Consider the following 142880-nt stretch of genomic DNA (forward strand, 5'->3'; position numbering starts at 1 on the left):
GAACCATAAAGTTAATCTGTGAATCACCCAATTTCTTGTAATATGAATTAAAACATTGAGGCAAAACTATGAGCTTAAAAAAAAAAAGTTTGCGAGTATCAATGAAACGATAAAAGTTAAAAATGACGCAACTCAAACGTTAGCATTCTGGCTTATTTAAAGTTAGCTTGTCTCTCCCTTTGATAATAATGTGCCAATTTTTTAATCATTCGCCATTTTGTTTTCTGTCATATTTATGTTTTATTTTAATTATTCATACATTTTACGGAATTCTTTTATATAAGTACAAAAATATATACAATTTTAAAACTACAAAGCTAGCTTTTGTATCCGCTAAGCTAATTAGCTACTTAGCCATTTTATTTTTAGCTAAACTGTCTGCTAGCTAATAGGCAAATGCATCGGCTTCATTCAGCCATTCTTAAACAATTAAACCATTATCCTTTAGTTTAATTGTGCTTATATCATTCTGAACATTTTAACTTCTTACTGTTTTCCTGTGAGAGACATCAAATAATATTGGGCCGGAGTAATCAAACTGCAGGTGTCAGTCTAACTCACATATTAAACGTCTGTGTCTGTGGGTTAAATAACACGGCTGTCCACTGAACTAATGTATGTTTTCCTACTGCCGCTGGGTGGCTGGTGGAGCTGTCTCCCACTGATGTAAATGCAGCGGAGCCACACGTGGTTTGGGTCCAGTTAAAGCAGAGGAGAGAGCCCCGCACACCGAGAGGCTTCCAGGGTAGCACCATGTCTCTGTACCGCAACTCCGCCTGGTTCCTGAAGGGAGTGACCGAGTTCACCAGGTAAGAGATCGGGCCTGTTGTGCATTAGCTGAGGCGTCAGTGTATGGTGTTTGAGGAGCTGGAGGGAGACTGACCTGCTGCTGGGTCCTTCCTGCATGTGTGGAGGGAAATTTAGTTTACAAGTTATTGTTATTTCAGATCAGCAAACAGCATCAGCTTTGCAGGAGGAGACAGTGAACTCATCATAGGCACAGTGGAATTTAAGAAACTCACAATGCTAGAAATGTAAAGACTGAATAGCCCATCTTATGGGGTGACTGCTTATAATGTTGCCTAATATTAAACTGGATGTAACTATTTGTCTCTCTTCCTTATGATTATGTTGTAATTTCATTGTATTGATTATGATTAGGCTCAAACAGCTCTCACATAAGTTGTGTTGTCAAGTTTAACATTAATGTAAATCATGCAACACTCACTGCCTTATTTGAAAAGTTGGCAAAATAGAACAGATTTTTTTTCTTTTTCTTTCTTTTTTTTTTAAATAGAAAATGTCTATATACTGTATATGTGTATGTGCACCATAGATTTAATTCTTGGTTGTATACATTAGCAAAAAGACTGGGATGTCAACTAAACAGTTCTAATGCATTTTCAGCGTGAGCATTTCTTTTAAAGATTTTGGCTGATCTAAATGGTTAAAGCAAACACTGTGATACGCATAGCTGAAAAAGTTTATGATGCAAGTGGTCAGTCGACATTCGCTGTTTCCAAACTCCAAACTATGAGGATTTGTCTCCTTTTTTTTAATTTCTAAAATGATATTATAGGGTTTGGTTGTACAAAACAAGTTATTTGCGGATGCCGTTAGGGTTCTGTGAGTTTGATGAGCATTATTTAATATTACTTGACATTTAATAGACCAAACAATCTATGAATTAGGTGATAAAATCATTGGCAGATTGTAATTTTAATATACTGCTTTGTAGTATTACTACCAAACTGAATAGTGAGTTTACCAAGTATGTAATGTCTGGTATGAGTTTAAAGTCATAGCTCATTTAAGGACTGTGTCTCTGAAGGGGATAAGATGTATTTTGATGAATGAATGTGAAAAGGCTGTTGCAGTTTACTGTCTCACCATGTAGTTTATAGTCACAGATGGGCCTTTATAGCGTACCGACCCAAATGATTGCCGTCACTGAACAGAATGGCGCAGCAGCTGATCCTAGAATTGCACAGATTTATGAATCAAAGCACCAATTACAGTGACTCAGCAGGGGGCATGTAAGACCATAAGTCAGTTGTTCAACACAACGAGACTTCAAATGTTTTATCAGTCCTATCCGATCTATTGCAGCCCTGAGGCGCCTTTCCTCATCACTATACAGCAAGCCAAGTCGTCTGAAGAGGTGCTTTTGTGATTGTTTCCCATCTCCCCTTTGTTCTGTGTTATCTTTTCTCCCAGAGAGCTGCCCGGCAACCCGCTCTGACCCTGCACTAATAGCTCTCTGCATGACACCATCGAACAGAGCGGGCATTTAACCTCAGTGTTACCCCCCTGCCCGTCCCCTTAATCCTCCCCCCTCGGCCGCCGTCAACAATGGCATCTAGGACAAAGGAGGGAATTGAGGCTCTTGGTGCCACACGCTCTCTCTAACACACACACATAGAGATAAACCGATGCTGTTGTCACCACTGGTAGTCTCACCCCAAACCCCTCCTCATCAGATGCCAGGCACACTCTCTCCTTCATTGTATTTGTACAGTAAAGCTGTGAAGAGGATGACAGTAAAGAGGTGTACAGTGAAGAGGATGACCTCAAACATTTATCCTTCATGACCTGAACACACACACAGTGAACTGACCACCGAGGCAGAGCTATAGCTTATATGGAAGCAGTTAGATTTGCAGATAACATGACGCTGATATAATACGGTGCATGGTGATGTTTTGCAGGAATGCCTTTTTGTCAGCTTCCAAGCGCTTCGTGGAGAAGGACCTGGAGGTGTCCGTGGCTGGACGCTCCTTCATGATAACAGGAGCCAACAGTGGCATTGGGAAAGCCACCGCCATGGCCATTGCTAAGAGAGGTACCACTCCTACGACCCTGTATGTCACCATGTCAGCTCAGATATAAAGACAAAAAAAACATGTGTTGAGATCAAATATATTACAAACAATCTCTCTCTAAAGCTATAGTATATCAAACGAATAAAGGGAAAGAAATAAACAACTTATAAATTATATATTCGTATACATTGCTTGTTATATTACAACTGCCCCTGTATTAAAGACAATAATTAATATGAACAGGAGTTAATCTTGCAAGAAACCTGACTGTCTTGAATGTTTCTGTCCTGGTTAAGTTGGCATCACATGTAGTTATCGGCGATAATGTTGTTAATATCACAACTGACAGAATCCGGGAGGCACCAAAACAAACAATTGTTGTTTCACTAAAGTAACAAGGCAATAACTGGCCTTTGCCCATCTTTCAAAGAGCAAATTGATTTTATGCTGCACACAGCAAGAGCATCAGGACAGACTGAGAGTTGGTTACCTCCCTCAGAAGTTGGGGGTGTGCAGTGTGTCCCATGCAGCTCTTCATCTAACAGCTCACCGTGGTCACTAATATTTGTTTCATTACTGTCTGACATACAGTATTTCAAATTCATCACCTGTTTAAAAACACTAAAACATATTCTATTGTTTTGTGGACACATCTTTGATGAACAATAGCAGCAAGCACTAAGCTCACTGACAAAGCACACTGCACTTCCTGTGACTACTTCACAATAAAAGTAATCAGAAAGTGAAATGCTTTTAATTGCAATTTTATTGACATAGTAGGAAATATATTGGTGAGTATATACTATTATAGTATATCCAGTTTATATGGATTACACTAGCACTACTTAAAATACAGTATTCTTTTCAGGAAAGTTGTCACAGATGCCCAGTTTATGCAAAGTAATAATGCATGTACATATGCAATGCTGTCATTTGTAGGACATTAGTGAGGACACTCACCAATGCGTTATCCATTTTGGCCATTTGTTGTGTCATAATACAATTTCTTGTAGCCAGTATGATGACTTGATATGTGTCTTAGGTGGAACGGTCCACATGGTGTGCAGGAACAAGGACAAGGCTGAGGAGGCGAGGGCTGATATTGTCAAGGAGACGGGAAACAAAGTAGAGTGTGACTCACTTTTCACCAGAACAACACAGACAACCTTCAGATTGACGCTGGTGCTCCAGATGTGACATTATTCACTATTGTAAATGGCTGCTGTCATTGCAGGAGGTTTATGTTCACATCCTGGACTTGTCTGAGACTAAGAAAGTATGGGAGTTTGCAGAGGCCTTCAAGAGGAAGTACAAGGCCCTCAATGTGCTGGTAAGTAATATAACTCATGCTGATTTGATTGCTTTATGCTGACACCTCCCTGAATCCTGCTTTTTTGATATTTTTGATTGAATACAAGTAAATAAATAAATAAATTGAATCTGTGCAGATCAATAATGCAGGCGCCATTATGAGTCAGAGAGATGTGAACACTGAGGGGCTTGAGAAGAGCTTCGCTACCAATGTTCTGGGTGAGTCAGAGGTCAGGGTTGAGGTGTGAAAGATGCTGAGAAGAAGGACACATGAGAATAATTCTGATACGTTTCTTTGTGTGTTCTTAAGGGGTTTACATTCTCACCAAGAGTCTGATTCCTTTGCTGGAGAAGAGCGCAGATCCCAGAGTGGTGAGATACGACCCGCTTGTTGTGCACATTCAGGCTTTCTTACTGCTCTAGGCTGGTTTTTCCTTACAGGAGCTACATTATATACTAATTTATTGACCTCTAAATATAGACAGTATGTGCAAATAGCTTGTATTGTAATTACAGTTTTGTACACTTAATAGAGGAAGGTGGAAGAAGAGTTGAGTTCTTACATTCAAGGAAAACTGATAAAAGGTTCATCTTACTTAGCTTCCTATGATTATGAATTGAATATCTTTGGATTCTCTACAGCTGGTTGACAAAACACTGAAGATGATTTCTGGCATTTACCAGTCTCCCTCTCTTACCATCACCCCTCTCTTCTTTCCTCCATGTTCAGATCTCAGTGACATCAGGGGGAATGCTGGTGCAGAAGCTCAGGACAGGAAACCTGCAGTCTGAGAGGGGGCGCTTCGACGGCACCATGGTCTACGCCCAGCACAAAGTAAGACCTGAGCTTGAAACCTGCTGAACGGTGTGTTCAGACACAACTAATAATCAAAACTGAATGTAATTAACAGGATGAGCTCAATCAGAACGAATCAATCAACCAAATACTGAAATAATTAGTTGATTCACCTGATATAATTTATTGGAGACAATTTTTACATAAACTAATTAGGGAGGCACAGCACAGCATATCTGTGGCTAAAATGATTTTGGCTAGTAAATGAAAAAAAAAATAAAATAAAAAACATTATTGTTCAGAGATTAGAATTTCATAGAATAATTAAATCTGATAACGTGGAGTGTGACTGCAGAAAAGGGACGCCATTTAAAACCCAGTTCTGAATGGGGATTTCGACATGGCCTTATTGACCTCTACAGTACACGCCAGTCACGTAACATCCCCCGGCACCAAGACGCCATCCTGTTCTTAAGAGCTTAAATGATTAGTTAATAAATCAGTTAATTAAGTGACAGAGTCAGAAAAAATGTTCTTCCAGTATATTGATAATGACAATTTGTTCACTGAAAGCTGTAGGAGAGAGGATCAGTCATGTTTCCATCAAATTATGTAGTCTCAAATTAAAATGTATGAATATTGGCAATTTTAATATTATTGCCTGTTGTATCAGTACAGTATTGGCCACAAGAAACAGCCCTGAGTGTCTCTTAGTGTCGGCCTCTCTATCCTGCTAAAGTTTCTTGATTGAAATGGCCAAAAATAAAACAAACATATTAGCAGTTGGAAGCTTTGGGTTATAAAAATTAAACATCACCTTTAAAATTTGTCTAAATGTCATCAACTGTTTAATGTGAATTTAAAAGTGAATCAAAGAGAAGTGCAGTCCAGTCCAAACAAACAGCGTGCACCTCATCTCTTTAAGATACCTTCGTACATGTTTGTGTTCCAGAGGCAGCAGGTGGTGATGACAGAGCAGCTGGCAAAGGCTCACGCTAACATCCACTTCTCCGTCATGCATCCTGGCTGGGTGGACACTCCAGGTAGCGTCCTCTCTTTCTTACACACACATATATATTTTAGAATATTGTGGATTCAAAAGACCTGATGTAGATTAATCTCCATGTTGGTTTCTCCTCTGTCTGTTATCTGTCTGTCCCAGCTGTGGCCAATGCCATGCCAGATTTCCATCAATCTATGAAGGACAGCCTGCGGACCCCAGAGCAGGGAGCTGACACGGTGGTGTGGCTGGCTGTCTCTGAGGCCGCCACCACGAACCCAAGTGGACGCTTCTTTCAGGGTATGTTGCAGAAATAAAACGTGTTCCTTCACCCGGTTTTCAATTAGAGATTTGGTGTATTTGACCAGAAACTTAAAAGGGTAATTTCCCATGCCAGGAAAAGAGAGAGAGAGGCGGACAGTGGTGCTTGAACTGTGTGTGTGTGTGTGAGAGGGTTTGGCATGTGTCCACTGCAGCTGGAGTGGGCTGGTTTTGGTGCCAGATACTGCCAGAGAGTACAGTGCCTCTATGAGAACACACACATTGTCTCGGCTGCAGCCTGAAAGGACGAGCACACTTCAGCAAAGACACAAACATACTGCATTCATGTTTGCATGTGATGTAACAGTAGGCGGTTATTTCTGATGTCCTAATTTTTCAGGATTCACACTTAAATATATCTGAGGTGGCATAAAAAGAAAAATATATATATATAACAGTTGCGCTCCCTGAAGCTGGCTATGCAATGTGAACAGCAGCCAGGCTAAAACCGTAGCAGCTGTCAGCACCGCTAGTGTGACACCACTGACAAATTTTGATCCTAGCTTTTAGATGCTTGCCAAAAATCCCGGTGTTTCAGTCTTGATCTGCATATCCCAATTAAAACTGGAAAAATGATTTGTCTGTTGAGCATTACGATTAAACTGCACAAGCTGAGTGAAAACTACGATTATTATACTGATTTTTTTCTTGAAATGCTGGGTTGCAGTCTTTCATCTATCTATTATCTAATCTTTTACTAGTTCAATACATACATCTGTGAACATTAGGGAAAAACTTCATGGTTAAAGACGTTGATTGTAGTGGTTTCACACAACTAGATCTACTGTACAGTGTCTGCACAGTCTAGCTTGTGTCTACGTGTTATGTTGTAGGAGTGTGTTTAGTCCCTTCACCATCAGACCTGTAGCAAATACTGTTACTACTGTTGCCACAGTAACCAGGAAGCTCACCGTCACATCTCTGGAGCCTATCTCAGCTGTCATCGGGCGAGAGGTGGGGTACACCCTGGACAGGTCTCCAGTCTATGGCAGGGCTAACACAGAGAGACAGACAACCATTCATACTCACATGCACACCTACGGCCAATTTAGAATCATCAATTAACCTAATGAGCATGTCTTTGGATGGTGGGAAGAAGCCGGAGTACCCGGAGAGAACCCACGCACACACAGGGAGAACATGCAAACTCCACACAGAAAGGCCCAGTCGGCCAGAAAAAAAAAAAATAAATAAATGTAAATAAACGTATTAATTGGTTAACCTAAACATATTAACTTAATCATTTTTCATCACTTTGTTACTAGAATTCAATATTAGTCTTTGTGGTATTAGGAATGTATTTAAAAAGTCTTACTGTTGACATGTTTTTGGATTCAGTGTCCAATTGGGAATGAAGATTAAGAAAGAATCCAGACCAACAGGCTGCTGTTTGTGATATCAAAGCAAACCCATGATAGTGTACTACTTGTTCCTCGACACTGTGTAGAAATCAATATTCCTTCAACGTGAAAACCATCCCAGGGTTTAGAGGATGCACAGCAGTCAACTCACTGTTTTACAAGTCTGGACCTTAAGGTTAACATCAGTGTTTGTGTGTGTGCAGACCGAAAGATGGTGTCCACCCACCTACCGTTGGCCTGGACCCACAGCTCCCCTCTGGAGGAGCAGAAGCTAATGTCACTGCTGGAGGACTTGGCCAAGACGTTTCAGCCACACTGAGTCAGCAGGAGCCCGCCAACAACACTAACGCCGCCAGTTTATACTGACCGAGGCTGGGCTCAGTATGTCATCACACTGCTGAAAATCTGCCCCGGGAGAGGAAAGGGAGGAGAGATCTGGGTCTTATTTGATCAAAAGCAGTGGTAGTTGCACTGTCAGTGGCTTGAAGTGGAATAAATATGAAGACGTACTGAGAGCTAAGATGTGTTTTTGAAACCCAGCCTTATAATGCAAGATTTAACTACAAGTGAAGGATTTTCTTATGCTTTGTAACTATTTATATGATAAAATGTTGTGAGCTCAACGGGACTAAATGTTTTACTGTAGCATTGTGTTTGACGGTGACGCTATAAGCTGCTGAGAGAGAGAACGCTCATAGCAACCCAGTCAGTCGCTGTGACTTTACTGTAGTTGTCAATCAGATGGGAATCTGATGTGACCAAAGTCACTCACCACTCCAGCTGTGGGTTCAATGTCGCGCTTTGACAAACTAACCAACGTGCATTTAACAGCTACGTGAGTAACTTGTGTATCTGCTTTAATGTAGTGTAGCTACAGTACAGGTTGAACCCAGCTGGAGGCAGAGTGTCCTCTCTACGAGTCGTGTGCTTTAAATACACAGCACAGCAGCACCACTTGACATGTTCAATAAAATCTATATGTTTTTGACAGTGACATCTACGGAGCACCTTTAAAACGGCCTTTTACTGACACCGACTTGTGTTTGTCTTGTAAATGCTCGCTTGAATAAAGAACTTTAATGATTGTTTTATGCTGTTGCGTCACTAAGATTCTTCAGGAAACAAAAATCAGTCAAATAAAGATATCAAATATCTTTATTAAGCATCGTTTTCCCTTCTCTGTGCTCTGGTTTGAGGGCACAGGAAGACTAAAAGTCAGTACTGTAATGTCAACAAAAGTATTTAAAAATACAGTTATTTGGAGATATACATTAACAACATCCTGTAGGAACAGAGAGTGTTTTATACAAGCAGAGAAAAAGTCAAATCAGTTTGAGATTACGGGCCATGGTGTTGTGGAAAATGAGTTCGTTTTTAAATGCCGCTGTGGCCTGTGATCAACCATGTGACCGCCATCCATCCTAGTGTTTGTTGAACTAACGATGACAAAAACTAAATGACTCCTGCAACTGTCCCATCTGGTGAAAGACACAGAAACCATTTACAATGTGACGAATTCATCCCTTCCTTCCTGCCAGACAATCTGAAGATCTATTTCATTACCTCTTTCTGCGAACAGCCAATCCTGACATCTATCATACCCCAGGATGTCCATCTGCCGCGCCCGTCTTACAAGGACGAGATAAGGAGAAATGACTGGATGAAGCTTGGATGTCCAGTTTACTGAAATAGGAAAGGAGAGCTCTGACTCCCGATTGTACTGTAGCCATTAACCCTGTAGATCCCTGGTGGCGCTTTGTGGAGTGAGTTTGTGGAGTACTTACTTGGAGTAAGACTGTCGGACCAGATTGCCAGGATTGACTGACTGCTTGTCAGCCAGTTGACCATTAGATTAGACAGAAGTTCAGATAAAAAGAGAGAAAAAAACATGCAAATATATTTTAAAGCTGCATTAACCATTAATCCGTTGCATTAATAATAAATCTAATTAATTAATCATGTCTTAAGGCTTGCTGTTAGGGTGTTACAGGCACAACTTTACCATTTTGGTTCAGTCTTGCTATTCCGTGTTTGCAGCCGCTGCAGGCAGCCGTCTTTAATACATTTCTTTGATAAATATGCAGCACTTGCAAGTGTAAAGCATAACATAGCTGAAAAAGTTAGCATCCAGCTGGTAAACGTATCTAGCACTTAGCAGCTATTTGCTGTTTTTAACCATACATGCCACATACACTTGAAGTAACTGAATGTGTTGTCTTGATGGCACATTCTACAGTTTGGCTGGCCACAGAAGGCAAAACAAATATCAGTTAATGCAGCTTTAATTATACACTTGGTCTTTTATGCATAATATATTTAAAGCATGCTTTAAACCAGTGCTTCTCTTAGCCTAGAGGCCAGCCCAGTCTGGAGTCTCTCCGTTGGAAACTGATTATGCTCCAGCAAAGATTCGCGGGGGCCAATCAAATCGCTTGGGTGGGCTTTACGCGCTGACGGACAGAAGAGTGACAAAATGACTCTGAAGAGGTATTTAATTGTATCGGCTGAAACACGTCCCATAATGAAATACAAAAAAGTAAAATCTGGTTTTGGGGGCAGAACAGGAACGCTTAAATTTAAAAATAACATTAGTGTGAATCACTGGCTACTGACAAATGCACTTAGTGTCAGTCTAACCCCAAGTATGAGTACTGAGTGACATCTAAATACAACGGACGGAAACAATAGTGGACGGGACAACCTCTGCTCTCACTCAATTAACCAATCAATCAATCTCTGTTCACATTTACATGTGAAATACTACATGACGTTCCACACTTTCTGTACTATGAATGTACTTCTGAATGGAGCGTTAGAAGTGTTTTAGGGAAATGAAAAAAAAAATACTAGATGGGCTAAAAGAAAAGTAAACAACCATCTACAGTGATAAATACTTTACTACAAATATAAATATACACTACATGATCAAAAAACTGGAATGTGACTACATTGTGAAATCAGGAATTCCAACATTATGATGCTCATTTTTCCCCACTTACAATAAGGCAAGCATTAGTCTAACGTTAGGAGATATTAGCCGCTATTTACAAGGAAGCTACATCGAATCCAGCTTTTACCTCTCCCACATCGGAACATACAAAAATGTCTTGTTAAATTTCAAAAGACGGACACACCGAGAAGTTGTGCAATTCAGTGCAGTGCTGAGAGTCGTGAGACAGAGACGCACGGATGATGTGTATGTGTGGGGTCGGGGGGAGGAGAACCGGGGACAGAAAACAGAGTAAAAAGGGGAAAAAAACCAATAAAATACACGGGGTGAGAAGGAAACGCACACGAGACGTTGTTACAAGATCAATGCTTGAGAGTGGACGAGAATGAGTGAACAGTCGTAAGCACTGGCAAACCACTAGAAAGGCTTTGTGAGCGTGTCCTTCTCTCTTTAAGGCTTTTGAAGGAGCACAAACAGCCCTGATCAGATACCTCATTTAGCTGGAGACGATTCAACATGCCAGCATTTAGTGCTACATTTAGTACCTGTCCATTACCCAATGGCCTTTCCGCCTGCAGGAAATTCTTGCTGTTTATTTTGCACCATAACAGACACGTTTCTGAAAGGTGGTGATGCCGTGCTAATTTGTTTTACTCGTTTCTACCAGCATAGAGCTGGAAATTTGGAGCCACGAAGCCGGAACGATCACAACAAATCGCCCCTTGAGTGGCAACTCCGCCACCTCAGAATAGCTGCGACAGGATGCTGCCACTGTCGGCGCTCGTCACCATGGCAATGTATTCTAATTCCCCCAGCGCCTCACCTGGGTGTCACGAGGCGGAAGCAGGGTCACCGCTATCATGCAAACATCTGAATCCAATCTCCAAGGCAGCGGCTTTGAGCCCATCAAGAGATCTCCTTCATCCATCAAGGAGGGGGCCGCTGGATCGATTTCTCCCAGCGCGCTCCAGTGATTACACATTAATATTGGTTACGACTGACATCATCGGAGCCCCACCTACAGACAACCTACTGATGTAAAACCTCCTGAGAGTGATTTAAGGCCAACTAGTGAAAGAGAAAAGGAAACGAGAAAGAGAGAGGGGAACAGATGACTTTGATCGGTGGGAGTCGATTCTAGCGTCTACTACACACATGATGCAGGGTTATGTACACATGGTAAGGGTTTTACGTTACAGTGGGTTAATATGCAGCTAGTGGGCCACACTAATGAGCAAAACAGGAGGATGCTTTTACAGGAGGAATGGGAAGTCAGCGATTTAGTGAAACTTAACTTTACAGTGCAAGGGCAATTTAAAAAAAACAACCTTTGTCAAAAGAAGCATCGGCTATATTGAATGTAAACAGTAATATCAATACCAGTCCTCCCACAGGAGACACCATTACAATACATGCACACGTGTACACACACACACGCACCGTTGTGCTTAGGGTTCTGTTCAAAAATCAAAAATCAGTCCAACGCACTTTGATGCCAGACTGACAATTAGTCAAATTAAAGAGAAGTTTGTTTTGAGAAGCAAAAGGAATGTGGGAGGATGCAGACACACACAGACACACACACTCACTCACTCACGCACGCACGCACGCGTTCACAGAGAGCAGGCCGAGCTGAAAATCCCAGGCGTGATGGGGAAATGTACTGTACAGAGGGGTTTCCATGACATTGGAAGAGCAGGCGGAGCATGAGGCGAGAGGGGGCACTGTGCGGTGGGCTGGGCCAATCAGCGCGGGGAGAAGCCTGTTGCTAAGCTACAGCCAACCACCTGTGTCATATCCCAGATCTGCGGAGGAAGAGAGACACAGCCAATAAGCACCACAGAAGAGCTTCCGCATTACTTTCATTGTGAAATAGATTTAAAAGTATCCGTTACTTTTAGCAAGTTTGTAATCCGCTGGATTTATGACACCTGAGACTAACAATAAACATGAAACTAAAATGAGGAATCCAAGGAAAAAACAAGCGCAACTGCACAATATTTAAAGCTTCTACTGCAGAACTGTTCCCTCTACCCCCCCCACTGATGTCTATAAGAGGACTTGTTGCTGCATCGTCCACTTTCATTCATGTGACAAAAACAGCACCAGAAATGATTTGATATTTTAATTAAAACAACAGTTAAAAGTAAAAAAGTAAATGTTAAAAATCATTAATTCATTCACTAATTATCTGTGGCCGCTTTTCCTAGAGGGACGTGGGAGGCTGGAGCCCATCCCAGTGCTGTGATCATTGGACGAGAGTCCGGGTACACCCTGGACAGGAGACGCAAGTCTGTCACAGAGCCTCTAATTTAAAAAGTTTAAATTAAGGAAGACTGAAAAAGAGTCCACATCCGAATATCTTTCTTAAAAGATTACATTTTCATAATGCTAAAGGATATATACTGACAATACTTAGGTTATTGTGTGTTCAAACTAGATTCGAGATATGATATAGATTTGTCCTGTTGTTTTTAGGACCGGAGGCTGTTATTTTCTTTAAGGCTTTGAGTTCCTATGAAGCATAATTGTAAGGATTTGTAGGACTTTCTTTAAGATTGATTGATTTCCTACAAGAAATTAGTCTGGAAGCTACCGCAACTCCCCCAGCCACAAAACGTTTGTGGCCAAAAGTCGGCCTTAGGTAGCTCCGCTGGGAATCGATTATGCTCCAGCAAAGATCTGGCAGGCAATCAGATCGTTTCGGTGTGCTTTATGCAGGGGCAGACAGAATAGTAACGGAGATTCTGTTTACAACCAAATTAATCTGTTTGGTTGTAGGACTATCAAATTGCGTGCAGAGGTATTTTAATCTGTGTATCGGTTGAAACACACACAATAACGAAATCAAAATGGTGTGCTACCGGACTCGTATTTTGAGACACGCAAACAAGACATATGAATCTGAGGAAACGGCGGCTTGAATGTGTGGCAGGGATTTGATTAGCTTTGGTTTGAGTGCTCCATTAAAGGGCCTGTGTTTGTCCGAGTCTGATCACATGTGTGTGAATTATCTGGCACCAGAGAACTGTTGTTGACCTTAACAATGCGGTCGCTTCCACAGGTGACCATCAGGCCTCTGGATGGGTCCATGTCCATGTGGGCGATGTTGTGCTTCCCCTCGTGGAACGTGGCCAACGGTGTTCGACTGCATTGACACACACAAACACAAACAAAATAAAAACACTCTAAAGGTACTACAAAAACAAGAGTCTAACGTGACGAATTATGAAAATACTCACTCTTCTTCTTTGATGGTGTCAAAGCAGGCGTCACACACCCGCACGGGGAACTCGAAGCCCATGATTGGGAATGAGGAGCGTTTGGAGCTACATTTTCCACACACAGCCTTGCCGCACTTTCTGCAGTGGTGCTGCACACAGGAAAAGACCCACACATTAGCTGAGCTGACGATGAGAGAACCACGGCTACTGAGGACACGGGTAAGACCCTCCTACCTGTCTGAGCCCAAGGGTCTTGGTGTCCCACATCTGTTTGATATTCCAGAAGAAAGGCTGCTCACACTTCTGACAAGAGTCGCTGTCTAACCACTGAGGAGCCTGCACAGACACAAACAGTGGAAGGCTGACATTAAACACGCGGCGACACTGTCCTGTCGCCCACCCACTGTCCGATCATCTGTACACGAGCAAGGAGCATAAAATACAGAGGAGGAAACTAAACTATTTACAGTGACATTCAGTGCCTAACACCAAAAAACGTGACTTAATCAATATGTGCAGCTGTACCTCCTCTCTTTGTGTGTCCATGTTCCATACTGCAATGCCCCCGTCGGCTGAGCACGTCACCAACTGCCTCGTCAATTGGAGATAACGCACAGCCTGAACGCGCTCGCTGCAGGGGTGAAGGAATCAAAGAATGTTTCCATTTTACACAGGCTCGTTTCTCAGCAGCTCTCACAAATGTCCATGGAGAGCAATTTCCAGCAAAAGATAAACAGACTGTCAACTGCTTGTCTAGAGCCAAACAGCAGACAAGAGTTGGCAACCCCCCCGCTGGTGAACGTGGTGGAGCACATCAGAGCTAAGGATTTACTCACGTCTCCTCTAGCACTGGGAAAGATCAAAACAAGTTGCTATAATTAACATCCCTATATTAGCAATAGCTGTAACGACCAAGCATAATTAACAAGCTAGTAACAATCCAGCGGAGAAGCCTTGCTTTACTCTGTAGTTTAAGAGAGCATTTATGCATCTTTGAGCTAACTAGTTTTGGTTTCAGTGAACCACCAGCAAAACAGAACTGGCAACTAGCAGGCGAACATAGAGAAGTAGTTGGTAGTTTCATTGCATACAACAGATACACCAATCAGGCATATCATTACAACCACTGACAGGAGAAGTGAATGACATTGACCATCTTGTGACAATTCAATGTTCTGCTGGGAAACGTTTGGACCTGGCATTCATGTGGATGTTACTTAGACATGTACCACCCACCTAGACCAGACCAGCCCCCCCCCCAACCTATAGCAATGACACTCCTTGATGGCAGCAGCCATCCCCAGCAGGATGGAGGATGACACGGGTACACACACAGAAATACTTTAGGAACAACTCAAAAAACATGAAAAAGTCCCAAACTGATCAAGTACCAAAGGCCCCCTCTAACAACATCCTGCTGCCAGACACCACAGGACGCCCTCAGAAGGCCCATGTCCATTCTCTGATGAGCCACAGCTGTTTTGGAGGCACAAGGGAGACCTACACAACATTAGGATCATCATAATGTTATGCCTGATTGGTGTAAAGCACCACTAGTACTAAAGCACCAGACAAGAACAATGACACAAAACAAACTGTCTGAATGGTAAAATAAAAGATCATTACACGTGTCTATACACAGGTAAAATATGGGAGAAGAAAAGGGGAAAAACAATGACAATTGAGGAGAGATCAAGGCTTGGTCAAAACAGGATTAAGGACCCGTCAGAACTACAGGAGCAGTAGTACTCTCATTTCTGTGGGCGTCTAAGAGACAAATGTCTGTAAATCCTCCTAGGGTGCAACCGGATATATAGAGGCTTGCTCCGACACGCATCAGTGTACATGGGGTTTGTTGGTAAATCCTGTAACTGGGAGGTGGTGAAATATGTATGAAGGAGGAGGGGTGGAGATAAAAACAGAGTCAGTCGCTGCCTGGGGACAGCTGTTACTGACACCACTGAGACCTGCCTCTGACAAGAGAGTGTGGACGTGAGTGTTTCAGAGGATACTGTAGATGGACGCTGCTGTTAAAAGAAATGGGTAAGGACGTGGAACCTGTGGCACAATTACCAACAGTTTTAACAATTAACTCGTCTCTGTCAACACAGTGGAACTTACTGATGTCCCTGCAACAGCAGCGTCCGTCCTTTGCGGCCCCCAATGTCCCACATGATGACACTGTGGTCAGAGGCCCCAGAGAAGAGCAGCCTCTGGATAGGGTCCCACCACAGGGCTCCTATACTTCCTGGATATGATACAAACACACACAGGAAAAGAAATATGTTATTTTTATGAAGTTATTTCAGATATTACCATGTGCTGCTTGTTGAGAGTTAATGTTATGGTCTGAACTGTTGGCGCCACCCAGTGGTTGCTGAAAGAAATGCAGGCAGCTTCAACCGAATACTTTAACCAGATCGGGCAGTATTTTTTTATTTTTTTATGTTTCTTGTAAGTACTTTGCAATGCTGATTTGAAACAAAACCAAAGGGCATTTGGCAAGTGTGTGTTTTGGTTGTGCAAATCGACCAAATGGCACTATAACTACAATACCCAAAGGCAAGTATCAAGTCTTTGGACAGTGGGAGGAAGCCGTAGTGCCTGGAGAGAACCCACGCAGACACAGGGAGAACATGGAAACTCCACACAGACAGCTAGCTAGCCAACTTTACGGATTCTTAGGTGTAAAGTAAATGTCAGATGAATGTATATAAAGTAAAACCACTGATGAGACACTGAAAAGTGTGACCTATTTGTTCTGTTCCCCAATTTGAATTGATCATACTTTCAGCACAGCTTGAGCGCAGCGCCCCAGCTATTAATATGTATAACAGTCTGCCCAATTAATATGTATTATCATGAGCACCAAAACACATCTGCATATCAAAGGGAGAGACGGGGATTTTAAAACTGTCGTGGTGCATGGCTTTGCGTCCTTTACGTTTCCTCAAGGGAAAGGACTTCCTAACATGTTCGTATCATCTGGCCAACCTGCAGGCAATATGTGATGTAGTAAAATGGTGTTTTTGACTGGTGGAGATCGTCAACTGGTCAGATGAGTCAACCCTCGCCTTGTTCTCAAGCGGCTCATGAGCGATGAATGCCCAAAGAAGAACACAGAGAAGTGTTTGTTTCACATGACGAAGTGTCCCAGTGGCTCATTTTTGGTGTCCTGTCCATTTACTCGGCGCTGCTACGAGTGAACTGATCCCCTGAATACAAATGGACTCATGGAGTCGTGTTTTCATCCTCTGATCGTGCGTTTCAGTCTTGATGACAATGGAAATACTCCCATCTAAAAGGCTCAAATTGCCACAGAATCGCTCGATGAGTATGAAACCTAAACAGTTATGGGAATTTCTAGAGCAGCTAGCGACATGGTCATTCCCATCATCTTTATCATCATCCAAAATGGGATAGAACGAAATCTGACTCTCACTTAGAAAGCAGATGACAGCCCCCAAAAAGCGTTTGCCACACTTTGCCATACACGGCAAAACGTGTGCACCATTCCTTTATGTTGGCTTCAGAAGGAAAATACCAGCAGTTTTGCATGTTGAGGCCGAATACCTGTTGACATCCTTATCTGTGTGGTTACCTGTATGACTGATTAACAGGGTAGGAGTAGTTCTAGATAGAGTAGGGAAACCTGCTTGTCTGTTTGTTCCAGAGTCGAGATCAGCAGCCTGATCGGATGATCTACCGTCCCGTTTACTTCCCCATGAACCGTCTCTTCTTACTTTCACCCCCCTTCCTCCTCAGTAAACTCTGGCTGATACTGATACAAAATATTTTCCATAAAAAGCGCAATTGTCTTCTCTTCTGGGCTCCTAATCACGATAATCGTTGTCTGACATTTTATTGTGAATGCGTCACTGCTCTACAGAGTTGCTATTGAGTCTGTACTCGCCCACTGGAGTTCAAAGTCGCTGCCTGGTCGATGATAATAATGTGTTTAGCCAAAACTGGCATCCACTCTAAAGTCCACAGAACGACCGTCACGTTTATGGTAGGTGATCAGGAAATTCATGTTTGCTAACTATTGATACCACCTATTGAGTCATTCCTATAAAAGGTCTGCAACGTGGCATCGCGTGGTTCTCGTCAGACTTTCCCTTGAGCATGTGAATGCAGCACCAGATCACTCAAGAAAATAAATAAATAAATAAATTGAAATCAATGGAAAATTTGGAAATTTCATTCAAATACTAAAGTGCCAGTTGCACTTTAACTCACTGTAAAACTTCTTCTTAAAACCATAAGTATATTTTCTCTAAACCTTTTAGAGAAATAACAGAGCACTTGTAGTCATACTGGGTTCAATTGGCCTCTCATGTTCCTGCATTACAAAGTCATAGTGGAATGTGGGTCATCTATTATTTATTGTGGTCACTTCTGCAAATCTTGCTTCGCCATCGGAGCCCTGCTTTTGCGTGGGAGTGAGCAAGCATTTGCGCCATCAGCGACACTTTGACAAAACTCCGCGAGTGAGTGGCATTCCTCACACGTCGACATTTATGTACCTTCGTGGCCCTTCAGTGTGGTGATGGTGGAGTACGTCTGCTTCTCCAGCTTCAGCAGAGTGATCTGTCCTGAGTAATCGCCGACGAAGGCGTGCTGCGTCTCGTGGTCATATCTGGGTGAGAGTCAGGGCTTGAACTGGCTCTGCTAGGCCTCTACTTACTATGTACTGCACACATGGCTACTGAATGAAGGATACTGTAGGCAGGAGGCCCAGGCAGTGAAGTAGTGTCTCCCCAGCATGCTGCCACTCTGGGTGCACATCCAGCTCACACTCTTGTCATGGCCAGTACTCACCACCCACTCACTCTCCAGGGAGAACACCATATCTGACACACGGTTCTGGTGGGCTGCAAAAAAACAACAACACACAATCAGAAATACTAGATAAACATCAAAATCCCTTCTGTTATGGATGAGCACCATCTAAGACTCATTTGGCCTTTCCACAAACTGATCCTATCAGTGGCTCTGCTTAGTGTCGCTCTAATCCAGACTAAGACAGACGGGATCCCTTCAAAGGATTTGTACTCACATAAATCTTACAGGTCCATCTTCAGATCACCTCTATTTGTATGCTTGTGTTCTCATAGTGCATGGGATTTATGGGGCTCAGTTAACAGAAATAAATATATTGTTATTAGTGCAACTACCTGTAACTGTTCATTACCTTTGAACGAGCCCTTAATATGTACATGGGGAGTGGAAACTCTTCCACAGAACCCATTAAGTTGCCACGGCATGTTTCTACACTTACCCCAAATGGACAAACCCGACACTGGCTCCAGAGAGGGACTTTAATGTATTTAAGTTTCAGTGGCGGCCAGCGTCAGCCTGGAAGCTGATTATGTTCCAGCAAAGATCTGCTGGTTCGATCAAATCGTTAGGGAGGGCCTTACGTGGTGATGGACAGAGGAGTAAAAGTAACGTAGTCATACATGTCATCTGAGAGCCATGGAGTCGAATTAGTTTGCATCTAAATGGCCGCTGTTGGAAAAAAAGAGCTGTCCAGATTCCACTATTGCATCTGTTGTAAAAGATATTGACAGGAAAATAACTTCCAAGGTTGAACAGTTAACAGCAATTAAAACATTTGTCGAGAATGCTTTAATCGATGTTGCTCTAATTGGTTGTAGGACTATCCAACACACCCCATAATGAAATCCCGATGGAGAGTTACTTTTCTGACAAGAACTGAGTGTAGCTACGCCGGGCGAGGCCAGCATAGCTTCTCCTACAAACTCATAAATGGTGTGGCGCTCAGTTGATCGCAATCTGCAACATCACGGCTTGACACAACATAATCCTACACACTGGTCGTTTAACTGTCCCGCTGTGTTCATGAGTTAGTTGTTTACAGGATGTGGGCAACTAATTTCTACACCTTCTGGCATGTAAACAGCTTCCAGGTGAGAGAAACATGGTTGATAAAACCGATGGGAGAGAACCAGTGACACCAATAATGCCAACCAAAACCAAAACACTGACACTAAGGATAATTCTCTGCAGGTCCGTTGCTATGAACAACCCATCTACCGTCCAAATTAATGCCCAAAAAAGCTGAGGCCGTTACTGCATTGTTCAGAACAACCGTTTTAAAGAAAAGCCTAAAATTATTGCTGTAGTCTTGCATATAACATTTCATGCAAACTGGTCTGGCCTTATGGTGTGCTGCACTTCGAGTTGTTAGACGTGATATTAATGTAAAACATCACAGATGAGTCACCTCAGTCTCAAGAGCATAAGATCAATGTGAAAACTCATTCCATTAGTGCCTTCTTGTACATTGCAGCCACATGGCCAAATAAGGAGTCATAGCTCTGGTCCTTGAGGCCAACACTCTCAGATTCCCTGTCTTTTCCCTTCTTAATGCTAATCCTTTTTTTGTTAAGGTTTTGCGTGTTTTTGGATTGTTGTGCACTACAAAAAACACTTTTCTTCCCCAAATCCCTGTACTGCTTAATTATTTAATTGTATAAACGGCTGCCGTCCCTGTAATGACTGATGTGACTTATATACTTTTCAGTATATTCAAAAGACAGTTTGTCTGCATCACTGTGAACAAATGTTAATGTAAAACATATTTTGCTTAGCAGTGAATGTGAGTCACAGAGATGAAAGCTAGTCTCCATCATTCTGTCACAACAATCTATAACCAGACTGAAACTACTCGAGCTGTTTGTGTTTCTGATCACTAGTAAATGGGTTGCAGGACAAGTCAATATTCCCTCGGAGATTAACACTAAGTGCCGAAAGGCAAATAACAATGTTAAACTTGTGTCTTAGAAGTGCAGACACACACTAAATGCCTGTTTGATCAGACCGTGAGTCATGTTTTTGCTGTTCGGGCTCAGCTGCTCTGTAGAAAGCAGATGGAGCACTGCCGTGGTGATACGTGGTGTTTTGTTCTTTCAGGCCACAGGTTTGCCCCTAAAGCTTTATTTTCCACTGAGGAGGCTAAATAGTTGCTGATACAGTCACAGGAAAAAGTTCTGTTTATTACAAAGCAATGGTATCAGTATGGCGGGTGAAGAAACGAAGCAGCAATGATAAACAAGCCAGGTCGCAAAGCCATTACTGCGGGTATCTTTTAAGTTCTCTCAGACCCACAACAAAATATTTCCCAATGATTCAACGTTTATCTTTCACCTCAGGCAACCTTAAACCGCAAGGTGTGTACTGCCATATGATAAGACTTGTGCAGTTTAACAACAAAACTTTATTTGCCGACTACCATCTTGACACACAACAATTGCACTACCACTTCACAATAAGGGCTTTGCTTTGTCCCTCATGACACATGGTCAACTGCATATGACGCATTCAGCATTGATGGTAAATGGTAAATGGCCTTGCTTTTATATAGCGCTTTTCTACCTATTGGTACTCAAAGCGCTTTACAGTCATAGACACATTCGCTCACACAAGCACACACACATTCACACACCAGTGTGGGGGGAGCAACTGGGGGTTCAGTGTCTTGCTCAAGGACACTTCAGCATGTGGCACATTCCGGGGATCGAACCGCTAACCCTCTGGTTCGTGGACAACCCGCTCTACCTACTGAGCCACAGCCGCCCAGTAGGTAGATCAGTCACATGTGTGTATGAATAAGTTTTTCATTTTTGAAACTTAACATGGACCCTTTCTCAGTGCAAGTATGTCTACCAGAGCAAATGCCAGACACGCCTCAATGACACAGGAGGCTTGATTAAACTGAACCCACATAAATTATTTAGCTTTATTCACTATGTATATACACTATATTACCAAAAGTATTCGCTCACCTGCCTTTACTCATTCTATGAACTGAAGTGCCATCCCATTCCTAACTCATAGAATTCAATATGATGTCGGTCCACCTTTTGCAGCTATTACAGCTTCAACTCTTCTGGGAAGACTGTCCACAAGGTTGAGGAGAGTGTTTATAGGAATTTTTGACCATTCTTCCAAAAGCGCATTGGTGAGGTCACACACTGATGTTGGTCGAGAAGGCCTGGCTCTCAGTCTCCGCTCTAATTCATCCCAAAGGTGTTCTATCGGGTTCAGGTCAGGACTCTGTGCAGGCCAGTCAAGTTCATCCACACCAGACTCTGTCATCCACGTCTTTATGGACCTTGCTTTGTGCACTGGTGCACAGTCATGTTGGAAGAGGAAGGGGCCCGCTCCAAACTGTTCCCACAAGGTTGGGAGCATGGAATTGTCCAAAATGTTTTGGTATCCTGAAGCATTCAATGTTCCTTTCACTGGAACTAAAGGGCCAAGCCCAGCTCCTGAAAAACAACCCCATACCATAATTCCTCCTCCACCAAATTTCACAGTTGGCACAATGCAATCTGAAATGTACCGTTCTCCTGGCAACCTCCAAACCCAGACTCGTCCATCAGATTGCCAGATGGTAAAGTGTGATTCATCACTCCAGAGAACGCGTCTCCACTGCTCTAGAGGCCAGTGGCGGCGTGCTTTACACCATTGCATCCGACGCCTTGCATTGCACTTGGTGATGTGTGGCTTGGCTGCAGCTGCTCGGCCATGGAAACCCATTCCATGAAGCTCTCTGCGTACTGTACTTGGGCTAATCTGAAGGTCACATGAAGTTTGTAGCTCTGTAGCAATTGACTGTGCAGAAAGTCGGCGACCTCTTTGCACTATGCGCTTCAGCATCCGCTGACCCCTCTCCGTCACTTTACGTGGCCTACCACTTCGTGGCTGAGTTGCTGTTTTTCCCAAACGCTTCCATTTTGTTATAATAGAGCTGACAGTTGACTGTGGAATATTTAGGAGCGAGGAAATTTCACGACTGGATTTGTTGCACAAGTGGCATCCTATGACAGTTCCACGCTGGAATTCACTGAGCTCCTGAGAGCGGCCCATTCTTTCACAAATGTCTTGTTTCACAGTCTGCATGCCTGAGTGCTTGAATTTATACACCTGGGGCCAGGCCAAGTGATTAGAACACCTGATTCTGATCATTTGAATGGGTGAGCGAATACTTTTGGTAATATAGTGTATATGTAGATACATTCTCTGTATTTAACCCACCCAAGTGAGCCATGCAGGGAACAGACGTTTTTAGGTGCTTGCACAGGGCACCTCAGCCAGGGGATCAAACCAGCGACCTCGTGGTCCCAAAGCTGCCTCCATAACGACTATAAATCTGCCAGAAGTGCAGAATCCCAGACTGAATATGTAATGTGTGTAAGACAATGACAAAGGGAGACTCTGTCCTTGCAGCGTCTTACACCGCTCAGCCTCCCTGATATTTAATTATTTCATTGAACTCTACAATTTTATAATTCTGGAACAAAATCAAAACTTAAACATATTTACTACCAGTGCCAAAGCTGAAAATGAAATCAACTTTTTTCATCAGCCAGTTTGCTCAGTTTAAGATTTATGCACTGTAATAAGCCAAGCTAGATGTATTGTAAAACCAAAAATAAAAACACTAAGGAAACAGTGTTAGACCTAATATGATCATATGCAGCTCTGATTATTCTAGGACAAGCTTAACAGGATTCACAGTTTTACACAGCTCACCAGTTAACCCGCTGTCAGTAAAAAGAAATTTTTTAAACCCTCAATCTGTAAAAGTTCTGGCATAGATACTGTATACACAACAACCCACAACCCATCAGCTACCGCTGCTGCTGCTGCTGCTATACTGGTACAGGAAGCTACATTCATTAAAGGGGTCTACAGGACACTGTGTGAGATGGATGTAATGAGCCTGGGCATGACATCAAAGCCAGACTATTCCAACAATAAACACTTGAACAGCCTTGTGTTTATTGGCAGAATAAAAGTGTCAGGCAGCAGACATAAATGTGAGCAATGGACAGTTTTAAATATCTATGTTCTGCTTCGTAAACGTTGCATGGGGAAGGAGCTACTCTTGCTTAGTTCAGTGAGAAGACCTGTATGCTAACATGACTTAGGTTTTTAAAGTCCACAGAGCACCTTTAAGACAAAATAGAGGGTAAAGAGCTAGGTAGACATAAGAGCGCACAAAATGTGCAGAGCTGTTGACAAAACACAACGTGCTTCAAATCAAATTTACTTTTTTTAGTTTTTAGGTAAAACTTTTCAGTTATCTGCTTCTACTAAGAAGTGAAACAAAATATCACCCACAAATGAGGGCACTGACAGACGAATGTGCTTCCTTTACTCATTATTTAGCCTCATAGAAAGCTTAACATTCATCCAATCATACTGTATGGGAACCCTTATTTGATTTGTCATGATCTCACCTGGATATGTTTTGACGTGGTTCATCTTGTTGAAATCTTCAGAGATGAGAAACTCCTATGAGGCAAAAAACAAACAGACAAGCGCACACACAAAAAAAAAAGTAGTTTCAGAACAAATAACCTAAGGTGCTTTTTGAGCAACCGAAAGAGTGAGTCTGGAGTGACAATACAAAGTTTTGTTAGAGTTAACTTCACTCACCACAACAGCTCCATTGTCCTGGCCTATGAAAATGCGCCTGCTGTCGTGGTGGTACGACATGCAGGAGCATGGAGCTAAAGGAGACAGGAGTAGACATGAGTAGGGACATGGTGGTAGTGGTATTCCTTTATCACCATAAATAAACATGTACATATATTTAGAATTACTCTTCCCACTAAGAAGCAATAGAAGTCTTACTTACAAGAGACTGTGTGGTAGATGCTTGGCCAGTACTGACCGCTGTCTCTCTTCAGCCACACCCGGATGGTTCTGAGGGTCAGAAATACACCGATCAGCCACAACATTAAAATCACTGACAGTCGAGATAAATAACATTGACCATCTGGCGACAATACAATGTCCTGCTGGGAAACTTTTGGTCCTGGTATTCATCTGGATGTTACTTAGACATGCACCACCCACCTAGACCAGACCAGACACCCCCACCCCATAGCAATGACAATCCTTGATGGCAGCAGCCATCCCCAGCAGGATGCAGCCTGACACAGGTACACACACACACATAAACGGCCCATGTCCATTCTCTGAAGAGTCACAACTATTTTGGAGGCACAAGGTACACCTACAAAATATTAGGAAGGTGGTCATAATGTTATGCCTGATCAGTGTATGTCTTTTAAAGCCATCTCCAGTGTCTGCAAGAGCCACTCAGATGTCATGCTTGGCATAAAAATGGCCCTTTGTTTCCCAACAATGGAAATATCCATTAAAAGGAGCTTTCATCTTGGACTACGACACATTCTTCACGTGGAAAATTAGACCTAATGCTGTTGTTCTGCTTGACTTGACTTCTTGTTCATAAACTCTCCACAAAATGACATCTAAGTTGTGCCGATTCATTACTGACCCCATTCTGAAACCGACACTTATTTGACCTTTAATCGTTTTGCAGCAACATATCGCTCACACTGTCATGTCAACAGCAGCCTTCAGTTCAAGTGCATGCAAAATAAGCTTTGCTCTGTCTTTTTGAAAGTTTATACTCCTATTTCAGCATGAAGCATGGAGAAAGTTTACACTCCTATTTCAGCAAACGATGCAGAATAAATGATACTGAAAGCAGCAGCTGCTGCTGCGCAACTCTGTTTCATCAAGGAACCTGCCGGAACCATCACACCACAACTTCTCCTTTTTCTGTGTCAAGTGGGTTAGATGTGTGATGGCAACTGCATCACAGTTCTTTACAGCAGCCAAGTTCATTTCACTTTGAAGGGGAAGCTGCTTCTTTACACTTCTTTAACCAAGTGTGAGAGCCTGCACAGCGCTGAAGGTGATGGACTGGTCCAACAATGCTTACACTTTCACAGCTGAGATTATTTGACTACTGTGAAACTGTAGTTGCAGTGCTTTCTTGAGGTTTTGGTTTTCTATCAAGAAAACAAAGGGATTTCCTTTTATGCCCAACATGTTTTGATGTGGTGTTCAGGGGGCACAGACCACAGCCACTTCAAAACATACCATGTGCCGCTTACTTCACATCTTAAACAATATCAAAGAAAGAATTGAATAGTCCAACCTATGGTACACTATTTAGAAAATTATCTTTATTACAATAAACACTGGGCAATAAATGAAGACTTCGACTTCAAGGTTTTGCAAAAAAGCGTCTTGAACCTTTGGAGATTACGAGGAGCACTTGAAGGCAGCAGGTCGTTAGTTTGAAAGTAATGTTTACTGTGAGAGCCGGAGAGCTCAGTCAACATGGGACACGTTTTAATAACGCTTTCTATACCATATCATGAGTCATAAAAATCGCCAATCCAGAATAAAAGCCAGTGTTGTTTCGTGTTTATTTTTATTACAGTCGGCTGTTTGTTTGCGGATAATATGTGGAATGGATTCACTCTTGGTAAATCTGAATCCCAACACCCTCCTACTCCCTCTCTTTGCTTCCATATGGAATAGCCAGCCACAAAAAAAAAAATGTCCGCCCGAGACGGAAACGTATCGCTTTTTTATCCCTTCATTTCGCACACCTTAAACCAGTGTACCAAGTATTAAGTATGTACTGACCAGCAAATAGACGGCGCCCGCTAGCTACTGCTACCGTTAGCCCGCTTGGCAAACTCACCTGTCCTCGCTGACCGTGATCACCCCATCTTCTTTTGGTATTAAAACGGCTGCATTGACAGAGTCTGAGTGTCCCTCGATCTTGTTCAAAAGGACCGGTCTGGCGGTCTGGGGCCTCGAATGAATTTCTGCAGCCATGGTTTTAAACTAGCCAGCAGTGTTTTCCTTCAGCTGATTTTCCTCCTCACTCGCCAGTAAAGGAGGATCAGCTGACACCCGGAGCGCTGTCAGGATTACCGTAATGACCCCGTGAATGCGCCCCAACAAATTCAGACGGGGAAAAACGAGCATGAGCGAGAATTCGGTTTCGGTAGAGGTAGTACAGAGCAAAGCCCAAATGCCCTGGGGTTGCAAAAAACAGGATGTGGGCCCTTTAGAAAGTGTGTTTGAAACTCGAAGTACTAATGATTAAGCATTTTTTAAGCATGTAGAACTGAAAATTCTCTGGTAGAGGAGAACCTCCGCCCATCCGCTTTCTTTTAATTTTTTATCTTGAATGCAAAATAAAAACTATTCTGACATAGGAATTTAAAATCCTATATGATACAGTCTTGGACAGAAATGATCACTTACACAACACTAAGTTATATATTTGGCATTACAAATTTCAAGTATCAAGCTGAAAAATGTAGCACATAAAACTAAAATAAATCTGCATTAGAAATTAGGTTCATTTGAATTCTATTTCTAGAACTGTGATTTAATGTTCTAGAACTTTTTGTGCATCAAATAATAAAATTTCTGTATAATAGCCATTACAGCTCTAGAGATTATGTCCACTTGAAAGATTTGGTACTGCCCGTTTCAGAACTATGAATTTCACTTCTAGATTTTGATATTCATATTGTTCAACTGTAAAATTACTCCACTCCAATGCTGTCAGGCAATTATTTTTAAATTGTATTCCAGATCTACTTTTGGAACATAACAGTTTATTGTTTTGTTTATTCTAAATAATGTTAAATCACTTTTTAAATTTGAACGGACATTGTCATATCTCCCTTTTTCTTCTTTTGTCAAAAGTTTGCATCAGTCCGCCTATATTTGTTCCATCCTCATGAGGAGCATGTGACCCATAACTCTAAACAAGCCGTTTATAAAAAATACACGGGAGTGTGAATCACCGGAAATCTGTGATACTGCATCAGTACCTGAAAATGTTCTGACCGGGTAAAAAAAAAAAAAAGAAAAAAAAACAAAAAAAAAAAACAGCACTATAAAATATCAAAGACACTCTTACAGGAAATCAGTAAGACAAAATCAATGATGTTATAAATATGTGTATTTATTTTTTCAAATGTGAAGCAAGTATGAAAACAGAAGACTTCCTCATCCAGAGAAATAATCATTTTAAAGTAGATGAGTGCAAAGTCTTTAAGATGAGGAGTGAAACTAAATACAGACTGGAGTTATACGTCTTGAGAAGGAGAACATTTAAACTGAAACTGTGACATGATAAATAAACTGATTATCCTACTCCAGAGTTGAGAAAAATACACAAACGACATTCAAAGTCTTTTAAAAATGTAATAAATCCAAAAAAGTATACAAAAAAAAAATTAAAACAGCTTCAAAATGCAGTCTGCAAAACATCATGTTATGCATTACAGAAAATGGGTAACATAAAAAGCAATATTTAAAACAAATAACATCATATGTCCACATTGTACACAAGTCTACAGCCAAGTGTGTTTATGTGTACTCGTTTGTTCATGCGCGACAGTGGATAAGCATTTTCTGTGCTAGCAAGTGATGCTAACAGGGGCTAGCCTGTGCTGGCTGGCTGGCTTGCTTCAAGGCTTGTTGATCTGGCCCATAAAGAGAATGGTACCTGAAGACAGAGACAGGAAGAAGAAGTGAAGGGTGAAATGCAGGCAAAGATTTGAACTCAAACTGTAAATTGCTGGTTATATATTATAATTAAGAGGAACTTTCTAGCATTTATCTATCCATCCATTGCATCTTTCTATTATTTATCCATCTACTGCATCTCAATCTACCTTGTCTCTCAATAGTATTCCTCTATCATATCTATCTAGTGGAAATCTGTCCACCTTGCATGCTCCTGCATGTATATTGCATCTGGAAGACATTATGTACCTGTTGGGTTATGTCTGATGAGGAAGAGAAAGGGTCTGTCCACTGAAACCCACGGTGGAGAGGACCGTGCCAACAAAATGGCAGCTAAACACAAAAGCAACACATTATAGAAATGTCAGTGGCTTGAAATACTGTTAATGTTGTAAAGTTCAATTGTCATACACTACATTCTCATCAATCTAGAACATGGAAAGAAAAGAGAAATACTCACTAGTCGCAGCTGCTGCTTTTGTTCCATCTTCATTCACAATAATTTTGGCTTTCTGAAGCGCCTTGGATACATACACATGCTCAGTACCTATTAAAAAAAACAAAAAAAACAATGGTTTCAAAGCCTTAATATAACATTAGTTTAATTGTGTGCCTTTCTGATCTCAATCAGCTGCAACTGTCCAGCTCCAGCATGATGGAGTTCCCTTGCGTTGCATTTTAGAGCAATAATAATTGATTATAAATAAGGGGCTATGACAGTCCTTTACACATTCACCACATGATGGCACTAGAGCAACTGTCACACTGTGATGGATTTTTCACGGAATAACGCTATCAAGTGTTACTCTAATATACCACATGATGGCACCAAAGCTCCATATTCACAGGTCTTGTCATGCTATCCATCCCTCAGGAAGAAAATGAAAGGCAAGAATGAACAGCAGTGATTCAGATTTTCACACTGGACAGCCAGACACGATTCATACCTCTTACTGGCGTTCAACAGTAAACAACCAACAATCCTTTCATATTTTCAAGCTTCGCTCATATCCACATTCAGTACGGTAAATACATTCATGGTGCTTGAGGCATTGCATCACGGCCGGGTTTTCGGTGACTGTTCGTTTACTCACTCAGGTGTCTGAAGTCAGCCTTGTCCTGACTGAACATGTCTGTTATTCCCATTGCGGACAGTGGGGCTTCCAAATCTACCTCTGCTTCTGCAGTGAACCTACAAACATGCACACAATTTTACTGTTATCACATTCAATGCGACTGGTGAATGTGTGCGTGTTTGAGTTGTCTTACTTGGGAATGAAGAGGCGGACTTTCCTTGAGTGCATTAGTTTAGCCCAGCTCTTCACTGTGGCCGTGCTAATGTGTGGGATAACAGTAGACAGAGGTGTGGCCTCTTCAAGGGGCAGGACGATCAGCATGCTGATGGAATTACCGTGGTAGGGTAGCTCAATTACCTTGTATTTGAGACCCTGAGGAGTGGTGGCAATGCCTAACAGAATAAGAGAGGTTATGGGTTAGTGTAGCTTCTACCTTCTCCTGATTTCTTAGATTTAGTTTGAAGATCTGACAGATCTAACTTCAAACTAGGGCTAAAGTCCAAATTCTCTCATCGCTTGTGTTACTGCCATAAGGAGGAAAGCTAATAGCGTCCCTAAATTAATCCATTATTTTCTGTTGGGGGTGAGGACCAGTGCAAACTAGGCATTTTGAACATTCACCTCTTCAGACATACAGACATTTTGAAGTTTAATTTGTGAATTCATTTTGGCAAATAATGTTACCAGGTATATGTACTCAATGCACTGTGGTCGATTTAGAAACTGAATGAAATTACTAGTCTCTCCCCGTTATTCATTTGCAAATGTTGGTATTTGTATCCCTGCTGTTGCCTACATAAAGTAGTGAGAATGTTTAAGGATTTTATTCAACAAGATTTTAAGTTAACATCAGTTCTGTGAGTGAAACTATTGTCTGTGTGTGTCTGACCCTGATCGCTATCACTGCTCAGTGTTTTTATCATGTCAAACTAGCTGTGGAAAATGTAGAATTTCTTCAAGGCATACATTCTTCCTCAAATACACATACCAAACAAAAATGCAACACAGCGAGTGCAAAATACAAGGTTATATCAGTCCCTACATGGGAAATCAAAAACAGTAAAAATAAATAAATGAAACAGGTTATGACTTTACTTAATCAGGATGCCATTTTAGGGCTTTATAGAGGCTCTGAGGAGCTTTTGAATTCATTCAAATGTTGCTTGAAGCTCGTGATGGCAGTGTACTGGACACTATGTGCCTTTTGGCCTGATTTAACACCTATCCTTTCTAGGAAAGCTGTTAAAGAGTCAAGAATGATAAATGTAGTAATGTTAAAGTTATCCATGGCTTAGGAATATACAAGTTACAGCAGTACCTGCCTCACACCACAAGCATCCACTGAATAGCTTTTCGTGCTTTGGGAAGCCATCAAGCTAACTTACAGCTCATTAACTTATGAAGCCATAAAATCAACAATGTGTAAATCCCATTATACTCATAAAGCCTTACTGTATAATGTGAGTTTAGAAAGTTATTTTGCACAAATTATGTTCTATTGATGAACAAAGAGGGGTAATTAGAAGATGATAATCCCTTCAATAAATCTAAAAATCCACACTTAAGTCAACACACTGCAGGGAGAAACAAACATTAGTTCGTCACTGCTGAACAGTTTATCAGCAGCACTGTATGAGAAACTATCCACAGCGCTCACAGCTTGTCTAAATATAGACCACTGACTGGTATATAATTTCATTTCACATAAGACTAAATGATATCCTACGGATGTAGCACGTCTAAGCCTGCATTTCTTTACAGCTCAACACAAGCCCGTCTCTGAATCATGAACTAGAAGTGGCTGAGGTAACATTGTAAAACAAAAACAAATTTAAAGCACATCAATTTGGCAAATGAGAGTTAGATGTCAGATGCTGACGGGTTCATTTGTTCTATCTGAAGGTTCACCATGTCATGTCATGGTTATTCAAACACATTTTTACTACCTTAGTGTTAGACGGACTGCTGTGGTAGTTCTAAAGCAGTGAAAGGCAGAGCCAAAACGGCTGCACGTGTCACATGAGACACAAACGCTGTTGTCCTACTCATGACGCCTCTAAACTCTGAACACAGCCATGCTTTCTGAAAGCACACACTATGGGGCAGAATTATGTGGCTTTGTCGGGTTCAGTGTGAAAATGCAATGATAAGCAAAGGCAGCATAATGAGAGGGCCTTCTTAGTGGTACACTCTCTGTGAAGCGGGCCGTGGGACGTGTACCAAACAAGCGGCGGATGAATAGATGGATAGGTGGGTGAGATTTTATATAACTTTCTTGTTTAAATTGTATCAAGACTTGGAGTTATGCATACATTAGGACATAGTCGCTTTAAATGACAGGCGCATGCTATAGCTGTGAGTAGGTGTCACTTCAACTCCAGTCATATTTTCACCCTTTAGACCATTTTGGGATTAGAGTCGATTTATAGGTGGGGCACTGCCACACTGAGCTTCAAAACTGTTCTTCAGGAAATGTAAAATCAATGGTTTTCAAGGAAATTACCTTCTGTATTGAATTCCTGCTGAACTGACAAATGTGTATTTATCAAATTAACTGGATATTTTCTAAGATAAACCTTATCTAGCCACTTTGTTTTAAACAGTCTGTATCCAATTAGCATATCTACAGCAGAATCTTCTGAAGAGGCCAAAATAACTTGATGGTGAAATGTGATAAAAGGCATATTCAGCTACATGATGCATTTAAATCACTCGAGCCCTCTCACACATCAGCTCACCCATGTTGAAGACTGATAGCTGGGACATCATTGGGACCTTGTACACATTGCCGTCACCCCCGGTGAAAGGTTTCACCTTGGTGTTCTCAGGCTGGAAGCGGGACTTCCACAAGCCTTTGAAGTAGATCGAGTTGACAACGACCAGGCGGGTCAGAGCAGAATCCAGCATGTCTGCTTTGATCAAGCTGGGGATGTGACCTGAATAAATATGAAAACAGGAGAACACTGTTAAGTTTGAGGTTTGAAAAAAAGGCTTATCTTTAAGATTCACTTCAGGCTGAATGAAAAAGAATGCAGCGCCACACTAGGACACATAACAGCAAGTTTCACCCCCGTTTACAGACATCGGGTGGAGTCTCTGGACAACAAAGATTCATCAGAGTAAGATTAGAGAAAGAAAACTGGTTCGAACCGTTTCCTCCAACTATAGGCATGTATCTGGCCGTGAAAAAAAGACTCGTCATGCAAGTTTGTAACGCAAAACACCCACAGATGTTCCTGTTTCACAAGTCTCCACCAGTCTTTTCAGACCTGAAGAAGCTACTTGGACAAGTCACAGAAAGTCCAGTTGCTCTAGTTTGAGCTTGTTTTTTGGAATTCCAGCAAATCATTTTGTGCCCAACTCACAAGTGAGTTCCTGTCAGGTCCAGCTTCTTAAAATTCAAGAAATGTATGTAAATGTACTTTAATACATAATCGACTTAAAAATACAATTTGAGGATGAGCAGAATTCTGAACTATTCAAACTACAGTCTCACATTTGCCTTTCACAGTGTGTTATAATGTGCCTGCAGTTGCCATGCACCACCGCGATCACTACCTTTGGTCTTATTGTTGACCCATTCGTTGATTTCATCTGCCGCAACATCGGGGTCACTGAAGTCCAGGCTCCTTGCCTCACACTGAAAGTTGTCGCTGTTGGTTTTCACAAAGTCCTCCTCCATGGGGAAACCCTTCTGGCTGAACATGGCGTTGGCAATTAGCACAACATCCTGGTTGGACTTCGTTGTCAAGCTCTTGTGTAGCTTCCTCAACATCTTGTAAGGGCCTGTGCATACAAATTAGAAATTTAAACTTAAAAACTTTCTGTTGAGTTTAAACATTAAGTAAAACTTTTTAAAACTCCGTGAAGGGAATAATCTTCTGCTGCAGTAAACATCTCCTACCATTTTTCTTGTAACGGAGCACATTAATGACTTGCTTCCGTGTTTCCCCATAGGCTCCCGGTAGCAGCATGCCTAGGATGGAAGCCACTCCATGAGGCGAAAGCACCACATTTTCCAAGGGCTTGTTGAGCACTACTTGCTGGAACACCTGTATGCCAAGATCAGAGCCCCGTTCACCGTAGGAGGGAGCCTGGGAAAGGACACCCTTATGACCGTACAGGGTCACCAGTGCATAAAGACAAAACAAGAAGAGGTGCTTCATTTTGATCCCAACAGCACCTACAGAAACAAAGAACAGAATATCAGAGGCAGTTTGTGACCATTGGTCATCTCATCTGCAGACTACACCTGATAATACAGTTCACTGTGCATTGTACTATGTATAACTGTGCATGTGACAAATAAAACCTAATGATAAAAAATCTTATCTCATAAAATCTTATCTTAGCATCACACCACCATCTACACATTTCTAAGAACTATTATAACGTCATTTCCAAGATATTGGTCAACCGGGATGAGTCATGTGAAAAGTATATCCAACTATTACCCCATGCACTCCTGCCTGGGAGAAAACCTTTAATAAAGTGCTGCAAGATCTGACTAACTCTTACTCACACTGTGTAAATATCACGGTCTAGGTTCATACCTGGGGCACGGAAACTGTTCTCTTCCTTTGCTTTAATTTTAAACCAAATGATATCTTTGAGACCATTTTAGGAAATGATTCAGCGTGTCCCACACCCTGAAGCACGAGGGACATGGCCACAAGAGCCCAAATGGGAGTCTGCAAGTGATTTATTGTGCAGAGGACTAGTGGTAAACATGCTAAATTGTCCAACAGTTACAGTGTGAACCATCCCTTAGTTCCTGCAGGGCAAAGGACATCAAAATGCCACGTTTTGTAAACGGTCTTTGGTTGTCCATGTACAGCCCGTGAATTGCTGGACAAATTGAAATAATAATAATAAAATAAATGAATAAAAATTACAAAAATGTGCTTTGCATGATAATATGGGAAGACCCGAGAAGTATATGCAGATGTGAGTCATTTGTGACTGCTGGGTAGGTTGCGTTTGCCAAAAAGCAACAATTTTAAGATTTTGTATTTTGTTTTTCCTACAGTCCCAGGGTTCAACAAAGAAAGCAGACTTTTAATACAAACGTCCAAAAGCCACCACGCTTCTCTAGAAGCCCGACTGCAGGGGGAAGCGAGTCAGAAGGTGAAACGCACTTTTTGTTTGAACAAATTGTCTTACAAGTCACGTTGACTAATGGATAAACGAATAACGGATTTCCTGCGGTAGGAAAACTTTGATTATTTAAAGATAACAAACCCACGCAACGGGTATGTTGCGTATTTGTTAGTGTTAACTATATAGCAGTATTGTTTAAACTGAAAAGGAGGAACTAATTGCGCTAAAATTAAGACTGCAAGGTGTTGTCAAGCTATGTGATGACGTTAGTACTTGGTTAAAATATGTTGTGTTGAGTTAAAAACGGTCAGTTCTTACCTATCACGAGTTGTTAGCTCGACTGGCTCCGCAGGTAAAATATGAACCTTATCAGTCCGCTTTCCACAGGCGTCTCAAACTAGACACTAGAGTAGTGGACCGCAATGTCACAGGAAAATAAAAGTCTTTATTCCAGTGAAAGTGAGCGCTACTACTGACTCCACCGTTGTTTCATGGAGCAATTTATTGGTCTCAACTCCGCCTTCCTGGCAGACAGCGCAGTACGAAGTGTGTGCGTGTGTGTGTGTGTGTGTGTCTCGGCTGGTGTCAACCGCAACACAACAGGACCTCCACTTCCGCTACACTTTCAGAGTAAAAGCAATACATTTGCGATTATTCCTCATGGCAAGAACGCACTGATGCGATTTTATTTTTGTATTTTACGGAGTTATTGTTCATGTTTTCTGAAGAGATAAACAAAAGACACACACACAAAAAAGACAGAGCATATAGAGTCATGTTTACGTTAATGCAGCCACTTCCGGTAATTTGTGACAACTTTGACGTAGCCAATAAATATGTTTAAAACAGGAAGTAATGAAATAGTTAGGGTTTTTATTGAGTCATTTTACATTTCATATGACGAAACATGACTAAGAAGCGAGCTTTTAGTCACGTTTCGTCATACGAGAAATGGAAAATAACTGTATTCACATTAAGTATAAACACCAGCATCATTTTCAGATTATACTTGTAATGTGTAGGCTACCATAAATAAAACTGGTTAATTAGCCTCAAAGCTTATCCAGCATTGTTCTGATTTAGTTTTTTATTGTTATTATTACTTAGCCAACCAAAAAATAAAAAAAAGGCACATGTGAACTTTGGAACAACTTCCCCCAAACTGAAAAAGAGCCACCTGATGCTTTTCTATCTAATGAGGTGATGCAGTCAGGTGGCAACACACGCAAACACACACCTGAAAAGAGAGTTTCAGTTACATCCCTGCTGCTGCCAAATAGAGGATTGCGAGTTGGTTCTTGGAGGTTTTGAATTACAGGGGATTAAAAGAGAGTGTATGGGCAATTACAAATGAAGCCACCGCAAATGTTGATGTTTACAAAGATTATGAGGGATTATAGTCTGTCATAAGAATATATAGTTCACGTGTTTATTTTGTGGGCTGAACCTCCACTTTAACATATTAGTTTTACAGCCACAGCGTGTGACTGAATAGCTATGGGGAGACTTTTAGTCACTGCTGCAACATGGGGTCGCAGACAGTGTTACTGCATTCAGGCCAGAGTTTGGTCCACGGCCTTTGTGGGTGTGTGGATTGTCATTGGGGTTGTGGGTGTTGTGGGGGTCACGCATGTCCAGCTGGGATGCGAGAGATGAGACTGTTGTGACAATAAACACTTTTAATCTTTTGTGACTGTTTGCAGAGTTTTTGTGGAACACACAGCTGTGGACTGTAATCACGCCTTAGATTTGACATTCTTCTTTTAAAGTAAAACTACGTACTTCAAGGCAAAAGACGTGGACTTCGCAATATGGCATCCAGCCTAGTCACGCAAGTGTCTGATATACCATCTCTGCTCCAGGGTGGGGATATCATCATGCTCCTGCTGAGCAGCTAAGAAAACATTTACACTCTTTTCATCAAACAAGACCAAACCTGCCCCAAAAAACACCAGATGGTGCATGTTTGTGCCACACATGCCAATTCAAGAAGAGGACTGGTTTCTGGTAGAATACTGTTTAAAAGTTTTGTTTTTTGTTTCCTCGCTGCTTGTTGGACACGATTGTCCATCAAATAACACATTACCAGGGTGTTTTTTCCATCATGCCTTAAGATAAACTTACTTTATTATGAAATTTACAAAAGCTGCTGTGAAAGAGAAGTTTCTCAATATGAAACGTATTGGTCAAGAGTTGGATGTTGTGTACACAGAAAGGAAGAACTTCATTGTCATTGCACACAAGTTTAATGAAATTTTGTCTGGCAGCAATCTCTAGTAGCAGCTTCAGGTCAGGTGTTTATAAAGGTAATAAATATATTTTTTAAAAAAATGCCTTGCGACATTGAGCGGGGATTGTTTCCTCTGAAGTTGACCTCTATCTGCTCTTTGTATTTCAAAGGGGCCTCTGTTCAGGTCCGCTCTAGACTTCCTATAGGCCTTCCTGTCTCTTGCCCTCAGCGCTGAATCCCTGGCCCATAGCAGAGCTCTGAGCGTGGAGTCAAACCAGGGTTCGTGGTTGGAGAATGTTTTGACCTGTCTACTGGTGGTTACATTGTCTATGCAAAAAGTGATGTATGCCAGCACAGAGGAGGTGTAGGCCTCAGTGTCTGGTTGTTCAAAGAGCCGGTGTTAAGAAAGGGTTTGATCAATAAGATGCCACAAAAGACAGTGACGTGGAATGACGTTTAAAAAAAAAACACAATGTTATGCTGCAAAATCTCAGTTTCTAACATTTGCACTGACCTTATATTATATAATAATATAATATATCTAGATTTAAGGCTGAGAAAGCAAATATGTGTTAAATATATAAGGTGTACCTTTACTCTGATGCCCCGTAGGCTTTCAGTGACAAAAGTTCTCTGTACTCCTCCTCCTTAGTGTGTATGATAAAGCCAACAATGGGGGAGTCGTCCGAGAATGTGCAAAACGACGTGTCCCCGAGTTTAAGAAGTCAGGGGTTTAAAGTGTGAACAAAAAGGATGACGGTATCATTCCTTGGAGTGCTCCAGTGTTACCTTGCAGTCTGAAATACTGCAAACTTTCAGTAAAGTAGGCTGTAATCTAGGCCACACGTCCCCGGTTCACCGGGGACGTGTGGAACCGGTACTACAGAGATTCTTAGCCTAAGGTCTAAGGTCTTCACAGGTCTTCTCGTGCACACTGGTTGGAAGAACAGGAACATCTATTCTTGGGCATGGTGGAAATGCAAGGTGTCTTCCAAACCTTAGGCAACTTTTCAGTCTCAGGGAGAGGTCAAAATATGCTGGAACATTCCCAGCTTCTCTCCAACACACCTTAAACACCCTTGGCTGTGCGTCTCTATAACACTGGCTTACAACAAATCCAAGGTTTTATCCCCACTAGTGTGACAAACTGTGTAAACTTGGTCAAGGTCTTTTTTTTTTTTCTCTGTTCAACAAGTCCCTGTCACCAGGCACGTAGGTGGTTCAAAGTACGCCAAATATCGACCATTGCAATTTAAACTAAGAGAAACTGAAAATGCAGGAATCATAAAAAAACATCTTTATTCATCAGCTCAAATGTGTCTTGCTCATTTTATATACCCGCATTTTGTGTCGCCTGACACTTGTGCAAAGTGGCATGTCAAACTGTCGGTAAATTTGGCAGTAAAATAAGCAGTCCCGTTCCAGTGTCAGTGATCTGGAGAGACAGGTTTGTCTTGGAAAGCCACCGACCAGTTTATGTAAGTGTCAGTCATTCCTTTAACCACTGCTGAAGAAGTAAGAAGATGTGGTCACGGGCCAGAGACAGCTTCGGAAGATCCTCGCTCCTGGCCGGGTACATATTGGCACAGTGAGCTGTTCCTGGATTAGAGGAAAATATAAACATAATGAATACAGCAGCAAAACAAAGGGAGGGAATAAGAGTGTTCCAGGTGCAATTATCCTCCTAATAAAAGGAGAGTTAAACAAGGAGACATTGTTCTCCGCTAAAATAACAACATTGCTCGGCTACTGCAATGGGACACAGCCACAAACACAAATTAGTCTCAGGGAACAACTTATAGACAAGAAAACTCACTGTGATCAGATGAATGGTTTGTTCAGGGTTTACTTAAAAACATACAGACAACTTCAAACCGCATGCAAGTTAAGTTTGTTTCAGCTGAGGTACACAAACCTTAGAAAACCTTATATAAACCAGAAATCTAAAAATCTCAAGACTGCCATATTCAAATACAGTCCAAGTCTTAACCTGTATGTCTGGAAGTATTTTGATGACAAAATCAGCAAATAAATGTTTATTAGAAGTGAATAATTAAAGGTAAAGTTAGTGTCACAGAACGTAATCTAAAACCCTACAACTAGCTTGATGTTGCTAGCTAGTTTGCTATTTAAGCTAGTTCTCAGTCAGAAGTTCAGTGTGGCAGTACTACTATTAATCGTGCGCACCTCAGATATAGTGGGGACTTTTAACACTAAAGCCTGCAACAATTTAATGCTCAACGTTGATTCGTGTGGGGGCTCCATTGCCAGGCATGATGAAAATTGGACTTCATTAGAAAAAGCCGGAACACGACGGCCAAACGTGTGGGGAATCTTGTAACAGAGCCCCAATAAGATGGACCCTTGGTAAAAAATTAAATGGTCTACAACAGCAGCACAACGGCTATGTATGAGCATCGCAACAGAGAAAACCCAGGAGCTTACAGACCTCAGGACAACGGTTCTGTCTGATTGTTGGTTGGTGTTCAGTACCTGGGAGTCGTCATTGTGTCCTGAAAACTCCTAGAGCTGATGCTAACGACTAGTATGGCAACGCTGCTTTCCAGTGTATTTTCAAGTTGTAAGCAGTTTGTGTACGAGCATATAGACCAATAAAACAAAAAAAATCAATGTTACGATCTCAGTGGGTGTAAGCAGATAAATTTTAGTAGTAAATTTTCCAAAGGATTAATCAATCAATAGATTAATTTACTAATTGAATAATATGATAAAAGTTATAATTATTAGTTGTAACCCTAGCCAACACTAAGTCACAGTGGCTCTCACTGTGCAAATTTTATCTCACCTTCGATGAAAACAGCAGGGAGGTCAGGTGTGATGTCCTGGGTGATGCCCAGGGCATGCCAGGGGTCAATGGATCCGTTGGGGAAGACTATTCTGCTAGAGCGAATGTCATAGCCGCCGTAATACTCATTGGTCTCGGCGGCGGCCTCCGCCACCTGATCATCGCTGACGTTGTAGAAGCTGGCACACTGTTTCACCTGATACCTGAAAAAATGAAAAACAGATTATGCAACACACCTTCTGAAACAGTAAGTAAAGAAAGAAAATGGACCATGTGTGACTTGGAAATAACAGTATGTGAGGGGAGAGGCAGCGTAGGGGTAAAGAAAACATAAGTTACGAGTTCTTTAGGCAAAGAGGTGATGTTTAGAGTACTCACTGCAGAGGGAAGCCAGTGAATGGCTGGTTGGGGGAATCGGTGCTCTGGTAGAATCCAAATTCAGTGCAGGTCTGGTAGACCCACTGTCTCCCTGACAACACATACGCACATGGCCAGCATGTTCATTTGGTTCTTAGAAACCAAGGCACTAATATCAGAGTTGATAATGTTAGAAATTTGCTTCAAATGCCCATCAATAAAGTATTCACTTTGGCAACTCTGCCCTAATTAGAAGAGCAAAGGGTGCATAAGAAAAAATGTTCATCTGGGGAGTTTCTGCAGGCGCATCCCAGTGGCTTTTGAAGAAACCACATGCTTTTCCAGCGATCCACCTCCCGCCCTCCCACTCATGAGCTGGAAACGAGTAACTTTAGTACAGAGCAACGACTTGTGGCTGAGTTTTGGGTTAAATATGCATGTTTTTAATCACTGGGTGCACTCCCTTGGATTTTTTTTTTTAAAGTCAGACAAAAACACAAACAATCAATCAGACGAACCAAAAAAATACATGCTCCTTATAAAGAGCTCTGTTGCAACAGGCACGCAGCTCCTACAGCTGACATTTTGAAATAGAATCAACTAAAATAGCCTTATTTGCACAAACAAAATACCACTTCCCAATACACATCCACACCCACCTCCCCCTGCAGCTGGGCCGTCCCACGACGTGTTTGTCATGTCTCTGACATAGTTACTGAAGCTGGAATCCAGGCATTTAATGGAGTAGGTTTCCATCATGAGGCGGGCCACGGCAGCGTATCGGGCGTAAGGATCTCCCAGTGAGGTGTCAGCCATCATGCTGCAGAGCACCTTGATGGTGATGTTGGTGCCCACCGCTCCCTATACTCACGGCATCACCACACCAAAAAGAAAAGAAGAGAAAGCAAATCAGTTGTAACGGGACTGTGTGCATGTAAAGGGCTGGGAGGGATGTCTTAAAAGGGTTTCTGTCTACATTCACTAGGCATGTGAATGCATCACAGGCTGCATATTGCTCATTTTAACATTGGTCTAAAACCTTTCATCAAATCAGCATCATTAACAATTAGAGAAGACAACCCACGCAATCGTCTGGGTAACTGTGGTGATCTGCTCAACTTATGCCCACAGAGCTGCTCAAAAGGGATTCAATAGCTGCTGTCCAACACTGTGCTTGTGCTCTTCCAGTTATAAACTCGCCCACAACAAAAAGCGTTATTTATTGCAACGAGAGCCGCAGAGGTAAACATTTGGTAGTGATTACAGCGGCAAGCATTTACAAAATGAAAGCCCTGTTTACTGGAAATGACCCACAGTGACCACTGCCTCTGGCTCTATCTGCGTCCTCTGCGTGAAAAGAAGAACTATTAGTACTTGCCCTACAAGCTGCTGCTTTACATAAGGTCTTTCCACATTTCATAAAGCCCCTCATTGATAACCCCTCGACTGTGAAGCCACCGTTCTGACTCTTCTGATTGAGTTACACCTCACTCGTAGTTCTTACCCAAATTCCTCAGCGGTACCTAAAACCTGCTAGTTTGCTCTGTGGCCGGCCCTTTGTGTCAGAGAGGCAGCTGCTGGCTGCGCTCGTCCGCTCAGTGCTGTGGGCTCTGTAGCCCACCACTCCTCTCAGTTCTTTTATAAGCGTCTCTTTAGCTTGGGGCGACAGGAAACCAGAGAGACCAAAGAGGCTTTTGTTTCATTTTCACATCAGCTTATTGGTAACCGGACTCACGTCTTCTCAAGGCACCAGGGGACAGAGAGGGGCTGGGATGAAAAAAAAAAAAGAGGAGGGAAAAAAGAAATATGTGGTAAAAGAAAAGGATTCCAAAAGGGGACAAAGGGTGACAGATCTACGTCTCACCACAACAGGAACGTATTTTGTACAAGTTTGGATGTATGGCAGTGCAATACATCAATATCATTAACTTAATTTCTACATATATGATTGTGTGACAGGAGTTTCATACAGAAGGTCTTTGTGTTTCTAAAATAGGAAAAATGTGTCTTTGAAAACACCACCCTTACGGCTCAGCCCAGTAGAATTAGGCACCATTTGGTTACCTAGCTTCAAGATAAGCAGCAACTTAAGCATTTAAAAGCCATGTCCAGTGTCGAGCTTTAAAACCTAGTTCCTCCCTTCACGTGGTATCCACTGAGCTGCCGTTCTCTTTGTTGAGTCACATAAAAAGTAGCTTATAAAAGACACTCGGATTCAGACAGAGTTAGTGGCCCCAAACAACACCACTGCCGACCCAGCGACTCTTACGAGGCAATATCTCCGGGGCTCTTTCTGTCGGACAATGCAGGGTTTATTATGTTCGTGCGTAAGCTTCCTACACCTCATAACTCCCTTCCATTCAACCACGCCTGGATACTAGGTCAACGCCTGGTCTACAAAACCTTTACACAAACCGTTTCTCGGTCCTCAGCCAACGTGCATCAGTCATGGCTACTTTACCACACTGTTTCTATATCAGACGTCCATCAGGCCAAAGATTGTTCATGTGGGATTCGTAACATCATTATGAAACATAATAAATACATAAGTGAACGTCTGTGGTTTACACTACATTATGACAATGGCAGTGTACATTGTATAGAGTCGACAAGCATTATGGACGAAAACAAGGGTACCCTAAAAATGTCAAAACTGCCCTTTAAGCTACTCGTTTTCATTGTGTGACAGCAGGTGTTCTGTAAGCAACAAAAACTGGGGAACCTATCCATTCTGTCAGTCCAAAATGACACAATGTGCCTCCCGAGTCTGACATTTCTTTTACTCATGTTGTTCGTCTTGCCCCTACTCTTCCTCTCGTTCTCACCTCAAATGCCCTGTTGTCTTGATTGTACTGGACCACATCCATGAAGTTGCCAGCCAGCATTTCCAGGAAGTAGGCAGAGTCCATCTCTGTCTGGATCGTCAGTGTGGAACACAAACTGGAGAAAGAAAGAAAGAGAGAGAGAGAGAGAGAAAAGGAGAAGGGGGAATCAGAAGACAAAGGAGAGGAATCAGTGGAATCCGGAAGGTCAGGAAGGTAGAGAGGGGGACAAAAATGGTGCAAGGAAAATTAGGCAAGAGTGGAGGTTGAAGAAGGAGGAAAATGTGGAGGAGTGACAGAAGGAAAAAGGAGGTAAGTTAGACAATTGTACTGTGCATCGTGCCATGTTGTCTCCGTTCCTGCGCTCTCATGGAAGATAGCTGTTGCTGTGAAAATACGGAACTATCCACCAACACTGGCACAAGCTAGAATGGGGCCTGAATAGTGACTATGCAAATACACTACTGCAGTACACACACATACACCGATCAGGCATAACATTATGATCACCTTCCCAATACTGGGATTTGGGCCTTCTGAGGGTATCCAGGGGTGTCTGGCAACAGAATGTTGTTAGTGGGGCCTTTGGGTCCTGTGGGTTGATGGGAGGGGCCTCTGTGGACCAGGCTTGTTCCAGTGCATCCCACAGATACTTGATCAGTTTGGGAGCTACTGAATTTTGGAGGCTAGGTCAACACCTTGTGCTGGTTTTTGAGTTGTTCCTAAACAGTTTTTGTGTGTGTGTCCATGTCAGGCTGCATCCTGCTGGGGATGGCTGCTGCCATCAAGGAGTGTCATTGCTATGGGGTGGGGGTTCCTGGTCTGATCTAGGTGGGTGGTACATGTCAAAGTTTCATCCGCACGAATGCCAGTGCCAAAAGTTTCCCAGCAGAACATTGTATTGTCACAAGATGATCAATGCTATTACTTTGCCTGTGGTTTTAATGTTGTGGCAGATCGCTGTAGATGCAAACTTGTCTGGGAAAGCATCTGAAGTAGTACAGTGATTCTCTGTTAGGAAAATTCAGTCAACGCTCTGACGACATGACACGGTTAGTTTAAAGCTTGTCTGCATGTGTGTGTCTGCGCTGAAAGACGCTTCCATCCTTCATGATGAAACCATGACGCAAGTGCTGTATTCTCTGGTGCACTGGGGTTTGTAAGCTCGACAAGCCCCAAAACCACCTTTTGACCTTTTGTGTGTTTGTTCCTGCGTGAGGACATGTCTGCATCCACGGTCTGCGAGACGCTGAAATAAAAGACATCCAGTGTGGTCAGGGCAGTTTTCGCGTTTCTCCATGACAACATCGGTTCTGTGAGACTAACCACACCATGACAGAAGCCGTTTAGGTCTGCTTATTCATCATGCTGACTGACCTTACTGTCACTAAAACAACCTAAAATACATGTAAAATAACAGCACAGACGGCCACAGTGACTGCAGACATGTTGCAAGGGTGCAACAAATGACTTCATGCTTGTAACTGAAAACAATGGAAAAGAAATGAAAAGAAAAGAACGATGGGCTTAAAAAATAACCACATCAAAAATAGCCTAAATTCCCAAAAGCTAGATTTACATAAATTCTGTTCTGTGCACAAGAATGATTTCACCACTGAAATTCGAACGACTGCATTGCACCCTCTCTGGAGCAGGTCTGAAATTCCAGAGGTGCACCCTCAGTCCAAAAACGCCGGAGGCGAGGCTCGTGAAGTTGTAACAGGACCTGACTCAAGCCAGGACCCAAAGCAACCCCCACTGCTCTTTGATTCTCTTACATCGCTCCAGATTTCACTTTTTCCCCTTGTCCTTTTTCTCCTTTATTCACTTTCTATCCGTGAGTTGAATAAGAGATTCAAGTCGGCTTTTATGTCAGTTTGGTAAATGCGAAGCAAAACAAGCCTGTGGGTATTTAGCTTAGCTTAACATGGGAGCTATGCACCAGAAACCAAAACATTAAAATATAACAGTTCATATTTTCACATCCGATGTCTGTGAGGTTGCCGGGCAACCAGCATATGCTACAGGAAGTCAGTCCAAATGATCCATAACATTAGGACCACTGACAGGTGAAGTGAATAACTGTCGGTTGGTGGGATATATTAGGCGTCAAGTGAACATTTTGTCCTCAAAGACAGAAAATAGGCAAGTGGAAGGAGAAACTTTGAAAAGGCCAAATAGTGATGGCTAGACAACTGGGTCAGAGAATCTCCAAAATTGCAGTTCTTGTGGCGTGTTCCTTGTGGCAGAGTCATCGGCCAAGCCTCACTGCAGCACATGCAGGAGTAGAGATTGGCCAGTATGGTCTGATCCAACAAGACTAGCTACTGTAGCTCAAATTACTGAAGAGGTGAATGCTGGTTTTGTATGGGTGTGTCTAATGTAACTGCTTAAAGTGTCATGTGATCCCAAGAACTGGACCACAGTGTGATGGAAAAAGGTGGCCTGGTCTGATGAATCACATTTTCTTTCACGCCACATGGATTGCTGGGCGTGTGTGCGTCACTTAGCTGTGAAACGTATGGCACTTAGATGCACTATATAGGAACATGGAAATATGGCAAACTGGCGAGACGGTGCGTGTCACTTTCTGTAATGTTCTGCTGTGAGAACATTCGTGTGGCTGTTAATATGACACATGCCACCCACCTAAGCACGGTTTCGGACCCCGTCCACCCTTTTATGGAAAGGATATTCCCCGATGACAGCAGCCTATTATAGCAGCTCAACGCGCCCTGGCACAGAGCAACAATTGTTCGGCAATGGTTTGAGGAATACAACACCGTGTTCGAGGTTTTGACTTGACCTTCAAATTCCCCAGGTCTCAGTCCAACTGAGCAGCTGCGGGATGTGCAGGACAAAGAAGTCTGATCCACGGAGGCCCAACCTTACAACTTGCAGGGCTTAAAGGATCTGCTGCTAACATCTTGGTGCCAGATACCACCGCGTAGTGGAGTCTACGCCTCAACGGGTCAGGGCTGTACTGGTAAAAGGCCCCACCAAAATTACACAATATTAGACAGGTGGCCGTTATGTTATGGCTTTTTTTTTTACGGTTTTTAGTGTTAGTTAAAAGTAACAAACAACAATGGGTGATAATGCGTTTTTAGCCTAAACTAAGCTAAGCTAACTGGCTGCTAGCGATAGCCTGTTTTTTAATGGACAGGTACGAGAGTTCTGTCTTCTCATTTGCCCAACTGTCAAACAGTTGTCCAAATACATTATAGTCCCACTAAATAAGGGACAAATCTGAACAAATTCATTTCACATTTTAAAAGATGCCTCTTATGAATCAAGTGGCTGTTTTCTTACACTCATGTCTATAATGAGACGACATATCAATCGAAAAGAAGAACACTTTGTAACAGCATGACTTGACAAGCAAGAAGAAATAAGGTTTAATTAGTCTACTGATCAAGGCTTTATTCTATTTAAATCCACCAGTCCTAGGGTGGCTCATTTGAGGATTTTGGTTTAAGGCGAATGGAACACCACGTTTATTAATCTTACCGACTATATCTGAGCTTCTCTGCTTTGAAAAGTCAAACGATCTAATATAAAATACCGAAAGTCCTGCACATAGGCACACTTTTTTTTCTCCAGTATTATTCTCTCTGATTGGACTTCAGCTCAACTTGAAAGTTTGTGGAGCCGTGCTAGGAGTCTGCCGAGGTCACCAAATTTAATAAACCAATAAGATTAATAAAGGTCTAAATTGTGATGCCTGTGAGGTATTTTCATTTTTATTAGAATAAATATGAACTGCTTAAGAGTCATATAATTATGATGTTAAATTGCTGAGCTTAATTGCTGTGAAAGAATCCTAGGTAATAAGGATGTGAAGAGCTCTAATCCTAGCATGTGAGGAGTTACACAAAAGGTTAGAGAATACAATATGAATCTGCCAAGGGTTGCTGACAGAAAGTACCGCCCGCAGGTTCCGCTTTTGAGTGTTCATTTATGTTTTCTTGTGGATTTTGCTTTTAAGTAGCCAAATATGGAGTTCTTTTTCAATTAGAAAAGGGAAATGATGAGGCAGAATTATATTGTCTTACAGGGCGTTGGAGCACTCTCATTAGAAGACGTCAGTGGCAGAAGAATGGGACCAGCCTGTCCACTAACGAAGGGACAGCTTTGTCTAAACCACGGTTACTCCCCAACTTAGTAACCAGTCAGAATGAATGTATATGCATAAATATGACTGCGAACACGATCTGATGATTTGACATGGGACAGTGGTATTTTTAACTGCCAAACAGAAAGGGTCCTTGTACAAGCTATTCTCTATATTTAAATAAAAGCCTCTTAAGGATATAAGAATCGAGTACAACTTTCCTTCAGAAAAAAAAAGAAAAAGCGTGGCAACAAAGCTCTGAGGGACATGACACGTGCAAAGGGAGTGAATGTACTGTACTTGAAGTCTTTGGTGATGTTGTCGTAGGTTTTGGGGTCTTTCAGGCGTTCGACGAGGGTATCTGAAGCCTTTTTCACCAAATCCGGGCACTCTGCGTTCTCTGAGGCCAGCGACCGTCGCACAACCTCCAAGTACTCTGGTGAAATACAGAGACAGGGGGAAGGGTGGACACTTAAACCTGGGCCGCTATAAAAAGACCACAATAATACACAAAAAAAGAACCACAGGGCTATTTCCAAAGCAGTAAAAGCACCAATTTATCTTCAAAACAGTACGTGAATCAAGTTCCATTTAAATGCGAAAGGGAATATTTATTTTAGGAGGTTTTTCAGTGAGGTTGAAAGTGATAGGATGAGTCAATTTCACAGTTTATGATACTCTAAAAGCCCTGGGGAAAGACTCAACATTACAAAATCTTGGAATATTTCTCCCTCAAGTGAAAGCCAAGTCCTTACTGTTAACAATTCTGACTAACTGCAGTGTTGTTTGAGGAAAGCTGGGGGGGAAAAGGACACTTGACGTCACCAGTACAACTTGTACACCACTCTCTGAGTGTTATGTCTTTCATGCTCTCCTCAAGTCAAAGGGAATGCAGCTCCTATGCGTGTGATCGTGTCTTCAAGATAGCACCGGTGTGAGTGGGCGGAAAAGCATAGGTCCGCGTTCAAAGCTTACTCTGACCTTGATTCCAGCCTGCAGCCTTTCCGGAGGAAAACAACAGGCTCAGCCAAACACAACACAGACACAGATAAGGAATGAGCCCCCATCTTTGATCCATCTGGGACCCTTACTTCCGAGACACTGAGCAAAACCGGAAAATCTGTGAGCAGTTCAATTTAATGCTTGACGAGATCGACCGAGGATGTTGATACTGGAGCGCACATAAAGAATGCAAGGCAAAATAAATCCCGCAGAGGATGTTTTTTTTTGCTAAATCAGTCCGTTACGTAAAGCTAAAACGAATGCTAGAACAAACTTCAATATTTCAAGTAATTTTCTGCTTCCTGATTGCAAATCTAATTTAAATTGCCTGTTTTCTTAAACGGAGTTTGGCATAAAATCAAATCTGATTATTCAAAAATTATTGGGGGTTGGCTATTCTAAATGTTTGTGTGATTATATCATGCAGTGTCAATTCACACCTGGAAAGTTGACTGTAGCATGAACAGGTGCACTGGTGGCCACAGAGGCGTGGACCAGTTGAGGGTACTTCAGCCTGAACCAAGCAGCCAGAGAGCCCGGGTACGACCCGCCGAACGCCACCCACTTGCTTTTGCTCAGGCCTTGCTTCTCGCCCATCACGGTGCGGAAGTGTGCCAAGTCAGCCAGCGCCTGGCGACTGCTGAGGAAACGCAGGCTGTCTGAGCTGAGGTCCCTAAATGAAAAAAAAAAAAGAGAGAGAGAATTGGGGGCGAGTGTTTACAGTGCACAGCCCCGTTATTCAGTCGAAGCGACTACATGAGGACATTTGTGGTTATCTCAATGCAGGGCTGCCACCTAGTGGTACAGCTGCTACACTCACAGTGGTTGATGACAGACAACAACCGCAGACAAGGGCGTGTGAATACAACCTTTATATTAGTGGATGCCATTTGACACAGGTCATGCTATAAATTTATATATTATCCTCACTGGGAAGTCGTTTGTCTATTTTACTGTCAGTGACCACACCACAGTGTAAGCCTTGGAATCCTGCACCAATCTGCTGTCTGAAAGAAATATAAATATATAATTTATGGAAACACTGGATGAGCAGCATTCATTCACATCCACTTTGACTGTAACAGATTGAACTCATCTGCTTTGTTGCAATAACTTGAAAGGTTCTGGAAGTCATTTTCATAAAAACGTTCTTCTGCCAAGAGTTCTGCACTTGCCTCATAGCAGTTCATCCTGGCAGATGCCTTTTGTCTGAGGACACATGTTGGCTTGTGGAAAGACATCACTTTTAAATACTCCAGCTCACTGAAGCGCTTAACAGGAAACCTGCTATTCTTAAATGCAATTTCCAGCATTCACACGCACATAGCTTGTTTTCTTCGGTACAAACATATAAAGAGGGAAAAAGTGTTCAACACTTCCATTTCCCATTTCAAATTCTAACCAGACTTTGTAATTAACTCTAAAGAAATTTACAGATAATTAATCATGATAGGACAATCTATGAAAAAGAAAATTGTATTTAACAAATTAAGAAAAAAAAGGTTACACCGAGACCATGCACCAGAAGATTTCACTGAGTAGCTCTATGTTATACCTGTGCATCAGCAGAGTTAATGCATGTTGATAGGTTAAAAAAAAAAGACTCTATAGACCTGTAGACTGGTATGCAAATCATTGTCTGTGCAGGTTCTCAGTCATCCAGGTTATTGTATATCCCAAAAAAGATTAAACAAAAGCAACAGGATGTTTCACTACTCAGTTAAGTGGCTTCTTCTTTTCTAAATGACTGAGATTGAGGGTCATTTAGAACTGAAGAAGTCTCTCAGATATTTGGAACCAAGGTGTTCACAAGAACAGCAATGGTTACAAAGACATTTTGCATCTCCTATATGTCCTCTGAGGACTGTTGTGAGTTTTGCCTGCGGTAAAGGGGACATCAGCTGGCCATTTAAAGAGATTACAAGAAAAACAAATCCCACAGAGGATGTTTTTTTTTTTGTTACTGAAATGCATTTAACTATTTCCTGTTGACAGGAGCAACATTTCTGACTAAATTAAGAAGATCAAGATTCGTAAGAGGGCGTAAAGAATCCTCAAGATTTAGTGAGTGATTCTTTATACAGGAAGTGTCTTGAAGCTGGTATTGCAAATTGCAAACAAATGCTACTTTTTTATGGATTGTAATATTATGAGTTTATTATGTTTATGAGGGGTTAAAAGCAGTGTCTGATCAAAGTTCCATGTGAAACGTTTTGAGGAAATATTTATTTCCCTCTGTGTCTGTGGAAAACTTGATGGTGCCGAACTTCTGCATTTGGCTTTTTTTTTTTTTTTAGCTCAGTCTGGGTCCATGGGATCCGTTACAGTCACAATTAAATCCACTCAATAATGCAGCAGCGACAAACTTACACTGTCGGGTGACTCTTTCCGTAGAAACGATGTTCCAGCATCAGGCAGAGAGCTCCCACCTTCTCAGCGTAGGTGAGCCAGGTGCCGTACTGCATCCATGCTGGGTTAGCTGGACCCTCTCCGCCGATCATCAGGAACACTGGACCACCAGATTTGTAGAAGGCGTCATTTACAAAGTATCTCTATGGGGGAAAAGGAGAGAAATGTGCAGAGAGTAAAAACCACAGGGAGACATTATGGATCAAGTTTGCAATCTTTAAAATGAGTGTATTTTTCTTCATCTTAAGCTAAATCCACATTAAATCAATGATTAGCTTTATCATCTTTGAAATTATACCTTAACCCTTGCACTGAATGACCCAACACATAGACTTACTTGCTTCCACACTCTGCTGTCTGCACCGTTGAAGTGATCCAGTTTCTGTATGAACCATTGCTCCTCAGACGCAGCCCAATGCTGGGTGTCCTGCACTTGACTGAACTTCCTGAACCCCTTATACTGTCCCTCTCCAACATCAAGCAGAGAAAACAGCAAAAATAAGGTCACTTTACACAGGAGCACCCTCCAAGTTAGGGACGCCATGGTGGTCTAAACAAGGAAACAGCCTGGAGCATGTGATTTACCTCAGTGTGGTCATATGACAAGTTGTTCTGCTACTTTAAAGAACGTGCAAAATATACGAAATATGAGCTTCCTGTTCAAAATACACCATTCAAAGGTTTTTTTTACGCTACTTGTGCACTTTATATATCTTAAATAAAGCGGACATAGTCGATGTTCTTATTTTAAGTACGAGTTTCGTGCTCTGAAACTTAAGAAGATTTTATTATTTAAAAAGACAATGTTATGTTCAAAGTGACGCAGTAAAATACGGACTCAAATGTGACCAAAACAGTTAGGTGCATGTTAACTGATATGAGTATGGGTTTAAGAAATAATTACCCCAACTGAGGTTAATTGCAGTTTACATCGGGTCTTTAAACATAATGCTCCATTTTCTTAGCGGAACCTGAAGTACACAGAAGCTGCAACACATTTTCACCGCCTGCAGGGGCGCTAAAGAAGTACCACAACAGATTTCCCGTGGCGAACAAGTAGCGGTGCAGTACCAGTTCCGTTTGCAAACCGATAGTTCACAGATCCGCAACTATGGAGGAGGCAAAAAACAAAGAAAATAAGAACACCGAAAAGACAAATGAAAAGGAAAAAGAAAAAGAAAAGGGCCAGCAGCCTGCGGGGAAGGATAAGGACAAAAAAGAGGAGCAAGAACTGGTAAAATTGAGCATTTTCTTCCCATTCAAAGGTGTGCTAACTAACGCTACAGCAGCCAGACGTGTTATTTTGCCTTAGTCACTGCCGCTTTGACAACATGGTTGAGCAGGCCGAAGTCTGTGGCATTCACGATAAAGGACAAATGAACATTTATTTACTTAACAGAGATCATTTTCTTTATGAAATGTCACTCTTGTGGCTGATTACATTGCTATTGTCCGTTATAGTCCCGCAGATAAACTCCCCCTTTTAGCTAACATTAGCTTAGCCTGCCAACCTCAGCCGGTAAGCTAACGTTAGCTTGCTAGTTGTTGTGTCCGCTGACTTTACTGTCACCAGTGTTAGCTTCGTTAGCATGTTCTGCTTGTTTGGTCCAACTATATGACACAGCAGTTGACATGAAGTCAGACAACACAATAATATTTGTCCTGAATTGAACTAAAAATTACAGGACACTTATTTGCCAGTGTATCAGTCTTCATTTATACACTTTAAACTGTCTGTGGTCACATTACTGTGTTTCGGTTAGATGGTGGGTAACTGTGTGAAATGGAATATAAACATGAGCATTTATTTCTGTCTTGTTTATGCTATTTGCTACGATTTACCTTTTTGAATTAGTTAAAGTATCTTAAAAACACTACATTATTCACTTTGTTCCAAATGTTGAAATTCTATTTAAATTAATCGCTTTTGTGCTATAATATTATGGTCATGTCATTTGTTATTGTAAATGCACCAACCATACATTCAGTGTTGGACAGCTTCCTCAGAAATATGATGGGTGCGACTTTAACATAGTTATGATAGTCTGCAACAGTGGTCAGTTAATTATCAGTTTCCGTTGATCTATAATTTCAAGAAGGAAGCATGAGAGGATTAGGAAACTCAGTCACTAGTGACCTGCTTGAACAACCCTGGTTTTGTTAGAGCCATCATAAATGGTATCCTCACTGTTTTTCAGTCAGAGGAAGACAAGCAGTTACAAGAGGATCTGGAGATGATGGTGGAGAGACTGAGTGTGAGTATTTGCTTCTTCTTCTTTTCTTTTTTTAAACTTCTCTTCGTGTCAAGGTGTAAGCGTGATAAATGCATAAATATTATTTTCCGCATATTAATAGGAGACGAACACAGCACTGCATCACCCTGCATTAGAAGAGTTGCGCAGACTAATCCGCTCCTCAACCACCTCCATGACCTCAGTACCTAAGCCCCTGAAGTTCCTACGCCCACACTATGGAAAGCTCAAAGAAGTCTATGACGGCATGACCCCTGGAGAGAACAAGGTAGGCCTTTGCTGTGCTGCAAGAAAATTGAAAAGTTATGCGCTCATCCTTGAACAGTTCTCACTGGAGCCACACTGTAAAATCGGTGCAGATATGATGTGACAGCAAGGAAAGGAACAGCTTAATATATTTCATTGGACAATATAAGAAGAGTTCTGTTAGTGGCACTAACTGCTGTCTAAAAAATACGTGTTTTAAAGCCAGAATCCAAGTGTTCGTGTCACTGTTTATTCAAATCTGTCACTATTATTAGTTTAAATCTGTGTGTCAGTGCTATCTGTTTAATTGCACAAATGGCATCGTTATTTTATAAGTTTAATAACATCTAACAAATCCATCTACGCCTGTCACACTTCAGAACATTTTAACAGCGATGCGCAAATTACGTTAAGTTCAAACTTTCCTCCATGTTTGTTTTTCCAGCGTTTCTGTGCTGATGTGGTGTCAGTGCTGGCCATGACGATGAGCGGTGAGAGGGAGTGCTTGAAGTACCGTCTGCTGGGCTCCCAGGAAGAGCTGGCCTCCTGGGGTCATGAATATGTCAGGTACATTATATTAACTCAGGCATGAGTAATGCTTTGACGTCATCAACCATGGTATGCAAAGCTGTGATGTAAACGGAAGGAATGTAGAAATTCTTTGGTGATTGTTCTTAAATTGGTTATTTCTCTACTTTAAGAATGCAGAGCCTTTTGGCTAAAAGACAGATTGTGTTGGCTCACAGTCATTCTGTAAATACAGAAATACCTGACTGCTGCTGAGGAATATTTCAAATAAAACGTCTGATACAACGCTGGATATTTTTTTGTTCTGGAACACTACTGTATATTCTGTTGCCTTCCTTCCTCGGTGTCAAATATGTTTTTTGCTCATGTCTTCCAGGCATCTTGCCGGTGAGGTGGCTAAAGAGTGGCAGGAGGTGGAGGAGAATGACAAAACCCAGCAGGAGACGCTGCTGAAACTAGTGAAGGAGATTGTGCCCTACAACATGGCCCACAATGCCGAGCACGAGGCGTGTGACCTGCTGATGGAGATTGAGAGGCTGGACATGCTGGAGGACTATATTGATGAAAATGCTTATGGCAAAGTCTGCCTCTACCTCACCAGGTCTGTTGACTTTTTTTTTTTTTACAAATTAGTTTGAAAACATGTATTATTTTTTTGTCATTTAATATTTTGTATACGATCAAAAAATGATTTGCTGGCTTCATATATTTATATTTTAATGAAAAATGTCACTTGTCCAGCTGTGTGAGTTACGTTCCTGAGCCAGAAAACTCGGCGCTGCTGAGATGTGCCTTGAACATCTTCAGAAAGTTCAACCGTTATCCAGAGGCTCTACGCCTGGCCCTGATGCTCAACGATGTGGAGCTAGTAGAAAACATCTTCACATCCTGCAAAGACATGTAAGAACTTGCCATGCTAATTAGAACAAATATAAGTTATAGAGAGCGTAGAACTTAAAAGTTAAGGTGTTGGCTATTAACCACATATCCTATATTTGTTTTTTGCAGAGTCATCCAGAAGCAGATGGCCTTCATGCTGGGTCGACATGGTATGTTCTTGGAGCTAAACGAGGACGTAGAGGACTATGAAGACTTGACAGAGATTATGTCCAACGTGCAGCTGAACAGCAACTTCTTGGCTCTGGCTAGAGAGGTAGGAGAGAGGAGGCTGTACAATCATCGTTATGGTTAACTGTGGGGAATTAGTTTGATGAAAACAACACACGTCCAAGTGTTTTATTTGTATTTAATCATGCACACTTGAAAAGCAAGAGGACTGCATACCAACTCTACACACCATATACAGACAGACTGATTGAAAATGTTGGCTTATGCATTGCACAGCCCTGCGTTAATCATTAAAGGGTAGTATAGTCAGAGGGGATTTTATTTGCCACTAATTCGACGAATTCACTAATTCTGGATTTGATAGAAATACTGATATTTGTGATAACATGGTCAACAGGGATATAGCGTTTTGTTCCCATATTTAAACAGAAGCTAGGAGAATCACAAGAAGCTTGAATATGTGCAGAAAGGATGAAGCTGAAGAGTCGGTGAAAATGTGTGTCCACAGGACCCCCTAAATCATTTAAATGGCATGCAGAAGTGGTAGAATTAATTACTTGTGGGGGAGACGACAAGTGGATGGTGGCAGCAGTAAAACAATCACGGACGGCCCAAATTGACTTTCACCACAGACGCGTAAATAATAATGCTCTGTGATTCACAGGGGGAGGTGCAGGATTATAACTGAACCTCAGCGTCATTGCCAGGATGACTCAGTACATTTCAGTTTTAGTAAAAACACATTTGTCTTCCCCAGCTGGACATTATGGAGCCTAAGGTCCCAGATGACATCTACAAAACACACCTGGAGAACAACAGTGAGTATATGTATAAAGATTATGTCTTCATTCATGATTAATATACCCATTTTAAGTAACCTAGATAAGATAAACACTTGAAAGTAAAACATTTTTTAAAGTTTTTTGATTTTTCCCAACAACAAGTGACCTCTTTGCTTTATGTGACAGGGTTTGGAGGCAGCGGATCACAAGTGGACTCAGCCCGTATGAACTTGGCCTCTTCCTTTGTGAACGGCTTTGTCAACGCAGCTTTTGGACAGGATAAACTGCTCACAGACGACGGCAACAAGTGGCTGTACAAGAACAAGGACCATGGTACCAGAATACATACATACATACATGCATGCAATATCAAAGTGGAGAGATCATACAACCCACTGGAGCAGTTCTTTCATTACTGCTGAATAGTCAAATCTAATACATTGACACCCATAGATGTCTGAGCTTTTTGTTTGCTGTTGCTTGCAGTTTATTTCAAACAATGATTGTCTCCTCAGGCATGTTGAGTGCGGCAGCTTCTCTGGGTATGATCCTGTTATGGGATGTGGATGGTGGCCTGACCCAGATTGACAAATACCTCTACTCTTCTGAGGACTACATTAAGGTATGGTTACTATGGAAGAAATTATAACCCTCAGTGTTTTGTTTTTTCATCTCCAGCACTCCATTTTAATTCATTACTTTAAAACGTTCCTTCAATGATTACAATTATGACATATTCCAAATAACATGAAAGAATCTCAGGCTTAGTGCAACAGGAGAGAGGGCATGAAATAAAGCCCCAAATGTGCTTTTTTTTTTTTTTTTTTTTTTTTCTCACACCTGCTCCATCTCTTTCCGTGCAGTCTGGTGCCCTCCTGGCCTGTGGCATCGTAAACTCAGGTGTGCGAAATGAGTGTGACCCAGCTCTCGCCCTGCTGTCTGACTACGTCCTGCACAACAGCAACGTCATGAGGATAGGAGCCATCTTTGGGTGAGGAGATGTTTTGTGTGTAAAAAGCTGAGGTTCACGAGCAAGCATTTGTTTTGCTGTCACATACTATAGTGCCTGTGCGTCTTTCTTGTTATTTCCTGTTCCAATGTAGCATCAAAATGATCTTATATGAATTCATAGAGTAGTGTTTTTGTATCTTAATATGTAAGAGAATACCTCTGTGTCCTGATCCTTATCTTCTTGCTTTCAGACTGGGTCTTGCCTATGCCGGCTCCAACAGGGAAGATGTCCTTTCTCTGCTTCTACCTGTCATGGGAGACTCCAAATCCAGCATGGAGGTATAGTCGGTCATTTTCTTTCATTAACTTCATGCCAAAGGTCAGTTTTGCGATATTAAAGTGTGTGTTAAATCTCCAGGTGGTTGGGGTGACAGCTCTGGCATGCGGTATGATCGCAGTGGGGTCTTGCAACGGCGACGTGACCTCCACCATCGTCCAGACCATCATGGAGAAGAACGAACAGGAGCTGAAGGACACGTACGCTCGCTGGCTGCCTCTAGGCTTGGGACTCAACCACCTGGGTAGGCATTGATGGAGAATAAAATAACTTCACTGCCTTTTTCTGGATCAGTTTGTGTAGGTCTGTTACAGTATTTTACCTGCAGCTGCTCTAACTATTGTGTATGTCATGCCACTGTCTGTAGGTAAAGGAGAAGCAATCGAGACAACCCTGGCAGCTCTACAGGTTGTCCCTGAACCTTTCCGCAGCTTTGCCAACACACTAGTGGATATCTGTGCATATGCAGGTCAGTCTTGCAGTGTTGTCTTTCAGCTATTCCAGGGGGATTTTGCTGTGTTCTCACATGCAAATATCCATCAGTCAACCTCAGCTTTATTCACATCTTCATGCCCTCCATAAGTCAGCCACACGCAGGCCTACATAAAATGTTTTAGCTACTGATTTAGAAACTTAAATAAAGCACAGCCCACTGCAGTAATTTGTCTCTCCCTCCTCCAGGTTCTGGCAATGTGCTGAAAGTGCAGCAGCTTCTTCATATCTGCAGTGAGCACTATGAAGCCAAGGAGAAGGACAAAGAGGAGGACAAGGACAAGAAGGATAAGAAGGACAAAGACAAAAAGGAGTCTGCTGCTGACATGGGCTCCCACCAGGCAAGGACTAACTTATTACCATCATTATCGTCATACATCAGTTTTTTGCCACTTATATTTTGGAAGCTTTTGTGCATGAGGAAAGAAGAGAAGACATTGATTTTTATGTTTTCCTCTCAGGGTGTCGCTGTTCTCGGTATTGCCCTGATTGCCATGGGGGAGGAGATTGGTTCTGAAATGGCACTGAGGACATTTGGACACCTGGTAAGTTTAATCGACTAGATTAAAATGATCCTGATTCCAACTTAATGGTTTACATGGATTCTGAGTGAAATGAACCAGTAACATGTGCATATATTTACATGCCCCAAAATATTTATCAGGCAATATCTTTTGGACATGTGCAAAATGGTTCTGCCCACTTTGGAGCCTCAGATCTAGTCATTTTCCCCCCACTTTTGTTGACAACAATAATAGGAGATCAATAGAAGACCGTGACAGACACAATTTTCTAACAGCGCTACCCACATCGATTCCATCTTCAATTATCTTTTCAAACACCTGTTTGAAGGACACACTGTTCTGTATGCTGTGTGGTTACATGAGGCTTTTAATTGAGCTATTGTTCTGATTATTAGTGGCACACTTCTGTCCATGGTAACACAGCAACAGTCAGTTAATTTCTTCTTTTTTTGTACTTGTAGACATCACTCTGGACCATTTTCTCACTGTTTGATCCTCCCTTGAGCCAGAGTTTTCTTTTATTCTGTTGTGATCTGTCTCTTACACAAAGATAGTATAAAGCTGTTTTTTATGTCATGTCTCAGATATAAATAATGGGGGAGGGGGGGCAACTAATTATAATAATAATACACATTTTTGTCATCTGATCACTGTTTTACGCGCTCAGAACATCTCATTCTCACTGTTTTCATTTTATCAGCTGCGTTATGGTGAGCCCACTCTGAGGCGAGCGGTGCCCCTGGCTCTGGCCCTCATTTCTGTGTCCAACCCTCGTCTTAACATCTTGGACACCCTCAGCAAGTTTTCCCACGATGCTGACCCCGAGGTCTCCCACAACTCGATCTTTGCCATGGGCATGGTGGGCAGTGGTAAGTTTGCTTCTGAGCACTGTATGAAATTATTAAATCTCATTACGGCTGCCATGACACCATCGACCTTTAGGTGTCACTTCAAGGGCTTTGATGCCCTGCAGCTTCTTTTCAAATATAAATAAAAAGCTAATTACGTATAATCTTGGTAGCATTAGGAGTATCACGATTTGCATTTACACTCACCCGCCATGTCATTAGGTCAACAGGGAGAAGTAAATGCACCCTAATATAACAGTCCTGCACTAAATGCCCCTTCATGACTGTTCTAATGTTCAGGTTATATTGAAACTGTATGATCATTTTGGAGGAAAAGATGCTAAAAACCATAACATTCATGAAGCTACACAGATTGGTTTTCACCAGTATACCTAATGAACTGCCAAGTGAGTGTGTATGATGCATTTTTTTGTTGTTTTAAATCAAAAAATAAAGTCATAAAAAGGAAAATAAAATCACGTAAAATCCAACGTTTGTAATGTAGTATATTTTAATAACTGTATTTAAGTAAATGGTATAAAAACTGAGTTTGAATATACTGAGAATTAATTAGGTGCTGTCACATAACAATCTTATTACACAAGGTGGACAAGTTTTATTTTACTTAGAGGTGTGCTATTATGAAGGAATTCAAAAATGTTTCTCACTAGAAATAACACTGATTGCTTAAAGGTTCATGTTGTTTTTTTTGTCATCTTTACTGAAGCACAATGCTGCCTGTGTGACTGTGCTTCTAGTGTCAACTCCAAAACACATTCAACAGGTTCCTTATTTTGTCCTTAGGCACAAATAACGCCCGTCTGGCGGCCATGCTGCGGCAGCTGGCACAGTATCATGCCAAAGATCCCAACAATCTCTTCATGGTCCGACTTGCTCAGGTGGGTGGTACAACAAAAGACACCCTGTACCAGACGCAAGTGAACTTTTGTAAAGATGTTTGCGTGTGTGATTATTTACCCCGTGCTCTCTGTTCTCCGCAGGGTCTGACTCACCTGGGCAAAGGCACTCTCACTCTCTGTCCCTACCATAGCGACAGGCAGCTGATGAGTCAGGTCGCCGTGGCTGGACTGCTCACTGTGCTCGTTTCCTTCCTCGACGTCAAGAACAGTGAGTTCTTTTTCCCTCCTGCTGCCTCCCGTGCATCCACGTCAATTTAATAATGAATTTTAAAATTGTGTTGTAATTTGAGCGTTTCCTTGTTCATAACAAGCTGTGTTGTCTATTGTGTGTGTGTTACAGTAATCCTGGGTAAATCTCACTACATTCTCTACGGCCTGGTAGCAGCAATGCAGCCACGTATGTTGGTCACATTCGACGAGGAGCTACGGCCACTGCCTGTGTCTGTTAGAGTTGGACAGGTAAAGCCTGGAATAATTAGTTTTAGGCATCTAATGACTGCGATGTTTATCAGCTTTGTTTATTGTTCCACTTGTACTGCTACATTAAATTTTGGGAAAATAGTGTAGTACATGTTAAATAATTTGTAAAATTTTAAAAGCAAAAAAAAATCAAGAATTCAGGTCTAAGGAGGAAAGGAAATTGTTGTTTAACGCATGTTTGTTTGTTTAATCTGTCCACAGGCTGTGGATGTTGTGGGCCAGGCCGGTAAGCCCAAGGCCATCACAGGTTTCCAGACTCACACCACCCCAGTGTTGCTGGCTCACGGAGAAAGAGCAGAGCTGGCCACAGAGGAGTACCTCCCCGTCACTCCCATCCTGGAGGGCTTTGTTATCCTCCGCAAGAACCCCAACTATGAAACCTAGACTGCATCCATTCTCACTGGCCTTTCCCTGTGTTTTTTTTTAAAGATAGCCCTCCATGGCTCTGGGCAGTTGTTATATTTAGTTGTTCATTGCATGGCTGAAAAGAGTGAGGCAGGCCTGTCTTTCTTCCTCTGTTGTCTTGGCCCAGCTCCAGCAGTCATTAAAAATGAATGGCTAGGGTCTGGTTAATTGGACTGGTATGACACAGGCAGGGTAAACTGGGACCTCATCATCTCTACATAGATGGTTTCCTCATTGCTCTAATTTTGATCTGCCTCTCCCACATGTACTGAACCAGCTGTTTGACTGACCCGAGGCCAGTTCAGAAGTGGGACCTGTTCATCGTCCTTCTTTACATGTTTCAGTCATCGGTAAATTAATTACTGCTCAGTCCACATCAGTGCTTCAAATGTGTTGACCCCTCCTCCTCACATCCTCCTTACATCATCTTTTGTAATTAGAGCATTGAAAAATATGTGTTCTGCGTCACATTCTTCTTTTTTGGTTTTTGTTACAGTACTGTAAAAGATTGAATCAAAAATAAAAACTCGATCCACGTGGTGGAAATGTGAATGCTGTTTTTTGTTGTTGTGTTTAATTTAAATGTAAAGTATGACATACCATTAGTTTTTTTTTTTAAACCTCTATGAAGCAGGTGCAACACAGGTCAGGCACTTGACCCTTATGTAAGTGAGCCTGTTGTCTCTTAAGTGAAGCATAAATCACTAGTTCAAGACCAACTAGTCTTCCAGTAAACATTTGTAAAAGGTTATCATTTCAGTATTCAGTAGCACACACTCAATCTAAAGTGCAAATTTACTTTCTTGATATTTTTTTTTGGGCGGCTTCCTCTCACCGCCCAAAGACATGCTCACTAGGTTTATTGGTGATTCTAAATTGGCCGTAGGCGTGAGTGAGAATGGTTGTCTGTTTCTCTGTGTCAGATCTATGATAGACGACCTGTCCAGGGTGTACCCGCCTCTCACCAAATGACAGCTGGGATAGGCTCCAACCCCTCCCGTGACCCTCCAGAGGACAAGCGGTTACAGAAGACGAATGAATGAATGAGTTCTTGGGCCTGTGCACAGCATGGTTTCAGGTGTAGGATGTGCTCCTTCGTTTCTTTTATGTAAAGGTTTAATAATTTCCTTTTTAAATGTAGTTGTTTAAACGCCTGGCATGCTCCAATAGCTGTACTGATCATTTCACTTTTAAGTCCAGGGATCATTTTTGTTTCACACACAGTTGCTGTTGATTGGGGTATCTTTTCCCTGTTTTATCCCATGATAAGACATGAAATAGGCTTTCTCAGTGCTCTGCAAAGTAATACTCAACCAATTTATAATGAAATCATATCGAAACAATAATAATTTTAGTTGGGGATTTAAATATATTAATTCAATGACTCCTGAAAAAAACAACGGTGTAAGATGAATGTATAAATATGAGCATCAGTAAAAAGCCCAATCGCCTCCACGTGTGTTGCTCAGGTTCAGAAACGGTAAAGATCACTATGGCGACAAATGCTGTGAAAATACAGTGTTAGCAGCCTATGTCATGATAACCGGGAAAGTTTCACGTGATGGGATTTTGCCGGAATTACTAGCTACCGGCTTCCGGGAAGATATTCCGTCCGTCCGGCTCTGCGGACTCAAGGAGAGAAAGGTAACGCTGCGCTCCTCAACTAAATTCTTTATTAAAATGTTAATTTCTGACTGAAGTGTCACTTCGCTGGCACGTGGACACTCGGGGAGGACACCCGAATGCGGTTTTCACATTTTAGCGTGGAGATATTCCTCTGTGTGTTGACTTTCTTCAGTGGTTTCTGCTGGCTGCTGGTCCTACTGTGTTTTCAGGGATTAGCTAGCTTGCTGCTAGCATCCCATGCTATAGCGACGTGGGTGTTCTTTCTTCACTTTAGCTAGTCAGGCTAGCAAGCTAACATTACGATAGGCACGTAATATGTCCACTCACTCATGTGACACGGGGACACGCATCCCACCATGTGTGTATTGAAGACGAGGAGCGACAAGCGGACTGTCGCGCCACGGTGTTGTTGTTTTCGCCGGTTAGCGTGAATACTGCTGCTAGCTATCCAACCATTTGCGGGCTAGCTGCACAGTGGGCTACGCATGTAAGCTAGCAGGAAGCCCACCGCGGTTGTAGCCGAAGGCGTGTTTTCTGCCGTTGTGCCGGGTGTCTGGCAGAAAGCGGCGTTGCTTGGTTGCTCTTGTTGACAGCTTGGCTTTATGTGAAGAGGTGTCTGTTGGCAGTTGGGGTGAGTAATGGGCACACTGATAGCTTGATACCTGAAACCATGTGATGGCGATGGTACGTTGATGCCAGCAATTTGAAACCCCCACCGCGTTTGGCGGTAAAGTATGTAAATGTGCACAGTCCGAGTAGTTCATGCAACTAGAGATATGTGACAGCATGCTTTTTGTTGTGGATATTTAGTGGGAGTACGTACGTAGGAGCTATGAGACTGTGCAGGATGAAGGGAGTCGATCTGACAGGACAGTTGACAGGTCACAGTGCTTTAAGGCTAACAGATGCGTTGGTAGTGATGCTACACGGGGACTTGGTAAATATAGGGTTCCCTACCAGCATCCCCCAACAAACAACATCCCGGTGATGCATCGCTGCGAACGTAACGCTGTCGCAAAGGTGATGTTGCTGTCAAACTGGGCGAGATGTTTGGCTGCGAAATAAAAACGGAGGTGTCTGACTCATTCCGCTTAGTTACAGTACTCGCCACTGTCACGACACCACTGGCAGCACCGCCACTGTTTTTATGCGTAGATGGCAAAAAACTTCCAAGCATCTGCTGAATGTGAGTAGCATTTTGAACCACTGCATACGAATGTACGAGGTGATGATCAGGAGAGACCTCCGCGACTTGTTATTTGGGTTACTGCTCTCCTTCACTGACCCCAGCGTCTTCACATAGTCTCTGTCTTCGCTGACTTTTTTATTTTATTTTTTAAATTTCGCTTCGCATGGTATAGTTTGTGCTTTACGTGAAATGCGTGGATGTTTGTGTCTGGTAGTGGCTGAGGTGTGGCTGGCATGAAGCCGGCAGCTGGGATGTGCATCGCGCCAATAGCAGCAGAAACCACGTGGTAAATCCAGGTTGGGCCTAGGAAAAGTTAGCAACATGGCTAACACAGAGCAGCACCTTTTTCCGCCACCCGCGTTTGCAGGTGCTTTCGCGAGTGTTTGATAAGTCTGTGTTTATTATTGTCGCACACAAATAGCCGTATATGTCGCTGTTTGCTGTGTGCATGAGTAGACAGGCAGACACGCCCCTGTGTCGTAGCTGAAGTGACACAGTTTGGCCAGACAAAACATCGGTGTTTTACCTCTGTGTAGTTAGCTTGCTAAAAAACGTCTCAGTTGTCTTTTGGCAAAGTGTCAGTTTGTGCAGAGGCCGCGTCTGCTGGTATGTTCATGATTTTTGCCGTTTGCTGATCAGCCTGTTTGCTGCAGCAGGCATGAGGCTGATGTTGAGGACTGCAGACATGTGACCTTTGCTGAGAACGTGGGTCCAAAATGGATGCTGTCTTCCTATGCATGGCATATAGATAATATTATAGCTCAGACAGATGTTTATCCCACATCCACACATCCCACATCATCGTCAGACATGCTTCAGCCAGATAAAATAAATGAAACTTAATGCAAAGTGTCATCAAAGGGCGAGAGCATGATGTTTCAGAGCCAGGCTGGCTCAGTTTTCTTGACATAAGGAAACTGCATAGCTTCGATTCGTGACATTTGAAAACCTAGAGTCTGGACATGTGTAGGTTTTGGCAGAATGTTACCAGAGGAGCGTGGGGGATGGAGGGAGGGAGGGAGGAGGACAGGCTGTGCTGGGGTGATGCTGTGTCACTGGAGCAGAACTTTTGATTGTATGTACTGTACATCTTTCTCCATGTGAAATGTCAGGCTGACGTCATATTTCCTTGTAAGTGCTTGTCACTGTTTATGCTTTCTTTAAAGTATTTGTGAATGTCAGCAGAAGAGTACGGATTTGATTGTGTTACAGTCTGGCTGTGTTGTGTTTAACAGATGTTACCGTAAGACAGGGATAGTCACTGCTTTTTCACTTTTGACCATTGTTTCAGATGTTTTTCTTATGACTGTGCCGAGTTTATGTAAGTGCACTTTTTAACTCGGAGGCTTTCTACTTTTAAGAAGCAACGTAGTGCTGTCAACCATTAACTGCTTGAATCCTTTCTGCGTTGGTCAGTGAACCTGAAAACAGGCCCAATTTGTTCAAAATGTGTTGATTCTGCCTATAAATGTTAGACCAAAAGCACCACTTTGTTTTATGTAACGGCCATGTTGCTGCCCCTTTCTGGCTTGCAGGCTACAGTTTTCCACCCTCAAAGTGATCCAGCTAAGTTAAGTGAAGCTTGCCACCACTGGAGCCTTTTCTGCACACAATGTTACCACTGCAGCCAACACAGTGGTACAGAATGCCATCACAATGTGCAGGTTGTGCCAGTGAAGAGGAGACATTGAGGTGCAGTGAAGGCACTGTGTGTGCAAGTGCATTCTAAGTAAAACGTCAACTTTATTGTCAGTTCTGTTATATGTATAGACAGACATTGTGCTTCTCTCAGACAAAGGAGCCAGTAGCAGCTAAGACACGAGGACAAAAATGCATTTGAGAATAGAAAAGCTACAGAAACAATCACATGTACAAGTAATACACATAGGGGATGCTATATATAACATATAGTTTACAATGCACAATGTATAGTTTGTCATTTGCTAAATATCTTGATATCTGCAGCAGGCCATGAACTCACAAAGACTTTTTTGACTGCAATGACTCCTCAGTTTCACTGATGATGTTGTTTTGCATAGAATACGCCTGGCAGCACCTGGTAGAAGTGTGTGTACAGTACGAATGAGTGAGAGACTATTGAGCTACTACTATGTTCGCTGTTCATTGTGTGTGCATTGGCAATATTAGCTAAACTAATGAGTCACATGATCTGGCTACCTTAGCGGCTAACTTGACTACCGGCCCAAGATTGAAAATTTTAATTTAATGCTCAAACCTGTTGATTCATTCATACCATAAATCGCCCAATTTTTAATATTTTAATGTTTGTATTCATTGGATATAATATATAGAAATACTGATATTTGCGTTTATCCTTAAATTATGTTACATTTATACAGAACCACTGATTCACCAGACAACTGCGCTGACGGTTTAACTGTGGTGGAGGATAATAAATGTTCTGGATTTAAGACTTTATGATGAAATATGTTATGATTATGCTTGAATAAAGGTTTGGGGCAAGTTCTTTGAATTATTTAGTGATAAACATAAGGATTAATCGACTATTCCGAAAATAGATAATAGATTAATTTACAAAAATAATCAATAGATTAAATGATAAAATAAGTAATAGTATGTTGCCTCCCTAAATTGTTTTGGTCTCTTAAGTACTCAGCAGCACAGTTACCACTTTCAGATTTTCTGTCCAGGAGAAAACAGTTATTTTACAACAAAGGTCCAGGACATCAGGTCTGCGTTATATATGTACAGTGGTAAACTGACACTGTCCATACCCTCAATAGGAGACATGATAGCCAACTTCTTTAACAGCAAACCACCACTCTCTCTTTCAGTTAGCAATGGCTGTTCATGCAGAGGCTTATGAAACTGTTGAAGGAGAGCGTTTAACCAGTGGCGGAGCTGGTGGCTGGATCTCCACAGTGCTGCATGTCAGATCAGCTCAAATAACGGGACTGTGTATGATTAGGGGGTTGGGGTGGGAGTGCCCTAGCTCATGTATTTCCCATAAAACACACATCCATTGTAAAAAATGAGGACTTCTTGGGAACCGCTCTTTGCTAGTTCTTCAAACTATTCCCAGGATGTTATTCATGTATTCTGCAGACTAATCTTTGTGGTGTCGAGGTGTGTCTGTGTCTCAGTGGTTGTTTAAGAAGCCAACCACGTCTCACTTCTTCTGGATACAGCGTTCCCCTAAACACCGCAGTTTTTTATTAGTGTGTTCCCCAGTGACTGGAGTAAAGCCTGCGAGGCAGTGTAGACCCCTCTTTTAGCTCGGAGATCGTTTACTCAGCATTTCTTCTCGCAGCCAGTCTCACTTAGCCTGACAATCTTTCTGCCGGTGGGTGAGGCCGTGAACTGCTGTCTGTCACCCCTCTTACACTCTTGCCCGACCCTGACTTACATTGCTGCGGTTCTTTGAGCTCTGAGGCTCCAGTATACTGGGGATGGGCCTACCGTCAGTGTTTCCCTAAGCCAGGGTTTTCAACTGGCTGTAATGAAAGCCTCGCACTCAGTTGAAATCTATAGTTTTTTGTCTTCATTTGCGTGTGTCTGTTTAGTCACCGTAACAGTGGCGTTTACAACCATCTCTACAGCGTGATTTCCTCTTTAAAACAAAAAAAAAGAAAGAAGAAACACTCTGAATCATCATGACTAAGGCTTTTTACACTGCTGCCTGTGTGTGTGTGTGTGTGTGTGTGTGTGTGTGTGTGTGTGTGTGTTAGAGTGAGTGACGAAAAGTGTGTATAAAAGAAAGAGGGTACGCTTGTGTGTAAATGACAAAGATGATGCAGGCGTTTGCTATAAATACAAAATGTGTCACTTTCGCGAGGGCCATGTAATCCGAGGAGGATGATTACAGTGGAATCAGGAACTGACCCTTGAGTCAGCGAGGTGATATTATTTGATTTAAAAAAAAAAAAAACCCAGTTTCAGTCCTGACATGACTAAATGCAGAGGAAAAATAGAGCAGTTGCAGTAATGGATGGTCAATGGAAGTATGCCAGTGGATACAAAGGAAATTTCTACGCGAGCTGAACACATGTTGGCATGTTCAGCAAATATGAAGTCAGTTCCGCTTTGGTTAAGTACATTGATCTAATGCATTAGATTGACGTCATCGCCAATAGTGGCCTAATTAAATGGCCCATGTATTAGTACATGCCCCACATAAGACTGTGTGTCAGTGGTAATGTATAATTGTAATAGTGGAAGTCTGTAATCTGGTAGAAATGTACAATATAAGTAGTATTGGAATAGGCATTAGTTTCCCAGTCTTTGACAGTTTTTTTAGATTTCTTTTCTTTTTTCTGGCGACCTATCTAGGGTGTACCTCGCCACTCTCCGAACAACAGCTGAGCTAGGCTCCAACCTCCCTGCGACCCTCCCAAGGACAAGCGGTTACCTACGTTGAATGAATGAATATGAATTCAATTTTTTAAAAAATGGCCATTTCCTGCATCCCATTCGAAATCTCACTTCTGTCTTGCAAGACTGATTTTGCATGACAAATCCGCACCGAGATTCGTCCGTGCGTGAGAGGGATCCAAAACATGGCAGGAGCCGTAACCTGTCAGGCATGAAAGTGAATTGGATTGAAGAAGTATAAAGAATGTGCTCTAGTCAGAATGAAGTGATAGGTACTACATGAAAAAACATGTTTGCGTAGCCATAATTTCTTCTTAATTTAAAGTGTATTGCAGTTTAAGAAATGCTTTGGATTGTTAATAATGATCAAATACATTTTAATAGTTGATTAAGTCAGCTTCTAAAATTTGATCATTTCCTTTTTTCCCCCCATACTTTATATGTGGTTTTGGATTGGTCGCACGCACAAAAAGCCATATTGTATTTCACCACTAATGTACTGTTTGGTATGAGGATTATTTTACTGGAATTTCCAGGCTTGTCGTATGTTCTTCTCAGTGTTGTACCAGCGTTTATGTCAGTTTGGTATGTCACATAGCTAATAAGTTCAAAAACAGGTTCTATTGGATGCGATGAACTATTTGAACTGTGCTGCAGGTCAATACACGCTCATTGATAATAAGTTTCTTTTTCTGTCTGCCTTGTAGGAAAACAACCTTCCTCGGTGTAACAAAACTTAGGACCTAAAAAGATTCATAAATGTAAGTATAACTTTGAGCTTTAACTATTACTGGAAATAGGTTTTGAGTTAAATCTAAATGTAACTTTGTAGTTTGTTTTTTTTTTTGTTTATTTCGTTGTTTTTTTTTTCTTTTCATTTCCCAAAACACAACGTGCCACTGCTGCTGATCATTGTCAGTAAATGTGACTCTGCAATGCTGGTAATCATTACAAATAAGGAGCACTGTTAACACTTCTCTTTTTATTTCGTCAGATATGTACACAGGCCCACATCTGCCTCCCCATGCAGAACTCCATGAAATGAATAAAGCACCACAGCCTATAACGGGACCCCCCTCCACTCCCCACCCTGCCCCCTCCCCTGGCCTTTCACAGGTAATGTATCTTGCTGCTTCACTCTCTGCATTGGCTCTTTAAGGGCGTGGTTCTCGGTCCCACTTTTGTTTCTCCAAGAACGAGGGGCTGTTGTAACAGTGTATTTAGTGCACTTAATGAAAAACAGATCATGTACTTTCTCTGGTGGAGCACAGTTGCAGCTGCTGCAAGCTGTCTTTTTGTACAACTCTCAGCCATGTTGCAGAAAGCAACACAAGCAACACAAGTTCCCCATACTGTTAGTCAGAAATGACAAATGCTACTTTTATGGCTGTTATTATGTCCAGTTCCAGTCATACCATCACAGTGTCTGCTGTCACTACAGCTTGCACACTCTTCATTATAATTATTCAGCTCTGAATGTGGGGTTATTATCATTATTAAAAAAGATTAGTCATATTCAGAAGGTTTTTGTGAAAGAAAACACAAATGTACCATTTGTTTGCACCTCATTAAAATACATATGAAAATATGAACGTCATTGTTGTTTTGTTGCTGTATAGCTACTTGTCTACAACACATCCTCACCTTTTCCTTCCACTCTTCTGCTTTTGATATCACTTCCTGCCCCTTGCAGCCCTCCTTCCCACCGGGGCAGCCCCCTTCTGTCGTGTTTGCCACCCAACCGCCTGCACAAATGAACCCAACACCACAGTCCCGACAGGTAGGCCTGCCCACTGCTCACCCATACCACTGCATACCTGCAGTGAGGACTGATTATTTCTCCCATTGCATATCAGACGGTGATTTCACACATGCACTGCACCCCTGAACCTTTCTACACAGCAGCTCTGTGGGAGGTGTCCATGAGAACGTAAATGTTCGAGTCAGTCAGACTGGACACAAAGTCAGTGTAATCTCCAAATTAGCCTGTCTCTGAATAGAAAAGGTCAGTGAGAATTCACAGCAAGCGAGTGTGCCTGTTGATTGGCGTTATGTCTTTCCTCCTACATCCTCTGCCGAGGTGCCAAAACGAAAGCGTTTTGATCTGACACCACTGACAATCTTTTGCTGTCTGTTACGCGTGCTAAAGTGCAACTCTGGGCACTGTCTGGACATCATTCTTGAGACTTTGTCCTGAGTTCATGTGTGAAAACATCAAATTAAAAATTGAAAAACTGAATTTGCTGCTGCAGGATTTTTACTGTCACTAGTTAGCTTAATAATTTCTTAAAATGTCTGCATGTCCTTTTGCCTACTTCTCACCAGTTCTGCACCATTTCAACTGTCGGTATCCTACTCTACTGTAAAGCTTAATGTGCTACATTCTCACATTGGCCTTCTCTGCATGATTTCAACTCTTGTACTGCTTAATGCTCCTTACTAACTGAGGGACATGCAACCAAATCCAATTGTATCTGTTGTGTTTTATTAGAAAGTGATCAATGAATTCAGTTTCAGTTTTTTTATTTTTTGTGTCATTTATAATTGCTGTATTTATCAGGTTAAATATGTAATAAGTACTTTGTTGTAGAATCAACTCTCCTCCTCATAACAGCTGTACATTTGCCATTAATTGCAGTTGCAAAGGTGCAGAACTGAAGAAATCTGTTAGTGGAGAGTGAAGTGATCCTTAAGCTTTTGTCTTTAACCTCTGTCCTGTCTGCCTCTCCTCCTTTAGTTTGCCCCAGGGCCCCGACCTATACATCAACAGGTACTAACAGCACAGCTGACTAACATGAGTTGGGGAGGGTGGGTTTACTGTCTTTGAATGTATGTTAGGAGCAGTGGAGAGAGGTGAGAGATTTCGGGCAGTACACATCAGTATCGTTAAATCTTTTTCAGATGAACCTTGACAAACCTGATACATTCTTGATTTCACATGATGATTTAATGGGACCTGTTAAAAAATGGTCAACACCAGTCTGTGTTGATTGACTCTCCTCCGCTGATAGTTTTTTAGTTTAACTGCATCTTAGTCAACAGTGTCTAATCCAGTTTACAGGGATACACAGTGGTGTCTGTTCACTGCATGCTGCTTGTTAATTCACTGCTTGGCTCAGAACGGACGGTTCCTGGGCTCTTTGCTATAACTGATTGTGGTGCTTTCCTGTTCTCAATTCTTCTCTTCCCACCCGCCCCCTGCTTTCTTATGATGTGTCTCTCTGTGTGGTCTGTGTTTGTGCTGCTGAAGGGAAGCTTCAGGTCGCTGCAGGTAACTCAGATTTCTCTTTCTTCCAGTTTTCCCCTTCAGTTTTTTCTTAACATCTCTAGGAGTGCGTATGTGTGTCTAATATTTGGCAGTGTTGTGCTTTGTTGGCTTGGTGTCATTTCGCTGGCTATGGTGTTTAGCTCCCAGGCCAGCAGCAGAATGTCAATGAGGAGGCTCTGAATGAACCGGCATTAGCTGCTTTATCTCTGCTGGCAGGCAGGGCCAATATGTTTCCAATTGGAGTGTAGCCACAGATTCATGGGCAAACTATGAGCCTTGCTGTCATGCTGAACAAGCTAGCTTCACTTGGTCCAAGACATAACATGATGTAAGGGCAGTTTATTTATGTCTCTGCTTTCAGAAAGGTAACTAATAATTCTCTCATTTGTTTTTCTCCTCTATTTCTCTTCCCATATTTTTTCTGCCACCTCTTTTGTCTACGTTTGTCCTCAATCCCTCCTTTTCCACTACTTTCTTTGGTCTGTTACACCATCTTTTCTTCACATTCCTCCTCTATCTTCATCCTTGGTTTGTCTCCCTGCCTCCTCGTAGCCCTACTACGCCAACAGGCCCAGCCTGCCTCCAAGCAGCGGGCCACGGGGCATCCCTCCCAGCAGTGCCCCCCGGTCTGTAACCCCCACCCACGTCTACCAGGCCGGCCCTGGCTCCCAAATGATGATGATCCCCCAGCAGCAGTTGTCCTTCCCTAGCTCACCACAGGGACCCGCCTACTTCATATCAGGACAGGTAAGGTTGGGCAAAATGTGATGATTTCAGTTTGACATGGTACTGAAACTGGACAGTAGTAATTGCAATTGCAAGTAGTTGCATTTTGTTTTAATTCTGTACACACTGCATGAACGAAATATGAGGTAATGATTCAACCCCTCCCAGCTGTGTATGTGGAAGAGAAGGATGAATATCTTTTTGTGCATGTCTGTGAGGAAACTCATTATGTCTATAGCTTAAATGACTGCATCTAATCATTCTCTTTTCTCTCCTCTTCTCTCTCTCTCACCATTGCTCCTCTCTTCTCCCTCTTGTTTGCTACCTTAGTACCGGTCACCAACCTACGTGGCCACGCCCCAGCAGTACCCAGTCCCAGCAGGCACCCCAGGCTTCTACCCAGGCACCAGCCCCGCTGAATATGGTACTTATGGTAAGAGGCTCTAGCAGGGGCCTCATCTGCGCCACTCACACACGAGAGCCAAACACAGCAGGGATTTTACACTGACACTGCAGCAGGCGCTAGTCTGACACGGCACACCACTGTTCAGACGGTTGACAGGAAATGTAATTTACACAGGAAAGGAAATTGTAAATATCAAACACCGTCCCAAGTAGCTGTTACTGATGACTTGCACAACAGTCTGCTCATAAGAATTTTACTTCTCAACTCAATTTCTATGCAGTCGCTGTAGTCCTGGTGAGTTTTGTGACATGAAAATTGTTTGGGATTATTTATGTTTGTTTAATGTGGCTGTTTATATTGTTTTATTTTATTTTGTTTTGTTTTTTGACCAGAAAGCACTTCCTTTAATAAGAAGCAGGTGTAGAAGCACGAGTAAAACTCATACCTCATACACCCACCTGTTGAGAATTCAGTCATACACACAAAGAGCAGTTCAGCTTTAAAGAAGATAAAGTGGCAGGATGTGTTGTTTTGTTTAAAAGAAAAAAAATCATAAGGTTTCGTTGTAAGTTCCTCAAAATCTAAGAGCAATGCCATCTCTGTTGGACGTCAGTTGTGCAATGACATTCAGCAATCATCTTGGGAGAAATAGATGACTTTTTCTCAACCAGCATAGACCATATGTCCGTAATGAAATGCAGCTCCAAGGCATGCGGTGTTGTCAGTGTAGGGTGCGACTGCATTCTATAAAGTGTTGGAAGTGGCTGTCTGTCATTATCAAAGCAGGTTATGTAAAATGGGCCCACCTCAGCACAATTAACATCTGTATTAATTTACACATTAATATTCTCTGTGGAACAGCGTGTTTTTATGATATGCTTAAAGAATGCAGTTGGCATAGTTCATACACATTAGCTCATTTTTGTGTTCATGCATGTAAAATACTTTGTTGTCATGTTTTTTCACATCTGCCAACCACAGCAGCCCTGCAGACTTGCAAGTTTTGCTGCTGATCTAATGTGCTGGCACGCCCTCTAGAGGTGATAATGTGTCAGTACAGCAAAAGAACTGGCATTACACTGAAACAAACTTGCTGACCCCCCACTGCCAGGCATTTCAGCTATGTGTTGTCTTTGTTAAACTGTAGCTCATCAGCAATAGAACGCAGTGGCCTGAATACAGACCTGTAAAAACACAATTCTTCCTGTGATGCTGTGCATTTTTCTGCTCTTTGCACTCACTGTGAGCACCCTGTGATGCACAGTACAGTATTTAAAAACATTTCTGCATAGTCTGCAAGAATATGCTATTAGATGGATTTAATAATTATCTAAAATAGTTAAACTTCTTTTCTAATGGTTTCAGGTGATTTTCAGTCCTAAGCTGATTCATCTATATAAAGGGCAGCAGGCAACTATACACAAATTATTTTAATGTGTAACTGGCTTACCTTCATGTTGCTAACATGTCAATTTCACGAGTGTGTATTCAGTTCTATTTTATTAATATAGCGTCAAATACAATCCAAATTGTCTCAAGACACTTCAACCAAATCCAGACCTTGAAGCTCAGAGAGCAAGCTCTGAGGCAAAGGTGGCACAGAAGAAGTTTTCTAAACAATATACAATCCAGAGTACATGATGCATGGGTGAATTGTAGTGGATAGAGTGAATGGATAAGTAATTATTCAGATAATTCTGACTCTCAGTCCAAGCAGATCCTTTTATGCTGAGTTAACATCACATGTTTTCATGACGTAGTTTTATGAATTGCAGCCATTCAGTGAATTTGACTTGATATCTCCTGTTACATTATGAAGTGTGTGTCTCTCATAGACATTTCACAAAGCAATTGACCTTTGGCTAAGCCCCGCCCCCCTTAGTTACTGTTGCTACGTCCGACATTCTCTTCTGGGCTGTGGTTTTCTGGTTATCTATAAGGCTCTGGTATCAATATCAAGGAGCAACACTGTTCATGCAAAGCTGGGTACGTCTCTATTCACGTCTATAATCGTTATTACGAAGCAAACGGACTAACGTTACGCACGTATAACGTTGTATTTCTTCAGCGTGTGCTAGCGTATCAACAACTATGCAACTTAAGCTGTAACGGTGATGTTTTGGTTAGCTCCACAGGGTTTTGCGCGCACATCATTGGGCTTATCCATACCCTGGATATATACCGAGAGTATAGCCTGCCGAGACCGAAAATACGAGACGTCTGCGTTAAAGTCAATGTAGCGCTGTGGAAAAAGTGTCGGACCCCTGTGGGAGCTCTCTTGGCTGTGATTGGTCAATCGACATTCTAGGGCGGGGCTTAGCCAAAGGTCAATTGGTAGGAGTGTATGAGGTACTTATCCATAGTCTGTGCAATACCCTCAGTATCTGGTGCTTGGCCTACACACAGTTTGAAGAAGTAGACAAGAGAAAGGTCAGCAGGAAATTAGTTTTACTAGAATACCTTTACCTGGTCTTCAGGCTGCCTTTCAGTACTCCTGCATGTTATCACACCTGTCCTGCTAACTATATTCCAAATCCGATCACTTCAAAGAAACCAAACTACCCCTTTAGCAATAGAAATATCAAGATACCAACTGTATCACGGCGATGGTGTGTTACAGCAAAAACCCTGAATATTGTGTCTCATCTTTAGAAAAGTGTGAGGATACACCGTGTTTGGTGAAATTCAGTTAGAAAATGAGAGAGTTCATTCTAGTTCAATGTTAAGCGTTCAGGATTTTGAATCCTCAACATCAGCAGGATTTGTGCTTCATGGATTTATTTATTGTCTCGCTGTATTCTGTTCTCACCATTTTCACACCTCAGAGGTCCATGTTGTTCTTCTAGTAGCACACCACAGACAAAAAGGATGTCACATTTTGCTGCTGTTGTGTGTGTGTGGCAGACAGATTCAGTGCTACTTTAGTGAGATTGTATTTGTTGTCCAGTTTGGTACTTGTCTTTCCATCATCTTGGTAATATGAGTGAGCTGCGTTCAAGTTTATGCTGCTTATTTTGTACTGAAAAGAATCTGGCGTGTGTTTGTGTTGGATGGCATGTGGCACATTGGTCATTCTGAGAGTCACATGGTATGACATGACCTCAGATGGCACATGACCGTATTGTAACATACACATTACTGACAGTAAGGCTCTGCTCTTAGAGGGGCGTTGTGAAGGAGTACTAACACAATGTCAGTATGTCCTAAAAACAGGAATGCTGTGCACCTATAATATACATCTCAAATGAATGAAGCCTTGTTTTTGCATTTTTAACCTATTATGCTCGTCATAAACATTTGGTACCTGCATAGTAACAGCTCCAGAATATAATAACACCACCCCCCTCCAGTCCTCCAAGTGGTACAGTCTCTCTGACTACAGTCCTTTTCTAGCAGTCAGGTAAAACACACATACACAGTGCTGACGTAGTACAGTCACTATTTTTAAGACTCCCACTCGTCACGGGTGATTTACTTAACTCCTACCACATCCATACACGCAGCCCACCCCGTTTGTTGTAGGCTCCGGTGTCTTTGCCAACACAGATCAGATAACATGTCCATGGTGGTGAGTCTTCAGACAAATCAGAGCCACTCTGAATGGTACGACCTAACAGTTCAGCTCCCCTGCCAGTATACTGAAGGGGAGGGAGAGGGAACGAGGGAGGAATCAGGAAGGTCAGAGGGAGGAGCAACACGGAGACACGCTGGAAGAGGGAGGGCTGAGCATTAGAAGAAGTCATTCTGAGAGGGCACCTGTAGAGAGGACAGGAACAAGTTTAGAGAGGGGGTTTGAAGAGAAACCCCCTCTCCATTTTCTGTTCATACGCAGTTTTGCACTCAGCAGGCTTTCAGCATGGGGAATCGTGGGTCTCAAGAGCAGCAGGACTCTGAGGGTAGGTGTTGTCTAGACAGTGTGTCTCTTTGAAGCCCCCCTCCCTCTGCAAACTTCTGCACTTTGTGAGTCATATCTCAAGTCTCTTAATTACAGTAATGGGACTCGGTCCAAAAAACGTCTCATTCCGCCTTCTAGCTTTCTGGTTTCGAGAATGCTCCCCTTCTCCCTCTCTCTGCCCTTCTCTTTCAGTCTTCCCTCCCTTTCCCTCTCGCGCGCACTCTTCCCCCAGCCGGTGTGGGTTTTTGACTATATTTAGGCTGTGCTGCTCCTGGTCAACAATGCAGACTCAGTAATGTGAGTTAGACTGAAATGCATGCAGAGGGGGAGAGAGGCAGAGCAGGAGCTACTTGCCACCGTGCTGAAAGAGAAGCCTCTTCAATTTGAGGATTTTTTTTTCCTTCCCCGTCCCTTGAAAGTGGGCAGCAACTGGGTCTGAACTGTAGCTGAGGCCACTTACAAGGCCAGGTAATGTCAGTGAACAGTTTAGCTGTATTGTTGACATTATTGACTAAGCAGGCTAAAATGGGTTGTTTGAGCTTGTGGAAACTTTTTGTCTCCATTGGCAGCAGCCTTCTTGACAAATTTGTTAATGTGATAAATATCTATGGCCTTAAGAGATAAGGGCCACTAATGCAGCACTGAGCAAAGAGAGAGAGACACTGACTGCTGTGTCATGGTCTGAAGGCCTACAGTACCTGCAGGGTCCTTCCAGGTGCATGTCTGCTTCGGTAAACTGTTGAATTCAGATCCAAGTCGGTGGATTGGTGTTAAAAGTGATCGGGTGCAGATTTAAGCCAATGATATCTGTTCACGTGTACTTCTGAGTTTATAGTTGAACGTACTTATATTAATGGGGAAGGGATATCTGGAAATGTAGCAGTTGTTACTATTCATGGGCTGACAGTCACCTAAAAATGCCAAACATTTGCTATTTCTATGTCGAGAAATGTGAGAATTTAAATATTTTTTTTCCGTCATTTGTAATAGTAGATTGAATAGCCGTACTTTATAACACAAAACTGCACAAGTCAAACAGAGATGCATTTTTTTTACTATTTTATTTAATACATAATAGTTTAAATTTAAATGATAGTAGTAGCAGCAGCAACACAACACAGATTTGCATAACATTGTGCATGTATTTGATTTCACGCCTCAAAAGCAGGTTCTGTCAAAAAAGCAGCTGTGCTGTTGTGTACACCTGATGCATGGCCTTGTGTTGCTGGAACAGCCTAGCAACATGGCCATCATAAATAAAAAAGCGTGTTTCATAGGTTTAAAACACTAAAAACAAGGAAATAATGCAGAGGCATGATTTGTGCAGAACCTTGTAACCTGAACTTCTTTTACATTATATAGAAATGATTGGTCTGAAGGCAGGCAGTTTTTAGAGTTTAAACATCGGTGTTTATTCTTTTATGTCTTCCACATGTATTAATTTATGCGCTTGTTTATTTACTCATTAATCATAACTTCATGCATTGAGCAACAGAATGTGCGCGAAAAAAAATCTCAATTTCCAAGTTCTTGTCTTTGATGTTTAGAGAAGCTGTTAAGACTCGGAGAGAAGAGAACCCAGAAATAGTGATTTGTGTTTCTGTTATTGTCAGTTGTATTTGAACAGATTATGATTTCACACGTCTTTATACAGTGAAAGTACTTTAGTCCTAAAAAGAGTGCAGTTACCATAGTGTAATGGTGGATAGACAACTGCAGCTGCTGTACTGCAAATCATCAAGAGTTCAAGCCTTCACGTTCTGCATGCATCTTTTCTCACTGCCTTAAGGTGTCTTAACAAGACCTTCAGTGATGTAGACAGTAATGTTATTGTGTAATCACAGGCTGGGACTTCCTGGTGGATATGTGTGTCCATCCTGTGCATTAGGCTGATGTGTTTATGTAAAGTAACATCTGTTTGCATTAAGTCAGTATGCATTGGTTTACATTCTTCTTTCGGTCTGATCCACAGCAGGGGCCTACTACCCCGCACAGCCTCAGTTCCCCTCGTCGGTGCAGGCGGCACCGGTTATTATGAACCCTGCCCCTCAACAGCAGCAACCACCACCTCAGCCGCAACAACACATCCCCACCAAGCGCGAACGCAAACAGGTACAGTCAGCATTCCTCCACACAAAACCTGTTACACTTTATACTGCCTCATTGTAGAGTGCACATCTGTCACAGTGCTTAACTACATAACTAACCAACAATGTGCTGCAGAGATTTAAAGGAACCGTATGTAAGAAATGTATTTCAATTAATCATAAAATGGCCCTGATATGTCACTAGACATGAAGAAATCATGTTCATTTCAAATACTTATATCACTGACAACAGTGGTCCGGCCAGGATATTGTCATTTAAAAGTGAAAGTTGCAGCCCTCAACTGATGTTGATGTTGTCATGTTGTGTTTTGGCCTGAGGCGCCACCCTCAAGCTATCTACTAATCACGAAGTCAGTAGAGTTTCGTCTTCCGGGTTGCCAGCTCGGCTCTAGTTACCACAGCTGCAGCTACGAACGTGTCGGATAAAACATGTATAACGTTACTAAACCTAAAAGACCTCGTTGTGAATCCGAAATACGTCGTGACAAAGTCCGGAATGGCGTGGAATTGACCCTCGACTTTTGGATGCTATATTCTACCATGTTTGTTGGTATAGGCTAAAAGTCCCATGCTTCCGTACATATAGACAGTGACAAGTTGAACTCACAGAATTTCTCCTAGAGAGAATATGCTTTGTCACTGAAGTGGTACACTGCAAATATTAGGCAGAGAAAGTCTGTTCATTGATCTTAAACTACACATGTCAAAGAAAGCATTATTTTTGGAAAGGGTCTGAAGACAAGAAGTTAGAAAATGAGAAAAATCTGGGAGTGTCAGGTTAGAAATAAGTGACTTTGCTCCATTAAGGATCCTTATACATCTATATGTTGTTACGGTTCAGAGAGGTGTTGATAGGATATTGTTGCAATGTTGCATTTAACCTTAGTTTGGTTCATGTTTGCACAGCAATTAAGACAAAGTTCTGACACGCCCTCAACACTACATTCTTGCACACTGTTTTGTGATTGGTCATAATTTTGTGGGAAACAGGAAATAACTGAATCAAAAATGGAGCATCAGCGGCGAGTGTGGGTATTGGCATTTGTTGCTGTTCTGTGGTTCATGTGCTAGTGTTTGTCTGTGAACAACATGTTTGATCAAGCATCTACACTACATGTAGAAAACAACGTTTAAGTATATATGATGAGAGGGTGCATTGTTGTTGCTACTTCAGAGATGTATAGTCAGAGTAGCCGTGACTGTAACATGTGTTCACTCGATTGAAGACCACTCTCTCTGACCGGGCTCAGCTTGGTTCATTTATGTTGAAGGTGAAATTGCTATGTTCACGCCGGCCCAAATGAACAAACCAGAGGGATAAAAGGAGCAGGCCATTCATCTCTCATCAAAATGTTGGTGTTTGGGTTCCACTGTGGGCAATGAAGTGGACAGGGTTGACAAGATAGGTGTTTTTACTATGTTCTGTGAGTGTAGTTTAGCTTTTCAAATGCCATTACAGGGAAAAAAATATATTGTTTTTCTGAATGCTTAATTACCTTTAGAGTCAATGTTGGCAGAAAATTAGATGTTTAGTGTGAAATGAAAGTTTTTTTTTTTTTTTTTTTAAGATAAACCTACCTTGGTATGTTGTAATCTCTCTAAAGATTATTCTTGACTACTCTTGATTGTCTGGATGTTGAGTGCAATTAAGAGATAGCGGTGAACTTGATCTTAACTCATTTTGCTGCTCAACTAAGGAGCTGTTACGACATATTCCTTGGTTCTACAGTACGTCTAGTGTTTCCTCTGCTCTCTAAGATGGCCCTCGCCTGGTATGCAGTAGCTCTCTGAGCTAAAGCCCCACTTTGTGCCTCTCATCTCATCTTTGTTTTTACATTTGAGACTCCTGCAGCGATTAAATATAAGTCAAAAATATAAGTAACTGCTTCTATAAATTCATCCCATGTACCCAGACCAATACTATGCTTAATATAATGTATCCGTTACACACCCACACATTGAAGCCATAAAGCCATTATCGCAAGATAACACACAGGAATCTCTGGTGAAGCTTCACAAATGTGCTTTTAAGTTTAAAGTTGGTGGTTGTGCTCTGGCTAAAAGATTTATGCAAAGTACACACCACAGGCTTCGCATTCTTGGCTTTTGGGAGGGATACACTAGAGAAAGCACGTAGAGATTTGGTGTCTTGTGGAGAACACATCGACATAAAAAAAACTCTGGTGAGGGCTCTCTGTAACATTTCATTTATAGACACTGTATGTAAGCTGCAAAGCAGCAGTACACAAGCTTTATGTAGACAAGTCAGATGGAGAAGGAGTGTGTTTGAATATTGTGGGTTTTAAAATGCTTAATCAAGTATTTTCTATACTCTGGCTGTCTTATATTTAACTGCCACCATCCTCCCAATTTGTGCTCTTTTTATACCAGATGACAAGCAAAAGCTGTAGCTTTGCAAATATATATTTTTTTCAACTTCCCAGTTCCCACTCTCTGTGAGTCAAAGAGAAAATCCAGAGGGGAGGGGGGTGAAGGACGTGTCAGCACATAGCTCAACTCCACGTGGCCACTGGTTACTCCCCCTTCTGAGCCGGAAGGGCTAAGCAGGCAGCCTTCCTCTGCTGCTGTGGCATCCCCCTCCTCCTCCAGTGCTGGTTTCCTCTGCTCTCAGAAGGCGCACGCCTGAAAAAAAAAAAGCCCTGAGGAGTGACTTTAGTGGGCTGGATGACAGCAAAGAGAGAGAGAATTAGGAAAGGGGGAGTTTCTTGTGCTAGCTGAAGCTCATTTGATAACGCTAACTTTTTTTTTCCTGGAACCCCCCATGCCCCTCCTTAACTCTCCGGCCCCTTTAACTGTCTGTTAGCCTCTGTGGGCGGGGGTGCGCATTCCAATACCATAGCTTTACAAGGCCAGTCGCTTTATCCTTTTTTTCCCCCCTCCCTGTTCTGTTCAGTGTATGAGAGAGTGCGAGAGAGTGAGTCAAGTCGCTAGCTAGCTTACTGACAGACCCAGCCCTGCTCTGTCCTGCTCTGCCGGTGTGGAGCTCTCCTCTCTCAGCCTGGATGTGTATTGTGCAAGTTACGCTGAGGTGAAACTACTCCTTTTCCACCCGCCATCCTGCTTTGTTGAGTTTAAAGTCCAGCTCAAATCCAGCTGGAGCTGCTACTCCAGCCCGAGGATGAGAGAGGCCCAGCAGGGTTTGTAGAGCTCCAGGAGAGGAGTTGCAGGCAAACTGAATCAGGTAAAGGTCAGTAGTGTTGAGTAAATATTAAATGCATTTTCAGTCAAAAGTAGGTCACAGAGCAAACGTGTTGTTGCAGCTCCCTGGTAACTTTTACAGTTTAATCCTTGTATAATGACTGTGTGCGTCACTTTAGTTAGTAGCATTCTGGTTTATACCACTTCCATGGCAGCTCTGAGCTCACACAGTAAAACGGAGTGTGTCCGAGAGAAAAAGACCAGTGAATAGAAAACACGTGTTTGCTATCTATGGACACTCAGTGAGTGAGTGATCAGATTTTCACTCACTTTTTTCCCCCTTCTGCCTGAGTGTGTGTGTGTACACAGGAAAACCTTCAGTTGTCGGACCTGATTGTGGTTTGCCTTTTGCGAGAGTCAAGAATTTTCACACGGCTTAAACCAGCAGAGGAATTCGTTTGACAATTTGTCTACTAGCTGGTGAATTCGATTCACGTTAAGTCGGACAGCTTTTCTGGTGACTCAGAGGCACATTCAGTGAGCAGCAGAGGAATTTGCATGGCGGGTGGTGTTTGGATTTTGTGTGCCTCGGCGTTCAGACGGAGAGAAATGCAGCTTTCATTGAATGAGAGGCAGCTAGCGAGTCGTACTGAGAGGGAGGATCCGAAAGGGCGGACCACTCCAGTTGTAGCACCGGTGGGAAGCAGCTCACACCTGTCGCTCTTCTCACCCTCAAAAATGTTTCTTTTCTCTCTTTGTTTGGAGTAGGTTTTATTTCTCGAGTGCTACAGATCTCTTTTTTCCCCCTGCTCTCCTGTCTAGCTGTTTACTCACCGACAGCTCACCTGGTTCTGTTTTTCCACAGATCAGAATAAGAGACCCTAACCAAGGAGGTCGAGACATCACAGAGGAGATTATGTCAGGGGGCCGTAGTGGCTCTACCCCAACCCCACCACAGGTGAGCAGCCATGTTCATGTTAGCACAGCTGACACACTGTCTTTTCGTATTGTTGATTTTTGAAACTCATTTTATTATGTCATACAAAGACATAACACTTGCTTTGCAATGAGTGATCAGATCAGATACTTATACTTAAAAAATCAAGAAGAGGTTGTGTATTAATTCTGCTGGCTGTCTGGCAACGGCTATTCTTTTCTGGGGTCCATTTACAAATGTAGAACATTTAGAGTCTGTTATTTATTTTGTTAATTATTATTATTAATTATTTAAATTATCTACAAAATTGGATTAGAGTAGTTAAACCCAAATCGTTTAAAGACTTTAACATTACCTCTACATTTTTGTGGTGAACTAACACAAATAAGAGTACATATGTCTCCTTTTTTATTTTTTTTTTAGATCTAAAACAAGGATTTACTTGCCCACATTCTCAATATGTAACTACTCATAGTGCAAACTGTCCACCCTCAAGTGTTGCCTCACGAGCTGTCAGAATGAAACTGATTTATAACTAGCTCTTACAGTACTGACATGTGGCTCACATAGCTAACTCGGGATTGACATGAAAGCAGTTTTCCCCCCAGTCAAATAGAAAAGGTGAAAAACTTGTGTTGTTCTAACTAACTTTTTGTGCGTTTGTCTCCCAACAGTCAGCCATATCAGGAACAGAAAGTACAGCAGTAGCGCAGGCCAACGGTGAGAGCGTCACAGCTGCTGTTACACCAGCACTGGTTAGACCAGGTGAGTTCCACGTGCATAGAGCCTTTTCACACTGGGCATATTATACCCGAGCTGTTAATACTTGCCTTACTTAATTTGGGAAACTCTGCAGTAGGAAGGTTTTGCTGTATGCATCCTATTTAGCCATTTACATTTTCTAAACCATCAGATTTGCACTTAATAGATATTAAATTCAACTTGATCTACCGTAGTCTTTACATTTCTGCTTGAAAATTAAATGTTTCCAGCTAATATTTCCTCTTAACATCCAATAACTATTTTCAAGCTGACAAAATACAGGCTGTACCCAGTTTCATGAATTATCTTACTTAGTACAGTAATTTGGGATCAAACCTAACTAACGTAAATGGCCTGCTATGTTGATATAGGTATATTATAAATCACAGCTCGGAGGGACAAATACTATCATCTGTAGTCAAGTTTTTTCGGAAGGCAGGGGATTCAACGGCATCAAGAATATTTCTACTTCCATCACTCAAATACGTGTTGATGGAATTAAAACAGATTCTAATGGGAATATGCCTCTTCTTCTGCTTTTCATCTCCAAGTCATGGGTTAGCCACAAAGGCGCCTTGCTTTTATTGTGTCTTGAGTAAATCAATTATCAGACCATGTGACATGTATTGTTCTGTGTCGAATTTTAATTCCACCCACAAGCAACAACTTCAGACGTTGACTGTGTTGTTCAGTATCATAGATCATGACCAGATTCGAGTAGTCTCCTGGCAGCGACCACTTCAGCTGCTGATGGCTGAACCGACATGTTCACAGCTGATTTGGAAAGGATGGTTTGACCTTGTTTTTTTACTGTGAACTGGGTCAGCCCCTTTTCTGTTGGAGGTAGTGAGGTACTGGTTTGTAGAACATGTTGTCTGACCACATCAGAACCCAACAGTGTGTTTGAAGGACAACACTTGTGGTGTGAAAAGATGGCTGTCAACAAATGAGGAAAGGTGACAATTGCTCAAATGTGGTGATAATGGTACACATGTTCAGTGTCTTGTATTAGTCATAACAGTTATGTGAATGGAGTTACACATGTGTACATTTTCAGAAAGCTGCAGAAAGCGTCCGATGCATTGTTGACATAAATGACAAACTTAGGAACTTGACAGTGTAACATATTGTCACCAGTCCAAGTAACTTTATCTGTGATTTTGACTCCTCAGATGAAAGGGAGAAACCTTCGCCTCCTCAGTCAAAAACCCCAGAACTTGCTAAGGGTGACCCCATCCCCGCAGAGGCTACCTCCTCTGACACGAACACTAGGGCCTCTGCACCCCCTCTACTATCAGAAGCAGAGAACACTTCTCTCAACACTATTTCAACACTTGCATCCAGCGCTCTTGTTGCAGATGTGATGGATGCTCCTCCACCTCCTAGAGAACCCACACCACCCCTCCAATCGGCACCCGAGGTACCTGCCTACCCAGCACCTCTCCCTGACCCTGTCCCCAAATCTGACAAGAAAGCCACAGAGGCAAAAGAGGATGTGGTGGAAGAGGTGGAGACTACAGCGGAGGAGGCAGCTGCCTCTTTGGACACAACTGTTACACTTCCCTCCTCCACTAATGGTGTGGCAGAGGTGGAGCCACAAATGCTGTCAGTCACCTTACCACCCACTCACCTGGATGCCCCCCTAGAGTCTCCCATTGCACAGCCTGAGGAGCTCCGCCTACCCAATGGCCTGCCTCTGCCGGCTCCTCAAGATCCCGAGGTTCCTTCCATGAGCACCGCTGAGCATGACGACAGCCCCATAGCTGAGCCGGACGTCAGCCAGCTGCCTGTCATACAGACCTGCACAGCCATCACTCAGACAGCACCTTCACCAGTTGTCCAGGCCACACCTGCACCTGATGAGGAGTCAATACCTGCACCTGATGAGGAGTCAATGCCTGCAGCTGATGAGGAGTCAATACCTGCAGCTGATGAGGAGTCAATACCTGCACCTGATGAGGAGTCAATGCCTGCACCTGATGAGGAGTCAATGCCTGCACCCATTGTCCAGGAAGGCCCTGCTGAACCAGTCGTTCAGGCAACGCCTGCCCAGCCCGAGACACAAGAGATGGCCCCTACAGCCATTTTGGACATTGAGGAAGATGCTCCAGTGCCCCAATCCAACGCCAAGGAAGAGACGCCATCTCCTGCAGAGACAGTTTCCAAAGCAGACAGTGCCCCAGAAACAGTGCCCACTCCTCCCACTCCTCCCCCTCCTGCAGCAGAGGAGAGAGAGGACACCCCTCCTCCTCCGGCAGTCACCCCTGCCCTTGTAGAAACTACTATGCAAGGTCAGTCACATTCCTGTGTTGTTGTATTTTATTAATGTGAATCACACATCTTATCTTAAGTATGACAGCCTCTATCATTCACATAAAACCTGCACCAACAGCACTGATCTGATCCGATGGTACTTGTCTGCCTTTCTGCAGCTGCTGTGTCTGTGCCAAAGAAAAAGAGAAAGATGAAGGATCTGAACAAAAAGGAGGCAGTGGGAGACCTCCTTGATGCCTTTAAGGAGGTGAGCGCGCAGCATTGCATTTAATTTGTTCACACTTTCTGATGTTGGCAAAGGTAATAATTTAAGCCTCATATCAGCCCCTAAATAGGACATTCCATGGAGACCACTGTTGCTGGTTTGGCTCTGAAGTGTTAATCTCAGTTTGATGCAAAGTTTCGCTATTCTAAGATTCCACATTGACTTTTCCCAACCAAGGAGCAGGTAGTGGTCCCACCGGAACCTGAACCAACACCTGCCTCAGCACCTGAGCCCCAGCCCCCTGCCGCTTCTCCTCCGGCTCCAGAGGAAGCGGACTTGACATGGGAGGATAAGGAGGACAAGCTGGATGCTGAAAACATTAAGCCAGATTCTCCAAATCCGACGGACAAGAAGTACCAGTACAAAGAGGGTGGGTCTCTGAACCTTGATACATGTCGGTGCGCTGCGCTGACGATTCAGCTTAAACAATGACCTTATCTCACTTTCAGCAGCGTGTCAGCTAACTGCGTTTATGTTTCCTTCATAGAAGCTGAGGGAGTGGCATTTTTCCTGATTGTGCCTCTGTTGATATGAGTGTTCAGTGGAAAATTATAGTATTATGATGGCATAATATTAAGCTGCCTAGGTGACTTGTAGGTTGTGTCTTTTTTCTTTCTGGTGACTTTTTCCTTGTGCATAACTGCAACAAACGGTAGTAAATGGCTCCTGCCTACAAAATAAAAGTCGAGGAGAATTTGCCCTGCGTTGCATTTCCAACAAGTTCCCTTTTTCTTCTCATCAAAAAATTAACATGCATATATTGTGACATATCTTGAACACTGGACATTTTGTGTTTCAGATCAATGGAAGCCAATCAATCCAGAGGAGAAGAAGAAATATGACCGCGAGTTTCTTCTGGGGTTCCAGTTTATCTCAGCCAGCATGAACAAGCCTGAGGGCCTACCAGCCATCAGTGATGTTGTCCTAGACAAGGTACAAACACATGACCAAACACAAACGTGTAATTTTTGCCTTTGGTATGAACACCACAGAAGCTTTAATAGAATCTAATAATAGTACAACAAACGTAGACAAAAAGATACATCATCGCAAATATTGTAATTAAGTTCCAATCCTGGTTCCTCTCTGTTCAGGCTAATAAGACCCCGTTGCGTCAACTTGACCCCAGTCGCCTACCAGGGATGAATTGCGGTCCTGACTTCACACCTTCCTTCGCTAACCTCGGCAGGCCTGGCATGGGAGGAGTAAGCAGAGGACCGGTAAGTTATGTCCTTGATGTCACTCTGACCCCTCCACTTGACGATAACGGTCTATTAATGAAATTCTGTCTTTGTGTCCTCCTCTTTGGTCTCCCAGCCTCCAGGAATGGGCATGGGAGTCGGCGGCCCCCGTCGCTCTCAGCAGATGCAGCAGAGGAAAGAGCCGAGGAAGATCATCACCAGCATGTCGCTCAGTGACGACGTGCAACTGAACAAGGCAGAGAAGGCCTGGAAGCCAGCAATGAAGAAGGCAGTTCGCACCCGGGCGGCCGAGGAAAACGACGAGAGTGATCCGGACCAGAGTAAGACCCAGGACTTGTTCAAACGGGTCCGCAGCATCCTAAACAAACTGACCCCCCAAAAGTTTCAACAGCTTATGAAACAAGTGACAGAACTGACTATAGATACTGAAGAGAGGTTGAAAGGAGTCATAGACCTCACCTTCGAAAAGGCCATCTCCGAGCCAGACTTCTCTGTGGCCTATGCCAACATGTGCCGCTGCCTTATGGGGGTAAGTTGTTCCACTCTGTGTAAATATATTGTTTTGAGTACTTACTCTAGGACTGCTTTGATTCAATTCTATATTGCTTTGATACAGTGTGTTAACTTTGTGCTTGTCTTTACTTGAGACTACTTTCAGGTAAAAATATGATTTTGAGTTTATGGAGGCAAAACCGTATGTTCAAAAGTAATATTCCACAAAAAATCCTACCTTTATCTGTAGTCTTATCAACAGAGGAGGAGGAAATGCTGCTGCTGCAAATCCCTTCACCCAGTCTGCAGCAAACATTTCTATTCATCAGTATTTGCCTATTTGTTCATTTGTGCATCAAGGATAAAAGGATTCGTTAATCTCAAACTAATGATTGGATTGATCAGTCTATCTTTCATAACACTGGGAGGCTGATTGATAATCAGCACTGAAGCGTTAAATCTTATCACCCCTGAGGCCCATTTACCACAGGATAATAAAAGCTGTTTATTGGATAAGGAAATCGATTGAATACCCTTCCGCATCAAGATCTATGGCAGAGATGTTGCCAACATCGTGGGCCGAAGGAAGTAAAAGCAACAGGCTGATAAAAAGTGATCAAACTAATGGGACAGAGCGACGAGGAGCCACTTTAACACCACACTAACCTACCTGCTCTTTTTACTGATATTAATTCTCTCTGCTCCTTTCAGCTTAAAGTCACACCCGTAGATAAGCCGGGAGTCACTGTGAATTTCCGCAAGCTGCTATTAAATCGATGTCAGAAGGAGTTCGAGAAGGATAAGGATGATGATGAGATCTTTGAGAAGAAGCAGAAAGAGCTGGAAGCTGCTTCAGTGGTAAGTGCTGCATGATGATTTATAGGCTTTGTTCTTCATTCATGCACGAGAGAAATCATGTTTATAGTTTAACCTGGGTCTGAACCATGTATTTAAAAGGATACTTTTTGTGCTAAGATTGTAAAACATCATTGTTATACTCCAGGTTTTGATTTCACATGTCCCTGTTCCTCTGTTTGTTTTCCCCGGTAGGAGGAGAAGCAGCGGCTCATTGATGAGCTGGAAGAGGCTAAAGACAAGGCCAGGAGGCGCTCACTGGGCAATATCAAGTTCATCGGTGAGCTGTTCAAGCTTAAAATGCTCACAGAGGTCATCATGCACGACTGCATCGTGAAGCTGCTCAAAAACCATGACGAGGAGTCCCTGGAGTGCCTGTGCAGACTGTTGTCCACTATCGGCAAGGACCTAGACTTTGAGAAGGCCAAGGTACAAAACACACATATACTCAAAAAAGACGTGATGAGGAAGAATAGCACTGATACCCACGTGTAATATACGTGTTTGCTGATGTATTTAGATCTGGGTTTAGTTGGATATTGTGACTGTGATAGATAATCAGCACACTCACCAAACAGTGTTGTCCATCTTCAGCCTCGTATGGACCAGTACTTCAATCAGATGGAGAAAATTATAAAGGAGAGGAAGACCTCCTCCCGAATTCGCTTCATGCTGCAGGATGTGCTGGACCTTCGACGGGTAAATCACACTACAAACGCACATATTGTATATGCGATAAGCTGTTCTGCATACATGGCTGTATTCAGGCTTTTTTCCTACATAAATCAACAAAAGCAGTTGTGAGCGGAACTAAACCTTGTCATCAAAAGGTACAGCTACTATCACAATAACTATCAACTACTATCAACATACTCCATATCAGCAGCAGACATTTATGAGCAAGATACCTGTACTAGTTCATCCGAACCCAACAAGGCATGGCACCATAGTTCTTGTTGAGTCAAAGAAAAATTAGTTTAATCATGCACTATATTTACAATATTATCACTCTGCTTTAAAGTCAACCCTATTTATACAGCCACAGTTCTATAACGGTCCCCTTAATACTACATCTAGACTATCAACTACATTTTAAAATACTGTATGTCTTTTCTTCTCACTTCTAGCCTTTTGTTTCTGTTTTGGCATTATAGTTTTGGTTGACGTTGTCTGTGACTGTCTGTGCTGGTGTATACAGCCCCAGAGATGCCCACACTGGTCCTTGAGCCGTGGCCTGTGTGTGTCTTACAGATGGGCTAAGAAAGAATGGTGTTCCTCAGCTCTTTAATGCAGGGCAGTCTCCTAATACAGAGCTGCTCTGTGCCATAGGCTGAGACAACACAAACAACTCCAGCTCTTCTACCAGCAAAGTAGCTCCACTTCTGCTTGTTGACTTAACCTTTTAAAAATTCTTCAAATATACTTTGTTGTGCCATCTTATGCGTCACGCGGTAATAACCAGCACTCTGTCTTCTTTCTTTGTTTTCTTTTCTTTACTTCCTTCAGTCTTATTTGAGTGTAACTTGGTAAAGCCCGTTGAGTGTGGTGGTGTTGAAGCTTATTCCTTCGAAGGAATGCTGCAGTCCTGTAGTTAGGCTTTCAGTCCCACCCACACAATGTTACAAAACCTGCTGTCCTCAGTGTTTTTACAAGCCAAAATCAGCTGCTTCAAGTCAGCACAGTGTACCAGTTTAACTCTGAATCACACATTGTATCCTTTACTTTCTTGTGAGTCAGAGACGGAACTGAAGAGCTTCTAGGATAGTTTTTCTCATGAACACTGTAGTTCTGATTGATCTCCTGTGTCACTGTAGAGACTAATACTTATCGATACATTTGTCATTCTTTTGTCATCACTCACTCCTGTCCCATACTTACCATCCCAGAACAACTGGGTACCCCGGAGAGGAGACCAGGGCCCCAAGACCATCGATCAGATCCACAAAGAGGCAGAGCTGGAGGAGCACAGGGAGCAAATGAAGGTGCAGCAAGCCCTTATCTCCAAGAAGGAGTCCAGCGGAGGCCCAGGAAACAGGATGGGTGGAGGTGGTCCCGGAGGTCGTGGAGGCCATCACACCCCAGGCCGTGGTGCTCCCCCACAGGACGAGGGCTGGAATACGGTGCCCATCTCCAAGAACCGACCTATTGACACCTCTCGCCTTAGCAAGATCACTAAAGTAAGAGGGAGCAGGTTCTTTTCACTGTGTGTTAAGATACAATATATTTATCACTGCACATTTTTAAATGTCAGATCAAATAATCACAAACCAGATTGTGGTATTAGCGGGTAGTTTGTTTAAAACACTGTCTTCTTTTTCAGACTCCTGTTCTTGACTTCAACAATCAGCTGCTTGCCCCCGGAGGTAAAGGCACATGGGGCAGCTGGGGTAAAGGCAGCAGTGGTGGCACCACTACTAAACCTGCAGATTCTGGTAGGGTTTCCCACTCACTCGGTTATACATGCAATAAATATCTAGCACGAGTACACGAAAACCGACACTGAACTCGTTACGTGTGTATTTCGTCCTCAGGCTCAGAGTTAGGCAACCGTCCAGCCACCAGCACTCTGAACAGGTTCTCAGCCTTGCAGCAGCCTTCATCTTCAGGCTCTTCACTGGACTCGGACAGAAGAGTTCCTCAGAGGTGAGCAGCAGGACACGTCTCGTTTCTTACTCTGTTCAGGTTTTGCCAGCCATTGTACCGAGGGACTGTACCTTGTTTTTATTGCAAACCATCTTTACCATGCTCTCCTGTCGTTCCTCTACAGAAACAGCTCGAGTCGAGAGCGCAGTGACCGCTTCGACCGCTCTGACCGCTTCGATCGACGGGAGGAGCGACGGGACGACCGGGATCGCAACCGGCTGCAGGTCACAAAGCGCAGTTTCAGTCGCGAGAACGAGGAGCGGAGCCGGGAGAGAGAGCAGCGCGGTTCAGCTGATCCCGTCCGCCGAGTGGCGAGCATGACGGACGACCGGGACCGAAGCAGCAGAGAACGAGCCAGGAGCAAAGAGAACGGTAGGCAGCATGACGTAGCTGTAGTATGCACTTAAGTAGATATCATTCTTCCTCAATGCTAAGTGAATTGCAAACTCTGTCCTCTTCAATATGCAGTAAGCACAGATTTTTTTATTTTTTTTGGATTTATGATATTTATAGGTTTGGATCTATGTCTCTAGACTCATATTTTTCATTTCAGATACTACTTCTTTATCTAATTTGAGAATAATAAATTAAGAAAAAAAAGAACAGGGTATTCAAGATACAGTGTTCAGAGACACGGTGAACCTACTGGCTGCTCAGCTGAGGACTAAGAGAATTCAGAACCAAGTTGCATGGTTCATTAGCCAGGTATTTTCATAAAAATGCTCAGAGGAAAAAGTACAAGTTGTTATAAGTTTTAAAAACTTTAATTTCTTCTGTAGGAGTTTTCTCTCCTCAGCCCAATTTTCAATGCATCACTAAGAATAAAATCCTCAGGGAACTCCAAGTAATCTAATTTTGTAGGGGAACTCCACCCAAAAAAAAACCCTGGCAAAATTACAGCTTAGTCACAGCAAAGAAACCTTTTTTCCTGCCACCTTTTGAATTATGAAAGCTCTACAACAGGAAAACACGTGAGAACAGTATTTGCACTGAGCTTCTATGTCTTTTTGTTTTGTTTGTGAACAGTGAAGCGGGAGACAGCTGCCACCCCTCCGCCTCCCCAGACCTCCACAAAGCCTGCCTTGACAGTGGAGGAGTTGGAAAAGAAGTCCACAGCCATCATTGAGGAGTACCTCCATATCAACGACATGAAGGTACACACGGATGCTCCATATCTTTAATGGATAATGTCGAATGATCGGGCCTGTAGCTTACTACTGTCTGTGTGCCCTCTATCCAACAGGAGGCTCTGCAGTGTGTGCAGGAGATGAACAGCACTCAGCTGCTTTTTGTGTTTGTACGAAACGGCTTGGAGTCGACGCTGGAGCGCAGCACCATTGCAAGGGAGCACATGGGGCTTCTGCTGCACCAGCTCATTAAGACTGGCATCCTCCCAACACAACTCTACTACAAAGGGTCAGTTTAGAGATTATATCTAAAAGAAAGAAATAATAAATAATCATATTAAAGGAAAGAAAATGTTGGTTTTAGCCAGTTTGAAGTGTTACTCTAATAATAATAATTGCTACTTTAACCTTTGAATAAACCTTCATGTTCTGTGTACATGTTTTTCCAGGCTTCAGGAAATTCTGGAGGTGGCCGAAGACATGGCAATAGACATCCCCCACATCTGGCTCTACCTGGCAGAGCTGATTACTCCCATGCTGCATGAGGGTGGCATCCCCATGGGAGAGCTTTTCCAGTGAGTACTGAAAAAAAGAAGCGAGTAAAGCTATGTTTTGTGTTATTTTTTTTTTGTTTAACTTATGCTTACCGGTTTGGTCTCCAGGGAGATTTCAAAGCCCTTGATCCCTCTGGGCAAAGCCGGAGTCTTGCTGGTCCAAATCCTCACTTTACTCTGCAAAGGAATGGTAGGTGCTGATCCCAAAACCCATTATCTATTGGATCGTGTGTAGATGTTTATAAAGCTCTCAAATTTATCCACCAGTCTTCAATTATCTGTATCTTCCCCAAACAGAGCCATAAAAAGGCCGGCACAATGTGGATAGAGGCAGGCCTCCGATGGAAGGACTTCCTCGCCGAGGACGTAGACGTCAACAAGTTTGTGACAGAACAGGTGAGAGGTCCCTCACCAGCTTCATCAGCTTCATCAGCATCAACAGAGAGAACTACTCCAATAATGCTTTTCTATGTAGTTGTAATATATGACAAAGAAAAATGGCTGGCTGGTTTACTTTGCAATGGGAGTGACACGCTGGAGTGAAAGATCATCATGATTCCTCCTTGTGATTAGAATGTGGAGTTCACACTGGGCGACGAGTCGGAGAAGAGCCGAAAGAAGGAGCTGAGCTCTGCGGAGCTGAGCAAGCAGCTGGAAAGACTGATCCATGAGAAGGCCGACAACCAGAGAATCTTTGACTGGATCGAGGTTTGTATCCTACTTCATACTCAACAAGTAAACTAAAAAAATGAATTTCTACCAGCAAAGTGCACATATTTGCATAAGCTGTATTATCTGAGTGCAGTTTGACATTTTTTATATGAAACCACTGCAGCTGCTGATTGTAACTGAACAAATAGAGCAGAACTAAAGAGACCTTTTTACTGATTCCAACAGCATATTGTCTCTTTCTTTGTGGATCCCAGTTTGCTAATGAATAAATGTTTCTCTGCATAGGCCAACCTAGATGAGCAGCAGACCTCCTCCAACGTGTTTGTCAGAGCACTGATGACCTGCGTCTGCCAGTCAGCAGTCATATGTAAGTCCATCTGCACCCTTAACACCTATCATTAAGGTCTATAAGATAGAGTATGAAGATGTGCCAGTTAAAACCTGAATCTTGCCCTTTCAGGTGAAAACCCCTACAAGGTGGATGGTGAGCTGATTCGACAGCGGGCCAAGCTGCTGCAGAAATATCTGAAGGATGAACAGAAGGAGCTGCAGGCTCTCTACGCCCTGCAGGCCCTGATGGTGGAGATGGAGCAGCCTGCCAGTAAGCAACACATTCAGTCTCATGTTATCCCTTGTCACAGATATTTCAAGCCTGTTATCATGCTCGTTGCTGTTTCTTTCTTCAGTAACAATAATAAAGACTAAAAACTTCCCCATCTCTCCTTCCCCATCAGATCTGCTGCGGATGTTCTTTGATACTCTTTATGACGAAGACGTGATCAAAGAGGAGGCCTTTTACAAGTGGGAGTCTAGCAAAGACCCCGCCGAGCAGCAGGGCAAGGGCGTGGCCCTCAAGTCCGTCACCGCCTTCTTCGTGTGGCTCCGCGAAGCCGAGGAGGAATCCGACAACAGCTAGGGGCCGACCTGGAGAAGCGGCAACAGTTCAGAGAGGATCCTTGGGGAGAGCAAATGTTCTGTGGATGATTCAGAAGAGGCTGAATCAGCAAAATCCTTCTGCATAAACAGAAAAAAAAAAAAAAAATCAAGAAAAAAAATTCTTCAACTGGGAGAGATTGTATTATGGATCGAACGTTCGATCTTTTTTTCTTTTTTTTTTGCTCGTTTGTTTGTTTTGGGTTTCTTGTCTTTTCTTGCGCAACCGAATGTCTTTTTTTGAAATGAATGAACCTACAGGATTAAATAAAGAGAATAGATATAAGACAGAGAGAAGTGTTACAAGCCGTGGGAGACACTGTAATGCTGTTTTCATCAGTATTTTTTATTTTTTTTTTTTTTTTTGAGGTTGTTTTCAAATGGCTCTTCCTCGCCACGGCAACACTATTCAAGACTATTTGCTTAATGACAGACAAAAAGAAAACTTAAAAGGCTGTTCACATTTATATTTTTGATGAATTCACCCTTGTGGATGGGGCACAGCAACACTGTCATGCCACATGTATGGTGTTTGATCCACATGATGCGCTTATGTGGATGACTGGCTTCGATGTTCCCTTATTTTTATTTTTCCTCGGCGTTGGCTGATTGGAGCGTGTCTTTTATAATAAAACGGAAAACTACAAAGACGAGTGGCGAGAGCTGTCCAACAGACATTTCAGACAGGAGTTAAACTAACGGTTGTGGACTCCCGAGGATTTCGCGCGGACTTCACGAGGACGGTGTCGCTGAAAAGAGAGAGGGGCAATGAACACTGACCATTTTGCTGCTGGGACGGTGACGACGTTTCCCCCGGCGCCCCTCAAAACCCCAGACCGGCCCCCTACCCTCCGACGTCTCTGTTTTACTTGTTTCCCGTGCTTCAAAAAAAAAAAAAAAAAGACTGAGAAAGGGAGAGCAACAGCGAGGGCTCACGGCTGCACCCTCCTCCAAAGCCTTTTGTTGGATTTTAAAAAGATACATTATAAAAACTTGAATAAAGTATACGGACAAAAAAAAAATCCACTTTATTAAAATAAAAAGGACTTTAAGAAAAACAGTTTAACAGTACGAATCCTAAGGCCTTTTTGCTTCCACGAGTGGAAAAGCATTTCAGGAGAGTTCTGTAAATATAGGATGGATTTCCTTCCATTTTTTTTTTTTTTTTTTTTTTCAAAGAAGAGATGCTAATGTATCCCCCCCGCCCTCTGGAATAAAGTTGCAGTTTTTTCCCTGTATTTATATTTTTCTCTCCTCAGCTGGCAGAAGGTGCTTGTAATTATCCAACCCAAGTCATCGATTACAATTTAATTGAAAATCTGTAAATACTTTTTTGCTTTACTTTATTAAAAAGATATTTAATTAAAGAAAATGAATGCCTCTTTTCACATCCAAAAACTGGAAGAGCTAATAAAGATTGTTGCAAATAAAAATGCTTGTGCTTTTGTGACGGCGGCAGCGCGGCCCCCCCTCTCCTGTTTCTTTCCTCCTGCTGAGTAAGTTGCCTTGACAGTGCACTGCCGTTGTAGAAACAGCCCGGCATGGTTATTCAGAATGAGGTACAGTTTTCTTTCATGCTGCATGAGGGGTCTAAGGGTGTCCAAATGGACTTAAAAATAAAACGCGCTGAAATAAGGGAACGACCACTGCAAACCACAGGATATTGCATATTGCAACAATTGCCTTTATTAGGATGGACTAACCTGACTTTATGTCACACACAGGTTTCCTAAAGAGTGGTTTCGCAGCTCAGGGTGGTGTCTATGGCCGTCACCATCTTGACAGTGTCTGAGTCTGGCTAACTCCTGACTAACTCAAAAAACGGGCTAAGTGGTGAAGTGAGTAGTGATGAGGCATCAACCCTGTCACTCAAAGAGGACATGCCTTTCACCTTGATGTAATTGAAACAGCTGAGTTCTATAAGAATTGGATAGTCCTACAACCAATCAGAGCCATTCTGTCGTGAATAAATTCTACTCCACAGTGCTCAGATGATGTGTATGACAACATCGCTTTTACTCTTTTGTCCATCACCATGTTAAGCCCAAACGATCTGATCAGATCTTTGCTGGAGCATAGTCGGTTCCTAACGGAGGGACTCCAGACCAACTCTTCAAAAGTCAGGAGGTTTGTCTGGCTGCCAGACGGGGACAATGCAACACTGACATCTGACGGGATTAACTCACCTTTGTAGCCAGCCTCAAGCGGTCTTTCAAGGAATTGCCATTTTCAGGTTTGCTGCCTCTGGTGTACAGTGTCTGTCACTGAAAATGTAAAACAACAAAACATCTCTAGAGTCAGTGGTTTGTCTGTTCTGGGCTGCAGTAGTAAAAATGTAGCAGGCTCCATGGGAGAGGACCTACAATGTACTATGCTATATGTTGATATGCTTATTCTAACTCTTTAAGCAGATGCAGACCAGGCCTGAGCCAATCAGGTCTGGAGCTAACAGACTCTGTCAATCTCTGATGTTTCCTTTGTTTGTCAGGAACACCGACAAGTATCAGTCGCTGAGGGATAGATATCCTTTTGCAGATCCTGAAAGACCTGGGAGCAACAGCTTGCTGGTTCGAGCTGTTCAGCTGGCTTTGAGAAATAGCACTGTGGTCAGTGGGAGAAATTATATAACTGGTAGCTGGGACCACAGACTAGAAAAACTTGGATGAGGCGTCTGTTATATCATCCCTGTGTTTCTAATGTGACGGTTGTCTGCAGAAGGGGCTTCACGCTGAACACTGCTGGACTTCTTGGGGAACTCCAGAATAAAAAAGGCTTGGCCATCTTTGAACACTGAGCGCATTCGGTTAGAGGATTAGTTGGCTGAGCGTAATGTAGACAAAGGCCCAAGAAACACAATAATGATTCTGCTAAGTTGTGTCTTCAGTCAAGCTTTCCATCCACAGGATTTAGCACCAAACACAGTGAAGCTTTCCTCCTAACCACACATTAAATATCTTAAAAGTACTCCATTTTGTACAGATTTGAGCTCTTTATTTTCCTCTCCGGGCTTTGCAGCCTTTCCCAGTCCACTGTAATTTTAATGTGAATAAGCACTGGGGACAGCAGTTTACTAAAAACTACAGTAGATGAGATGTGTACTGTAGAAAATGCAAACATTAAAACTGATTCACCTTATCAGGTATTCCAAATTTAACCTTCCTTTCTTTTTCAAATGTGGATGCGGTGGAAATATACATTTTAAACTAAAATCAGGCTAAAATCAGCTGTCGTGTTTAAGAGCATGTCTGATCCAACATCAGAGACTGGACAAGATCAAGTAAGACCTGTAAGGTAAAGGACTCGCATACTGTGTCCCAAAAGCCTCTTTATGTTACAAATCCTCAAATGGATTCCTGTTATTCAGACTGTTCAGGAAGGGCCTTGTTCAGACCTGGTGGTGGCATGTGTCCCGGGCAATCTGATCACAAGTGGACAGCTCCAAGTATAGGTGTGAATAGACTCAAGTTGCGTTGAGGACACATCCAAACACTTAGACCACATTTGGAGGTAGTCTGGGCCAACTGTTAACCACATTCATTTGAACGTTTGAACACCATCAATGTCGGTAGATTTGGCGGTCCATCTGGCCCACCTGGCCACATTGTTGGACCGCCAAATCTACTGTATGTATACTGATTCATATTTACTGCTGTGAAGCATAGCAGTACATTATTTAATTGTTGCATTAAACGCAATAAAACTACATTTCAAAGCTCAAAGCAAGCCAGAGAAAGGTAGTGAATGGGCATTGTTCCGTGTGGACGCTTGTCTTGGATTCATGTTTGTTTTCCACTGATGCCCTGGTTACTTCTCTCAGTCCAAAGGCACAGAGGCCAGAGGTTACCCTGGAAATAACAGTACACTTTAAGACAGCACTAGAGAAACCACTGTTTGACACAGTTTGCAAAAACACTCTTTTTTTTTTTTTGCCACCACGCTATTAGGCCAGAAATGTTGTTTTTTATTTGTGGTAAGGAGGCATGAATGCTGTGAGAAAGCTGCCAGTTCACGTCTCCAGACCGTTGTACTCATATCAGCGCTAGTGAAAGCAGTGGGCTTCACTTTGCAGTCAGCCACCCCTCCACCGCCAACCAGAAATAGAAAGTGCTGTCGTACTGGAGTGCTCCTGCATGCATCTCGGTCCAAAAGAGTGTGTATGCTCAGCAAACTTTGCTTGTGCAAATAAAAGGCAGCGCCGCGTTCCCACATTCTTGCATTTTTAGGCAGCTGATGCTGGAGTCACAGTTAACCAAACACACAAAATCAGATGTTCAGCAGCACTTTACACAATGGACCTACAGCAGAACCTTTTGTTGGCTGTAATTCAACCTCTCTGTAACCTTAGCCAGAGTCAGGTCATCATTCTAAACTACCCGTATCAGCTTATCTCCCTTGTTACGAGACCTGCTCTCTGCCTGCTGACACGCTCCCCCTCAGGGAGGAGGTGGCTCGCCTTATCTTTAACCTTCTTCCACTGGGCTGCACTATCACAGGTGGTGGACCCATTTTTTATGTGACATTTCCACATGGTTGTGTCACTTACGGACATGTCATTGGTTTCCATGTAATCCTTCCAGAGTATATTTGCAGAGGGTATTCCGCAGCTTTAGGCAGCTTTCTGACGCTGCACTCCCACTAGAAGATTATTTTTTCCATGTGGATCAGCATCTTTCTGCCAACTCAGTGTTGTAAATCTGAAAATACACAGGTTATAGTGAGTTAGAAGCATTTCCTTCTGTAGCTTAGAACTTGGATCAGACTCAACACTATTAAACTGGCTGAGAAGGAAGTTTGACATTTAGGTACGATTCTGCAGTTGCTTGATCGTTTGTAGATATTGCAGGATTGTGGCTTAGACTAATTTATAAAAGGTTTTTAAATACATTTCTTAATGTTGTTAAACTGAATATGCTGGATGCTAATGGATGCTACAACTTTTGAGCACCTTTTTGTGTACCTGTATTGGTTGTTTGAAGTGTTTATAGAAGGTCGTGTTTGTGATGTGGCTCAACACAGGCAGGTAAATACAAAGAAAAAAACTGAAATACGACCAAAAAAAAAAAAGAGACATCTCGGTGAGATCTGGGCCTGCGTCCAGCTACATGCTAATGCTAACAACACAATGCTTATTTATTGAGTTTGTGTGTGTTTTTACTGCATAAGAGTGTGTAAAAATCTAAAGCACTGTGGTTAATTTGCTTCATTTATTAGGATGAACTTGCATTTACAATGAAGATATTCCGATTATGTGCCTATGTTCATTCATTATATGTATTCACAGATTGGGACTTGTCTTATTTACCCTCTGATATCTAAAGTCTGCTGTTTTCTTTCTTTTATGAAGGTGCGTGGTGTCATCATGTCAAGATATAAAGAGCTCCCTAAGGCCTGCAGAAAAAAATTGTGCAGTACCGACAGCCTGTCATTAGATGGAAAAGCGAGTTTCCAAGAACCCCAACACTTCACACCAGCATCTGCAAGTAACTGTTGCAGCTGCTGGTGTCAAAGTGCGTCCACAATCAGAATGAGATTGCAAATGCATGAGAGGTGTGCTGGGGGAAAAACCTTGGTTGTCCAAAAAGGACATTAGAGCAGATTGACCGATCACTGTAACATCGGACCAAAGACATCTTTTCAGGACCAGAACCTCACACCAGCTGTGAAGCATTACAGAGGAAATGTTACAGTTTGAGGATGCTTTGCTGCCTCAGAGACTGGTCAGGCTGCACTCGTTGAGTCGCCTTTAATGCTGCATCGTATCAAAGAGTGATTGAAGAGTGGTTGAAGACAATGAGAAGCAGTGTGCCTGAAAGTAATGCTAACAAAATCCACCAAATAAAGAACTAGAGGCTCGCAGATGGTGTTAATGAGCTTTTATAAAGTCTATTTCCCATAAACAGCACAGCTCTGACTTATTAATCATAGTATAGTATAAGTAGTTAGTCTAAGTATTAACATTCAGTATTCACCATCCTAAATACACTAGAGGGGGCCATTGCACTATATAGTCCTCTCATTCAGTATACTGTAACAGTACTGCAAGTGTTCATGGCAGCATTCTGAAATAATCAATTACCCACAAACAGACAAGAAAATATTGTTAAAGTATTGCAATATTTACAGTTTTGTGTTGGAGCGCTTTCTCCTTGAAAACCGATTACATCTTGCTTTCGATTAAGTGTACCATTTGTCCAAAAACAAGTGAGCAACACAAGTTTTCTTCCTCTGACCAATGTCAGTTGGTAAATTGATGAAAGCCATCTGCATACAATTACATTATGATCTGAGTTTGTTCGTTGGAGTGAATGAAACGTCGACACCGTGACACATTTGTCTGTCCCAGCAAATTTCATTCAGTTGCTTTAACAGCTCCCTCGAAGCCGTCTGAGCTCAATGAGTAAGTAATGACTAAACGCACTCCTGTTAATGTATATTTTAATATTTCTGTGTCAGCTTATTGCTTCTGTGTCCCATTGTGTCCAATGTGTTCCTCGGCAGTCATTCCTCAACTGTCCACCAGGGGTCCTCGTTGTGTTCTCCAACTCTGCGCACCTGATCCTAAACTGACCGGATGCTGCTGCCCCAGCTCCTGATAATACTAGTTGATTTCGGCCTGTACAGGTAAGTGAGATGATTATTATAATTATAATGTTTTCGTTTTTTTGTTTTTTTTGTTTAGAAAGATAAAATATAAGAATGAAAGAAAGAAATGTCTCTGGATCAGGGGAGTATAAAAGAAAACTGAAACTCAGCGATGCCACTGGCCCCAACCAAGCTTTATACCGTCTGGATTTTGATTTACATGTCTGGTTTGGATTGATTGTGCTTTTCTCTATAAGCCCTCTTGTCTGTATTTTTCCAAGTACAGTTCCAATTTGAAGTATAACCAGGTACTGTCCAAATTCTCGCATGTATAGTTGCCCTACGCATTTTGAGGTGGTAACTCGTGTGGAGTTGGGAAGTCGCCCATCCTTGGTTCTCCTCCCCAGCTCCGCACTTTCCTCCAAATACGACCAATGCTGGCTCCAAATAAGATGGTAGAATGTAACTTAAGTAGAAGAGTGAGGAAAGAGGGACTTAATCTTAACATACAGAGCCATACCATATCTTAAAATCTCACTTTATACAGCAAGATATTAGCCTGAGAAAACGTCTGCTCAAGGTGGCCTGGAAGTAAGATGGGAGACCAATCAGCCAACTGTGGAGGGTTTAACCATGACTTGATTGCACTGACTTTCCTGTGCCACCTCTCATTACATCCCAGAAACCTACTTGGATAGGCCCAACTGACACATTACATTACGGATATTTTTTTACATTGCATTCATTCACATTATTATATATTAGTTGATGACACATTTGAATGTTGCAGCAACTTTGTCTTTGCTCTATCCTACAAATTGCTGCCATGACCAATTTTCTCACAAACACACACGTTACAGTACAGCGAGGAGTTGACATCACATTGTGATGAATCTTATCTCCTTAGCAGATGGTACCGGTTGCGAGCCATCCCGCTGACTGCTGAGACCTACACCAGTGAGGACACAGCGTGGTCATGTCTCCTCACCAGCATGACTGACAACATGTCAGCCGCTTCGGCTCACCACGCAGTGTACCGCTCCAGCTCATTCAGCTGTCACACTCTGCTTGTCTTTCACAGAGCTGCAGACAGGTTTTGTGCATTCTGCAGAGGGTGAGGGAGATTTTACTCTAGGTCACAATTTCCCATCTTCTGCCAAAAATTGCAGAAAACCTCTTTTATTAACCGCAAATCAGTTGGGGGAAAAAAGGCAGCTTCACAAAGAACAGTGGTTCAGTGACTCGACTAAATACAACTTTTTTCCCTATATCAGCTTATCTGCTGCTGCTTTCCTTTACCCCCAGACATAAATAATTCAGGGTGATAACAATGAGTAAAACACATTTAAAATGTGTTTAGTTGTATATTTGACTTTTTAGTTGCACTGACGTTGTATCTTTGGCAATAGCATTATTGGTTGAGGATGAATCTTTATTACTGCCTTCAAATACAGTCATGTATTTGAAGGCAGTAATGTGTCCACAGGAGGAGTCAGGACCCTTGTGTAATCCACAACCTCGGAACTGAAAATGTTCGATAAGGTCAGAGCTCATGAGTTGAGACGTTTTTTTGCTGACGTGGTAATGATGGTAAGTGGGCATATTGTAATTTAGTCGGATTTGTTTGCCTCAGGAAAATGGTTGTATTCCCAGGGCTCTCATCTTTTCATTACGCCTTTGCACTTCAGAGAATGTCAACAGAAAATACAAACCACAGCTCTTTAAAAACACTTCAGTTTTGACATGGACATCTTCTTGGAATAATAAATGAAGGCACCAAATGCTGAATTAAAATGTAATTACTCTGAAACTCTGTTGGGGGCTTAGCAGATGAAACATGACAATGGATGTAAAGTTATAGTATAGCATCAACAAAAAGATATAACATTATGACCACCTTCCTAATATTGTGTAGGTCTCCCTTGTGCCTCCAAAACAGTTGTGACTCATCAGAGAATGGACACGGGCCTTCTGAGGGTGTCCTGTGGTGTCTGGCAACAGAATGTTGTTAGTGGGGGCCTTTGAGGCGAGGTGCCTCTTTGGATCAGACTTGTTCCAGTGCATCCCACAGATACTTGAACAGTTTGGGATCTAGTGAATTTGGAGGCCAGGTCAACACCTTGTCCTGTTTTTCATGTTTTTTGAGTTGTTTCTAAACTGTGTGTCCGTGTCAGGCTGCATCCTGTTGGGGGTGGCTGCTGCCATCAAGGAGTGTCATTGCTATGGGGTGGGGGTGTCTGGTCTGGTCTAGGTGGGTGGTACTTGTCTAAGTAACATCCACACGAATGCCAGGTCCAAAAGTTTCCCAGCAGAACACTGTATTTATTGTCACAAGATGGCCAATGTTAGTTACTTCACCTGTCAGTGGTTTTAATGTTGTGGCTGATCGGTACTCCAACAATTACCGCTATTTACAGTTAGGAATTTTCTGGTTCTTTTAAAGGCTTCTGTTTTATCCATGTTGGATTAAATATGTTTGGCTGCAGCGCAAGTAAAACATCTGTCAGTGTCGAACTTAAGCCATAATATAATGTTCGGCTGCTGCTACCATCTCCTACATGTGCTGTTTACACATTGCTATAAAAATACAATATTCCTACATACATTAGAAAGCATACTGTAGATTTGGGGACTCAATGAAACAAAAGAATAAAAGAGTTTTGATGGATACCAGGAATTTGAGGGTTTAATAGAATGTGATAATAAGCTGATATGGAGGGAGCATGGTTCTGGGCATTTCTATTCTTTCACATTAACACTAGTCATTCTTTGCGGATGTCTTCTGGCCAAAAATGCATCGGTAATGATATTTTAATAAAATATGACGCTGCACAGACATTGCTTGCTTTGATGGTGCGCCACCTTTTCTTTTCTTTGATACCCGATTCATAAGCTCGGCTTTGAGCTCCCAATTTCTCCCTCTGAGACTCACACTTGTTGTTTTTTTTATTCTTTTTCCCCCTTTCTCTCTATTATGAACTCAGAGTTGCCCACATACAGTATGTTGCGTCACGTCAGTTTCGAGTGGCCCTCTCTGCTTCCATTTACAGGAACATGTACTCTCATCTTCATCTAATTTAGGCTGCTTAACCCATTTTTGCATATTAACAAGTCACCACGGTCCTCGTCACAGACGGCCCCGTTCACATTTGCGATTCTAATCGGTGAACTTGCGGCGAGCATTAGGCGATCAGATTAGCTCTGATAAGTGTCCCATTACCAGTGTGACGCACGGCACCTGTTGAATAAGAAGAAAAACGCGCTCTAGCATCAGTTGCCATGCTACCTCCTTTCCTCGCAAGGGCCAGTGATGGGCAAATTTTGGACAAGTGATCAAACAAAACATGGTTTATTAATACATGTAGTCATCTCTCGCTAATGTATTCACTGGAAAATAGATGGCTGAGTGCTTATGTCATTCAGCTCAGTTCCTGGTGGACTCTGTCTTCCTCACTTACATAACTACACCCATTTGTGATTAGAAGGCACGCAGTTTCTTTCCACAGCTGTTTGGCATGTTTACTTTCATTCCCATAATCTTTAGCACAGTGTCATAAATAAAGTCCTTATCATTAAAACAACATACAATAATCAGTTCTTAAGTAAATGTAATCCATTTGTCAAAAACTGATCTGTGTGAAAATCACCCACACTTAGTTCACTCTTTTATTTCTGGCTATTCATGCATTTTTATACTTGTTTTCTACAATTTTTCATCAAAGCCAACAAGTTTATTCCGTGGTCATAAATTTGTCCCACGCCTATTAATCTTTGCACATTTATGACATGCTGTTTAAAATGATAGGCAGCTGTGGTGATTATGTCAGTCGAGGACTTGTTGTGAAGGTTAGAAGAGCAGATCTCCAGCCTCAGTGTGGCCATGGAGTCGACAAGGCTGACCATCTCGGTTTTCCTTCTGCTTGCGGCGTTCACGTTGTCTAACGCCAAGGGTAAGACAAAAAACCAAAAAAAAAACAAAGAGATTCTGATTGTTCTTCCGCTGGATGCTTTTTTTGGGAGTTTCCACCTTTATGCTTTTTGATCCCTTTCCTCTCTTCTGTCCTTCAAAAGCATTCAGACTTTGAAGTTGAAACTTTATTACATTTATTAATAACTTTAATCCATTTTTAACCCTCAGATCATCTTTCACTGACACTTCAGCTTCTCTTGCTTACCACAAGTGATTTATTGCAAGTCACGACATCTGTCTCTATTTTTTTATTTGCTATATTTCAACTAAAACTTTGACCTCTTCTTTCAGTTGTTACACATCAAATGCCATTACCACATCTTTTATTTTTTTTCTCTTTAAATGACATTTCGAATGATTCCAGTGCTTATGCTTTTAATAACATTCCCACTCGCTTTCATCTTTTACTTTTCCAGTAAAAATCTGATTTAAGTGATTCCACCTCCAAAGTCATTTCCATTGCCTTCAAAGCTTTGCCAATTTCAACATCTTTGCAGCAGATTTTATTGGTTGCACGATAAAGTACACTGCTTTCATCTCTTATGCTTTAACTGACATAATTGCTTCCATCATTTACTCTTCAGATGACAGTTAAACTGCTTTCACTATCCACATATTCTACAAAAACATTCATCTCTTCCTCTGCTACTGAGATTTCAACTTTGGCGACATTCTCTTCAACTAACAACTCAGTCACTCTTAGTGGTTTAAATGACTTTAAATGACATTTTAATTGACTTCAGTTCTGCAAAAGCTCAACTGCTTCAGTGCCTACACTTCAGAAGACTGTTTTGCGGCGGCCGAGAGAACTCAACGCAATGCGACTTATGAAACCACTTACACATAGATAAAACAAACGTAAATTAAGGGTTAGGGGGAGGGGTAGCAAATACAAATCTGCAAACGCCCTCATCCATTTGATAACACTAATAAAAAGCAAACGACTTAGATAGACAAACAGATTTGAGCAAATCGAGTGTCCCAGCCAGGTTCATCATTTTTTTGTGTGTCCCGTCCTCTGTAAACTGTTGTTGCCCTACTTGCAGTTTGTTTCTGTACTTGCTGGTGTTTTTGGTGTATTTGCAGGTCATGTGTCATCACGTGATGAGGACGTTTTCTTACCGTGCTCGTGTCTTGTCTATTTGCATGCGTTTCCTTGAGTTGCAGTGTGTTGAGTTGCTGCCCCGCGCCGTAGCTCTCAGTGCTTTTGTTTTTTACACTTTAACAGTTTTCGCCGTGTCCAATTACAATCCTGCTACTTTACCCACTAAAACATCAACAATACACCTCTATGTCTTCAGCTGACGTTTCAACCTTTCAGTGCTCACGCTTGGATTCACACTTCAAACCTTTTCAGTTCGTAGATATTCAGCTTTAAACAACACCAACCTTGCATGATTCGTGTGTGGACCTTCCATTGTTCACACACAATTCTCTCACCGCTGACTGCTCTCAGTCAGCCAACCACTTACTCTTCATTTATTTCCTCCATTTTTACTTCTTCTTTCAGCATTCATATTTGCACTGCCTCTTAAGCCGCAATATTGTCTGTTCCAAGTGTCTCAATCGCACATTTTCATCAGCAAACAGGCATACTCTCTCTTTCCCTTGTTTTCACACCAAAACCACCGGATATTTAAACATCACAGTGGCCTGAAAATGTTGAGTTTGATGCATAGTATGATTCTCCTCCTTTTACCTTAGAGTCTGACTTCTTTCCTACTTTTCTTCTTTTGTAAACATGATCACCAGCCACTGAATTCCCTTCTCTCTTTGTGCTCTGTTTTTACCCTCTAATTTTTCTCCTTAATGATTCCTCAGCTTTCACGTGGCCGTCCATCCTCAAAACATTTCCTCTTCCTATTTGTCTTGTAAGAGCCTCCAGAACTTTTCAAATCAGCACGCTGGACTTGTGCTGTTATCAGCCTTCACCGTGTATCGGTGGACTGCTGTATCAAACCGATTGCTAAGGCCACAGAGAGATGTACTGCCGTAGATAAGAGAGCACGATAGTGAGGTGTGACAGCTGTTGCAGCAAACAAACATCCTGACACGCACGCACGCACACACACATTTAAGTCCTAAAGGAGTTTTTAGTTCCGCTTCCACTGATCTCTGCAGGATGCACGGAACGGCTCTTTGACTCTCATCCGTGACATTTTAGTTTGAAGTTTGTTCAAAGCATAGAGTTACACCTGTAGTGATTCCCTACGAGGACATGTTGTGCTTTAAAGGCGCACTCGAGCAGATTGCACTTTCAGAAACTTCAGGAATTCACTAGTCTTAGCAGAATATATGGTAACCTTTAAGATTTCATTATGAGGCGTATTTCAAGTGATTCAGAAAAGAAATACCTCTGCACGCAGGTGGATAGTCACACAACCACGACTTTTTTTTGTGGACGGGGGAAGTTGGACTTGGAATTCACATTGGTATGTTTAATAAAACATAAAAAGAAATGATTAAACCGGAAGCAGGAGAAGCTAATACGTAATGACTTCAAGTCTCTAGAATGGGTCAAGCTCCAAAAGTATTGTGACAAATACGACTGAATAGTATCCTCCAAATATGTTTGAGTGGGAAGAACTGTTTCCCTCTGTCCTGGTTCAGGTAGAAACCATTTATTGTGTTGTGGTGAGGGTTAGTCACCTCATGCCCTGCAAGCATGGAGTTATTGTTCTTCCACTTCACTGCGTAGCAAGACAAAATCGTTTACCTTGATGATGTGATAATGAGGCACGCTAGTTACGTAGGAGATTTCCACCCGGAGCTATTTTCATCTCACGGTTTTCTCCCTTTGGTTTTACCTGCCCTCGTTTTACTTAAATAATATTGTTGAATTTCGTATATTTTCTTCGACAACAGGAGGGAATGTTTGGTGAGCATCAACAGAAAGTTGACATGTCCCTAGTATAGGTGAAAGTCATCAGATCAACACAGGGCGTATGTCTGAAAGGACAAACAAGAACATGCAGATGAAACAAGTCCTGTCCGCAGAGCTGTTCACGCCTGCCATTAAAATAGGATCCAATCACAAGTGGACAGGTTTAAGTACAGTTATGTTTTGAAGACGCATTAAGGCCCTGTTCAGAGCTTGCGTTATATCTTTCCTGGGCAATCTACAGGTGTAAATTGATCTGAGACCACATTTGGCGGTGGCCTGGGTCGCATTTGATGACCTTCCTTTGGTAGTGTGAACACACAATGCCTCCTGAGTCACATTAACACCTACTCAACATGGGTGCCCTTGCATAAGCGACATTACTGAATTCATTCAGGGAAAAAAACACACCTGCTATTATAAATCTCCTGAAAATGATAATGTACCTTTAATGATGTCTGTTCATGTGTCTCAGCTGACCGTCTTTAGCCAGTTTTGCCTCATTCGTTTTGTTCTTCAGTTTCATGTCTGTTGGAGACCAGGGCGGCCAAATTTGTCATTGTCATTTGTCATTTTGTGTATATGGACACCATAAGCGGTCACATGTGAGACACATTCTGCAGCCAGTTGTAATAGTACAAACTGAAAGCAGGTCACCTGTGATCAGAACACTTCGGGTGAACAGGGCCACAGAATGGTAATGCCACATTGCTGTACTGACAGGACTGGTTGGGGTCAGCAGGACCATAGCTAAGAAAACTGAAAAGTTTGCAGTATAAATGTGTCAGCTTTTGATGTATTTATTTACGCGATTTTGACTTGTGTGTTTGTCGACAGTTGAGGAGGAGGATCCTGAGTTCTGGAGGTCACAGGCCAGGAAGTCTTTGCAGTCAGTGCTGGACAGGAAGCCCAACAACAATGTTGCTAAGAACATCTTGTTTTTCCTTGGAGATGGTAGGTTACACAACACAGTCATTTCCTTACACTAATAACACTAGACAGCCTTGTCTGGCTGAATTGGACAAGTAGAACCAGGAATTACTGTCTGACCTACTTTTTAAAATGTATAATTCTGGGTCTTGTCTCTCCTGTTTCCTGCCTGTTTCACCAATGTGTAGTGCAGAAAACAAGCAAATGTGCCAAAGTGAGACTTTGATCATTCCAGCAAAACAGAGAGATATTCTTGTTACATTAGAGCAGACATGTCAAACTCAAGGCCTGCGGGCCACCTATGGTTTTATTCTAAATTCTTGTTATGGCTTAGAAAAAGTTAAATTCATATTTCTGTATGAATGATTTCTCATAATACATATGAAAAGACAAACTGTGTCCCATTTTAAATAAATATCCATCCTGGCTGGCCCGTATTTTGGGGTCAGTTCTTAATTTTGGCCCCCTCTCTGATTGAGTTTGACACCACTGCATTACAGGGAATGGATCCAGGCTAGAATACACGAAGATGTGAGTGTGTGTCTGTGTGTGTCGTGTGCATCAGGTATGGGAATCACAACCTACACGGCGGCTCGTATCCTCAAGGGACAGCTGCAGAACCAGACGGGGGAAGAAACTGTGATGACCATGGACACCTTCCCCAGTGTGGGCCTGGCTAAGGTACACACACACACACTAAGAGTGCATAGCTAGAGTGATAGATATAGTAGATATAGTGGGTTGCCCACAAACCAGAGGGTTAACACTTTGATCCTAGGTCCATGGACCACATGCCTAAGTGTCCTTGAGCAAGACACTGAACAATGTGAACAAGTGGATAGATGTGTCGTAGTGACTGTAAAGTAGAAAATTGCTATATAAATATCATTTACAATTCATATCTCTCTCATTTACTACTGTCATTTAAAAGAGCAACCTATTGAACAACGCATCCACATTATCGTGTGCATGATCAGATGATTCAAAACTCATAATAAACCTATTAAATTGTCAATTCGTTTATTAAACTGATACAAGTTTTAATGGCTACTAGGTATAGGCACACCCATGGAAAAACTTTTGACCTGTAGCTACTCATCTGCTTACAGGGCAGGACTGACCGTGTCAACACTTTATCTCGAGTCGAATGTTCTCTCACAAGCTAAATTAGTGCTTTACGCTTTCTTTTTTCATTTTTTATATTTCGTCCTGTGATTCCATTAGTCTCCACGGAGAAAGCTTCAGTCAGACATTAAAACAATATTTTAAAGATAGCAAATTAAGTAAGCACCAGCAAGTGAGTAATCACTGTTAGGAAAACTGTTAAAAGAAAGAAAGTAAAAAAATATGAGCAGACAGTGCATCATAGATTACTTTGCTGTAATTGTTACTTATGTTCTGCTTAACGCCCCATTAGCTCTTTTATATTGTGCGCTATTTTTCTTTTCAGTTATTGCTTTCTGCTGCAAACCAGAGTCGTTAAAGGTTAAGAGCGTTGTGTCACGCAGTATATTTGATTTAAGATCGTCTACAGTGTATCTGTGTGTGTTTTCACTGTGCAGACCTACAGCGTGGACTTCCAGATCCCAGACAGTGCGGCCACGGCCACGGCGTACCTCTGTGGAGTGAAGACCAACCTGAACACCGTAGGAGTGAATGCAGCGACTCGCAACGGAATCTGCAAAACTCAGAAGGGCAACGAGGTCACATCTATCTTAAAGTGGGCCAAAGACGCTGGTAAGACCACGACACCACAATGTAAAATTATTTCAAATGACCTGTTTAACTCTGACACCTCACAGCAAGTGGGTAATGGGTTCCACTGGGCTTTTCTGTGTGGAGTTTGCATGCAAATACGTGCTTGTCAGGTTAATTGGTGATTCTAAATTGGATGAATGTGTTAGACCTGTGATAGACTGGTGACCTGTCCAGGGTCTACCCCATCTCTCACCCAATGACAGCTGGGATATGCTCCAGCCCCCTTGTGACTGATAAGGGGTAATAGATAATGACTGTTTAACTTGCAGAAAAACATTTAAATCTGCACATTTTGATGAGTGGATAGTTTTGTGTGTTTTTTTCCCCATACGCAGAGGTTTGTGTTTTGTTGCTTGTGCATACTCAGCATTTCAACCTGCTGACTTTGATCTCTTCTTGGCCAGGTTTCTAGCGTATACAGGATCTCAATTATCAGTTATTTATTGATTTATGTGAAAAACTGACACAGCTTTTATGACGTGCACTTCATCTAAAACGGTCATACCGATCGCTCATATGTGTCCTTCAGTGAAACCCAAACTAAAGGATACACAGGAAAACACCTCAAGATAATGGTATATATGGATATATATAAAAAATGAGGAGAAACAAGGGCAACTGGACTTGAAGAGTTTCTCTCACCACTCATCTAAGCTTCTTCAGTTCTCAAACACTGGTGCATAGCTCGGGTTTAAATAGAAACATCTGTGGGTGTAACCCATCAGAAACTTACATGACTAGCAACTGTTAATGACCAGATACTAACCTGTTACCTGGTCATGCAAGCATCTGAAACTGTACAAGTACAATACAATGTGCTTCTGAGAACCTTTTGGACCTAGCATTCATTTGGATGTTACCTAGACATGTACCACCCATCTAGACCAGACCAGGCACCCCCACCCCATAGCAATGACACTCCTTGATGGCAGCAGCCATCCCCAGCAGGATGCAGCCTGACACAGGAACACAAAAACGGTTTAGGAACAATTAAAAAAAAAACAAAAAAACATCACAAGGTGTTGACCTGGCCTCCAAATTCACTAGATCCCAAACTGATCAAGTATCTGTGGGATGATCCACAGAGGCCCCGCCCCTTAACCCATAGGACTCAAAGGCCCCCACTAACCAGACACCACAGCACACCCTCAGAAGGCCCATGTCCATTCTCTGATGTTTTGGAGGCAAAAGGGAGACCTATACAATATTAGGAAGGTGGTCATAATGTTATGAATGATCAGTATATATAGATGAACTAACAGAGTAGATGTTAAACTGATCCTCGCAATGATTTTCTTTGGAATGTGAACAGAGTAATCCGTTGCGGCGCAGACCATACTATGCCCATGTCATCTTCACATGATGATTGAATGACTGAAGCAACAAATGGATTTTGGGACTCTTGTTCAAAGAGCAGGCAGATACCTGACACTGACTGCCACGTATGTCACAGTTTAGTTCTAGCTCCTGTCAAGAGAAAATCCCTCAGGTCTTATACAACCTCGACAAAACCTGATTTTACAGCTGAGCGCTTTCCTGTGAGCTGCAGTGGCCCGTCAGAGTGGTTCTGCCACAGGGGAGCAGGGAGCAACTGCAGCTTCAGACTCAGGTTCCAGTAAAGGATAATGTGCTGCACAGGCAAGAACCTTGACTCTTATCATGTTCCTGCGTTATCAGAGGTCGTAAACATGTCACAACACACACGCAGACACGCGGTGTGTCAAGGCCCGCCACACCACCAGAGACTGACACTCAGGTGTGTGAATGTGTGGGCTTTGTTATTTTTAGTCTTTGACCTGACATCTACTTGACGTCATAAAAACATTTCAGAAATGGGCGTGTTTTCTGTTTCCTTCCGAATGACTCTACCGCGGTATTAAAAACAAAGAAATACGGGGGCACCCATAGAGCTCACTTTTGAGCAGCCTGCATCCTTTTCTGCATATTGTCCCCTCTGTCACATCTGATTAATTCCAACAAAGACGCAAAAGACCAAAAAAAACAAAAACAAAACAAGGACCCAAATGAGAGCCTGGTGAGATCCAGCAACAAAAACGGCTCCCTCAGACATACCGTTTATCCAGTTCTTGTGGGTAATTAAGACAATGAAGGTCCACCCGAAGACTTGTGTGCTGCCAAAATGACTTAAATCAGCAATCAACAGTCAGAATTATACCCTGTTATTTATTCTGCTGATTGACTGATTGATAAATCTAATTAACAAATCTTTTTTGAATTTTTACTGTAATGTCACAACATGGCATAAGGGTTGAATATTTCAGCAAAGACATTTTAGTGTAATATTAACCTAGCTTTATCTAAGTGTTCATAAAGATTCAGTTAGCACAGTGATATTCTGCATAGGATAGAGTGTGGGGTATCAAATCAATTTAAAGTTTGCTGTACGTGTTGTGTTTGTAGGGAATTTTCAGGAAGTCACACAGTGTAGTTCATTCATCTTGGTGTTCTGGTTTTGGGGTCTGTAATTCAAAGAGGAAGGCTGGCCATTATGGTTAAAAGGACAATAAGTATACACAGATCAGCCACAACATGAAAACCGCTGACAGGAGAAGTAAATGACATTGACCATCTCATGACAATTCAGTGTTCTGCTGGGAAACTTTTGGACCTGGCATTTTGTGAGGATGTTACTTAGACATGTACCACCCACCTAGACCAGACCAGGCCACCCCGTCCCATAGCAATGACACTCCTTGACACAGGCACACACACAAAAACGGTTTAGGAACAACTCAAAAAACATGAAGAACAGCAAAAAGTGTTCAACTGGCCTCCAAATTCACTAGATCCCAAACTGATCAAGTATCTGTGGGATGATCCACAGAGGCCCGTCCCCTCAACCCACAGGACCCCAAGGCCCCCACTAACAACATTCTGTTTCCAGACACCACAGGACACCCTCAGAAGGCCCATGTCCATTCTCTGATGAGTCACAACTGTTTTGGAGGCACAAGGGAGACCTACACAGTATTAGGAAGGTGGTCATAATGTTATGCCTGATTGGGTATTTAGGACAGTCTGCATCACAGGGGGTTTAAGAAAGTCATGACCAGCCAGCTGTTCAGACTTTTTGGCTACAGAATGCATGAAAACTAATTCATTTACTGTATGTTGCAGGTAAGTCTGTGGGCATCGTAACAACTACACGTGTGCAACATGCCACCCCTGCAGCCACTTACGCCCACAGTGCCAGCAGGTCATGGTACAGTGATGCCGACATGTCTGATTCTGCCAAGCTGGACGGCTGCACCGACATTGCTTCCCAGCTCATTGGAAACATAGACATCGATGTAAGATTCTCTGTAACTCAGATCAGTTTCACTTTTTTTATATTACATGTTATTTTTTTTTAAAAATTGTGTTTAAATGTGTGTGTTTCTAGGTGATCATTGGCGGCGGTAGGAAGTACATGACTCCTAGCGGCACCAAGGACCCAGAGTACCCCTGGGATTACAGCTCCAGGGGCAAAAGAAAAGATGGACGCAACCTGATCTCTGAGTGGCAGAATTTGAAAATTGGAAAGGTAACATTTTTGCTCACCCAGACACAAGAAAACCAACTGGTTTATAACAATATCTTCACAGAGGTGTATCAGTTAAAATGTGACCCTGTTAATTAATTTTATTCATTTATTTTTCCATTTATTAGTTTTAATGTCAGGGCTCAGGATTTTTCCTCAAATAGTAACTACACCTAGAGCAAAAGCTCTGCTTTGTGCCATGTATTGTGGTAATGATATACAGTATTAGCAGCCTATGCTTTACTCCCTCTTAGAGGAGCTGCATTTAATGAAATACTGATGGCACAGTTGTACTTGAGACAGTCAGAGAATGGTTTAAGTCATTAAGTGAGTTTTTTTTTTTTTTTTTTTTCTTTTTAATAATTTCAGGTTTCCAAGTGCTGACATTTACAGCAGAGTACATTCAATTTGCTTGGCACTTTTGACAAGCTTGACTAGTGCTCCTGAGTTTTTATAATTAGATATTTAATACACTGACTACAACAAATGAGCTCCATTACATTAGTGTTGAATCAGAATATCTAGATGTAGAAGTACAGCTCGAATTGATTTAGAGGTGAAAGCTGTAGAGTGTTCTCATATGCACACTACACTACTTCCTTTAGCATGGAAGGAATGTATTTGTTAAAGTTATAAATGACGTGTTTCAAATGGACACACAGTACATTGTTGTCGCTCAGTAACACAAAGTGGTGGCAATCAGGAGTGAAACACTTTTTTACGTGACTTTCCTAAATGGTTACCATATTTTATAGACATTTATCAATAAGTACTACGATAATCACCTGGGACAGTTGCAGTTTATTTGACCGTGGCACTATATGGAACGTAACACGTACTTGACATTAATTCACAGACTGTAAACACAAAAAGGATTTGAGGTCAGTGTACGAGTGGAAGTGACTCATTCAGTGACTCACAACCGGCACAATCACTTCCACTCACAGTGTGAATGTGTGTTACAGGAAGCCCACTACGTGTGGAATAAAACGGGTTTCGACGCCGTTGACCCTGAAACCACCGACTACCTCATGGGTGCGTTCATTCTTACTTTCCTTTGTCGTGTCCCGTATTTCTTTCCAAACGAAGGCAACTCCTTTCCGTCCCGCCCTTGTTGAACACAACATCAGTAGACCTGTAGTGTCCTTGGTTCATTCACCTGTGTACTCTTTTCTTCTCGTATTTGTACTGTCAGTAAGTGTTTTCAAGGTTCATAAACATGCAGTCCTTTATAAAATCTGTTTTCAGTACACCGTGTGTTTACTACTACTATAACAGTTAGCTGTTATTCGGGCGGTTGTGGCTCAGGAGGTAGAGCATAGCATGTTGTCCAAGATCCAGAGGATTAGCAGTTTGATCCCTAGTACATGCCGAAGTGTCCTTGAGCAAGGCACTGGACCCAAAGTTGCTCCCAGGGTTTGGCACTGGTGTGTGAATGTAAACAGGTTGGTAGATGTGTCTGTAAAGCATCCTGAGTACCAATTAGTAGAAAGCACTATACAAATATAAGACCATTTCTTTTCATATTATTATAAGTGAGTATATTATAAATCTTTGACCACTTATGCTTTAGAGTCTAGAGCTAGCAGCTGGTTAGCTGAACATTAGCAGTGCATAAAGAGCAGACTTGTCTCTGTGAAAAACAACAACAAAAAAAAAATGCTTACCCAGCTATCACAAGTCAGAACAACCGCTTTCAGATTGGGTACTGTTCACTGTGTTTCCTTATAAACACCTCCTTTTGCAGTATTCACTACCTTGTAACTTCCCTACATGTAGACTGTACATAAAAAAAAGAAAAAATGACCACTAGCTGTTTCTTCATGTTTAATGCACAGACAAAAGAGAGATGTCACTCGTCTCATCTAACTTTTGTCAACACAGCAAATTAGTGTATTTTCAGAAGTGTTCACATTACCAAATAATCCCTTTAAGGTTAATTTAATGTTGACTAAGAACTGTCCTAATTCTCAGTTGACATTTCCTCTTACAGTTTTGCCTCCACTTCTCTTGACAGTGAAAAGCATAGGTGTAACTAACATTATTTCAGTCCCCATTCCTTATGAGTGTCCTGTTGGATCTTGTCAGAGAGTTAGCATGATGTATCTGAATGGAATGCAGATGTAATGAATAGCCTATAATTAACAGGATATGTGTTTTATCTTGATTTGACAAACTAGAATTAACCTCAGTTGCATGATATCTGTAATCCTGAGAGGTGAAACCAGCAGAAAGTGAGAAAAGAGCTTTTATATATTGTGGACAGTGGTAATCTGAGTGACTAGGATCTTTAGATTTGTTTAAAGTTGCATTATTTATTTGGTAACTGGCAGTCACAAATACTGCTGGCTTAACATTAGTTTATGACGCTGTTACAGTGAATATTCTCATTTCGTTAACGAAGACGATGGCGTACATTTTTTCTGTAATGTGCACCGTAGCACCGTGGCTACAAGGGGGGAAGAATACAGTATTTGGACATGGAACAAATCAACGTTAGCATTCTCATTTAAGTCGTGATTGTCTCCATCTCACAATTAACTTCAGTAGTCATTCTTTTAGTTTCCCGATGGATATCCATATCTTTAAGTAGCTCCACTATGTTTGTTAATGTGTGCCAGTTCCTAATTTTTACTATCTACAGTTGTTTTTTCATATCGTGATTTCAGTCTTCTCTGCGGTGTATGACATGTGGAGGAGTCACTGTGCTGTTTCGGGACTGGGTGCTCGCTTGCTGCCGTGCAGACTTCGGATTTTTGGTTTATCACACAGATGAAAATAGTAGCAGATGAAAATAGTAGTAGTAGGAGGAGATGTAAGATAGGGCTTCCCTTGGTCCTGCGCCTCTGCTGTGGGCTGATACATTGGACATACTGTATTTTAACTTGGTTTACGTCTCTCCCCCACAGCTCTTTTTGAACCCGGTGATCTCCACTTTGAGGAAGACAGGGACCCAAGCATAGATCCGTCCATTGTTGAGACAACAGAAAAGGCCATCCGCATCCTGCAGAAAAACCCTAAAGGCTTCTTCCTGCTAGTGGAAGGTGAGGAAAACGGCTGTACCCACCCTCCACATACACCCATCTCTTCATCAATGACTCGATAATGAAATCCCCTGAGAGATGGAGGTCTGACTAAAAATAGCCCAAGTGGATCAATTGAATCATTGAGCCTGTAATAATGACACAGAGAACCCAAGTGGCCAATAAATGACTACATTGAGGTAATTGCTGTGGTTTGCTAAAATATCAATATGTGTTCAACTTCAACCCTGATATTGGTTGGTTTTAGGAGCTCCTTGTGTTTTTTGCCATAGCGACAACCTCTAAATACATCATGTTAGAGAACAGTGTGTACCTGCAGTAGATCCAGTGACTTGACATTGATTCTGCATACAGCTCAATGATTTTGCCGCAGTGTGGTGGCCTGATGTGTTTCTGTTCCACGCGGCTGCCTCACTGGCCTCCTCATCCATCTCTCCTTTTATCTGCCGTCTGGGGACTCCATGGTGCTACTGAGTGTCTTCACAATGACTTTAAAATAACAGGCAAATGTATAAATAGAAGCCAGCATATGGTGCGCCCAATCACTGACAGCTCGCTGAGATCACAACTTATTAACCTGGGTCTACTTCACTTTCCAATATAGCTAGTGAAGAGGACAGGAGTGGGAAGATGTGCTAAAGGTAAAAAAAAAATGTATATATTTATAAATCATCCCCCAACAAGAGAGTGGGCCACTCTCTCTGCTGGAGAAAAGTTGCAACTTTGAAATCTACCTACTTCGTATCCGCTGTGCTGTATATGTTCATCTGTAAGCTTCTCTAGGCTGTTTCTATACTGATCGATTATCTCATTGAAATTACAATTCACTGTTCCCCAGTAGAGTAGATGTTACCTTTCAGTGCTGTCTTTTGAGCAAATCCAAGTCAATTTTCAAGTAATTTGAGAAACATTTTGGGTCAAGTTCTGAGTAATTCGAGATAATCCAGAGTCCTGTGTCCTGTCAGAGATAAGTCATATTTAATTAAGTCTTGAGTCATTTGAAAGTGTGTTGTGTCATGTCATCAAGATAGTCAAAACAAGACAATGAAGTCTTAAGATAGTCAAAACAAGACAGAGTAAAGTCTCAGGACTGTCAAAACAACAACATAACTCTTAGTCTTACGTCTGGTGACAGTCTAAAGTTGTGCCACACAAATCAGAGTCAGCTAATTAGTTACACAATTAGACACTGGCAACTGGCAAGACATTTGAGCAAATCCTGCAAGTCCCAGTGAAGTGTTGTCATTTGAAACACCGCTGAGTCAGGTCCCAAGTCTATGTCAAGTCACTTTGGGCAAGCCTCAAGTCAAATGAAGTCTTGAACTGGTTTCCAGGCAAATCTATAAGGAGCCAAAGCCAAGTCACGTGTCTCTGAATAGCAAATCGATCATCACCTGCACATCTTCTGGGTCTCTGAATGATGATGGTTAAAAGTACAGATTAGAAATAACAGTGTTCTGTTAAGTTTCCTCAGATTTCAAACTTGAATCACATTATTTTTTCTAGAAATATTTTACTTGGAAATAAAATAAATATTTGTCTCACTGTGTTACTTAATAAAAAAGTAACCAATAATGCCTACTTTAATTAAACCTTTAGATTTTCCTTGGAGTACCAACGGGCACCCTAAGCCATTACTTTGCACCAGCCATCCTTTTTAACCCTTTCCTCCCTGTGTGCTCAGGTGGGCGTATCGACATGGCTCATCATGAAGGGCGTGCATACATGGCGCTCCATGAGACAGTTGCTTTCGACAATGCCATCGCCAAGGGCCTTGAACTGACCAAGGAGGAGGAAACACTCACAGTAGTAATGGCTGACCACTCCCACCCTCTTACCTTCAATGGATATCCATTTAGGGGACAGAGCATTCTGGGTAATTACAAACAGACTTCCTATATACAGTTTCATCACTTAATAAAGTTTCTTTGAAAAGATGACAGTGAAGGGGTTGATAGCAGAGCTGAAATGTCCTGTATGTAAACATTTACACAAAATTACAGTTAAGGTTTAAATCTGTTGAGGAAGGAGAAATCCTTCTCTCTGCTCCAGTTCCTCCCCTCTATCCTTTGCTCCATCCGTCCATTCCCCCCTCCAGGTGTGTTTATCCTCCATGACAATGGACACCCAAGGTGGCATTTTGTGCCTGTTGTGTATGTGTGTGATGGCTCTCACTGCCGGCTTCCTTACAGCTTCATTGTGCCTCTGCCACCAGCAGCTTGACATTTCCTTCGCTTTCTCTCCCCTGCAATTACAGCACGGGTAAACACATATAGCTGGCAGCCTTTCTCCCGCTCGCCTTTCTATTTCAGTCCCTCGATTTCTCCTCATCTCTGTTCCTTTCTACCTGTCTCCGACCACTGACACTAACGCCTGCCTCTCTCTTACATTTTAGCGTCTGAGTTCTCCTCGCTTTGTTAATCTCGGTTTGGACGGCCTCTTCATCAACCTTACAGACTCCTTACCTCTCTACTCCTGCAGCTCTTTGTCTCCTCTTTACCTCAAAGCTTAAAACCTGAGATGCCCTTTGTTTTACACAAGACAATATGGCTTGTTGCAGAAGGAGCCTCAAGTGCGCTATAACTTGAATGGAGGCTAAATTCTATTCTATTCACATTACTGCCCCGACTGTCACTGCTTACTGAACACAACGGACACATCCCTTGAAACACCTGTGGTTTCCCAGATTTGTGAAATGTGAAATCGCCCACTTTGAAGAAATTTTCTCAAATTAAAATCTCTTTTCTCCTCATTTGTATTCTGTTCATACACTGCTTTACCTCCCCAAGGCTGTAAGACAACTAACAACTAATGAGTTCTAAAGATTTTCCAGATGGGGACATTGGAGCCTTTGGAGACACATGTCTCTGTAGATTATTTTAAACAAAGCCTGTGATCACCACAAAGAAAATCCATTTCACCTCTGCGGTACTGAAGTGAAGAGAGAACTTAAAGTGACAACCCTGGAATCTCAGTTTCCTCAGCTTCGAGTGATAATTGGTAATCGCGAGTATATTTTTGAAGGCAAACAGTTTCGTCACGTTGTCTGACAACTGAACATTTGAGCGTTCCACCTACTATACCTTTCCTGGTTGAGAGAGAACTGCTCTTTGATGGATTATGATTTGTTAACTGTGCGGGGAAGGAGTCGCCACAGACACTTTGCAGTTTGTAATAGATCACAGCCGAGGATTTTCATAATTTCATCAGTAGGTCGTCGGCTCAGTCACCTTTGTTCTACGTCATTCAGTGATAAAGGCAGATTTAACAGACATTTATATAAATGAAAATCTTCAATATTGCCACTTAAAAAAAATATTTTCTGTTGCATTTAAGTTGAAGTTGCCCTTTAAATATGTATCTTAGAAAAAGCCCTAATGTTACAGCCTAATTTTATAAAATATGCAGGGTAATATTAAATACTAAATGTATACCTGTATCAATAAAAATACATTGTGAATAGTGGACAAGAGGAGTAAAAGACTTGAGGGAATGGTGCAATAAGTTTGTGTTTCAGAGGAATTTGGATTCAATTATAGTTCAAACCTATAACTAAGTACAATAAGTGTTGCTGGAACAAGAAGGAAATTAAAAAATCAGGCTATAGTGGTGATACTTGTAGGCTAAATATAAACGCAGATCAGTCACCACTACTAGATAGTTTTCTTGGCATGTTTCCACTCTGCCAGAAGCTAAATCCTCAGCAAACACTGATATTTTAGATAATTCTTTCATGCAAATAGTCACTTTAAAAAAAGAAATCCGGCCCACGAATATATCAGTATCAGTCTTCAAAGCTTATATTGAGCTATGGTTGTATTGTGCTGGTCACACTTTTATACTCCCTCTTTCCAGTTCTATCCTTTTTTTACCATCCTCCTCTTCCTCCTCCTCCTCCTCCTCCTTCTCCTCCTCCTCCTCCACAGCGGTGCAGCAGTGATTAATGTGCTTGTGCAACTCTGAGCTCTTCACCAGCAGGGAGACTCGCCAGGCTAATGGCTCATCTGGAGACAAACACTGAGTTGCTCAACAAGCTTTAGACCTCCTACAGCACCCTTGGGGTCCACAAATCCCTGCTCCTCTTTTGTGTGTTTGTATATGTGTGATGTGTGCACATGAGGAAGAAAAGAAAAGAAAAGAAAAGAAAAGAAAAGAAAAGAAAAGAAAAGAAAAAAGGCACAAAGATAAGTCAAAGATAATCTTTATGTTCACCAGGTAAATCTCCACTGTGGGCTACAGACATTCTGCCTTACACCACGCTGATGTATGGCAACGGACCGGGGTTCAAAATCACTGATGGCAAACGTCCTGACATCCGCAATGTCACCACCAGTAAGACGCCCTCATTACTACTTCGTTTTCCTTTCAAGAACTTTGTGAACTTTGGTTCATTAGCACTCCTTTAACAAGCTTTATTTTATTTGCTTGTCTTGAGAAAACCTGAGGACAAATCTAAAAGCTGCTGGACACTAGCAACCGTTAGTGTCCACCAGCCTTTGGGTTTAACTTTTGCATATATGCAGGTTATAATGCATATCACTTTGTCTTTTCCAGAAAGTAAAGACTACATCCAGCTGTCTGCAGTGCCTTTACAGTCAACCACCCACAGCGGAGAGGATGTGGCAGTGCTGGCCCGCGGACCCATGGCCCACCTCTTCCAGGGCGTCCAGGAGCAGAACTACATCGCCCACGCCATGGCCTATGCCGCCTGTGTGGGCGCTGACCTGAGGCACTGCCAGGGGCCGACTGAACCACCTGTGGGTCAGACCACCACTGAGAGGAATGAGGCCCTGGCAGCCAGAGCATCAACAGCTTTGCTTGGCAGCCTCGTCAGTGCGCTGCTGGTATTTCAGTTCTGATCTAAGATCCCTTTTCCTAAATGAGGCCTGACTGATGTGACTGTGTAGTCGGAGGCTGGGCTCATATAGGAGAGGGCATGGATTCACTGACTCACTCAAAAACATCAGCCAGCGTGGCTTCTTCTATGCTACCACTACTAAGCACCTTGATTTGAAGACAGAGATTCTTAGCCCACTAAACACAAGACAGAATCCTTGTAGTAAGAAAAGCTATTAAAGAACAGTGTTATTTATGCATTACATCAATAAAGTAGTCTATTACATACTTACAGTGTCATGTATTGATATTTGTGTCTTTATTTGAATTGATCCAGAATGTCAAATTTTCCTTATCTAAGAAAAACAGCCTTGTTTCCAGCTTCCCTTAACCATAAAGGCTCACAGTCCTCCTGTTTGTCTTAAAATACCTACAGTAAATTGCCACCTTTAGAAATAAGGGTAAAAAAAAGTTTGCACTTCCTGCTTTAAGTTTTACATATTTAACTAGCTTACAGAATGCAGTTCACAGCACAATTAAAAGAGCAGATCTACACTTTAGGAAATATGCTGACTGCCTGGAAGTCAAATGACCCATATGTACGGATTAAACCAACTAAATGCAGTTTTTTAATCACTGACACTCGCCTTTTATTCTCGTTTCCGTTCTTAATATTAAGCTAATGAAATCTCCAGATGGCTGTAAAACAGTGCTCACATGAGACTGGTATAAATCCCTTTATCTAACACTCAGCAGGAAAAAGAATGAATAAATCGTTTTCAAAAGGTCGAACTTTAAGACAAGTTTATATTTATGAGTCAAAAAGTATAATCTAAATGAGATGATTCATGGTTCCTCTATGGGAGGCCTTTTCATTCAGCATTACTCTTTATATTAAGTATTATACAAATTGTTTAGGCACCAAAATCACAATTAGGTCATTCAAAGTACATTCAATGTCACTAGTGCCTCTCTTCATGCTATCGGAAACACTCACTAATTTTGGCACGGAAAACAAGACATAGCATAGGCCAGTGGGATTTCAGTGATTAAACATGATCATTTTCTGACCTGTGCTACAAGACGAGTCTAAAAATGACTCCTGGTTTCTTTGATCCTCTCCTCCAATATCCGCAGAGCTAATTGAGGTTGGAGGCGGCTTGGTTTGATGACATTACTACAGCAGTCCATTAATAATGCAAAGTATTTAAAGATCATCTATTTTTATCCTTGGGTGACAGATTGTGGTAATTATTTTGGACATCTGTTGGGGTTTTTGGAGTAGGTTAAACCTGATTTTGACTCTCCTTGCGCTCATTTCGTGTGGCCCGGGGCCGTCGTTTTTGTTCCGTACGTCTGGCCTGCTCTCATCTTTCGCACACGTTCGCAGAAGACTCATTTACAGATCACATATTGGAGGGAAAATCAACAGCTTCGAAGAAGATACTTTGAAGAAGAAGACGTCCGTGTTTTATCTTGTACTGAGGTTGTGTTCATGGATGGGAGGTATGTAGTGATCAGAGACAGAAACTACTCTCTCAACCCACATCCTTTTAGATCAGATGATGAACATGATCACCTCTATCATCTATCAGCTAACTAACTAACTAAAACATGTATTTAACTCTAACGTATCTGTACAAAGTTTCTCTGGTGGGTTTTCCTTCTTATCCGTTGAACTCTGGCCACTCCAGATTCTTGGCAGCACAGATGGCTTCTCTGATTTCTTCCTCACAATCTCCTGCTCCAGATGAATACTCCTGTCCATCACAGATCCTCTGTACTGGCCCCACAGTCGCTGCTTCTCCTCTCGGACCTGCTGCTTCTCATTTAAAGCCCTGAGGGGACAGGACATCTCCTCCCTGCCACTGGAGACGGTGGCTCTCCAGCTGCTTCCCAGCTTGGGTCATAGCATCTGTCACGCTGTTGTTCTCCGCTGTTCATTTGCTCAGACGGGCACGTCTACAGTGCCACGCTGACCTCATTTTCTTCCACGAGGATCTACGCAGAGGTCTTTATCAAGATTTCCTTCATGTCTGCAGCCTTGAGAGCCTGGAGCTCTGAAATAGACGCTGAGGCATGCTCGGTCTGTTGGCAGAAAGCTTCTGTTTCATAACCACCCACAGATGTTCCTAATAAAAACTCGCCATTTAGAATTGAAGAATCCCCTTGGATGAGTGGTGAAACGTCTCCAAGAAAACCCATATCCAGTCGCAATCATAGCACAGTGGCTCACTCATTTTAGGAGACAGGAAATCCTCCTTACATGCATTTTTTTTTAAATGTAGATTAGCTTCTTTGGATCACACAGCAGGTAACATTAAGATTCACAACTAATTCCATGAAAATGTCACAATTTTGGAGTTTTCCTTTCCAGACTAAATAGAGGATTTTTCTGCTTCTATTGTACATTTTTTAAATTATTTTAGAAATAATGAGCACTAAACATGATTATAAATACCAGCGTTTCCGACAGAGAGCAAAGATAACAGGAATGCTGTCCTTTTTCTCCTTGAATTTCTCTATTCATGTGAGACTGATGCATTGTCAGGACCCATATGGGCATTCATTGTATTGATGTATGCATATTTTCTTCCACACTTTACTGAGCATGTTTGGATTTTTAGAAACAACACTTTGGCCATTCCACTAAGGTGAAATAGTTTTAACATGTCCTACAGTTAATTTTTAAATGTGTGCGTTTTCTTCTTGCACCCTTATTTCTAAAGAGCAGGAGGCGGAGGAGTTGCTCGGTAATATAGCCTAAACACATCATCTCCTGAGGCTCTGGCAATGACACTTCCTCTCATGTTCTGCTTCTCAGCCCGGCAGTCTCATACTGTACTGCGCAACAGGCTCTCCGCACTCCCGCGGCTCCCACAGCTGCCCGTGCCGCCCTGTCGGTGGCGCTAGAGCACCAGACACGGCGCAGTGTTACGTGAACGTGGACGCTCAGGCTGCACAAGCTCCGGATTCGCTTCAGCTGTGATGTGTCAAGAAATGAGAGTTGAGTGCGCGCTGCAGGAAGTAGGGGAGCAGGGGTGCAGAAGATTACAGTCACAAGGTTTTAAGCTGTAAGATCACCAAACGCGGAGAAGAACCTGCATGTGCGAAAAACAAGCTGAAATGCGTGACTAATAGAAGTCCTCCCACGTGCTGACTGTGTGATGAGCGAAGCGACACACACTGCACCCGCATTATTTTCAAGTCATTGTGATTTACTGTCTCGTATTCATTTTAAAAGCCCTTGCTGTATAACAAGTGGATTCTTCTTCTAGGATGGCTCTGCAAGATCCGCTCACAGAAAGCAAAAACACCTGTGGCACAAGCTCCTTTATTTTATCGCTTCACCTTTGTCCCCATCTCGCGCATTACGCACACAACGTGCGATGAAGCGTCGACCCAAATAAACCTTTGGGGCATTTCGGCGCCGTATATACGACTGTAAGTGAATTGGTCCAACAAAGAGGAGCATCTCGGGCTATCCCCCCTACACGTAGACACAATGAATGAGCAACTGCAGGCGCTAAAGTTCTCTACGCCGTGTCAGCAGCTATCACTAAACTAATGCGTAATTACATTTCTGGGACAACTGTGTCAAGCTATTAAGGTCAACACGCTGATAGTTGTTTTCCAGAGACGCGCGGAGGGAACAGGTCCCAGAAGCTGCGCCCAGATATCTGATGGTTATGGTTAATATTGTTATCTTGTTGTCCTTTCGTTCACAGTACGATCAAATTCAATTAAATGTCATTAGTGTTGCGTAAGGGTAAAATTGGGAATTTCACATTACAGTTTCCTTAAGTGGAACCCAGCACTCGGTGCTTATTCAGAAGCCGTTTTGTTATTCTACCCTTAGCTTTACTCTGTCTGCATCCGTTATCCATATGAGATAATAGGTGCAGTGGGGGAGCAGCCTCGTGGGTCAGCAGCACTGCAGGTCTATGTTTAGAGTCCTGGTGGGCGTTAAGAGAGACGGATGCGAGTGAAGGATGCTTCAGCGCCAACCTGCCTGGAGACAAGTTTGGGTCGCTTACAAATAGGCCACAATGGGTCTTTTTTTATTATTATTCACACCCGATGTGCTGTAACAGGCCACTGTGATTTAACATGCTTGGGCAAAGAATGCCAGGCGTAGTAGTATTACTATTGTTATTTTAAACCTTGCAAATTTGGATGCGCGGACTTTGAGGTCGAAACGAGCCTGCAGCCAGGCCTCCACGCCGTGTGGGACCATATGAAACTGGGTTCTGATGTCCTGAAACGCGTCAGACTGCGTGCGAAAAATGTCACATCGCTCACATGTACTTTTGCTGCCATAATTGGACGGTTCCATGATTGCATCGCTGCACACACACACACCACCGCGGAGCCTTTAAAGCTTGAGGGCATTTACGCGACCTTTTCTCTCCAAGACTGTCAGATGGTTCTCGACATAAAGCATAAAAAAGGAAATGAACACCTCGTTTTATACACAAGTGATGTTGCTGCTCTCCTGTTGTTATTCCTCAACATCACAGCCTCCGCATTGCTGTTAATCAACTCTGCTATTTCCCCACTCAGACCTGTTGAAATATGCAACATGGTCCTCATTTGTCATTATGTCAGCTGCTGTAGAGATGAGGAGAAACGCAATCCGCGGTTGACAATTTGCTCCTCCTATGCGCGCACCGCTAACTCCTCCCTCGCCTCCTCATGTCGGCTGCTATGTAACGAGACACCAGCCAATCACGTCTCATTCCGCTTCTACCTAGCAAGGGGAAACCGCTCGAGGAGGCGGAAACTCGGGTTTGGCTGTATATAAGCGGCTAAGCGTGGGATTTTTGTATCAATGTGTCGGTCTTCGAAAGGTTCACTCTCTGACCAGGCGACGGAGAGAGCGCACACGGAGAGCCCTGGGGTCTGTGTTGGCAGTGTGGTGTGGACTTGACCAGAAGTGAGTGAGAGAGGAAACCCCCAACCCTTGCAGCTGCCAGACTGGGACTGAAACCCATGCTGCTGCTTCTGCTGCTGCTGCTGCTGCTGCCAGACAGAGCGCTGTCCGTCCACTGTGGTGCTGAACCGCAGGATACGACCCTGCGACCGGTGACGTAGAGCTCATCAAAGTAAGACTCAACCAGATAAAGATTTAAAAAAAAAAATTAAATAACAAATCTACACTCAGACTTTGTATGCACGGATTTGAAACAAGTCAAAAACACAGAAGAAACTGATAACGCGGTGCAGAAGTGATGCCTGGACTCCCCCCCGCCCTCAGCGTCACTCCGGAGGTCTGAGCACAGCAGCGCGCTGCCGCCTCGCACCGGAACCCAGCGGAGCCTCCGTAGATGAGGAGAGTGGCCGAGGCTTTCCATCAGTGAGGTACGCTCGGCGTCTCTTACACAAGGAAATTAGGGAAATCAATTCGATAGATTGCGCCCCTATATAAGGCTCTACATGCAGCTGCGAAAATGGGCTGTATCAGCTCCAAAGCGCCTGTTGGTAAGAACTGTTTTAATCTGTCTCTCATCAAAAGCACGCTGGAGGAAGCCTGATTTATTTATTTATTTATTTGTTTGTTTTCGCATTTGTTTTGCTGCAGCCTTTCGCGGGTGCAGAGTGAATTTTAGGCGCTTGTAGTGCACAGCATGCTGTGCCCGAGAGGTGAGACATATGATCGCGCTGCTGAGTCATATGCACATGAATTCCGGAGCCTTATGCCACATAACCCGCTTTACGTGGCCAGAATGGAAAGCGCATTAGAGGTGGACGGTGTGAATGTGCGCTCGGGCGCGTTTCAGTGAGGCGGCGGGGAAGAGTTGAGGGGGCTGGCGTGCGCAGCCTAAACATCGCGATGCTACGAGAGTTGCAATAAGCTTTTTGGCGAGCACGCCAGTCAGAGGCAGAGAAGACAGGGGTGCTCTTGACACCGGTGAGGGATGCGCTGTTGAACTGCTTTCATTGTTGGTGACGTGAAGTCTCATCCAGACACGATGGTTCTGACCGCGCTGACCCAGTTTAGCTGCAAGGTAAGGACAACATTTTACTCCTTTATACGCACGCGTCCGCGCAAAATCTCGAGGTGCAATGACGGATTGTTTCTTAGAACGATTTCTTTCATCAAAGTAAAAAAACAAACAGCGGCACAGACTAGTTAGCATTCGCGAGATGTCAGAATTGAAAAGCAAATCGGAATCAGTCCATAAAGACGCTCACATGCGACAGTGGATCACTTGCTTGTTGCCAAGAAACGAGCTCCCTGTTGCCGCCACGTCTATTTGCTCTCTCGGTTGTTTACACCTTTGCTGTACGTGTCTCCCATCCGCTAGGCTGGCGACTAAATGTCGCCCCGGGCCCCGTCCTCTGGCGCGTGTCTCCCCCAGATATCCCCTCCTATTTATTTGTCTGGGTCTCCTCTGTAGCCTCCACGAACCCGACCTACATCCATCCGTCCATCCATCCATCTTCTTCATCCTCACATAAACAGACGAGGCGACACATTTTCTCCCCTTCGTGATTTAAATGTTAAATGTTAAACGTGACCGCTTCACCTGTGATACACACATGTACATATACTCATGCACACAGATCGCCCTTCTCTAATTGCCAGTGTTAATGTGTCGCTCCATTCAGGTGGTGATTATGGCGCCTCGTCCCCGTCTCCATGTCGAGGAGTGCGTAAGGACATGCCCTAGTCCCATAAACCCACATTCTTTCTGCACATACGGTGTCATTCAGCCTACAGGTCAATAATAACCACCTGTTCGCCTCTCAGATAAAGCCTGTATGTATGTTTGACGTCCCACCGCAGCCGGTCTTGGCTTAATTGTGTTGATTCGGCCATAAGACTCTCAAGGAGCAAGAAAGACACGAGGGAGAGAGAGACGCACGGACGAGGTCTCTCCATCCGCAGTTTCCACGACAACGGGAACTACAGAGAGAGAAGGAGAGAGTATGCGTGAATGCGAGCGAGACCCGTAAGCATAATTAACAGATAAATGAGAACAAAATAAAACGGAAACTGCAGTTCTCGTTTGCTTTGAGGGGAGAGGAGACTGAGCTGCTGATAGACCGCAGTAAAGGGAAGGAGATTAATTAAGATAAAAAAAAAAAAGGAGCAAATTAGGCACAGATGGAGGACGACCGCGGGCCCAGACAAGAAAGACGCCACAAGTTTCAGTCTGATTCTCCTAGTGGAGGGGCTGACCTCTCGGTTTGATCAAGCCAGTTACGACAACATGCGCCCGGGTTTCATTCAGAGCGCAACCTAGTCCCGTCGGTCCCGTTACATCAGCTGATTTGCATTTCATTTTCGTCCACAGCCTACAGTCATGTCACGTAGACAGCCTCCTTGATCTGGCGCAGGGTCATTTCTGCAAAACATGGCTACAGTGATTTTACAGTGACTCGTGCATTGCGGGCGTGAATGCAAAAGCGTTTCTGTTGAAGTGTGTGTGTTATGTGTGTGTGTGTGTTTGTGTGTGTTTAAAAATCTATTAGGCTCCTCTGTGTGGCGTTAAGGGGCTATAAACCCTCTAAACGAACTGGTCCACACCGTCTCGCCTCTCTCAGCTAGTTCAGGCTGTGGAGATCCGTGCCAAATGCCTTTTTTTTTTTTTTTTTTTTTTCCGAACAATTAGTTGCTGACGTGTCACCGTCATATCCCTCAGGGTTCAGACAAACAGCGGGGCTGCACAGCTTGCATGTACTGCGGCTCAGATGACTGTCACATTCTGGAGATCAATCGTATGAAATACAGAAGACGCGCGCTTCTTTCACTCCTCTAAACAATCCTTTCATTGACCAAGGTGGCCTAGATTCGACGATACAATACACCCCGGGGCACCCGATCTCATCACACCCAATTAAACTCCGCATATTGAATTGTCCTGTTGGGCAACTTGAGCTCAGAACGCTAAACGGCAGGTCTTTGAGCCGGGGGGTGAGTGATTGCTCTTGATATTGGACTCAATATTTGAGATGGCTGCTGGCGACCAATCGAGCGAGTTGTTCTTTTCACAGACAGTAACTAGAAACTGCTCTCCGCAGTGGAGGGCTGGAAAGAGGAGACAGGCACTGACATTTAGAGGCCCACCTCTTAATCTCGTTTTGCAAATCTGATTTGAAGAGTGGCGAGCACCGCGGGATTGCACGTGGAGCGTCGGTGTTTTCTTTTCTTTCTTTTTTTTTTTTTTTGCAGAAGGGAGCTGTCCAGGTGCTGAAATGTTCCCCCGTGTGAGGGGGCCCATCCGCAGCAGCGGGTTAATGAGCACCTTTGGTCCTGCATGGTCCCCGCGGTCTGCCAGGTCACGACGAGGGCAACAGATAGAAAGGTTAAACTCATGTAATCAGTCTGGCGGTCATATATCTGCAGACAGTTACGTGACGTTTGCAGCCGGGAGGTTGCTTAGTGACATTTGTGGCGCTGCAGGTCCCGCAGTGTGACTCCGTTTGCTTGCGTCGATGACGTGGCCCGTTCACGTCGGGGAAATTGTTTGTTAAGTAAAAGGGAGGTGAAAATTGCATAATGCCAGCGCAGGCATGTGTTTTAAAAAACAACAACAAGAGAAGAAAAAAACTGTTACTCTGCTTCTCTTCCTTAGACAAAGCAGATTTAACTTCATAAAATATCAAGCAGGCTTGGGCTGCTGCCAGAGCCGCACCTGCATGACATGGCATGGCTTTAAAGTGCATGGAAGCAGGCCTCCACACACGCCCACCCCCCTCCCACCCCCCATGTTATCTCACTATGTAGTCTCTACAGAATACGCTGCAATAAAGAAGCTGGTCACTTGTGGACTTGTACAAAAAAAAAAAAAAAAACGATGCTATAAAAGTAATCACTTTTTAAAGTCCCATAACTTCTAACTAAAATCATATCTTCAGATTGCTCCCCCAAAACAATTGTGTCTTTGCTTCACCGTCCATTTGATAACACTGCTTGTATCTTTTTTTAATAAATCCTTTGGGAATTGGCTGGTTGGTCTCCGTCTATTTTGAGGACAGCACATTATTATATTTTATCTCTGAGTTTGAATGATTCTTTGCGGTTTCTTTTTGGGGCAAACTGCAGTGAGATACGGAAACATTACATTACCTTATATGGTCATCACCCCTCAGTGGCTGCCCTGGGGTCCTCGTGGAGGCATGGGTTGGCATGGTGGTTGCAACTTTGAGCAATAGGCGAGGTTAGCTCTGTCCTTAAAACTCATAGCTGGTCATTCTTGCTCCAGTTGAAAACAAACAAACAAACAAAAAAAAGGCCCATTATGAACAATAACACCTTGTTTTCACATTCAAGTGGAGGCGTTGTTGTCGTAATGCATGGAATATTTGCGCCTTGGAGCGAGAATGCGGTGCGGAGCTACTATGAGTTTTGACGACTGTCCATTTGCTGTAACCTTCACGTGGCTCTCTTCCTCCTGACAGTGGCGGTTGACGGTTCGTTGCGCGTGGACTGGAGCGAAGCTAGCTCCCTGTCTGACCTCGCGCTTTTGGGGAACACGCGGACCTGCTTGGCGCGCAGACTGATACTGACAGCACCTTTGGGCGCACTGGACTTCAGCGAGGTGCCATTAACTCTCTCTTTACTAAAGAGCTTGGTCTAGTTTCGTACAGTAGCCCCGTATATGCCTCGTGCACTGTTATCCCTTCGACAAACTAGGCTAGAGCTCATTTTTGACATTTAAACCTAGAAGCTAGCAAACGTTACATTAAATGTAGCCCAGAGGCGTTCGCGTGCCATTTAGGAGAATAAACCTACTCATGCAAAATTGTTTTTTTTTTTTTTTTTGTCCATATTTGAATTGCTGTTTTCTTTCGTAAAACAATGCCGTCATTTCAGGCAACACAAGGTTTCCGGCATAGCTTCACCTAATCCAATGGTAGGAAGAGAAATAGCCTCAAGGACCACAAGACCAACTCTGGGCGAATGTACTCTTATTGAGAAAGGGGAAAAAATGCCCTTTATGACTTAATAGAGTTTATAATGAGCGTTCATGTAAGGAAAACACAAGCAAACAACATATCATTTCAGTTGGGGACATCAACAAACCAGTACAATAACACACTGATCGCCTGCTCTACTACTTCTTTTACAACAAACCTTATTTTTATTAGTATTGTTGTTGTTGTTACCATTAAGCTCATATTGTTTCATTTAAGTTGTAATAGTTGATAATGTTAACTCATAAAAGGTATTTTTACTGTACCTGAATGCTCAAAACTGCTTGTAATATATTTTGTTTATTTACTGTATTACAAGACTGATACCTAAAAGCTGTGATGAAATGCAGAGGTATAGTGTGACCTCACCCTAGTGTATCCTAACCTATTCAGGCACTAACCAGATACGCCTAATCAAAGATAACTCGCTCTGTAAAGTCTCTCTGCAATTCACCACACGCAGCAGAGAATGAGTTTCTCAACCGTTCCTAGAGTAATAACTGCCTTATTAATCAAGCCATCCAAGTCTGTAATGTGCCTCTCCACCCTTGGTTCTTTCTCCATTCTAGTTTTTATTAATGTTAACCAGTTGATTTCCAATTATTTACAAGCCGTTCAGAGTAATTAGCATTTAATTTTTCATTTGGGGTTTTAATTGCACTCTCGCCTTTTTATAAAATGTAGCACAGGAGCTCTGCTTGCGAGCGACTGGACTGCAGACAACGTCAACCCTGAGTGTTCATTTGCAAAATGTTTGCAAACAAAAATCCCATGTTTCTGTCTGTAACTGCAGATACAGGTGGACCTGCTTTCAAGGCAAATTAAAATTTCAGGGATGTCTTGCTGTGGCTTGCATTTTTTTTTAAAAGCATGTTTTCAGTGGTATAGTACATGGTCAACATGAAGATCTTACAGTTTAATTGAGTGGCATTGTATCCTGATGACTGAAGGAAACCTTACAGTAGGAAAAATGGTTTCTTCTTTGATACAAACTATGCATTGCTATTTATTGCTCAGACTGCAAGTTAGCGGGATGCTTATAATTGTCTCAGAGATGATGGTAATGAGGATGATGGATCCACCTTGCCTCTTTTATCAGTGCACACCATCTGCGTGTGAATCTGATGTGTCGCAGTGAGCCAGCCAGGCGGTGATTAGCAGCGTCTAAGTGATCCATTATAAAATGCAGCGTCTCACTGTTCATGGGCGTGCCTGTTATTGAACACTGGGCACTTTGAAAGACAGGTTGGCTGGACTGCTGAGCTCTGCACAGCTCTTTTACACAGGAAGTACTTTCTAAAGCTTTACATTTCAGGGACCTTTGAAAAGACATACCACAGCTATATCTGATGTTGGAAATATTTTAGATTTGTGTGTATGCTGTAAAAGGAAATTCATTTGACATTTGTGGCTGTCGGTAGGAGTTCTGAGTGTGTGATATCATCTGTGAATCAGGCATGCAGACGTACTAGGAGGAATTGTTCCACGGTGACTGGTTGCCATAGAAATATTCCCTTCGTGGAAAAGTTAAGAAACAGGGAGGGTGAGAAAAAGAGAGAAAAAAGAAAGCACGAGAGAGAATTGTAGACATGTGGCACATCCAAGGGGGAGAAGGATGCCTGGGTTATTTTCCATCAAGTGAAGCAGATATCACTGAAACCAATCAGAGTTTGCCTTCTCATAAAATTCAGTATAATGGTAAAGAGGAAAAGGGTATTTGACTCAATCGACCAGTACAATTGCACAAATTGGACTTCTGCTGTGATGCAGCCTAATTATCCACCAAAATGAAGCAATACATATGAATGCCAAACTTAGGAAACCTGCGGCGTTAATAACAAAAAAAGGCTTTTATGGCTCAGTCACTGCAAACCGTTGAAATAGGTAAGCCTAATGAGCCACTCTGGATTCTTACATCCAGTTAAATCCTATCAAATGTAATATGGAATCGCACAACCTATATAAACAGATAAATAAATCTTTGTGAATAAAACCTCGGTGTCCATTGGCAGGCTCCCAAGCGATGCAGGTAGGGAAACACTGGTGGTCACACACCTGATGCCAGCCGGCACCCTGTCTGCTCTCAGCTCCTAACAGGCGTGTTGTGTCAGAGAATCTGTTGAATTTTTCTCTGCACTGTCTCCAGGCTACATTAGTCTATCGCTCTGACTCGCACAGAGAGCAGTTAACCGATGATTTAAAAGCCAAAGGTGAACCTGAGCGGCATAATGACAGCCCCTTTACTGCCTGCCTTCACTAGACCATAGAGACTTATGGCTTCTCGCTAGAGCTTTATATGTAAGGATTATAATGTCAGAATTCTGCTCGGCCGTACGTTAGGGTCATGTTTGCGAGTGTTTGAAATGCATTTAAACATGCATACTGTGTGTATATTATAAAAAACATGTGGTGCAGCAATCTACCCGAAGTGCTGTGTGTGTTCAGCGTACGCCTCGTGTCTTCCTCTGCACTGCTGTTCAGTAGGGCAGTGGGGGAGCAGAAGGAGGAGGGAATCAATGGAGGAGCAGAGCGGCAGTCAGCACGATGACACTCAAGCAGAGGGTTGTACCGATTAACAAAAAAGAAAAGAAAAGAAGCTCATACTCACCTGAAACACTTGAATTAGACCATTCTCTGCCAACAAACAGACAAGCTCTGTTTCCAAATAATATTATGACAGAGGTAGAAATGTCCCCGTCATATCTTCACAGGATACTCCCCCGGGAAAAAAGAAGCAATGAAATCAAGGCATTTAGAGGCATTAGGCAGGGAGTTTCTGAGTTCTATCTCCTTGAATATATATAAAATCCTCCCACATCGCACTGAAAGGATTTCTTAGGGAACCTATTTTGAAAACAAAACATATTCAGCTGTAGGTGGACGACATTAACTGGCTGACATCTGATTTTTAATTAAAGGCCAACACTATATATCATTCTAACACTCCTCGGGGGTATGTGTCACGTCTCCCCCAGATTATCCTCCCTCTGATCTGTGAGCTGCTCTGCGGCACTAGAGGATTATCAAGCCTCGCAGCAGCAGCTGATACAATCACAAGCCCGGGATCCCCCTTCACTTTTGCAGGGCCCTTCCGACGGATAATTTTGTCGCCGTTTGTTTGCTATTCAGGCTGGTATTTTGTTGCCGTTAAGTGGAATTGACAGGACACGGTCAGGGTGACACTTTTAGAACGAGCTAACCAGTGTCCGCTGTTCCTGATTTCCCTGCAAATCAAACATGTCCTGTATTGAATGGTGGCTCGTAAATGAGAAGAAGGGAAAGGGGAGGATTTAAATTCAGAATTACTCAACAATCCTATCCTTAGTCAAGAAGCTCAGTGCTGTTCCTCTACATGAAAGCTTCTGAAGCTAGAGCGTCAGGCGGTGACAGTCAGTCACAATAGGACTGTACACAGCCTGTACCTGTTGAGATACACTTGTCTACCCAGAACCATCACCAGACTGCTCAGTCAGCCAAGTGTGTTGACCCATATTGAGTAACAACACAGCAGCGTCAGCTCAGCATGTGGCCTTTGCTGTTGACGTGCCTGTTTCCCACGTGAGTACAGGTAGGACTAAAAAAAGAGTTAGCAGACAAAGGGACTCGTCAACACCTGATACTCCCTCTGTGGTTTGACTTTACAGAGCAGACAGATTTGATGGAGGACTGGCTGGGAGGAGGGGGGGGACATCTTTTGTCTTCTGTCTGGTTCTCTTACTTCCCTGTGAGGACTCTCTGTGTTACCTATCTAGCTGTCTGGGCACAGAGCTGTATCAGTTCCCTGAGCAGATGTTTTTAATTTGACTGACTGAATTTTCAGTGGATCAAAAATCTGGTTTCAGTCACATCTGGTGTCACTGGAGAGGCCCACCTGGGTAGCAGCTATGTGGAGACAATGTGGAAATATGAAACAATCTCAGTTTAATCCGGATATATATCCTTTCCTCTTGTTTGCTGTCTTTTGTGCAATCATACTGCAAGAGTGGTAGCTTGAGAAGAGTCATCTTAAGTTACTTCAACAAACTGTTAGTTCGCTCATTAGCCAGCTGGCTAATTTCAATAAACCACTTAAGTTGACATGCAGCAAGCAACCACTGACACTGATTTGCTGTTTTAGTGTGAGTGGTGAAACGGTGCCATTAACATCCTATAGCGCGGTAGATTAGAATTTACACAACATAGTCCTGTGAGCGGCTGCTGAATGCATGTACATATGTGTGCTGCTGGCATAGCGCTTTTGACTCATTAAAACACTTAATGCTGTGTGGAGAGAAAATCCTTCACTTTATGATGGCCTTGAAACACTCTCAAGTACTTTGAATACAGGAGTCCCTCTTCCATCAAAAGGCAACGCTGGGTTTTCCTGTGAGTCATTACAGGATGTATTCAGAACTGGCTCACATTCATGCTGAGCTGCTCTACAAGTTTTGAGTCACAGTCTTTTTCTTCTTCTTCTTGTCGTTTCAGGTGAATGTTGATGACACCGTTGAAATGTTACCAAAATCAAGAAGAGCTCTTACCATTCAAGAGATTGCTGCATTAGCACGATCCTCCCTGCATGGTAAGTGCAGCATGTAATGCCAGCAGCTTACACTTACACTTGATAATATGCATGCACACATTATGAACATGTATTGAATGTGTAGGATAATAAGATATTATCCACGACATTTTCCATATAGGTATTTCCCAGGTGGTGAAGGACCATGTGACAAAGCCTACAGCCATGGCGCAGGGCAGAGTGGCCCATCTAATAGAGTGGAAAGGCTGGTGCAAGCCCATGGACACTCCGGCAGCCCTGGAACCAGACTTCAACTCATATTCTGACCTCACTGAGGGAGAACAGGAGGCCCGCTTTGCTGCTGGTAAGACACTGAAGATACCCTGCTGTGCTCCACTCACACTTCAGGCTGAAAGAGAGTTTATGAATGAGCTCCAGCCTCTTGACACCACATACACTGAAACAATGACTCACACAACTATGGCGAGAGTGCTTATGAAAATGTTCAAAGTAATGATGAAAGATCACAGAGGAGCTTTTAATGTCTCAAGAAACCATCATAACAAATATATACTAGTATAGTATATTTGACTTTTCTATGATCATTAATTACAGTTAATTAAAGGGTAACTGGTCAGCACTTACATAGTGCTTACAATGGTTAATGAGTCTTAGACTGCTTTACAATGTTTCTCATTGACACACACTTGCACACCAGTGGTGGGGAAGCTGCTGTGCTAAGCACTCACCTGCTATCGGGAGTTGTATCTTGCCCAAGGACACTTTGGTGCGGTGAAGGATCAGGAATTCAACTACTCACCCTACTCCACCGCCTGAGCCACAGCCTCCCTATACAGATATTCAAAATTTGTGTCAAATTAATGTTCGCAGTATTGTGCAAAATCAAACTGAGCCATCTTTGGGACTACTCTTGGGGAATGGATTTCAGAAATACTTACGTCATCGCGTCATCAACATCTGGTGTTTATTTAGATCTGAACAAGGAAATACATGTCTGTATGGGGTGTAAATGCATATAAAAGGCGCTGTAATCTGATTGCTAACTTGCTGGCCAGACCACATCTGGAGCTGGTGTGATTTATGACTGCATCTCAACAAGGTCAACCGCAATATTAGAGGGTCAGTGGGATGATTTATTTTTGCCGTTCCACAGATAGGGGAGTACAAGACGGATTAAAATAACTGATCCTACACTTCGCGTGATGAAGTTTGATAGAGTTTAAATGGCACTAAATGCAGATACTGTACTTTTCAAGCCTCACACCAGCCTTTTTGTAATGCAGAATGCCTGAACTGAGATAATCCAGATGACATGACTACGACACCACATCCTCAGGAAACACTACACAGCATGCACAATCTCTTAACACAAGGACAGACTAGATGGAGTTGACGGCGTGACGTAGACTTTTACTTAACAAAAATGCATACAGCTAAACAGAAACAATAAAATTACTTGAGCGGATCAGATGTCATTATCCAGATTAGATGCCCGGACACAGATTTCAAGTCACCCTTAGCTCTTCCCCTTCACACATATGGTTCGTTCCTCTATGAGAGCACTCACTTCCTGCTCACCTGTCTCCTTTATCTTTTACTGACTCACCTCATCTTTGACTTTTCTTTCATCCACTCCTGTGCCCTCTGTTCATTACCCCTCTCTCCTGTTCACACTGTCCCCTCTTTTAATGCTCCTCTCTGCCCTGTCTCTGAATTTCCTCTTTTTCTGTCTTTTTCGCCCTGTCCCTCCTGCCTGCTCTCCCTCCATTCTCTCGCTCGCTCCCTGCAATGCAGACTCTCAAGGTTAATTTGCACAGTAAGGTTTTGCTCCTGGCTACTGCCACCATGACTGAGCGAATTTCCTCTGTACCTCCTCTCTTTAGCTTTCTTTTTTCTTTCCTCTTCAGTGTATTTGCATTCTCTACTAATACCTTCTTCTTAGTGATTTTATGGTTTCGAGTGTAACTGGAAGCATAAGTCAAAGAAACGGATTCATCAGTTTAAGTAGGCTCCCAAAAATGTTCACTCATTTCATTCATTCATTCATTCATCTTCTATACCCGTTTTGTCCTGTTAAGGGTCACGGGGGTCTGCTGGAGCCTATCCCAGCTGTCATCGGGCGAGAGGCAGGGGTACACCCTGGACAGGTCGCCAGTCCATCGCAGGGCTAACACAGAGACAGACAACCATTCACACTCACATGCACACCTACGGCCAATTTAGAATCACCAATTAACCTAACGAGCATGTCTTTGGAGGGTGGGAGGAAGCCGGAGTACCCGGAGAGAACCCACGCAGACACAGGGAGAACATGCAAACTCCACACAGAAAGGCCAGCCGGCCCATGGATTCGAACCGGTGACCTTCTTGCTGTGAGGCATCAGTGCTAACCACCTCGCCACTGTGCCGCCCATTTCATACATTCACAAATTACTTTTATCAGTACTATAAACCGTTATCTACGCTACAGTTTGAACCTGGCCACCTAGTGTTTGTCATACAGTAATTTATTGCTTAAATGCTTGAAGTTTAATGGCACAAAATGGTATGTAAACCCTAAAAACATTTTCATGTGTGCAGTGGGATGGTTGAAGATGTATGACTATGCATCGTTCTCCTCTCATACTTCAGTGTGCGCCCACCCCACCAGGGAGCTGCCAGTTGTGCTGACTGTTTATTTTTCAAATCAGGTTTCTCCTTGTAGCCCAGTGATGGTGTTACTGTGGGTGACTGGACACACTGTGTGAATGTCAGTGAGTGTGTCAATACTTAAAGTGAGCATGGGTGAATGTGTGAAATGGGCGTTTGGTGTGCCTGGTGTGTGTTCAAGCTAGTTACACTTGAACACACGATCCAAGTGTGTGTGTGTGTCAGAGAAATCCTGAGCAATGAGAGTGGAGGTTGTGTTACTTAGTTGGCTGACTCTTGCCAGCACGCACATACATGCGCACACAAACACACACAGACATGCATTCTTTGAAGTTAATCCTGCTGTGTCTCTCCATGCTGCATGAAACTGACTGCAAGACTTGATCGTCAGAGTGAGGCTTATGCCTCTCTGTGTGTGTGTGCATGAATGAGAGTGTAAGTGAGACAATGTGTGCATATTAGAGTGGCTCTATTCCAGTTTCTGGTACACTGTAGCATAGCAGAGGTGTACGTGGTAAGACCAGGTTTTTAGTCTTCCAGCAGTAAACAAGCCTGTTGGAAAATCTAAACTGGGAAATTGCCATTTGGTGTTGTACAAAATGTCGTTGCTCCAAGTGACGCAAAATCAAGTGACGATAATAACCATTTTTATCGCCTACAACTCACATGTAACGTGGACTGTAAATGATGAAAACAGAAAGTTATCATGTGATTCTGCATGTCCTTTTAGCTAGGAAGCACTTTAGTATCTTTGTTTTGGTTTTATGCCCCGCAACTTTTCAACTCATCAGTCATCAGTGTCCCATTTCCAGCTGCAACATCCAGCTGTTTTCAGGCAAAAGGCTATGATATTCTTTTACAACACCTGTCCAGCACCAAACTGACAGACAAATTCAAAGCTTGGCTGCTGAACAGATGGGAGCATTTAACCTCTAAAAATGTCAGATGTATTGGTGCAGACTAAAAACTGAGACTCCAGAGGAAAGTGAATTATGAACTTGCATTCGTGAGGTGGACAGAGGCTTGATTCCACATGAAGTCTAATGTGTGTGATGTGTGTCTACTGGCTCTGAACATCAACAGCTCTTTGCTAACAAGTGATGATAAGTCAAGTGTAGGTATCCAGAAAACATAAGGAAGGTTTACAGTCAGTATTAGAAATAGTGTGTTATTCATCGGCGTAACATACCACCTGAATATGTGAGGAAAATACTGCAAACAATAGTATTTAAAGTTTGAGGTCAAAGTGTGGCAAGGGAGTGTTTGTGTATCAGCTTGACATTACTGGAACATGTTCACACGTGATTAGTTATCACCAATTAACCATTTCAGTTTGATATTAATGTGACATCAACACACATAAAAGTTCGGCTTCGATCATATGGTTGCCATGTGCATCAAGAGAAAACATACAGGCCACCTCATACATGTCGCTGGGTGTGATTTTAGGGTCATACAGACAGAGCGACAAGAACTTGTATGTGTTTGATAGTGTACACAATCTTTATGTCTATTGCAGGCCTTTTTGTATTCTGTGGGTCACGGACATAAAACATATGCATGCAGGTGAAAGCTCTTTTCATACCTCTGTTAAAGGAATTAAAAAAGAATTTCAAAGCAGAACTAAAGAGCACCTTTCAGAATTGCATTTAGGATGTGTCGGTGTTTGTGGGGAGAGTTCAGGGCCCCGCTACAGTGGAAGATGAATGAGTGCATTGATCTCTCCCTGTTGGAGATAATGCACGAATACTGAGCATTGACCAGGGAGAGAGAGTCAGAGAGAATGACACAAAGAGAGAGAGACAGAGGAATCTGAATAAGAAGTCGGGGCCAAGGCTGAAAGATTGCAAGGGTGAAAGAAAAGGGAATGGTTGGAATGAGGACAGTCAGGTGAGTCGATAGATCGTTTTATTGAGAGACGATTGTAAGAAAGGCAAGACACGAAGGAGAACGCTGAGGAATACAAAGCAGATGGACTGAGAGGAAGAGGACGAGGGAGCGGGGAGATAAAAAAGAAAAAAGAGAGAGGGAGGCTTGGTCTCTGATTGGCTGGTTGCTGATGATGATTGGAGGTGATTGGTCACTTGGACCTTGTAGCTTACTGTTTCTGGCACTTGCTGAGTCACTTCAGCCAAACACACACATGCACATACTGTTATCCTCTCTGTGGCCTTACACTTACGTATGTTTCACATGCACATATATGAAAAGGGTGGAGTTAATTGTTACTTGCAAAATATGGTGATTAGGCTGTCGTCATTGAAAGGAGAGCAACAAATACACCCGCTGATAGAATCGAGCCTGCCTGTCTTGATTATGTTTAAATTGTTTGTCATTTTTAGTTTTAAGTAGGGTCCTAACCTGCTGTAGGAATTCATTCCTAAATTAAAATATCAATATTTAAACTATATACAATAAGTATTAATTCATCATCTAATCTAGTATATTTCAAATAAATACAAAAAAAAAGTTCACTTTAGACACATTTATTCAATTCTATGTAAACATTTTTTCAACTGTTTTTTATTAGTAATTAATATATATATATATTTTTTTAGTTTTACTGCCAATACTCTGTACATTTCCATCAGACTTAAGTATCCATTTTCAGCAATAAACCTGAATGTTACTACTTTAGTATGACATCTCTTTATTTTATTTAAACAACACAAAAAGATGAAGATTGAGCATACAGTGCAGTGATCATTCAGTTTACCAGTGTATTTGTATTTTTGCACTCAGTAGAGCCCTGGGGAATGAACTGGGTATAGTTGCTTTATATCCCTTATGTACATATATTAATTTATTAACTAATTATCATAATTATGTTTTCATTATTATTATTATTGTGTTGTCGTTAGCTTAGAATGAGCCTTCAGATCTATATGAGAAGCAGATCCTCATATAGATCTGAAGGCCAAAATGTTGGTCTGCCATGTTTCTACAGAAAACACCACCTTTGTGAAGAACATTGTGTTTAGTTTTTTGGCGACTCTATGTCAGAAGGTGTTGTGGTCACTTTTAAGACTGGACTCTAATAGATGTGTTATATACACAGTTCCCGGTCGGCAAAAGGAATTTCTTTCCTTTTATACTTTCCCAATCCTTTGTAAAAGCAAAGAGCAAAATAGAAACCCACAGAGACTGTCGCTAGTTTACATGACAGACATTATAGGCAGCGGATTAGGTGAGCAGTAATAATTTATTTAATTATTTAACAACTAAAATAAAAAATTTTTTACTTATGCATGGTTAATGTACTCTCTGGAGCATTTTGTGTTCAGCCAAGACTGGAAGTGAAAAGACACACTACTCTGTAACACTACTGTTTACGGATTGCCAGACACTTCTCATGTCATGTCAACATTTTAAAAAGGTTCCACAGTTTGGGCTTATATAAATGAATTTGCTTTGATTTGATCTACTGAGAGGTGCACTGTACAATTTGTCTCCCTCGCAGATGTAACTGGGGAGAACAAAACAAGAAAGATCTCATGTACATCAAAACATATTGTACATTTTCCAGTACTGGCTGTGGACTGACCTCATCGGCAAAGAGAACAGGCTTATGTTAGAGACGGGCTTTTTCATATATCTTTTTTGTTCACATTAAATATAGTCTAAGCCTTCATTTTGTTTGATAGATGTGTTAAAATGTGGAAATGCACATGTTGTTCCAACCAGCTCTGTGTTTTCTGGTCCCTGTCCTTTTCTTATCTGTCCACTGTCGGCTCTGAATACCACCTTTAATGGTATAAAAACCTGACCTGCTGTTATATCACCGCTCTTTCAATGGAAATGTCAGTGCTGATTACTTTACTAGATCATTTCTCTCTTGGCATTTTGAAAGACATATAGATTTAGACTGTGCTTTCAAAGGCTCTTTTTTGTGCTTCTTCCGACTCACTGCCTCCTCCTCTGCACTGGCAGGATTGCAGCCTGCATAACAACACTGTCAAACACTCAGCAACATCCATCTTAAGTGCACCAGCCAAATGGCTGCAGAAGAACATTGACTGTAATGGGAATGTTGTCTGTGTCCTGTGTGCACTTTGTTCCTCGCATAGACCTGCCAGTCAAAAACAGTTACATGACATGGAGGCACAATGGCTCCCTGTGCCTTCTTGTTACCATGCCGGACATCTAATTGACTGTGTGCATGTGAATCTCATGTGTGTATACGTGTGTTTGCAGGTGTGGCGGAGCAGTTTGCCATTGCGGAGGCTAAGCTGAGGGCCTGGTCCTCTGTGGATGGCGACGAGTCCAATGATGACTCATATGACGAAGACTTTCTGCCTGCCAACGAGCCCCCCACACAGAGCACAGGTAAACACACACACACACACACACACACACACACACACACACACACACACACACACACACACACAGCTCATTTACGTGCTTCATATTGTCCCTTTCCTTTCTAATGCCCCATTACACGCTCTCTTTTCTTCTCATCTCTTTCTCCCCTCTCCCTCTCGCCGTATCTTTCATTGTCCCAGTGCCCTAGTTTCCATCTTCTCCTGACATTTTTTTTTTTTTCTTCCTCGACGCAATTTGATATCCCTCCTGCAAGTTTAATATCATTTCCTTTGCTGCAGAGACTGTGCCTACGTGAGAATGGTGTGTGAGCGGGTTATAAATACAAAGACAGTATTTGAGCATGGCTGTCTGTACGTGTGTGTATGTACCACAGCTTTCATCTTGATTACACAGAAGTACCAATAACCTATGCAGCTCTTTGTTGAGCTTCCCTATCTTCAAATATTCATCAGTGATTTCTTACCTTCGGGCTAAGACCATTTAGAATGGAGTTTCTCACGTGCCAACCTGAATGTGGTGTTA

General features: G+C 42.5%; 9 protein-coding genes across 10 annotated transcripts in view; 5 read left to right on the plus strand and 4 right to left on the minus strand.

Annotated features, from left to right (window-relative positions):
* ap1s3a (adaptor related protein complex 1 subunit sigma 3a) overlaps positions 1–755 on the minus strand; it is a gene marked incomplete at its 5' end in the record, with an annotated part of 6357 nt that extends 5602 nt beyond the window's left edge. The window contains one exon of the mRNA XM_084558161.1: positions 630–755. Coding sequence (XP_084414287.1) covers positions 630–755 — 126 coding nt within the window. The remainder of the gene's footprint in view (positions 1–629) is intronic.
* Positions 756–2658: 1903 nt separating this feature from the next.
* On the plus strand, positions 2659–8688 carry dhrs12la (dehydrogenase/reductase 12-like a). The gene is made up of 9 exons (XM_084559011.1): positions 2659–2842; positions 3865–3947; positions 4057–4152; positions 4271–4352; positions 4444–4505; positions 4864–4968; positions 5882–5972; positions 6092–6229; positions 7815–8688. Exons 1-9 carry the CDS (start codon positions 2692–2694, stop codon positions 7928–7930), a joined length of 924 nt encoding a protein of 307 aa, XP_084415137.1. The 5' UTR covers positions 2659–2691; the 3' UTR covers positions 7931–8688.
* A 5-nt stretch (positions 8689–8693) lies between these two features.
* Positions 8694–26751, minus strand: wdfy1 (WD repeat and FYVE domain containing 1). The gene is made up of 12 exons (XM_084559010.1): positions 26351–26751; positions 24461–24528; positions 24259–24332; positions 24060–24114; positions 18509–18659; positions 18312–18424; positions 15907–16033; positions 14311–14416; positions 14020–14121; positions 13804–13934; positions 13601–13709; positions 8694–12366 (listed from the first exon to the last, which is right to left on the minus strand). Exons 1-12 carry the CDS (start codon positions 26485–26487, stop codon positions 12307–12309), a joined length of 1233 nt encoding a protein of 410 aa, XP_084415136.1. The 5' UTR covers positions 26488–26751; the 3' UTR covers positions 8694–12306.
* Positions 26752–27613: 862 nt separating this feature from the next.
* serpine2 (serpin peptidase inhibitor, clade E (nexin, plasminogen activator inhibitor type 1), member 2) lies at positions 27614–34945 on the minus strand. Its single transcript, XM_084559413.1, has 9 exons — positions 34695–34945; positions 33181–33459; positions 32835–33062; positions 32015–32212; positions 29470–29668; positions 29295–29392; positions 28661–28747; positions 28450–28533; positions 27614–28180 (listed from the first exon to the last, which is right to left on the minus strand). Exons 2-9 carry the CDS (start codon positions 33440–33442, stop codon positions 28143–28145), a joined length of 1194 nt encoding a protein of 397 aa, XP_084415539.1. The 5' UTR covers positions 33443–33459; positions 34695–34945; the 3' UTR covers positions 27614–28142.
* Positions 34946–37888: 2943 nt separating this feature from the next.
* prss59 (serine protease 59, putative) lies at positions 37889–51008 on the minus strand. Its single transcript, XM_084558616.1, has 9 exons — positions 50454–51008; positions 50078–50259; positions 48148–48380; positions 47006–47141; positions 42595–42709; positions 40429–40630; positions 39791–39881; positions 39413–39615; positions 37889–38205 (listed from the first exon to the last, which is right to left on the minus strand). Exons 1-9 carry the CDS (start codon positions 50658–50660, stop codon positions 38096–38098), a joined length of 1479 nt encoding a protein of 492 aa, XP_084414742.1. The 5' UTR covers positions 50661–51008; the 3' UTR covers positions 37889–38095.
* A 143-nt stretch (positions 51009–51151) lies between these two features.
* Positions 51152–60501, plus strand: psmd2 (proteasome 26S subunit ubiquitin receptor, non-ATPase 2). Its single transcript, XM_084558615.1, has 21 exons — positions 51152–51350; positions 52315–52371; positions 52472–52636; positions 53060–53181; positions 53519–53743; positions 53884–54042; positions 54151–54295; positions 54968–55028; positions 55179–55325; positions 55508–55614; positions 55856–55983; positions 56195–56282; positions 56362–56524; positions 56648–56749; positions 56962–57113; positions 57234–57317; positions 57997–58165; positions 58949–59043; positions 59146–59272; positions 59405–59523; positions 59746–60501. The coding sequence occupies exons 1-21, from the start codon at positions 51228–51230 to the stop codon at positions 59926–59928; spliced, it is 2721 nt and encodes a 906-aa protein (XP_084414741.1). The 5' UTR covers positions 51152–51227; the 3' UTR covers positions 59929–60501.
* Positions 60502–61567: 1066 nt separating this feature from the next.
* On the plus strand, positions 61568–94817 carry eif4g1b (eukaryotic translation initiation factor 4 gamma, 1b). 2 transcript variants are annotated; one of them, XM_084559087.1, is made up of 32 exons: positions 61568–61593; positions 67825–67878; positions 68112–68233; positions 68811–68897; positions 69855–69887; positions 70938–71132; positions 71442–71544; positions 77385–77524; positions 81545–81637; positions 82291–82381; positions 83551–84669; positions 84811–84899; positions 85095–85287; positions 85717–85850; positions 86012–86137; positions 86235–86648; positions 87323–87469; positions 87662–87895; positions 88061–88165; positions 89353–89643; positions 89787–89898; positions 89998–90109; positions 90234–90481; positions 91136–91263; positions 91353–91525; positions 91686–91811; positions 91899–91980; positions 92088–92186; positions 92364–92498; positions 92748–92829; positions 92923–93063; positions 93197–94817. In XM_084559087.1, the coding sequence occupies exons 3-32, from the start codon at positions 68114–68116 to the stop codon at positions 93376–93378; spliced, it is 5334 nt and encodes a 1777-aa protein (XP_084415213.1). In that variant the 5' UTR covers positions 61568–61593; positions 67825–67878; positions 68112–68113; the 3' UTR covers positions 93379–94817. The 2 variants fall into 2 exon arrangements, with proteins under 2 accessions (XP_084415213.1, XP_084415214.1); XM_084559088.1 differs by having other exon boundaries at positions 71442–71535.
* An 8752-nt stretch (positions 94818–103569) lies between these two features.
* Positions 103570–120960, plus strand: alp3 (alkaline phosphatase 3; the record flags this gene model as incomplete). The annotated part of the gene is made up of 11 exons (XM_084558553.1): positions 103570–103927; positions 107666–107782; positions 108324–108439; positions 109321–109495; positions 112655–112827; positions 112920–113060; positions 114023–114092; positions 115967–116101; positions 117786–117977; positions 120317–120433; positions 120656–120960. The coding sequence occupies exons 1-11, from the start codon at positions 103858–103860 to the stop codon at positions 120958–120960; spliced, it is 1611 nt and encodes a 536-aa protein (XP_084414679.1). The 5' UTR covers positions 103570–103857.
* A 14377-nt stretch (positions 120961–135337) lies between these two features.
* Positions 135338–142880, plus strand: part of fam131ab (family with sequence similarity 131 member Ab) — a gene marked incomplete at its 3' end in the record, with an annotated part of 9107 nt that continues 1564 nt past the window's right edge. The window contains exons 1-3 of the mRNA XM_084558780.1: positions 135338–135422; positions 135544–135726; positions 142227–142358. Of these exons, the coding sequence (XP_084414906.1) occupies positions 135353–135422; positions 135544–135726; positions 142227–142358 (385 nt within the window). The 5' untranslated portion in view covers positions 135338–135352. The remainder of the gene's footprint in view (positions 135423–135543; positions 135727–142226; positions 142359–142880) is intronic.

The sequence above is a fragment of the Chelon labrosus genome (genome assembly GCF_963514085.1).
Source record: "Chelon labrosus genome assembly, chromosome: 13".
Taxonomy (NCBI): Eukaryota; Metazoa; Chordata; class Actinopteri; order Mugiliformes; family Mugilidae; genus Chelon; species Chelon labrosus.

Bases quoted from the DNA above. Each gene is read 5' to 3' on its own strand.
- dhrs12la (XM_084559011.1), top strand. From the start codon at position 2,692: ATGGTGATGTTTTGCAGGAATGCCTTTTTGTCAGCTTCCAAGCGCTTC. The intron at 2,843-3,864 runs GTACCACTCCTA...TATGTGTCTTAG, and splicing joins CATGGCCATTGCTAAGAGAG to GTGGAACGGTCCACATGGTG. The intron at 3,948-4,056 runs GTAGAGTGTGAC...CTGTCATTGCAG, and splicing joins TCAAGGAGACGGGAAACAAA to GAGGTTTATGTTCACATCCT.
- wdfy1 (XM_084559010.1), bottom strand. From the start codon at position 26,487: ATGGCTGCAGAAATTCATTCGAGGCCCCAGACCGCCAGACCGGTCCTT. The intron at 24,333-24,460 runs GTAAGTAAGACT...TGTCTCCTTTAG, and splicing joins CATCTACCACACAGTCTCTT to CTCCATGCTCCTGCATGTCG. The intron at 24,115-24,258 runs GTGAGTGAAGTT...TTTGCCTCATAG, and splicing joins AGGACAATGGAGCTGTTGTG to GAGTTTCTCATCTCTGAAGA.
- serpine2 (XM_084559413.1), bottom strand. From the start codon at position 33,442: ATGAAGCACCTCTTCTTGTTTTGTCTTTATGCACTGGTGACCCTGTAC. The intron at 33,063-33,180 runs GTAGGAGATGTT...TTGTATGCACAG, and splicing joins GCTCCGTTACAAGAAAAATG to GCCCTTACAAGATGTTGAGG. The intron at 28,534-28,660 runs GTGAGTATTTCT...TTTTGTGTTTAG, and splicing joins AAAAGCAGCAGCTGCGACTA to CTGCCATTTTGTTGGCACGG.
- prss59 (XM_084558616.1), bottom strand. From the start codon at position 50,660: ATGGCGTCCCTAACTTGGAGGGTGCTCCTGTGTAAAGTGACCTTATTT. The intron at 50,260-50,453 runs GTAAGTCTATGT...TTTCCCCCATAG, and splicing joins ACAGCAGAGTGTGGAAGCAA to AGATACTTTGTAAATGACGC. The intron at 40,631-42,594 runs GTGAGAACGAGA...CCGTGAGTATAG, and splicing joins AAGACAACAGGGCATTTGAG to GGAGCGGTGGGCACCAACAT.
- psmd2 (XM_084558615.1), top strand. From the start codon at position 51,228: ATGGAGGAGGCAAAAAACAAAGAAAATAAGAACACCGAAAAGACAAAT. The intron at 54,296-54,967 runs GTAGGAGAGAGG...TGTCTTCCCCAG, and splicing joins TCTTGGCTCTGGCTAGAGAG to CTGGACATTATGGAGCCTAA. The intron at 57,114-57,233 runs GCAAGGACTAAC...TTTTCCTCTCAG, and splicing joins CTGACATGGGCTCCCACCAG to GGTGTCGCTGTTCTCGGTAT.
- eif4g1b (XM_084559087.1), top strand. From the start codon at position 68,114: ATGTACACAGGCCCACATCTGCCTCCCCATGCAGAACTCCATGAAATG. The intron at 89,644-89,786 runs GTAAGAGGGAGC...CTTCTTTTTCAG, and splicing joins GCCTTAGCAAGATCACTAAA to ACTCCTGTTCTTGACTTCAA. The intron at 91,812-91,898 runs GTGAGTACTGAA...TTTGGTCTCCAG, and splicing joins CCCATGGGAGAGCTTTTCCA to GGAGATTTCAAAGCCCTTGA.